The sequence below is a fragment of the Macaca fascicularis genome, chromosome 10, assembly GCF_037993035.2.
Source record: "Macaca fascicularis isolate 582-1 chromosome 10, T2T-MFA8v1.1".
Taxonomy (NCBI): domain Eukaryota; kingdom Metazoa; phylum Chordata; class Mammalia; order Primates; family Cercopithecidae; genus Macaca; species Macaca fascicularis.
The window spans coordinates 24,239,550-24,370,000 of NC_088384.1; the positions used below are offsets into that span (position 1 = coordinate 24,239,550).

General features: G+C 45.7%; 2 long non-coding RNA genes across 4 annotated transcripts; one reads left to right on the forward strand and one right to left on the reverse strand.

Moving 5' to 3' along the window:
* Positions 1-30,301: 30,301 nt before the first annotated feature.
* Positions 30,302-53,001, forward strand: LOC141407786 (uncharacterized). The gene is made up of 3 exons (XR_012418351.1): positions 30,302-30,538; positions 31,437-31,565; positions 51,300-53,001. It is a non-coding gene; the product is annotated as an uncharacterized lncRNA (long non-coding RNA).
* Positions 53,002-62,520: 9,519 nt separating this feature from the next.
* LOC107131014 (uncharacterized) lies at positions 62,521-118,461 on the reverse strand. 3 transcript variants are annotated; one of them, XR_012418349.1, is made up of 7 exons: positions 118,156-118,461; positions 114,941-115,113; positions 102,182-102,269; positions 101,076-101,246; positions 94,026-94,112; positions 92,866-92,980; positions 62,521-64,881 (listed from the first exon to the last, which is right to left on the reverse strand). It is a non-coding gene; the product is annotated as an uncharacterized lncRNA (long non-coding RNA). The 3 variants fall into 3 exon arrangements; XR_012418350.1 differs by having other exon boundaries at positions 101,076-101,390; XR_006690080.3 differs by lacking the exon at positions 62,521-64,881 and adding an exon at positions 91,704-92,097.
* Between the last annotated feature and the right edge of the window lie 11,990 nt (positions 118,462-130,451).

The window sequence follows — 130,451 nt, forward strand, 5'->3', positions numbered from 1 at the left end:
TGCTGGTCTGACTCCTGTGCCAGGAGAGGGGGAAGGAAGCAGAGGAAGTGAAGGAAGAGTCTCAGGTGGCCACACAGTTCTAAGAAAAAGTTTCAGTAAGACTAATGGGGACTCCTTAAGCCAAAGTCACACAACAGAGGAGTCTGTGTCTTGCAAAACTGGGCCTACCTCAGTATATCCACCAGACTCATTCCCTATCTGGGAGTAGCTCATGGGAAGCCTGGCCTTGGTGCAAACATAGTGGCAGAGAGTCAGTACTGTTAATTAGATCTGGGTAGTGCATTTTCATGGCAGGCAGAGAGGGTTCTAGCACAGATATAGGCCAGGGATTGCTGTAGGAAAGAGAGTAGCTCTAGTATCAGGTTGGAGTCAGAGAAGAGAAGGGCGCAGGGTGTGAGTACTGTCTTTGGGTCGTGGAGATGGGAAAATTCCAAGGGCTCTGAAGAGGACAAGTAGTCCCCAACCTAAGGAAACCCCAATGGGGCCTCAGGAGTTCTTTGACATTTTTGAGGGAAACCTCACATCCTCAACCTGGAGGAAGCTTCATTAGATTGTGCATTCCCTGCCACTTAGTGGCCACTTGCAGGGAAATGTAAGCCACTCTCATCTAGGTAATCTTATAAAAGGGACCTGAATTAGAATTTTCCTCTTTAAACCTGAGATGGATAATATGAGTTAAGGTTGTCTTATTATTTTTTTTTAAACTTATTTCCCACCTCTCTCTTTCTCTTTTTCATGGTGTCATTCTCAGGGCTCTCTTTTAAGGAAGTGAAATCAGACTGATAGAATGTTTACCTGTGAGGATAGATACCTGATTCTGGGATTAAGGAAGGCAGTTGCATGACATTGTTCCCCCTACTTTTCTTTCTATGCTTTCTGCAGACGTTGCTAAGTGATCACAGAATTATTCCCACTAAGCCGGACACAGCCTCAAAATAGGGTGACCATATAATTTACTGTGCAAACCAGGACACTTTTGAAAGTTAGAAAGGGGCAATAATTTTGATTAATAATGATGTCTGAACAACAGGCGTAAACTGGATGGCCCTCAAAGACCAGAGCGTTTGGACATCCTGCTTTGAAATCTGCCCAACCTAGTGTTCCTGGCAGGCTTTACCAATCTATCACCAAACTTGGATCATGAGATCCACATTATTTGCCTTTCCAGGTGTGATCATGTGTCCCTTCAAAGACACATAATCCAAACCACCTGTTCTGCCACATCTGGTGAGAAACCAGAGCTAGCTAGTTTCGATCTTCTTCATCCCCTCCCATGCCTGGGCGGCCACACCATCTTCAGGGAGCGACCCACTCCTCTGTATTTCTGAGCCTCCAGGACAGCAGGTCTCTGCATGGCATCCTTCACAAGGAAGGCTGCAGGCCTCACATCTCACGAGATGTCCTCAGAAAGAGCATGCAAGTATCTGACTCAGAAAAATGGCTTTAGAAGTCCTTGCTGGCTCCTTGAAGGACTGAATGGGGTAGGCCCTTGCCATGTGGGAGTTGAGAGTCTGGAATCAGTGGAGTCTACAGAGGGGGCTCCACTATCTGGGTAACGGCCTTCCTTGGTTCAAATGCATTTTCTGACACCATCACATTTAGAGTGGCTAGAGGGGGGCTGCCAATGTCACCCCCAAATCTCTTGCTGGCTAATTTATCTGAGGATTCCTAGTGGCTGGCCCAGGGCCTGGCACTCAGTGGATGGCCACAGAGTAAAATGAAGGGGGAACGAAGAATTTTTATCTTGTGTGGAAATGCTAATGACTGACAATCTCTACCTCTTCAGTTCACAGACGTAGAAACTGAGAATCAGAGAGGAATGAACTTTGCCTAAGGTCACCCAACAAATTCATGGCAAGGCTGGGATTCCCAAGCCTGGAGCTCCTGAGCTATTTCCCCTGCTTTGGCACCATCTGAAACATCTGTGAAATGGGCACAATCAAAAGTGGCTATCTGTGAATAAAGTCATTGTCCCCATCCAACAGAAGGTGATATATTTCTTTAATAATGAATAAAAAGGCCAGGCACGGTGGCTCAAGTCTGTAATCCCAGCACTTTGGGAGGCCGAGACGGGCGGATCACAAGGTCAGGAGATCGAGACCATCCTGGCTAACACGGTGAAACCCCGTTTCTACTAAAAAACATACAAAAAACTAGCCGGGTGAGGTGGCGGGCGCCTGTAGTCCCAGCTACTCCGGAGGCTGAGGCAGGAGAATGGCATGAACCCGGGAGGCAGAGCTTGCAGTGAGCTGGGATCCGGCCACTGCACTCCAGCCTGGGCGACAGAGCGAGACTCCGTCTCAAAAAAAAAAATAAAATAATAATAATGAATAAAAAGCCAGACTCTAGTGTGAAGGGATGAAAATGAACATTCATCCAGCTCCTAATGCATACCAGGATGGTTCTCATGTTAATTTATACTAACTTGTTCTTCTGTATGTTCCCCACATTCTACAAGGCGGGGATGATCTTTTCATTTCACAGACGGGGAAGCAGACTCAGAGAGGTTGATGGAGTCCGCATTGTGGCGAGTGGCAGAGCTGGCATACGAGCCTGAACCTGTCCTGATCTGAGGACCTCTTCACTGTGGCGAGTGGCAGAGCTGGCATACGAGCCTGAACCTGTCCTGATCTGAGGACCTCCTCTCGCCATCACTCCTTTCTGCTCCATGCTAATGGGGCACATGTAGCGTTCTTTCAAACCCTGCGCAGTCTGCAGAGGAGGTGCGTTATCAATACGGTTGACCCTCAGACAACGCAGGGATTAAGGGTGCTGAGTCCCCAGCCACGCACAGACACAAATCTGCATATAACTTTTTACTCCCCAAAACTTAACAACCAATAGCCTAATGTTGACCCGAACCCTCACTGAGAGCATAAACTGTGGGATAATACAGATTTTGGATGATAACACATGTTTTGGACATCCTGCTTTAAAATCTGCCCAACCTAGTGTTCCTGGCAGCCATTACCAATCTATCACCAAACTTGGATCATGAGATCCACATTATTTGCCTTTCCAGGTGTGATCTGGAAACCATAGTCTTTCAATAAAGTAAGCTAAGGAAAAAGAGAATGTTATTAAGAAAACCATAAGGAAGAGAAAATATATTTACTATGGATTAAATGAGCCTCATCACCTTCAAGTTGAGTAGGCTGAGGGGAGAAGAGGAAGGCCTGGTCTTGCTGTCTCAGGGGTTGCAGAGGTGGAAGAAAATCCAAGTAATTCAAACCCACCTCCTGTTTCCTGAGCACTGACCACGGTCCTGGCACTACCAGAGCTATTGCACCAATCCTTACTGGGACCTCCATTTTACCGATGAGGAGACTGAGGATCAGAGAAGAACGGCCACACAGAGAGGAGAAGCATAGCCAGGATCTGAACACTCTCTCCTGAGCCGTAGTGTGTCTCCTGGACAAGCTCGGTGGAGGATGCCTGGTCATGGCATGGACTGTCCCAGGCTCCCCAGGGTCAGTAAAGAACAGCACCTGCCTTGTCCCTAATTCCTCCCTTGTATCCGTGGCATCTGGGTGGGCCACAGGGGAGACAGCTGGAAAGCGATGTGGCTCCCAGACTGATGAGTACCATTATCGTCTCTTCACGGTGCTAATAACCGTGCAGGCACGTGGAGCAGGCCCGGAAGATGGATAGTGTCTCCGACCTCCCCCACCACGCCCACCTCTGTCTCCTGCCTTCTTCCTCAGGGAATGTAGCCTTTGCCAAGAGGCCACCTTTGGCTCCTCTTCCGTATCAGGACAGGGCATGGAGGGAGGTGCTGAGGCATGCTGACCTTGGCCAAAGCATTCTTCCTATTTTACAGTGGAGGAAACTGAGTCCAGACTAAATTGGAACAGCCTGACCAGAGGGCAAGAACTAGCTCGGAGACACCTTTATATCCCAGCAGTCAGCCCAGGGCAGAGCCTGGGACTTACATAAAACAACAGTTACAACAAAAATTATAGTAATGATAATGACCTTCAAGATTTACCCAGAGCCCTGAACTCTAACAGTCAGTACCTTGTTTATCAGGCAATCTTTTATTTATTTATTTGTTTGTTTGTTTATTTATATTTATTTAGAGACAGGGTCACACTCTCACCCAGGCTGGAGTGCAGTGGCGTGATTTCAGCTCACTGCAACCTCAATCTCCAGGGCTCAAGCAATCCTCCCAACTCAGCCTCCTGAGTAGCTGAGACTACAGGCGCCTGCCACTAGAGGCATGGGTAATTTTTGTATTTTTAGTAGAGATGGGGTTTCTCCATGTTGCCCAGGCCGGTGTCGAGCTCCTGGGCTCATGCGATCCTCCCGCCTCAGCCTCCCAAAGTGCTGGAATTACAGGCATGAGCCCCTGAGCCCGGCTGTCAGGTAATCTTACGATGGAGGCGCCGTCCCCATCTTACAGATGAGAAAGTCGAGTCTCAGTCCTGTAGGTAATTTGCCCGAGGATATAAGATTTTGACAGATAGAAACATGATTTGAACCCAGGACCAGCAGAGCTCAAGCCCTTGTGCTTTCATTTTCCACACCATGCTGCCTCTCTCGTCACAGTTTCATCTCCGGTAAAGTGTTTTTCCTTGACCTCGGACTCTCTGCGCTAGAAGTGGAGCTTAGAGCATGCGTCGTAGGGTGCACGCATGGAGGATCTCTAGCTAAAACTGGTGATATTGGCGATGACCATTTACTGAGCACTTACTCTCTGTCAGCTCTCAGCATGATCTGAATCTGCGGGTAGGATCTTATGGTCCCCAAATTGCAAGAGGAGGAACTGAGGCTCCCTGAGATGAGGTGACCCCTCGCCCCCGCACTGAGGCCACATCGCTAGTGACAGGGTTGGCCCCACCAGCAAAGCACATGCACGGTGTTTCCTGTGTTCACTTACGTTTTCTTCCTTTCTGTGTGAGCAGATCCTGGCCTGGAGCCTCCTGGGGAAGACGAGACAGAGGCGTTCTCAAGGGGCCTCCCTCCCCATGGCCTGTCTGTAGCTCCGGAAGCCAGCAGCCAGATGTTTGGTGTCCGAAGAGCGGGCTCCAGCTGTGGTCCTGGACACACAGGGCCTCCTTGGCTGACCCCGTGGGGCTGAGAGGGACACCTTCAGCTGCAGGGTTCAGCCCAAGGTAAGGCGTGGGCTGGGAAAGCACCTGTGTAGGCATGAGGGCTTGCAGGAACTTTCTGGATCCATCCCCCGGGCTGAGGAGGTCCCACTGACCCTGCCCTTTAGTGCCTCCCACCCCAACACCCACAAATGTTAGGGTCACCTTGGGGCTGGCTTCTGTAGGCCAAGCAGGAGGTTCCAGATGACTGGCTGTGTAACCTGGGCAGGCCACTCACCCTCTCTGGGCCTTATTCTCCTCAACCGTAAGAAGGAGTCAGACCGGCTAGGTCATTTCCCATAGTTTCTCTGGTCCCCAAGGAACCCAGATACCAGCCCAGAAAGACAACGTTGCCCCCTGTCAGGCCTTTCACAAGGGATTTTCCCTCCAGGCTCCGCAGTGTCCCTGTCTGTAAAATGGGTCTCATTATAATGCCTACCTCATGGTACACGTGACAGTCTTAGTGGGGGCTCTGCCCAGGATCCACACTGAATCAGTGGGAGATGTTATTATTATTATTACGATTTTGAGACAGAGTCTCGCTCTGTCACCAAGCTGCAGTGCAGTGGCGCAATCTCGGCTCACTGCAACCTCCGCCTCCTGGGTTCAAGCGATTCTCCTGCCTCAGCCTCCCAAGTAGCTGAGATTACAGGCACCTGCGGCTGTGCCCAGCTAATTTTTTTATTTTTAGTAGAGACAGGGTTTCACCATGTTGGCCAGGATGGTCTCGATCTCTTGACCTCGTGATCCACCCACCTCGGCCTCCCGAAGTGCTGGGATTACAGGCCTGAACCACCGCACCCGGCCAAGATGTTACTATTAAAATGAAAAAGCAGTGTAATCAGAAAACCCTCCCGTGAGGGCGTTTAAACACCATATTTTAGCTGGTGGGGACAGCCAGGTGTGAGGCCAAGTCCCTGCTGTGCCAATTTCCATCCAGGTGAACCTTAGTTTCCTCCTTTTTGGAGTGGGATTTGAATAACTCATAGATCCTGTGAGGATGGAGAAAGAGGAATAAAGGGATACGGTTTATAAATCACATTCCCCTTTCCTTCTCCTCTCTTCCCCTTCTCCCTTCCTCTTCTGCTTCTTTTTTTTTTTTTTTAAATAAAGACGAGGTCTCCTCTGTTGCCCAGGCTGGAGTGCAGTGGTGCGTTTATAGCTTGCTATAACCTCAAACTCCTGGGCTCAAGTGATGCTTCAGCCTCAACCTTCCAAGTAGTTGCGATCACAGGCATGTGCCACCACATCTGGCTAATTTTTAAATTTTTAATAGAGATGGGGTCTCACTATGTTGCCTAGGCTGGTCCCAAACTCCTGGCCTCAAATGATCTTCCTTCCTTGGCCTCCCAAAGTGTTGGGATTACAGGAGTGAGCCACTGCGCCCGGCTTCCTCTTCCTCTTTCCTCCTTCCTCTCCCCACTCCGCTTCCTCCTCCTCTATCCCCTTTTTTAATCCTCCCTCCCTTGCAATAGTGCCCAACAGGGACAAGGGAGGGGTGATGCCAGCAGTTTCTCCTCCTGTGGGTGGTCTGCCCTATGCAGGGGGCTTCTAAGGAAAGGATCCCAAGTGGCCCTCCCCTCAAGCTCCCCGAGTTGGAGGAGAGGGGTTAGAGAGGCAGGCCACGTCCCGCTGCCTACAAGCACCTTTTCACAGGCAGAGTCACCTTCACCCTGGGATGGTGGTGCCCCTGTCACTTCAGGCTTCACTGTGGAGACTCAGGAGATCTGGTCTCAGATCTTCGGCCTGTTCCTTTACTGCTCTGAGCTTCTGTTTTTCACCCAAGAAATGGGGATACTGAAATTTGCATTGGGGGTTGGTTATGATGAGGGAATGAAATAAAGTCTGTTTTGGGGGGTTCCTGGGGATGCCGGGCCTCAAGGTGGGATCCCCAGGGGTATCCCCGCATGAGGGGGTGGTCATTAGAGATGGAGGACAGGGCTAAGTTAGAACACACCGGGAGTGAGAGTGACATTCTGAGGGCTAGGGTGCCATGGGGTGACGACCTTTTCACTTCTAAAGCCTTCTCCAGCCTGAAGCCCCTAAATAAAACTCATCGGGAGGCAAACTTGAAATTTCCCAAAGCCACAGAATCTCCGGCCAGCCCTAAGACTGACAGCAAGGACAACCACGACCCCGCCTGCCCCCTGGGGTGGGTCTCAGAGCCAGCTGGCTCTCTCCTCGGGGAGGGAGGGTGGGAGGCCTCTGTTGGTTCCGTTGTGATTTCTGGATAATGACAACCCTGGCCAGCTCTCCTCGTTGGGGGCTGGTATGTGGGATTTTAAATCAGTCGCTTCCCAAACTTCATTGGGCCCTGGGAATCACTCAGAACTTCTGTCAAAATACAGATTTGGATTCAACAGGTCTGGGCGCTCTATTTGCAGGGCCCAGTGCAAAATGACAATGCAGGCCCCTCGTTAAAAAATTATGCGAAGGAATTTCAAGATGGCAACAGCGGAGCATGAAGTCAAGGGTGGGGCCCTTCTCGCTCGGGGCTGCTTGTGCGTGTGACTTTGCAGGTTGAGTGCTTGTGAAGCTGGCCTAAGACTCTGCATTTTAATTAGCTCCAGGTGAAACTGATGCTGCTGGTCCTGGCCATGCTTTGAGGAGCTGGGGTTTAAATGGTAGCCAGGGAAACATTGAATGCTCAGCGGGTGTGAGGAGACTCGGGTTCTAGCCTTGTGAACTTGGACCACGACCTTGGCCTCTCTGGGACTCGGTCTCCCCAAATGGAAGGTGAGAGGGTCAGCTGTGATGGCCTCTAAGCCACCTCCCCTCTGGCACCCTGTCTTCCCACGTCATCCCCAACCTGCGGCCTCTAAACCGCCAGTCAGGATCAAATTGCCAAAGTCGCCTCCGCCATCCTGCCCGGCTGGGAATGATTTTTAAACAAAGCCCACGTCCCTGGTGAGCCTATTGATTTCTGGGTTCCCAAGCCCACCACCACGCTGCAGTGTCCTTGCCAAACCAACACTGAGGCGTACACAGACAGCAAAACTACGGCGAGCAAATAAATAAACAAATCACCACTGCAACCCCGCCACGTCGCTCTTCGCCCCGGCGTCTTTTCAAGAACAAGTGTCTTGGTGACAATGTCCAGACATCAGGGGCCCTGCCGGGGAAGAGGGTAGGGCTGGGGCGCTGGTGAGGACAATTGGAATAAAACAGAGGTCAGACCCCCAAGAAGGACCGGCCAACTTTAATCCCATAATGGAAGTCTTGGGGGGGCCGGATTTTGCCTTCGAAGGCTCCCAGTGGACTCTTGTGAAGACAACACGCACAGTGCGGGGATAAAGTGGCTTTTAGAACTATTAGAAAGTGGGTGTGCTGGGAATGGAGGAGAAGGGGGGCCAGGACGGGAACATTAAAATTCCACTCCTGCCCAGGGTTTCTGGGCTCCAGCTCGCCATGCGAGCATCGATCTGTTCCAGCATTTGACTTTCAACCATGACAAAACTGTGGGCAAATTAATTGTTCTCCAGGATATTAAACATCAGACTCCATTAATCCTTTCTGAGCGAGATGCTTGCTGAATACTAATCGGGAGGGTTCCAGGCTGCCACGGGGCGTTTATCCTGCCACGGAGGCCCCACTGGGTCCCACCCCTTCTCTGTCTCCCTTGGGCGGGGATGCCCTGGGCTGAGCACCTTTCTCCATACCATGTGCTACCTTCATTTCCCTTTGTGGCCGGGGACAGAGGGGGAACAGGTGGACCCGACCTGAAACCTTCCCCACCCCCACCTGGGCGTCTTCTTCCCCTGGAAGCCGTGGGACTGGTAGGAAGATTGTTTTATGCAAATTCCAATATCTGTATGCAGGCACGGCCGTGAGGATGAACACAAGAAATAATTGCCAAATTATGCACGTTGAGTTGGTTTTCCTGAATCTCGAGCCCTTAAAAGAAAAAGAAGAAACACAGTGACGAGAGTGTCTAAAACAGATAAACAACCTCTTGGCTCTGGTCGCCCGAGGTGGGTGGGCCACCGCACTGGCTGAGGACAGAACAGAACAGAATCTTTGTGGGTTTTGAGGGGGATGGAGTGGTGGGCCCTGCACAGGAGTCAGGGGCTCTGAGTTCCAGGCTGCCACCAAATTGCATGGTGTCTTTGAGCAAGTCACTTCCCTTCTTGCAGCCTCAGTTCCCCATCTGCAGAAGGGGAAGATAGCCAAAGTCTGACAATGCTATCATTTGAAATGTGGATGGGGCGTAGCGGGTGGGGGCCCATTGAGCTTGAGGCAGGGCTGGCCAGATGGACACAGCAGGGGTCTGCGGGGACAGGGAAGATCTCTGGGGCTTCAGCTTGCTCTGCGAATCGCCCTTGTCTCTTTTTCTATGGCAACAACTCTTTTATCTCCATAGGGTTTGGGTGCAATCAACTCATGTCCGGGAGGCTGGTTGAGATCATGATCCCATTTCACAGAGTGCAGCTCACAGCAGCAGAGGGCCAAGCTGAAGCTATGTCCTGTAGGAGGCAGAACAAGGATTAGACTGCCCATCTGTACTGTCATCCTGGGACAATTCTATCCTCTTCGCACCACAAGATACCTCTCCTTGTTAGGTGTTGACGGTTGTTGCCTTCCCATATGGGGAGCTCGGTACTTCACAGAAAAGAATGTGGTTCTTGCTTGCCATAATCCCAAAGTATCCTGTACACAGCCCTCACCTGGGCTCTTATCCCAGTTTAGCGAAATCCAGGTTTATCAAAGGACACCTAAATTACCACCTCCACCGTGGCCCCCATCATCCCACACGTTATAAAGCACTTTGCACTAAGCTCCTTCCGTGCCTCATCCCATTGACTGCTCACAACCACTTTTTCAGGGGAGGGTCCTATTATGATTCTTGCTTTCTGAGGCTCAGAGAAGCCAAACCACTTGTCCAAGATCACACAGTAAGTCCGTGACTGTGCTGGGATTCAAACTTGCCTCTGTCTGACTTCAAAGCCCACTGGCTATACTACATACGTCTCTCATCTTTCATTCCTCTTTCCTCCTGGTCTGGACGGTGGCAGAGGCTTTCCTCACCCTTCGCACTCCTTGCTGTTTCCACCACTTCCCATTTCTCCCAATCTACCTTTTTGGACTGCTGTGGGCAGAGAGAAAACAGTGCCAGCAACTCACCAGCCATGAGGATATTTATGCCTCTGCAAACACCACACAAGCCTTTTGCATGATTTGGGGCTAAATGCAGTGTTACTTAATTAATGCACATGTAACACTCGAGAATATTACACCTATTAGAACTCATGGACAATTAACACTCACGGGCTGCTGCCACAACCACGTCTCCTAGACAAAGGCTCCAGAAGCGCCTCGGTGCTGAATCAATTGCCCACGGAAAATGCCTCCTCCCTCCTGCACTTTGTCTACTTTTGCCGCCTTGACCTCAGTGTCTTCCTCTTCCCCTTTCATCTTTAACTTTTCTGTACTTAGCCTTTTAGCTTGGACAATTTGGCATCATGACATATTAAAATTATGACATATAACACCTCATATTATACATTATATTACATATAAAACATTTCTGCTTTGGGAGGGTTTTGTGCAAAAAAATCTCTAGGCTCTGTGCCGCCAGGGCTACTGGGTAATCAAATATTTTAAATTTCCTACTTTCCCAAAGGGACTGATTTTCTTTCTCATTTTAATGTTTATTATAGGAAAAGAAGAGTCACCGTCTCCAGGAAGCACCCCGTGATTGCTCCAGCCCTTTTTCATACTTCTCTCAACGGATACCCTCCAGCACTTAAGACATCATAGACTCTATGAGGCCAGGATCCCCGTTGTCCCCCGGCCTGGTGGGGGCGTATCCCAGAGGGCCCCAATTCTCACAGCTGTTAAATAAAACCCAGAAAACTTTTCCATCCGCTCTCTGGGGCTGCAGGGAGAATGGAGTAAGCTTTGGTGCTATGCAAACCCACAGCTGAGTTTGATGCAGCATCTTCTCCGTACATTCACCTTTTTCCAGTCTGTCAAATGGGCGTGCTGATCTCATCCTTGAAAGCTTGGCTGAGGGTTAAAGGAAGCATCATCACATGTAAGGAGCCCAGCCTACTGCCAAGCACTGTGGTAAGCGACACAGGGCCTGAATTACATAAATCAGGTGTCCCCACCCTCCTTCCAAAAATAGTTGTTGAGTGCCTACTGTGTGCAAGGGCTGCAATGCAGATTAAGATACACATGACCCCCTGCTTCAGGAGGCTTCCAGTCTAGTGGGAGTGATAGGCAGTAAACCCACAAACAAGTAAGAAAATGGATAATCCTGGCACATGCTATATGTTAGGAAGGAAATATCTGAATGACAGGATGGTAATGGATAAGACTTTTCCTGGGGTGGTCAAGGAGGGCTTCCTGGAGGAGGTGTCTTTTGGGCAGAGGCCGAAGAGAGAGAAAGAGTTAACAGGTGACAAGGAGGATAAATAACTTCAAGTGGTTGGTGCTCTGCCCATATCTTCCTGTCACTCACCACTCCCCTGCAAGATAGGGAGATGCCTGCAGGAATCTGCTTGGCCCCAGTGTAAAAGGAAGAGGAGTGTGGGGAATAAATGCCCCTTCCTGGGGGAAGCAGCCCTCCACCAATGACAGATGGGAGCTGGAGTATAAATACCCCGGTTTCATTGCTCCTTGGGCGGATGACTCTGAGGTGAGTGTTCTTGCAAAAAGTCCCCAGCACACCTGAGCCCCAGTAACCCATAGTGAAAATGGACTGCTTAATGGCAGCCAGACTTGACCACCTCCCCTCCTTGCCTCATGTCCTCATTCCCTGTTGATACATCCTGGAATCCCCCTCCCAGATAAACTAGCCCTGCAGTGCTTATCTCAGAGTCTGCTGGTGACATCTCCCAGGCAGACACCTCAGGGGTCAGTGAGTGGCAGATCGCCCTGGGCTCCCAGGTTGAGGTTCCTCTAGAATCCTCCCAAGAGGCCCCACTCAGTCTCCACCCCAAGGCCCCGCCTGCTCAGGCCTGGGGGATTAGCAGAGTCCCCAGGGCTGACCTTCAGATCCATCCCCAGACACTATTTCCAAAAAGGATTAAATAAATACGTCCAGCGGGAGGGGGAGCTCCAGCTTTCACTGCCCGCTGGCGGGAAATTAAATAATGTTCGTTTCTGCTGCTGTGAGCCGGAACAAGGCTGGCCGAGCTGCAGGGCTGGGCCAGGAGGCAGCCGCGATTGGCAGCTTGTGGCAAGCCCTAAATCAAAGGAGCCGATGAAATTTCTAATAGCAGGAGCGCGACTGGCATCGGCGTATAAATAAAGTTCGCCTCTTGAAAGACAGCTTATTCTAGCCTTGCCGCCAAGGATATTAAGCCTGGAGGACTGGTGGCTGTGGCCAGGCTGGACCCCCGCCAGAAGCCAGCTGGGCCAGGGAGGCTTCGAGTCCTTCCCCAGCTGCTGCCCTGGCTGCCCCTGAAACAGTCCCCAGGGTTCAGCCCCTGGCCATGCCCAGCTCCTAGCTGGGTGGATGTGTGTGGTGTGTGTTTGCAGGGCAGATTTTATCATTCCCATTGCCCAGATGAGCACGCCAAGACTGGGGGTAGGTGTTCTGCCAGAGGTCACACAGAATGTCAGCGGTCCCTTTCTAGGTGAAGGGCAGGGGAGGGGAGATTCAGAGTCATGTCTAATTCCACATCTCACAGTGGTCAAATGGGCACAAACTGCCCCATGGAGGATCTGGAGCCGCTTCTCAGGCTGGCCAGCCCCTGCCTCTCTGTTCTGTATCCAAGGCTGCTCCTTGTAGAAATGAGTCAGCCCTGGCACTTACTCCCAGGTACCTGCTGTCCCAGGCGGGCAGAAAGAAACATGTCTCCAAACAACCCTCATGATCCCCTCCTGTGGGCTCCAATCTAGTCTGGGCCCATAAGCTCTGGGACCAGACTGCCTGGGATTGGATTTTGTCTCCACCACCCTGGCTGTGTGGCCTTGCACAAGTTACCTAACATCTCTGGGCCTCAGCTTCCTCATCTATGAAATGGGGATAATAACAGCACCTGCCTTCTGGTGTTGATGTGGGAATTAAATGAGACGATTCATGCGAGGACTCAGCTCAGACATACACCAATAAGTTTCCTATAAACTCGTGCTTTCATTTATCACCGTTCGTTCATGCATTCATTCATTCATTCACTCATTCACTGCTGTGACGGGAGGGCCTGACACATGACTGGTGTTCTATAATTATTTAATATCTTATAATAATAGTTACTGTGCATTTATAGAATAATAATAGTTTATTATTATTATTATTAATTAGAGACAGAACCTGGCTGTGTCACCGCAGCTGCAGTGCAGTAGTACCGTCATGGCTCACGGAAACCTCAACCTCCTGGGCTCAATTGATCCTCCCACCTCAGCCTCCGTAGTAGCCAAGACTACAGGCATGCGCCACCACACCCGGCTACTTTTATTTAGTTTTTATTTTTTATTTATGTAGAGATGGGGTATCACTATGTTGCCCAGGCTGGTCTTGAACTCCTGGCCTCGAGGAATCCTCCTGTCTCAGCCTCCCAAAGTGGCTTTCCTACGATTAGACATGTAATTGTAGTGCTGGGTGCTGCGGGCTTTGGCAGGGGCAAAGGGGACCATGGCAGGTTCGGGCCTATCATGGAGCCTATGGTCCAAAAATCCCCAGGAAGATACTGAATGAGGCTTCCTAGAAGTTATAGGTGTCATAAAAAGGATGTCCAGGGCTACATGAGGGAAATCCTATCTGCTGGGGTCAGAGAGGCCTTTTCCAGGAGGGGTCATCTCCTTAGGGGCCTTTGGGTCAGAGGAAGAGTGTCCCAGGCAGGGGATGTGCACGGGCCAAGGCCATGAAACAGGGAGGAGCGGTGGTGCCCTGTCCCGTGAGTCCCTCTGTGAGTCAGACTCTAGGGGAGGTCAGGAAACTAGCAGGACGCAGGAGGGTTCAGGGTCCTGCCTGCCCATTTTGCAGATGGCCAAACTGAGCCTGAGACAACTCAACAGGCAAAGCCAGAATGGATTGGGGTTTGTTGCCTTCTGCTCCAGCGCTCTTCTCCAGGGAGGACAAGCTCACGACAGCTAGGAGAGGTTCAATCCATGAGCTGACTGGTGTGCAAGTCTCAGCTCAGCGAATTTCTCCGCAGCCCCAGGAACGAGGCACAGGAGCCTCATTTAACAAAGGTGGAAGCTGATACTTGATGCGTTCTATCACTGCAGTCAGCAAAGGAGCTCGGATTCAAACCCACAGTCAAATGCTGGAACCTGGCCTCATATCCCTGGGCTGTCTGTCCTACCTGGGGAGGAGGGATTGCAGGACTGAGCCAGACCCTCAGGCAGAGGTTTCTTTTCTGTGCTTCTTGGGCCGTGAATACCTCCCAGCCCTGGCTGCAGCCGCTGAGGACAGACGCTAGGGTCTTTCTCCCTCCCTCTTTCTTCCCTCTTCCATTGTCTCCAGATTCTGGTTCCATTTCAGAATCTGACTTCACAGGGTCTGACCCTTTTGTGCAAACTCCAAAGCCCTTTTCTTTGTGATTATAATTTTTTTTTTTTTTTTTTTTTTGGAATCCAACATCTCTTGACAGGAAAATCGGTGCTGGAGGTTGGAGAAGTTTGCTGCGTTCTCCATGTGAAAGCCATTACGGGGCTGTCCGGGACGGAGCCCATGCATGTGTGCACATACACGGTCTGACTGCCTTCCTTGCGCCCTGGAAAAGTGCGTCCAGCTGTCAGCCTGGAGCCCGCCCGGCCGGATGTAATGCAAACCAGGCTGCTGGGAAGAAGTGCGTGCTTTAATCAGGGCTCGGCCCCAGCCCGGCTTCCATCAGGTGCCTGTTCTCTCACTCTGGGTGGGGGCTCCTCTGTGGCTGCTTACAGCCGGGGCTGGGGCCTGGTGGTCCCGGGTGAGGGCTTCCTGGCTGGTTTAGGCCCCTCTGGGTTGGCATGTGCTTTGGAGCTAAGGGTAGGGGATCTGGCAAAGGCGATGCTGGTGGAGGCAGGGAGGCAGAGGGCACCCCCCAAAGTAGGTGAGTGTGTGAAGGGCGTGAGTAGGCCTGCAAGAAAGGTGCAGAAGCGAGGAGAAGGGCGTTAGGAGCAAAAGGGAGACAATTGAGGTAAGGAAGAAAGAATGTTGGAGAGGTTGTGGGAGGGAAAAGGAGGTAGAGAAATGAAGAAAGAGAGAGTGAGCCATTGAGAGAGAGAGAGAGAGAGAGAGAATGAGAGACAGTCTTAGAAGTAGGGGCAAGGAGACGAAGGATTAAGGTGAGAATTTTTTTAAATGGAGAGAGACAAACAGAGAAGAGCAAGTAAGGGCCAGAGAAAAAAGAAAACCGAAGAAGATCCTGAGATGATTTCCCAGAATTCTAACAGGAGGAGATTGGAATCCCCAGCCTGGCCTCAGACAGGCCTGAGTTTGATTCACTTCCTGGCCCCAGGTGACCTTGGGCGAGTTCCGTCTCCCCCACTTCCTACCCCAGCCTCAGTCTCCCTGTCTGTAAAATGAGCATGCTGGGGACTTGATGGTCTCTGAAGCTTCTCCAGGGATGCCAAGGAGGTTGAAAAACTCGAGATGAGTGGGAAGGGGCGGCCCTGCAGGAACGCACCATGCTTGCGAAATAAATTCCATTATTTTGTCTTGGAGTCGGCATCTTTCACAGCCCATGCAATGGAAGGATATCTCAGCCCCACAGGAACATATTGCAAGTGCTTTTGAGAGAAATTTGATTTCTCTATTGACTTTTGTCTTGGTCCTGACGTCTAGTGGCTACAGACTGGCTGCCTCCAAGGCCAACATGATTGTGTGCATGTGTGCGTGTGTGTGTCTGTGTGTCTCTGTGTGTGTGTGTGTCTGTGTGTGTGTGTCTGTGTGTGTGTGTGTCTGCACCTGTACGTGCGTTGCTTGCCTGTATATCTACACTCCACTGTGAGTGACACCCTCATCCCAAGACTCCATAGCACCTGGAGTCCCCCTGGTATCCAGGGAGGCTGCACTTTGGCCCCTGTCTGGGGAGCCCCTCTTGAAACCTTCAAGGCCACGGGTGACTGGTGGCTGCTCATGGCTTGCTGTGACCAGCCAGGCCTCTGTAACTCCCACAGGAACAAGCAAAGGCTGACCCAGTCTTTAGGACTTGAGAATCCAGTCTAGGAAGGTCCTGAGTGTGAGGAGGGCAGTGAGTTGGTGGAAAAGGAAGTCCAGGGTGGGGAACCAAGTCTCCATCTGAGCTCCGAGCTCATTTTCCCCATGGGTGAAACAGGCATAGCAACGACTGGGTCCTCTGTCACTGCACTGTCCTGCCTGTGTTTCTGTGTCCTACAGAAGGACTGTGGCTGTGAGCTCTGAAAGGGTGGGGGCCACACCTGTCCCACGTACCTTCAAATCCAGTCACCAGCACATAGCAGGTGCCGAAAAACATTAGTACCTTCCAGTCCTGCCACTCCCCACCCTCCCCCTTTTAGGATCTAAGAATATCCATGTCTACGCTGAAGTGGAAACAGTGGGCTGGGGTTTTATCCCGGCTCCTCTGTGGTCTCTCTGCAAGACCATGCGGCAGTGCAACACTCAGGACCTCAGTTGCTCCATCTGTAAAATAGGTCCAGGCGTGTCAATGTTACCCACCTCTCTGGGTTGTAGAGAGGATAAACAAACCCCTTGCCTGCCCAGGGCTCTGGGAAAGGAAGAACTCCATCTGAGGTCTCGGGGGCTTGTTCTCGCCGCTTGGAGGAACGCTGGATCGGGAGTCCTGTGCCCACACTGGTCACTGAGAGTCGGTGGGATGCGGGACAAACCTCAGGTTTCCCACTTGTGACTCATAGTCTCTCCCAGCTCCCAGGGGTGCCCTGGGCTCCTGACTCTTGTCCCACCACCCCAGCTTGCTTGAATGTTCTTATCTCCTCCCTCTACTCTGCAACCTCGCCTCTGCCTCTCCCCAACCCCATTCATCTGTTGGCAGAGGTCACGGGTTGGGGAGGGGCTCTCCCGCCTGCCTGGCTGAGCTTTATCTGTAATCTAATGCTGGCCCCTGGGATAGGGGTCAGGGCCACTGCTGGAATGAAACAGGAGGAGAGTGATCGGATGGGTCTTGGGAGGGGGAGAGAGCGAGGTGGGGGAAGGGAAGACAGTGGTGGGAATCTCTGAGACCGCTCAGCCCTGGGGGTGCACCTCCCACTCCAGGCCTGCCAGCACCAAAGTTACACGGCGTTGGGCACGCCATTCGGCCTCTTGAAGCCTCAGAGTTCCCCTCTGCACAGTGGGGTAAGGGAAGACCCCGTGAGACCTTGTGTTCCTTGCATGGCTGTATGGGTCCTCAGCTCTAACATTCCACCAGGAACTTGGGACTAAGAACACTGAGGCCCAGAGAGCTGAAGTCGCAGCCAGGGAGAGGATAAGAGGGGATTAAAAACCAGTCCAGTGTGTGTCTAATGGCTGTGTGTGTCCCACCGCAGACTGGTGGAGGTCAGAGCTCAAAGTCTCATGCCAAGCTTTCTGACAGTTGCAGGAAGAAGGTGAATTATGTCCTACAGATAAGAAGTTCTTACCTGGGCTGCTGCACTTAGTCCTTGGGACAACTTGCAATTTCCTGAAGAGGGTGACACTGCAGTTGTTTATGAAGGAGTTTTTTATAGAAGTTACCAAGATGGACTAAATGAGGTGGCTCATGTCTATAATTCCAGTGCTTTGTGGGGGCCGAGGTGGGAAGATCACTTGAGGCCAGCAGTTCAAGTCCAGCCTGGACAATAGAGCAAGACCCCTATCTCTACAGAAATTTTTAAAATTAGCCACATATGGTGATGCATGCCTGTAGTACCAGCTATTCAGGAGGCTGAGGTGGGAGAATCGCTTGAGCCCTGGTGTTTGAGGGCACAGTGAGCAATGTGGTATCACTGCACTCCAGTTTGGGTGACAGAGTGAGACCCTGTCTCTTAAAAACACCAAAGAAAAAAAAAGAATTGCCAAGATAGAAGAAGCAGGGAAGACTTTGGTAGTGGGAACAGCATATGCAAAGGCACAGAGTCATGAAACGGGATGATGTTTGCAGAAAAGGGTTTGGTAGTTCCATGTGCTGGAGTGAAGCACACCCAAAGGAGTAAAATATGAGTAGATTTTGGGGAGGTGAGCCAGGTTGGAGTGCATTTCTGGCTGGTGGTGGATGGTCTTAAGCAGATATACATGTAGAAAACTCTTCCTGGGGGCTGGGTTGGTAAGAAGTTGTCAGGGACAATGCTAGATGGGGGAGACTAGTTCAGAGGTGGTGGCTGTGGCAGTAATCCAGGCACAAGAGCCTGACTGATGGTCAGGTAAGATGAGTCCAAATTCAGAGATGCATAGGGGTGAAATTTATGGCACAGCATCTGGTGCCCAGTGGGAAAAGTGATGGTGTCTTAATGGGCAGCTTGGGGGCAGAGAAAGTGAGTTTAACTGGGCATATATCAAGTCTGAGGAGCTGGTAAGTGTATCAGTTATCTGTGACCACAATAATTCTGCATAACAAACAGCCACTAACACTCAATGGATTTCAACCTTGGACATATATTTGGCTCATGTATTCATGAGCAATATATGAATACTCATGGGCAACTCTGGGCTGGGCTTGGCTGATCTTGGCTGGGTTTACAAGTCCTGGTTGGCTGCTGGTTGATCTAGACTGGCTTCATCTGGCACGGCTGGGATGACTGGGCTCAGCCTCACATGTCTCATCTTCCAGCAGACTAGCTCGAATATGTCCTCATGGCCTTGGCAGAGGTACAAAAGTGAGAGTGAGCCCAATCATGCAGTGCTTTTGACACTTCCACTTGAATCATGTTTGCTAACATCCCGTTGACAAAGCAAGTCACTTGGCTGATCCTAAAGTCAGAGAGGAAGGGCACTGGGTGGTTACAGTCAAGGTTGGGGATACAGAGAAGGGAAAGAATAGAGGCCCATGAGGGGTTGACAAATCAGCAAGTGGAGAAATGTGTAACACTCATGGATTTCAGGTAGTTGACCATGGACGGTCTCTGGAGCAATGAGAGGGAAGGCCACTGACCACCAGGCCAGAGGCTGAGAAGGATGTTGGATACCTGGGGGACCCTCTCCATTCCCCGTTACCTCCCAGCCCTCCTGTGCCTTCTTGTGGGAGAGAAGACCCCAGAGCTCAGGGTGCCAGTGGAGGCCCCCTCTGGTGTGAACACAGTACATACTCAAAAAAATACAAGTTGCAAGAACGCAGCTAGTCAGGTTGGCAGGTTAACCCTTTATGGGTCAGCAGGCAAATCCTGGCACCAGTGTGCACTGTGCATGGTTGTAGGAGCTGGCACGACCCATAGGGCCTCTCCCTCCAAGGAAAGCTCCATGGAATTCAATCATGGACATGTTGATGTTGCAGGCCCTGCTTTGAACAAAACTGGTGACACATTTTCATTCCAGAATGACATTTGACCTGAACGAGCTCCCTTGTTATCTCCAAGGTTCCAGAGCCTCTGGTCTCTCTCATTCCATCCTCCTGACAGCTCTCCCTACCACACACCCTGACACCAGGGGATAGAGAGCTGGTCCCTCATTTTGCAAATGAAGAGCTTGGAAGTGCAATGCCTGAGGTCACATGCCAGTGCAAGGACAGAGCACCGAGTCCAGTCCCAGATTCTCAGACTTCAGCTCTTCCCCGTGCAGCCCCCAGCCCCACTCTGGGTGGGTTTCATTCTTTGTTGTGCAGCATGAAATCCGTGGTTCGGCGGGGGAGTGTTTAGTCAGGCGGCTTGCTGGTATGACGACCCCCCACGGAGCCACCCAACCCTCCTCCTCAGCCAAGACTGATTCCCTTGGAGGTATTTTTTTTTTAAGGCAAGAAACAGCAGGAAAATCTCTCTCCCGCTGCTTCTTGTATTTCCTTTATAGTTTCCTTTGTTCTATATTTAATTTTTTGTTTTAAACCCAGTTGAAGAGAGATGGGCGAATCACCGATGGTTATTGATTTATTATTTATGGCGAATCATACGTTGCTTTAATTGCATCTTTCGTCCTTTTCCTATTCAACATAGTTGAAGGACAACCCAAGGAAATCGTCCGAGGCGTCAGAGACTCTCAGCGACGTTTCTGTTTATTTCTACACTGCAACCTGTTAGAATAAAACTAGAATCACTTCTTCTTGGGATAGGATGGCTCTATCTTTTCTGTCTTTTCTGAGACCCGACCCTGGGTCTCAGCTGAGGGAGTGGAAGATGTGACCTCTCCTTGGTGATGTGGCGTGGCTCCTGGGGGACGCCAAGGGGTGTCCCAAGGCTGCTTGTTGGCTCCGTCGCTCAATTAGCCCCAATCTCTGTGTTTTCTGGTGACACCAGCTTCTTCCCCTTTCACTTCCTACCCATGCCAAAGCTTGCTTTGAGGAGCAACTCCCTGCCTCATCTCTGGCGTCATGCACCGCGAAGTGACAACAACCGTCTGCCAAAATAATCATACAAAGAATCACAATGAACAATAACACATAAGAGCTCACGTTTATTGAGGGCTTTGCTCTAGCCAAATACTTTATAGGACTCATCTTATTTAGACTCAGACCCTACTGCTGGATGGTTAGGTTATTCCCATTTTATAGGTGAAGATGCTGAGGTCAGGTGGGGATAAGGACCTTGCCCCCAAAAGTAGGGGAAGCAGACCTGAACCTGGGGCCAACCGACTCTCAAGCCTGGGATCTGATCACTAGTCTATTCTTCCTCCTTGGAGGACCCGACCCAGAGATTCAATCTACATGTTCCTGTTACCCAGATACTGTAGTGGAAGGGCTGGGAGGGCATCCTCCTGGCTTCTGGGAGCATGTATTTGTCCAGCGCTGGGGTCAGCTGTTGCAGCCGAGGCCCTCTCCAGGGGCTGTGCCCTGCAGCCATTGCCTCCTGCACCAGGCACCACACTTGTGGCCAATGTGAGGCTTCCAACTTGGGCAGGGGATGCTTCTGGAAGCCACATAGGTATGCATGAGTCTCAACATTTGAGTGCGTGCGAGCATGTGAGTGTGAACATGTGGGTGTGTATGCAAATGTGAGTGTGGGATTGTATGTGAACGTGTGTGAATGTGTGAACATGTGGCTGAGCATGTGAGTGGGTGTGAGTGTGTTTGCATGTGAAGGTGAGTGTGTGAGCATAAGCATGTAAGTGTGTGTAAGTCTGTGTGGAGCTTGCATGTATGTGGAGTATGTGTGGATGTGCTTGCACAGGGATGCATTTTGGGGATGCCACTTTTCCTGTCATTATTATTCCCTCCCTTCCTCTCACAGTGACTCTAGGTCAGGTCCCTTCAATTCTCCAGGACCCCTAAGGCCATAATCATGTGGGTGGAGAGCCCAGCTCAACAGAACTGAATTCATCTTCTGTTTTTCACCATCTACAAACCACATGACCTTGAGCAAGTTACCTCCCCTCTCTGGGCCTCAGTTTCCTCATCTGTAACATGGGTTTAACTACAGCACTCACTTCATGGGGTGATCAGGAGGTGCCTCGAAGACAGCAGGTGCCCTTTCAATGATAGCTGCAACCATGAACAAATTCCTGAGTGCAACAAAAAGAGCTTTCTGTGTAAGGGCGTGTGTTCTGTGTTCTGTGTATCTCCTTGAGTGGGACAGAGCGCATGACTGCTTGCTGCCTGAACAAGGCCTTCTTCAAAAAGGATCCTGGCTCTTGGGGTCAGGGCCAGGGAAGGTGGAGAGGCCCTGAAACTCTGAGGGGTCCTATGACAGACCAAGGAGTCTCCTCTGATGTCACAGGCTCTCACAGTGCAGGGCCCTGCTCAGCAGCTGTCCCTGCAAAAAGGAAGCAGTTTCCACCCAGGGATCTGAGGTCTTTGCTATTTCGTGGCAGGCAGACGTGCCCAAAGGAGAAGGCAGGTATTGGGCATGAGTGTCTGGGGCACAGAGGATCTAGAATGCTCAAGTGGGACCCCCAAGTGATGGTAGAAGGGCGGACAGAGACCGATGTGTCCCTGTGACTGCTGTTGATGGACAGTGTAGGTGACAGCAGAATAATGATGGTAAGGCCTCCTGCATGGACTGTCTTTCCTTCCTGTCTTCCCATCAACAAGCATTTATGGGGTCCTGGTGCCATGCTGTGCGCTGGGCAGGAGGGCCGATGGCAGGAAACAAGACACCCCCAGTCTCATGGGGAGACAGCATTGTAATTCAATAATAACCCAAATGATTGTGTGATTATAAACCGTACTCCTCACTCTCAGGGAGAGCCACTGGGCTTAAGAGAGAGAATATATAGCAAGGGAACCAACCTGTTAGGCAATCAGGATGGACTTCATGGAAGAGGTGACACTTTGGGCAGGAGATCAAAAGTATGAGGAGCAGTTAATCAGGTCAGAGGAGGTGGGCAGAAGAGCATCTTAGGCAGAAAACATTGCGTGGGCATAGGCCCTGGGGTTGGAGGAATGGTGGCATATTTAGGAGGGGAAAGGGGCCAGAAAGGCTGGAATACTGAATGATGGGAAGGAGTGGGTGGGGCAGTCAGAGAGATGCAGAGGTGCAGCCTCACAGGAACTTGGCAATTTTGGTGAAGATGTCAGAGAATTAGATGATCAAAGCTAGGTGTGGTGGCAATCTGATTAGATTCACATTTTCAGAATCTCAAATGGCAGGCATGGAGCTAAGCCCTTCATAGACATCTGAAATCCAGTTCTCATAAGAATCTTCAGGAGGGTAGGTGGGTGTGGTGGATTAAAAATGACTGGCAATTCTTTGCCATTCCTACCATGAAGAGTGGGACCAATATGCCTCTTTTTGAATCTGGGTTAGCCTTGCAACTTGCTTTGACCAATAAAAAGTGGTGAAAGTGATGTTCTAGAACTTTTTAGGCTAGGTCATCAGAAGCCTTACAGCTTTCACCCAGATCTCATGGAGCTCCTGCTCTATGTGTTCTGAGCTGCCATGTTGTAAGGAAGCCCAAGTCACATGAAGAAGGCCTGGAGGATGAGATGCCTGTGGGGGTGAGGAGAGAGAAAGAGAGAAAGAGAAGAGAGAGAGAGAGCAAGACAGAGAGACAGACAGGCAGACAGACCAGGAACCCTGAAGTGCCAGATGTGTGAGTGAGTGAAGAAGGCATTTTGGAAGTGGATTCCCCAATTCATTTTGCCCCGGCAGATATCTCATAGCTCAGAAGTGAACTGCCCAGCTGAGCCCTTCCCAAGTCCCTGAACTCACAATGTTGTGAGCAAGACTGAATTTTTTTAAAACCACAAAGCTTTGGGATAGCTTATCACACAGCAAAAGACGACAGTGAGTATCATTCATTTAAGAGGTGAGAAAATGGCTGCCAAGAGGGAAAGGACTGTTCTGTTTACACCCAGAATCAGAACCCAGGGCAGACTAGCTCCCAAAGCACTGTTTAAATCATGGTACTAATTTACAATTTATTTATGTTTATTATTGTAGAATAATTTTTTAAAAATGGAAATAGGGAAACACAAAGTGGGGAAATCATTTATTGTCAACACCGCAACAAGTGATAGTAACTGTTAGCCCGTGGCTGGGAGTCCTCTCTCTGACTCTTTCCCTGTGAAGTTATAAAATGAGTTACTGAAATGTGGAGATGCTACAGATATTTAGAGACAGCAGTGGATGGCAGGAACCCTCAGGCCCAGTCTCTCATCAGATGTTTTTGGTGACTTTGCTTTTAGCTGTCATTATATATTTCCAAGATGGGCAGGGGTAGGGAAGATGGGTCAGGCCTGGAATTCACAGTGGCTGAGCAACCGCATATTCCCTCCGGGACTCATGCCTTTGGGCACCTCTCCTCCTCATCTGGGCACTTCCAGGTATGTTTATATTGGGTTTCTTCTCTACAGAGGAAGAAACTGAGGTCCAGCAAAGGGATACATCTTGCTGAGGGGCTACCACTTGGCCAGTGGGAAAGGCTATAATGTACCGAATAAATCATCAGAGACCATCCCAAGCTGCTGTTTCCCAAACCATGTTCCCCAGAACACTAGTCCTAAGTGGTTCTGTGGACAAATAAGTTTGGGAAATGCCACATGTATTTCTTTTGTTTGGATGGTCAATGCACATGAACATAGTAAAGGCACTGGCAAGTACTGCCAACTTTTAGAGCATGTATGTTCATTATCTCACTTTGCTTTATTATTTTGTATTGACAAATAAAAATTACATATGATGCACGGTGTATTGTTTAGAAATAGGTATGCATTGTGGGATGGCTAAATCAAACTAATTAACATGCATTTTATGTCATACAGCTATTAATATTTTGTGGTGAGAACACTTAAAATTTACTCTAGCAGCCAGGCACAGTGGCTCACACCTGTCATCCTAGCACTTTGGGAGGCTAAGGAGGACAGATTGCTTGAGATCTGCCTAGGCAACATAGTGGGACTCTATCTCTGCAAAAAGTAGAAAAAGTTAGCTGGGCATAGTGGTGCATGTCTGTAGTCTCAGCTATTTGGGAGGCTGAGGTGGGAGGATAGCTTGAGCCTGGGAGGTTGAGGCTGCAGTGAGCTGAGATCACACCACTGCACTGCACCCTGAGTAACAGAGCAAAACCCTGTCTTAAAAAGAAAAAAATCTGCTCTAGCAATTTTCAAGAATATACTACATTGTTATTAACCATTGTCACCATGTGGTACAATAAATCAATCTCTTGAACTTTTTTTCTTTTTTTTTTTTTTTTTTTTTTTGAGACGGAGTCTCATTCATCACCTAGGCTGGAGTGGAGTGGCTTGATCCTGACTCACTGCAACCTCCACCTCCCAAGCTCAAGCGATTCTCCTGCTTCTGCCTCCCGAGTAGCTGGGACTACAGGCATTTGCCATCACACCCAGCTAATTTTGTATTTTTGCCATATTTTAACATTCACCATGTTGGTCAGACTGGCTGTAAGCATGTAACCAGGGCTTGCCATGGGGTGGGCCTTGCTCTAAGCTCATTTCATACTTTTACCTCATTTAATTTACAGTAGATGAGAGAATGGTTGTGAAGCCCTTTCAACTTCCAAATGTAATATGACTTTTCATCAGTAGGGTGTACGTGACCGAAGCCCTAGTCATTTGCTGTGAGCAGGTCCTCCAGGGGTGGTGGGAAAAAGAGGAGCAGAGCCCTGGTAATGATGCGCAGGGGGAGGAAGATGATGGAGAAGGGAAGGAAGGTGATAGAGAGGGCAGGAGAAGGGTGGCAAATGACAAAACAAGAACCAAAAGATCTTGCTGAAATGACCAAACTGTGCACCACCCTCTCCTCCTCTCAACAATGGACAGAACTCCAGGGTCTTTTGTGCTCTGACCGTTAATTAAATGCATTTCTCCAAAAGGAACTAGGAAGCAAAATCTCCCTATATCTGTTAGGAGTCTTTGGTTATAAAAAACAAACAAAAAACCCCAGCTCAAAGTGGCTTAAACAAACAAACAAAAGGAATTTATTGGTTTCTATAACTGAAAAGCCCCAGTGCAGAATAGGCTTCAGGTATAGTTTGAACCAGAGGCTCCCTTCATGATAGCAGATGTGGCCTCATCAGGCCTCATATCCTCATTCTGTCCCATCAGAAAGGTTGTGGATGACCCTCTGGTAACCATCACTTAAGAGAGAACAATGTCTTCTGATGTCTCTGCACAATCTCTTTTCATGTCATGGGCCTGATTGGGTTCCATGATGTCATATCAATCTCTGCATCCAAGAGAAAGAGAAGCATTGATCAAGTAGCAGGTCCTATTGTTTGGGAAGTGTGGGGCCAGTCCCACCTAAGTCACACAGGTGAAAATGAGGAAGAGATGTTTCCCCAGAGAAAACATCTAGGTGCTTTTGGTGGGAGGAGGAAATAAATATGGGGCAGAAGTCAGCAAAGATCCAAGGAAGTCCCTGACACTCAGCATCTACTCTGTTCTGGAGGACTCAGGTCCCAGTCTTACCCCATTCCATTCCCTTCAATCCTGGTATTCAGGGATCCCACCAGACGGCCCTGAGCTCTTTTCCTTATACATATTTATCTTCCTATAGTCTCCCTCCAAGACCCCCAATAGGCCCATTTGCTTCTCCTCAGGTAACACCTTTTATTTTCCCACCTCCACACATTTGCTGCTGCTCTTGTCTTTGCCATGAGTTTCTCTCGTAATCTCCTTTGCAGATGCTTTCCATTCCTCAAAACCCTGCTCTGACACCACCTCCTCTATGAGGTACTCATGGAGAGATACCATCTCTGGGACTCTCAAAACACAATATGTACCAGAACATAGCTATCAGCAGGGAGGGAACTGGTTTGATTCACTGTTGTATTGCCAGTGTCTGGGATGAATTGATGAGTAAATAAATCCCTTTTCTCCTCTGCTGTGCCATCAAGTTTAGGAGGTCAGAAACTATTTGGAAAAAGAAAGAGGGCGGATTTTGGAATCAACAGACTGGTTTGGAGCCCTGACGCCCCCTTTTGATAGCTGTGGCACCCTGATTATGTGTACATTTGCAAAATGGTGGTAATTACACTTCCCTCGATGACTGTAAAATACCTGGCCCACTGTGGTATATCATTGGTGCTTGCTGGTGAAAAAGAGCCCAGGGGCCAAACCTCCTTACTCGGAGCAATGATCAAAGTTTCAAACATAGGGTCTGTGTCTCTTGAAACAGACAAGGCCATGGGCCCCCTTTACGAGGATTTGTTTGCACATGTGCTGAAGCAAATAGTGTTGAATATGATGATTACAGGCAGCCAATCAATTAGCACTTGTTCAGGAATCTGATCATGGCAGTCAATCGGTGATTGCCAATCTGCATGTTTATTCAGCATCATTAATTATGCATCACACAGCATTAATCCCCATAATATGCATGTGTGCATGCTGTGGAACAAGGCTGCTGGTCCTGTTGTGGGGAGGATGTGTGTGTGTGTGTGTGTGTGTGTGTGTGTGTGTGTGAGAGAGAGAGAGAGAGCAGGGACACCTCACATTGCAGCAACCCATGAGTGCTGGGCCAGAATGAGTGCCGCGTTTGCATTGGTCATGGAAGCTGGGACGGAACTGGATTCTTCATTTAAATCTAGGGTTGAAAATGGTGGATGGCAGGCCTGATCCAACTTGCAGATGTGTTTTGTTTGGCCTGAACAAAATGACTCTTTTAAAAAAAATGGCTATAACGTATTTAGTCTGGGCATGCCAGTTTGCCGCAGTCCCCACCACTCCTTATTGCCTCCTATACCATCTACTTTCAAAGTTTCCTGCCTGGTTCCTATATGCATTTGAATAGGCGACCTATAGATCACCTTCACTTTTTTTTCTTCACCTTTTTTTTTTTTTATTATTGGCCCCTAAGCAACTCTTTTAGACATTTTTCCCTACTCACTCCGTGCCCCCACCAATGAAATTTTAATAGCACAGATATATCGAATATCTGTTTATGGAGTGTATGTATGACTGTAAGACTTTGTGCCCTCCAAGGGGCAAACTTCACCCCTGTAGAGAATACAGGCTGTAGGTTATAAAGTCTCTGCCTGTCTCTAATGGTTCTCATGATGTGGTAGGGATGGAAAGTGGGTTGGCAATGAGGTGATATGAGTTTTATAATCATTTCTCTTTTATATTCCCTGGATGAGCACTCCATTTCGGCCTTTGCTGCTCTCCCTACTTCCCCCTAAATGACCTCTAGGCAGTCCAGACTAATTTTGTCATGCTGTTCTCCCCGTGACACCCAACTCCTCCAAATCCTCAAGATCCAGGCATCCCCTCCTCCAGAATCTTTCTGGCCAATTAAAATACTGGTCCATGGGTATTGAAATGTCAGAAGGGAAAGCTCTTATGGAGTAACAATTTCTAAACTTACACTTTGCAGATGAGCAGACAGAAGCCCAGAGATGGCAAGAAACTTATCCAAGCCTGCACAGCAAGTCAGGAAGAAGTAAAAACCATGACCAGATTTTAAGACTAATACTTTCCATCCACCCTACTTACTCCCTGAGGCAGATTTATTTACCTTTGCATCACCCGGGCCTAACTAGCACAGAGGTGGTGCTTGTGAAGTGTCATAATGTACATTGACACTTTAAAGCATCAAAGGCTCTGACAAGTCCTGCAAGAAAACAAACCATTTTAGTTTTGTGCAATACAGCTATCTTTGAACTTGTGCTTGACTCTGGAACCTGTTTGTGACTGTAAACCCTACTATGTGCCAGGTACTTGGGCACCAGAATATAAGACAATTTATAGTTTTATAACATCTCCAAACTGGAAATGACCCAAACCACATCAACAGTAAAATAGATTTAAAACTCTGGTATGTTCATGCAAAGGAATATTATACAGCAGTGAAAATGAATAAACTACAGCTCTGTGCAACCACATGGAGAAATCTCACTGTATAATATTGGAAAGAAGAAACCAGACACAAAATAATAATAATATGATTACTATTATTATTCCGTTTACATAAAACCCAAAAACAGACAAGGCTAAACTATGTTGTTTTTAGTCCTGAAAAAAACACAAAGAAATCATGACCACAAAAGTCAGGATAGTCATGAAATATTGTGGGGAGGGAGGGAGTAGAATTGAAGAGAGTCAAGAAAGTGCTTCTGGCCGGGAGCAGTGGCTCACGCCTGTAATCCCAGCACTTTGGGAGGCTAAGGCAGGCAGATCACTTGAGGTCAGGAGTTTGAGACCAGCCTGGCCAACATGGTGAAACCCCATCCCTACTAAAATACAAAAGTTAGCTGGGCGTGGTGGTGGATGCCTGTAATCTCAGCTACTTGGGAGGCTGAGGCAGGAGAGTTGCTTGAACCTGGGAGCTGGAGGTTGCAGTGAGTGGAGATCACACCACTGCACTCCAGCCTGGGCAACAGAGTGAGACTCAGCCTCAGAAAAAAGAAAAAAAAAATGCTTTAGGTTGTTTCTTGAGTTGGCTCGTGGTTACACAAGTGTTTGCTTGATAGTGAATCATTGAATTATGCAAAGTCGTATTTTCTGCATTTTGCTATACTTTTTAAATGTTTTATAATTGTGAGATTAATAAAGGTTGGGGTATCCTCGGCTCAGAGAATGGGCTCTGGGGGCAGGAGCGGAGGTGGGAGGATTTGAGAGGAGGCTGCTGCAGTCCCCCCGGCGCCCACAGTGGCCTGGACTGCAGTAGGGACCACTGGGATGGAGGGACCAGAAGGATGCACGAGGGACTTAGCAGATAATGTGGCAACCCCCAGTGTATTCACCAATGTGTTTGGGCTCCTGTTTTTTTTTTTTTTTTGAGACGGAGTCTCGCTCTGCCCCGGAGGCTGGAGTGCAGTGGCGCGATCTCAGCTCACTGCAAGCTCCGCCTCCCGGGTTCACGCCATTCTCCTGCCTCAGCCTCCCAAGTAACTGGGACTACAGGCGCCCGCCGCCTCGCCCGGCTAATTTTTTGCATTTTTTAGTAGAGACGGGGTTTCACCGTGTTAGCCAGGGTGGTTTCGATCTCCTGACCTCGTGATCCACCCACCTCGGCCTCCCAAAGTGCTGAGATTACAGACGTGAGCCACCACGCCCAGCCGGGCTCCCGGGTTTGAACCACTGGCTCCAGGACCTCCTGTCCATAGTCCCTGACATTCAGAACCAGGAGGCCAAATGAGCCTCATTGGGGTGCCCGGCAGGACAGAGGATGTGAAGAGCATCGGAGAATGCCATGGAAAGGCGGCCAGGAAAAGAGAAGGAGGGATTGAGTGCAAAGAGAGAGCGGCGAAGAGGCGGTCCTTCAGAGCTGTCAGCATGGGGCTGCAGGCGCTCCGCGTGCCATAAGCAGCTTCTTTGGATTGTTTTTTGACCAACACGCACAGGTCGGCTGGTGAGCTGGCCAGGATGACCTGTGCAGATGTGGTTGCAGCTAGAGGGGGGCCGTGCAGTGATCAACGAATGGATGAAAAGCCAGCCCCCAGGAAGCCCCTCTCCAGCTCCCAGAGCTTGTTTTCTTGCGCCTTCTTTCCCACCTCCCGGGGGTGGCCGCGGTGTTTTCTGTCTGGCCGGCCATGCCTGGCCGTGCTCGGGAACACAGTCCCCTTCAGAAGTGCCCCCGAGTCCGCCAAGCCATCCAAGCCCTGACAAACTCTTGAGGGAAGCGGGCGTCGCAGGCCCAGCTGTGTAAATGTTTTTGGTTTTCCTGCTGAGGCTAGGGGTTGAGTCCGTGCCAAGACAAGCCTCGCTTGAGTTTTCTTTGGCAAGGCGGCCGGCTCAGGAATGTCAGGCGAACTTTCCAAGTGGGATGGCCTGTCGGTGGGACCTGGGGCTGAAAGCTGAGCCTGGGGTGTACTCTGCCATCATCTAATTACCGCGTCCCCAATTAGAGTCAAGAAGCTGTGCCCAGGCTGGTCAGATGGGAGCCATTTTCTCGGCGTGCCCTCCTCTTTCCTGGAGGGATCAGGACCATTTAGGGGGCTTTCTGTGGGCTTCCCCAGTGGGCATGGGTGGGAAGGTGGCATTCAGCGTCCTCAGAGTGGTGGAGCTTGGAAGGGGATGTGCGGACTCCATTCTGAGCCCAGGCTGTGAAATTGGGAGAAGTGGCCACATCATGACTGTGAGGTGTGTGTTTTTTCTTCTTCTTGTTTGACTCCATTTGGCTGACTGTGACTTGGAGCTTTCTTGGTGGATCTCACAGAAGAGAAAATCTAGAGCAGGGCTTCCAGATGGAAAATCCTCCAGTGGTAGGCAAACTACCTGAATGAATGGAGCTGGCCAAGAGTGAGGCAACAGGGAGCTGCGGGGACTGGGGCAGAATGGGAACTCATAACCTTTCTAAAGGGGCGGGTGCCTGTCATTCCAGTACTTTGGGAGGCCAAGGCAGGAGGATCACTTGAGTCCAGGAGTTCAAGACCAGCCTGGGCAACATAGTGAAACCCGTCTCTACTAAAAATACAAAAATTAGCCAGGCATGGTGGCACACGCCGGTAATCCCAGCTACTCGTGAAGCTGAGGCAGGAGAATTGCTTGAATCCAGGAGGTGGAAGTTGCAGTGAGCCAAGATTATGCCACTGCACTCCAGCCTGGGTAACAGAGTGAGACTCTGTCTCAAAAAATAATAAATAAATAAATAAATAAATAAATAAATAAATAAATAAATAAAGGGGTAGGTGCTTCTCATCTCCAGCAGAGCCCAGCTGCTCTGGGTAAATATAATTATCATGTGGTCCAAACTTCTGAAATTCCAAGAGAGGTCCCAAACTGTATTTTACATGAAATCTCCCAATCTCTAAATATTGGCAACTAATTAGATTTTTTAAAAAAAATCAATGAAGTGTTGTGTTAGCCAAACAAAATGCATCTGGGAGCTGGACAAGGTCTCCAGACCGCCAATGTGTGACCTCTGGTCTCTGACTTCCTGACCCATGACTGCAAGCCAAGTGGGCAGATGGAGACAATGACATCATCCCCAACAATAGCAATAACAAAAACCTTTTGTTTCGACTCTGGGCTGCCCTAGGTGTCATGCGAGCATTTTGTACGTGGAGCTTCATTGAAATCTCACATCAGCCTGAGAGGAAGATATCATCATGCCCACTTTACCGACGGGAAACCTAAAATCTCCAAGAACGGAAGTGACTTGACCAAGGTAACCAATTGGCAAGTGGCAGTGCAAGAATTTGAGCTGAGGTCTGTTTGAATCCCAGCACTGGGCCAGAGTAAAAAGACTTGCCCTGTTCATTCGTTCATTCATTCATGCATGCATTCATTCATTCATTCATTCATATATTCAGCAAACATTTATTGAGCTTTTACTGTGTGCCAGCCACTATGCTAAGATTGCAAGGGTTAAATGAAGGAATACATGTAAAGTGCATGGAGCAGGTAAGAACTGCTTGGTTTCCTAGCTCTTATTATTATTATTACCAACATGGATCTGTTTACAACAGGGTGTGTCCTGCCCAGACATAGGGGTGGGGTGGGTAAGAAGGTGTAAAATATGAGTGGGGTGGGTAAGAAGGTGTAGCTTCTTCTGAAGATGCCCAGCCTCGTGGGTCTGAGCTAGAAGCTTCCATATATATCCTGGAGTTGATCCCACCATTTCTAATCTGTGCAATAGGCCACAGTTTGCCCCCAGTCAGAGTGACGGGGCAAAGAAGCTTAGCAGCTTGTGCTGGCGAAGCTCTAGACAGTAAGCTCTGGGAGGAGGCCTTGACTTTCTTGATGGCCCCAGGGACAGCACTCATGCTTGCAAAGGTGCCCAGCTATGAAGGGGTGCTAGTGGGCTTAGGAAGGAGTCAGCCAGCCCTGCAGCATTGGGTAAGTGGAGTCAGGGTATGAGAGTGCTCCTAGCTGAGGCCCTGAGCCTTTCTCTGTAGGATCAAGGGGGTCTGGACTAAGGTCCCCAGGTAACCTATCTGAATCCCAGCACTGGGTTGGAGTAAAAAGATTTGCCTTGTTCGTTCATTCATTCATTCATATATTCAGCAAGTTTGCAAAGCCAGACTGAACTCAGCCCTCATCTGCTCACAAGCATTCACTGGCTCCCTATTGCCTCTTACATTGCCCACAGGGATCCCGCAATGAAAATGTGAATGAATGTGTGCAAGTGAATAAGTAAACGCCACATACACGCAGGCACCCTCGGGCTTGGTGAATCCTTCCTTATCCACCTGTCCATGGCCTCCTCCCCACATGGAAGGTGTTTTGGACAGGGTTGAGTGGGGAAAGCCCAGAGCTTGGCATTCCCACTGAATTCCAGGAGAAGGTGAGGAGTTGGGGACGCCGAGTAGAGACACATGGCAAGCCTGAGTGCCTACTTTTCGGATGATTTCCATGCAATTATTGGATAAGAATTTCAGCTAGGAGAGAGGGTCCACCTCAGGCCTAACGTAAATGCCAATCTTGACATCAACAGCCACAATCCCTCATGTTTATGGAGCACTCACTCTGTGCCAAGCACAGTGCTCCACGTTGCACAAGGAATGTCATGTGATCCTTACACTTGCGTTGTTCCCATTCTGCAGAAGGGGAAACTGAGGCCTAGAGAGAAGACATCATGTAGTAGACGTATGGGGGGGCTAGGATTCCAATACAAGCTTGCTTGTGTCCTGACACTGCATTTAGGAGCGCATTTGCTTACTTGCATGTCATCCCCACTTTACAGGTGAAAGAAGAAGCCCAGGAGGGGCCCGCCCACTGGCCCACAGCCATGTGGAGTGAACTGGGAACTCAGGTAGTTCCCTCTGCAACTCCAGGACTGTCCCCCATCCCATAGCCCCACCCCTGCCATGCCAAGTTCAACCAATGCTTCCCACTCACCCATCATATGCAGATCAGGGCTGATCAGACATGAACGCCCCACCCAGGAAGGTCTCTCAGGGCTTCCAGAAGCCCCCAGGTGTGAGGTGGGCACGCAGCCCCTCCCCAGGGGTCTTTGCAGAGCCTGGAGCCCGGCGAGCCTCCAGAGGAGGGTGATTTGGAATGGAAACACACAGGCTCTTCCCTGTACATAATGAGCAGGGAGTGAGCTGATAGATATGCTAATTTCATTATTCATGTACATAATTACAATCTAGAAGTTGGCAGCTTTCTAGGTAATGACAGGAGGGAAGGGGAAATTTACCTAACTTTTGTAATATATGTGTGGTATTATTTAACTCTTAAATTAAGATCAGGGACCTAATTCATTTCACGAGGCCCGAGGATATGAGGCACCGACAGAGTTCCACCCCATCCCTCCTTCCTTCAGCAAATATCTACCTTGAGCCAGGCCTTGGGCCAGTTTTGGGGTTGCTATGGTGATGGAGGCTCAGAAGTACGAGAAGGGCAAGGTGGAGGAAGAACAGGCAGCTGGGGGAGCACCAAGGGACCTGCCCACTAAATCCTGGGGAGGGACGAGGGAGTCAGAGAGAGCTTCCTGGAGGAGGAGGCACCTGCTCTGGTCTTGAAAGATGATGTGTAAGAGTCGTGCCTGCTAAGGAGAGAGAAGCATCTTTGAGAGGGTGCTGGTGGTTGGCAGGAGTGGGGAAGATCCTGGACAGAGGCCAGGAAGTGAGGCCACAAGGCATTTTTGAGGATGCTGAGCTGGCTGGAGAATGCAGGGGAGGTGCTGGTGTGCGTTTCTCAGAATGGGCCTGTCAAGATTCAGATCTTAAAATCGGACATGCTCGGCCTCACTGGGAACCCCAGCATGCCAGCCCGATGTGCCTGGGGCCCACAGCTCCTGCCTTGCTCCCCCCACCTGATAAGGCCTGGGAAAGGGTGATAAGGGGAGAGGCCCATTTGGTGCCTGCCAGCCCTTGGCTGGGCACCCAGCTGGGGGAAGCAGGACTCAGGCATTCAAGAGCCCCCCACCCCCCGCCCAACCCGCCGAGATGGGCAAGTTTTGAGCCCTGGCCTCTGAGCAGGGAGGGGGCACGCTCCGGGAGCGGGACCCCTGCTGTCCTAGGGAGCCTGTTAACAAAGCCAGCTCTGGGCTTTCTTCCAGCTGGATGTGGGGGCTTTGCAGAGGGGCTGGGTCACTGTGGGGGGGTGTGAAATTCTTGATTAGGGCTGACTGTGGCCTGCCCCCTCCCCTGATGTTGCTCTTCCTGCCCCCTCCCAACACTTGAGGGAGAGGGAACAGCTGCACAAACACAGGCCAGGGGGCCAGAGGGGGCCGGGGATGTGAGATGCCGCGTGGAGGGGGCGGGAGGGTGGGAAGGTTGCTGCTGAATGTATTTGTGTGTGTGTGTGTGTGTGTGTGTGTGTGTGCGCGCGCGCGCACGCACGCGCGCACGTGCATGGCATGACTGTGTGTTTGGCATATGCATGTGCTGGGCACGCGGCTGTGAGTGCTGGACGTGTATTAGGATGTTGGTATATCACCTGTGTGTACATGTGGGAGTGTGCATGTGTGCAGGTGCAGATGTTAAGTCTGTGCATATGCATATGTGTGTGCACATAGGCAATTGTGTTGCCTCCACGTTTGAAGCATGCACGAGGGGCGGTGTGTGTACATTATGTGCGATGGTAAAGAATGGACATGTGGTGTGCCCGCAGGTATGATCGTGTTGGTGTGTGTGTGTAAAAGTTACATTTTGTGCATGCACATGTGTGGGTAAGGGATGGGTAGGCGTGTGCACATGTGTGTGAATGTGTTGGTCGTGCGTGTGTATATGTGTAAGCTATGGTATGTGCACGTGCATGTGTGGATATAAGGGTGTGTGTGCATGTGAAAAGGGGGAAGGGCGTGTTTGTGATGCATCGCAGGTGAAGACCCAAGTCAGGACTCAGCCCTTGTCCGAGTCCTAAGTGATAACCACGTGGAAAACAGCCCCCTCTCGGGATGCCCCAGGTCTGCAGTCCCTGCCCACAGCCTGGCATCTCCCCCAGGGCCCCAGGTCCTGCTGTAGGCTAGTTATTGTGTGGCTGCATACCTAGGAGGGAATGATTTGTTTTCCCTTGAAGTCCATCCTTCTACAATTGTTTCCACGTATTTCCCTGGATTTGTAGGTTAAAATCCATCCCTGGCTGGGCGCAGTGGCTCATGCCTGTAATCCCAGCACTTTGGGAGGCCGAGGCAGACGGATCACCTGGGGTTGGGAGTTTGAGACTAGCCTAACCAACATGGAGAAACCCCGTCTCTACCAAAAATACAACATTAGCTGAACGTGGTAGCGCATGCCTGTAATCCCAGCTACTCGGGAGGCTGAGGCAGGAGAATCACTTTAACCCGGGAGGCGGAGGCTGCGGTCAGCCAAGATCGTGACATTGCACTCCTGCCTGGGCAACAAGAGCGAAACTCTGTCTCAAAAAAAAAAAAAAAAAAGAAAAAATCCATCCCCAACCTGCTCTGGTCCCCCACCTGGGGCTCAGCTCAGTTTTGGGAATGCAAATGGTATCCTTTCGGCTGGGCAAGGGGCAGATGCTAGGTGAAGACCTACTATACGCTACACACCTGGCAGTGTCAGTTACACTCCTGCAGTTACTGAGCCCTTGCAAGTCTTGCATGAAAGCTAAGACTTTTGCATTATAAAAGAGGACGCTGGGATTTACTATCACCATGATTAGACAACTTGCCTGAAGCTCATGAAGTTGGGAACCTTGCATCAAAATAGAACAACCGGGGACCCAAACCAGGATGGGAACCCAGATCTGACTTCTGAATTTAAGCCCTGCCTTGCCTCATGGACCCACTTCATTGCATCCTTCCTGACCACCATTCCTCAACCAAACCTTCTTCTTAAGGAAAGAGAAAAAAAAAATGAGCTAACAGCTGCTAGGAGATTTGGAATGAATGTGAAGTTCTCCAGGTTAAAATGGAGACCAAGGGAAATTTATATGATTCCACTTTCCTCATCTCTCTGGATCCCTCATCGAGCCAGTAATGTATTCCCCCTTCTTGCTAACACACTTTTTAAAATGTTAATAGACTGTAAATTACTTTTCTTTTTATACTTCTTAAAATAAGCGTTTCCTCTTGTAGATGGCAAGACGACGCTGGAGTTACGGGCTTGGTTTTATTACTGTGGAGATGAGATGGACTGGAGAGAGCTCATACAGCTTTTATAGGAACTATTTTATTTATAAGAATTTTCCTAATGTCAGATGGATGTGACATGCCTGGTTTCTTTCTGCCCACTATTGAGAGAAGAGAGGAATTTAGCATGGCCTGGGTCTGGGTCGCATTCCTTTGCCCTGGAAATTCTAGAATTGTGGAAGGAATTTTCTTTAGCAGCCTTAATACGATAGTCTTCCAGTTTCTCCTTGCATACCTCTGGTGACTGGGAACTCATTTCCTATTAAGACAGCCAGTCTCAGGGGCAAGCTCCAACTCCTTTCGTATACTTACCTGCCCTAGCTCTGTTCTCTGGAACGAGGGAGGAAACTTCTCCACAGTCAACTTTGGGAGCCTCTCAGGGATTAGAAGGCAGCCACTATTTCCCGCTCTGGGTCTTTTTTTTTCTGCGTAAATAGTCCTCTGAGTCTTTAAATCCTTCTCCATCACTTCATCATCTCACCCATCATCCGAAATGGATTCAGAATTCTTTTCTCCAGGGTCAGAAAGACTGTTTCAATGTCTCTTAGTTATCAAGACTAGTATTTCTCATGATCACTTCTGAAAAAAATCCCAGTTCTGGTCATGTTTGTCAGGATTTTATGTTCAGATGAATTTCGGACATGCTGGGTTAGGGAAATGTAAGCTTGTTCCTTTGCAGCAGGACTTATCAGAGCCTTAGATGATGGATACACACTAGGACTCTCAAAGCGAGTGCAGTAGGCAGCACTTCACAAACTCAAAAGCGACTGTGGATTCATGGGTTTCCAAAGGGCATCCCAGAGGGCATGCATCCCCTAAAAAAATTCCAAAATGCTGTTTTGCTGTGGCTCTGGAGTTGGGAAGTGGCAAACAAAAGGATAATGCCCAGTAGCCCATAGAAAACCAGCCTGTTGGTTCTGTTACAGCATCTCCTCGTGGTGGCTTCTGTATATTGTGGGTGCCTCAAAATGGCGCGTGTGATGGCCAATGCGAGGTCGCATTCATATGTGATTCTCAGCATAGGGGTGTTCACTCTATTTCCCGCTCATCCCCCAGTCCTAGCTCAGTTTTCCCATTATGAGCAAGGAACAAGGTGAATCTATTAGCCTTTCAAGGTAACTTCCAGCTCTGACCTACTGGAAAGCTGGGACTTGGGATGGGTGAGTTTGGGCTCATGAGAGTCGTGTTAAAGGAGGAACAGTTGGACTGTTGGGGGACGGGGAGCAAAAAGGAAGAGTAGGAACAGTTAAGCTGCTCTGGAAACAGGCCCCAGCCTGCCATGTTTTCCCTGTGGGACTTTGGCAATGATGTCACCTCTCTGACGTTCACACTTCTCATCTGGAATGTGTAAGAGATTCATCTTGGCACCCTCTTCACAGATGGAGCACAAGACCGGGTACAGAGAAAATACTTGATCCATCCGAGTGCCTCATTCATTGAGCTCTTGGAAGAGCTGCTTTCCTCCTGAGCACCCTCTCTCCAGCCAAGCAGGACTTCCTGCACGGCCTCAAATGTGCCAAGCCTCTCGCTGCCTCAGGGCCTTTGCATATGCTGCCTGATCAGCCTGGAACCCACTTTCCAGCTGTATGCCCACGGCCCATGGTAGGGGCTTCATAACCGTTGCCTGAACTGTTGTGAGATGAAGGTCCTTGTATGTCTCAGGGAGGCCACCCAGCTCATGCTCACAGTCTAGCAAGGCCTGAAATCTGCCTTTGTCTCACCTGGAGGGAACAAGCAGCTCCTCCCACACATGCACCCGTAAGTCTCCATTACAGCAGTTTCCAGCAGCCCCAGGGACAGGAATGATGTTGGCTGGGGGGTTGCCAGTTACACACTCTACCCACCCAACCCAGCCCATGGCCCTGGGTCAAGGTCACCCCTGCGAAGTGCAGACACTGTATTCAGGGCAGACCAATGATGTCCCCTTCCTAGGTTGCCCATGCTGTCCACCAACTTCATCAATCTTGAACAATTGGCCACAGGCTTGTTTTCTTAAAAGTGATGTTGCCTCTAATTATCTGCGACAGGACGCGGTGTGTGCTCCTTATTCTCCTTTTTCAGCTCATCAGAGCACGTGCGAGCGCTGCGGCTGAGATAATTGAATATCTTCTTTAAACCAACAGGCGGTCTGTTCTCCCCTGTGCTGGACAGGCATCTTAATGTGGTTCCGTGAGGCCAGTCTGGGGCGTCTGCCGAGAGCAGGAGAGGATCTACACCACTGAAAGGCTCCATTCACCCAAAATGCCTCCTGTCATGGCTTTGTCATGTGCCTGATACTCTACCCTTTATTGAGTCTTTGGGTTGAGGGGCATTGGAGTTGAGACCCAGGTGGCTGGTTTTACATCCCAGATGGGCCATCTTTGAGCTGCGTGATCTTGGGGAAATTGCTTAACCTCTCCGTGCCTTGGTTTCCTCATATGTAAACTGGAGGTACTCATTGTATTTCACGGAGTTTTTGTATGTAGAACAGCACCTGGCACGTAGTAAGTTCTGTGTCCATGTAGTCATTATTTCTGTGGCTGCTACTGTTACTTTTTGGGGCGTTGTGGGCAGGGTGAGGAAGGGAACTTAATAAAAGATCAATGCAGATTCTTCTTCGCAATTTTTTTTTTTTTTAAGACAGGGTCTGGCACTGTTGCCCAGGCTGGAGTACAGTGGTGCTATCATGGCCCACTGCAACCTCTGCCTCACAGGTTCAAGCGATCCTCCCACCTGCATCTTCCAAATAGCTGGGATTGCAGGCATGCACCACCACGCCTGGCTAATTATTTTGTATTTTTAGTAGAGACGGGGTTTCACCACGTTGACCATGCTGGTCTCGAACTTGTGAGCTTAAAGTGATCTGCCTGACGTGGCTTCCCAAAGTGCTGGAATCACAGGTGTGAGTCACCACGCCGGGCCTGGGCTATTCACATTTTTAGGTTAACCTTTTAGTTCTTGGGGCTGATCTCCTGGAAAAGGGTGAATCCAATTGTGGTGGCAGAGAAATTCACGAAGTTCAAGGGACAGAATTTCCAACTGGAAATGGTAAAGCAGCAAGGATCCCAGAAGATCATTTGGGCCCAGCCCTTTGCATTTCAAATGGGGAAACTGAGGCTGAGAGCAGGATCAGAACTTGCGCAAGGTCACATGGGTAAATGGTAAACTCAGTGTAAACCCAAGGCTTGATGAGAATTGCGGTGATAAAGAAGATGCATTTATTGAGTGCTTATTATGTGCCAAGCCTGCCCTTTGCACTGTTTTGTTTAACCCTTACCACAGCTGTATGAGGTAGATCTGAGAACCATTCCATTTTTCAGATGAGAAAACTGAGTCTCAGAGAGGCTGAGCAGATCCATCAGCCTGTAAGAGTGGAATCAGGATTTGAACCTCAGTGTGTCCATGTGTTCAGTCCAGAGCTGGCATTCATGCCCACTCGGCTCTCTAACTGGGGGCTAAGAGGTACTGGGGGAGGCTGGAACCCCGTTGGCAATTCAATGGAAGACTCTTTGCTTCTCTTGGTTTGATATGTTTGGGCTGCGGGTACATGAGCCATACTACCAGCGTTTCCACCCTTCAGCAATGACAACCTCCAGGCAGAATTCCACTCCCCATAGGCAGTCCTGAGCGGTCTTTCCTGACGAGGAGGAGAACAGGAGACTCCACGCGGCTCTTGTGTGGGCTGGGTCAGTGGGGGCTTCCCTCAGCCCAGGCTCCTTCCCCAGCCTGCCCCATCTATCCCCAGAAGCCCCAGGTGGCAAGTGGCCATCTCTGCAAATAACTAGATTCCCTTCCTCTGTCAGCTTCAGGTAACAGAAGGATTATTTCCCTGTTCCCACAATGCACATGGCCCCGGGGCTATTGCACTGAGGAAGTCCTTAAGCACAATCCATACGCCTCTGCCTTTCAGCCTCAGAGCCGGATGCAGGCTGTGTGTTCAGATGGAAGCGACTGTCCCCCAAAGAGAGGGCTGAGGTAAGAAAAGAAGGTTTCCCCCATTTTCCAAAATATCCTGGGAGTCTGTTGGGAGTGCTGGACACAGCAGGCCGGTGAAGCATCGCCTGATCTTGCCTCGGTGCCCTTCGTTCCCTCCTCCAGCTCCTTGGTCCACACCTTTCTCTTCCATGTCCAGAGGCCTGCTCTAGGTCCACACCGGCCCCTCTGCAAATCCCAGGCTGGCCGAATAGCGCCCTGGCAGACGAATGGTTCTCAATAATTAAACTGATATTGGTTTCTTGAGCAGGTAGGAGCTTTGATGTCAGGGGCAGAACTTTCTGGAAGGAAAGCACTTCATTTTCAGGGTGAATGTTTCTGAGCTGCTATGAGATTTTTTTTTTTTTTTTTTTTTTTTAAGATGGAGTTTTGCTTTTGTTGCCCAGGCTGGAGTGCAATGGTGTGGTCTTGTCTCACTGCAACCTCCGCCTCCCGGGTTGAAGCAATTCTCCTGCCTCAGCCTCCCAAGTAGCTGGGACTACAGGCATGAGCCACCACGTCCATCTAATTTTTGTATTTTTAGTAGAGACAGAGTTTCAGCATGTTGGCCAGGCTGGTCTCGAACTCCTTACCTCAGGTGATCTGCCCGCCTCAGCCTCCCAAAATGTTAGGATTACAGGTGTGAGCCACCATGCCCAGCCTGCTATGAGGCTTAAACATGTTCTCAACCTTACCCTCTGTATGCCCGCAGGACCCTGGCCTCAGGAGAAGGCAGTGTGGGAATATCAGGCTTCTGGGATGGAGCAGTGGAGCAGCTCAGAGCATAGGACCAAAAGAGTCCTGAGACCTGAAGGAGGGATATCATAATAATAATTACAATCATAGTAATGATTATAGAGTGCCTATCACTTATTGAGTCCTCACCATATGCCTGGTACTGTGGAAGCATCCAACACGCCCAAACCTTTGAAGAAAAAAATGTCTACTATTCCCATTTTGCAGAAGGGGAAATTAGGTTCAGCAAGAAATTGACCCCATTAGTGCAGGAGCCAATCAGAGCCTAGACCTATCTGGGTCAGATTCATGGGCTTTTTAGCTCTGTGGCTGCTCGAGGTCTGTCTAGGTCTGTAGCAGACAGTGACTTCCTGAATTACCCTGGTCGAGTTGTTTGCCCTTGAAAATGATAGTGATGGATCAGACAGCCTCTGCTCTCTTGTGGTTGTTTCTTGTGGGCTTGCAGAGGGCTGTGCGTTTGCTTGTGTGACAGGGTATCTCCATGCCTTTGCACCCTGTGAACTATGCATTCCTGTGTCAATACAGCGTGTGCAGTGTGAACGGATATTCGAATGTGTGTGGATCAGGTATGCACCCCCAGGGGAAGTCAGCAGATAGGAAGCCTCAAGATGGCCAGCAAGATCCAGTCAATCTATGCCATTTTCCTGATACCCCCAGCTCTTGACACGGAGTCTAGATGCCATGGTTCTGCACGGAGTGTTTGCTGAATGGCTAAGTGAAAGTCTGTGCAGGCCTGGAAGGGTGTGTGTGTGTGTGCGCTCACGAGTCTATGTAGGCCAGTATGGGAGCACACAGGCGTGAGACATAGACTTCCGTACTGGGTTTGAGGTAGTTATGAACAGGCCAGGCCACAGCTGTGTGCGCTCTGGTAAACTCAAATTCTCTCTTGAGTCTGCACGTGCTTGTGCAAATCTATGCAACCTTTTCATGAGACCACTTAAGTGTGTGCTGGGTGGGTGTCACCCAGAGGGTCAGGGGAAAATGTGCAGGGATCGGGCTAAGGCCTCTAGGGCACCCAGATCTGGGGTGGACTGCTAGCTCTGCCACATGCCTGCTGTGTGACCTGAACCTGGTGGCCTTCCTTCTCAGAGCCCCTACTTTCTGTAACATGCACACAATTTCCACGCCTCCCATGTAGAGATGTAGAGGTTTCTCCAAGATAGTATATGTCAAATACTTTACCCAGTGCCTGGCATGCTGTAGGTTCTTAATGTATTTTTTAAAACTTCCTGTGCACCACTGGAGTTTGGGGGCTGGGCTCCTGAGGACTCCAAGTTCACGGCTAAATTTGCAGGTCTGCCACCTTCATTTAACAAATACTAATTGGGAACCTATTTTAAGGCCAGGAACACCTGGCGGCACTGCTAGGTATTGTGTGGGGGGCAGCGGCTCTCACAGTCTCATGGAGGAGTCAGGCACAAAGGAAGTTATTGCATCGATAATAATTTCAGCTACCTAACAGGGTGCTAAATGGAGCGATAAGGTCAGAGATGACAGGAAGGGCGTCCCTGTAGAAATGGCACTTGGCCTGGAGTCTGAAGGATGAGTTAGCTGAAAATCATTGCAGCCAGTGGGGACAGCATGTGCAAAGGCCCTGTGGTTTGCAGAAGTGTGGTGAGGGGGAGTCCTGAGGGGAGGAAGTTCCATTGTGGGTAGAGGCTGGGGAGGAAGAGACTGTGGGTTAGCAGGGCTGGTAGGGGTTGGTCCTTGTGGCTATGGGGGAGAGGGAGAGTTTGACCTCCATCCTAGGATTCTAAAAGCCATGGAAGGTTTAAAGAAGGATGAGACAGGCTCAGATCTGGGTTTTTGAAAACTCCCTCTGGCTACCCCAAACCTGGAGTGGACAGCAGCCTCAGGTTGGGAGGGACAAGTAACTGATCCTTCCATGTTAACCTGTCCTGCCAGGGTGCCCCCTGGGGAAGGATGTGGCCAGCACAGCCTGTCGGGAGGCAGGGAGCCCAGGTCCCCCTTCGCCCCCAAGCTGGTGGGCTCATTTACATGATCCCTGCTTAATTCTCCCAGGGTATGCAAATGTATGCAAACCACAATCCAGGAGAGGCAAAAATAGCAGGGCGCATTAGCATCCCCCACAGGAATATTGTTTTATGCAAACGACGTGCTTGGAGCCTGCTGAGCGGGTGGAAATGAAAGATGCTTTCCTGAGGGCTCCGGCAAGTCCACCCGCCTGGCCTTTGCCCGCCAGGACCCTGACCAGGCCCCTGCTAGGAGGGAAAAGCTCTGGGGTATGGAGGCAGGTGATGGGTGGAGGACCCTGGATGCCTAGTGGACAGGGGCCAGGGCAGGGTCCACAGGGTGGGAGGACCCCTGACTCTGCCGCTTCCCCCGTCGTGCCCTGGCCTCCACCCTCTGACTGTTTGGTCTTCCTCCCTCCTCTATTCCCCTTCCTCTTCCCTCTCTATGTTGTCACCTTCCTCTTTGCTTCTCTCTCTCTCTGATCATTTTTTCACTTCTCAGCCTCCTCTGGCCTTTCCTTCTCTGCTGAGTCTCTGCCTGACCTCCTGGTCTGCTCCCTGAGAATTCGCTCTCGTGCCCCTTGGTCCTTGTCTCACTCCAGGTCTCCATCTTCCGCCCCTCCTTGTGTCTCTCCTTGTCTCTGTGGCACCCTGCGGCTTTGTCCCTGTCTGTCTCTGCGATTTCCTGGCTTCCCGTCTCTGTCTCTCTCTCAGTCTGTATCCCCGTCATCTGTCTGTCTGTCTCCATCTCAATATGCACCTCTCTTCACCCCCTTCTTTCTGGCTCTGTCGCTCCCTCTCTGTTTTGTTCAGTTTTGAATTAATTTGTTTTTCTGGCTCTCTCTCTTGTTCTCTTCCTGTCGTTGTCTCTATGCTGTGTCTCCATCTATTTCATGATCTCTCTGTCGCTTTTGCTCTGTATCCCCCACCCTACGTCTCCCTCCTTGCCTCTCCACTGCTTCTTCTTCCTTAAGGGACCTGGAGACCATCACAGGACTCACAGCAGCATTCCTTGCTCACGTCTGGAGCAGGGGCTATTGGGCCATGTGGGGAGATGCAGGAACCCTTCATGCCCCCAAATTCCAGTGGGCACCCAGACCCCCGATGGCAGCCCATAGGAAGGAGCCTGGTCTAGACAGACTGTGGGTTTCGAGAAGAGGCTGAGCCATCCCTAATCACTGGAGGCCTAGGTCTGGCTGTGCTGGCCCAAGCTTGCCTGAGGCTGAGGATGGAATGTGGGGGAGAGAGTAGATAGGAATTAGGCTTGGTTCCCTCTGGGCAGGGACATGTCCCGGCAGCGGATACTTCCTGGCTGTGTGATCTCTGCAAATGGTTCCATCTTTCTGAGCCTCAGTTTTCATTTCTGTAAAACAGGTCAGTACTGGTGTCCAAGTCTCGGATTTGTTGTGGGACTGGCCTGACTCACTGCCATTGTTTACATGTGTTGCACTTACTCAGTATTAACCACTACTGTCATGATTGTCATTGCTTCTATATTTCCACTTAAGCTCTTGGTGCCTCAGTTTCCTCATCTGGAATATGGAAAGGCTATCTCCTGCCTTTGGGTTGTTGTGGAAACTGGATGATACAGTTGCCAACTTGGCACATAGTAGGTGTTCAATAAACTACTTTTTTCAGTCTTCTTTCTCAGATTAGCTGCATGACTTTGGCAAAGGCATGGCTCCCCCTTTCTGGGCCTCAGTTTCCCCAGCTGGAAGGAGGTCAGCGCAGAGTGCCCTCTGAGGTCTCCTGACCAAGCTGCACTGGACTGGGGCTCCTCGGGTGGCTGCCAGTCGATGGTGACTCCACAGTGCCACCAAGTGGCCACCCATGTCACCATGGGGCAAGCTTGGGGGCTGGGGCTGGGGTCAGACCTGGGTCTAACCTCCCTATCCCTGCTGCAACCCTAGGCCCATTACACAGATGCAACAAGGGCCCAAAGGGAAAGAGTGATGCCCAAGGGCATGTGGCCACGAGTAGAGAGGAAAGCCTAGAGTTCTGGGGCTGGATCTTGCTTAGACTTGCTGGGTGGTGTTGGGGCAGCGCACTCCCCTCTCTGAGCCATGCTATCCTCACCACATCAGACTGGCCTGGAGGCTTCCTCCAGTAGCCACATCCTCCATCCCTGTGGCTGGCCCAAGCCTACATCACTTGGTAGCTCACAGTTTTATTAAGCGCCTACTCTGCGCAGAATAGAGGGTAAACAATACCAACAGTGACAATGACAAGGATAATAATAATGGTAATTGTTCACCAGCATTGGAAGTGTTCTAAGGGTCAGGCCACGTGCTCAGCATCTGCTCGGCACCAGCTCATTTAATTAACACGAGGTGGAACTTTCTAAGTACTTTCCAGTGATTAACTCATTTAATCCTCACAGCACAGTTAGGCTCAGAGAGGAGAATGCATGGTTTTGCCATTAAATTATTTCGCTGTGTATTTAATGAACACCTAGTATGTGCTAAGCCCTGTGCCCAGCCCTGGGGCTCCAATGGTGAAGGGCACAGAGACAGTCATGGATCATATGAGCTCACTGTTTAGTGGGGAGAAACACAGTAAACAAAGAAAACAGCCCGGAATGCAGACTTAGGAAGCATTACAAGAGATTGGAAGGAAATGAAGAGGGAACAGCGAGAGGGAAGAGGGAGGGAGGCAGGTAATCAGTGAACGACAGCCTGAAGGAGGAGGTATTAAAGCGGAGGGCTGAGGGAGGATTGGGAGCCTGCGAACTGAAGGTGGAAGGACCAGCCTGTGCAAAGGTCCTGTAGTAGGACGAGGCTTGCCACATCAAGAAATGGAGAAGCAGCTATGGCAATCCTCCAACCCGGGACCCCCTCTGCAGCTCCAGATTCCAGTGAAGTTTATATCAGGGGTTCTCAGCCTCTGAGAAAATTACCAGGGAGCTTAACCAAAAAAAAAAAAAAAAAAAAAAAGCCAGGCACAGTGGCTCATGCCTGTAATCCCAGCACTTCGGGAGGCCAAGGAGGGAGGATTGTTTGAGCTCAGGAGTTCAAGACCAGCCTGGCCAACGTGGCGAAAACTCCATCTCTACTAAAAAACATACAAAAATTAGCCAAGTGTGTTGGCGTGCACCTGTAGTCTCAGCTACCCAGGAAGCTAAGGCACGAGAATCGCTTGACTCCAAGGCTGTGGTTTCGGTCAACTTTCAATGGCTTAGCATTGTGTAGGGGGAGAAGGGTTTGTTGTGAAGATAATATTTATCAGTAATTTTCCCCTTTGTGGCCCAGCTCTACCCTGCAGGTCACGGGAACCAGGATGAGTCTCTATGCAGAGTCCTGACTTATCTTATAGACCCCATGTAACAGTGGTGCTAGTAAATTAACCATAGATGCCATCTGGGTTAATCTTTGCACCATAATGACCACCATAGAGCCTCAGAATGCACCCCACCCCCTCGCCAAAAAAAAGAGTGATCCAAATAGGGCAGCCTCAGGCAGGCTCCACTGAGCTGCGCCCAGGAAAGTGTCCCTCTGGCCATTGCTGGCCCATCCATGGGAATCTTGATTGGAGAGACTGAGGCCACATCTGAGCTGAGTGAGAGTGCTCTGGGATGAATTAGTAATGTCTGCTCTGGAGGCAGCCTGGGGGTTTGGAGTTGTCATTTCTGATAGACTCTGGCTACATTCAGGTTTAGGATATGGGGCCACCCCCGAGAGGCAGGAAGGTTCCAGGCCCACTCCATGGCTTGCCAGCTGTGGAGCCTGGGGAGGCGCTAACTCTCAGAGCTTTGTTTCCCATCTGGAAAGTGGATCCAATGGTTGTATGAGTTTGCTAGGGCTGCCATATCATAGTGCCACAGACTGAGTGGCTTAAACCACAGACATTTCTTTCCCCAAGTCTTGGAAGCTAGAAGCCCATGTCAAGGTGTGGGCAGAATTGGTTTCTTCCAAGGCCCCTCTCCTTGGCTTGCAGACGGCCGTCTTCTCCTCATTGTGTCTTCACATTATCTTCCTTCTGTACGTGTCTCTGTCCTAATCTCCTCTGCTTATAAGGACAGCAGTTGTGTTGGATCAAGACCTACCCCAATGACATCATTTTACCTTAATTACCACTTTAAAGACCCTGTTCCCAAATAAGATAACATTCTGCACTACTGGAGTTTAGAACTCCAACATATAAATTTTTGGGGGACACAATTCAGCCTGTGAGTGCTGCAACTGAGGGTTTCCTATCCATCCAGTTGCCTGAGGCTATACAACAACAGCATAACAAAAATTTTAAGTGATTTTTAATGATTTAACTAAATAAAAAAATTTTTTTTTGAGACAGGGTCTCACTCTGTCACTCAGGCTGGAATGCAGTGGTGTGATCACAACCCACTGCAGTCTGGACCTCCTGGGCTCAATCCATCCTTCACCTCAGTCTCCCAAGTAGCTGGAACTACAGGCATGTGCCACTGTGCCTGGCTAATTTTTGTATTTTTAGCGGAGATGGGGTTTTGCCATGTTGCCCAGGCTGGTCTCGACCTCCTGGGCTCAAGTCATCTGCCCACCGTAGGCTTCCAGAGTGCTGGGATTATGGGTATGAGCCACCACGCCCAACCTAAAATGTTAATTTTGTTCATGGATCTGTGAGTTGGGCAGGGTTCAGCAGGGTCAGGTTGTCTCTGTTTCATGTAGCATCAGACTGAGATGGCTCCAAGGGTGGGAGTGGGAAACTTCTGAAGCTTCTTTGCTTGCATAGGTAGTTGATGCCTCTGGGGCTGTTGGTGAAATGCTTGAGTGTGGCCTCTTCATGTAGTCTGGGCTTCCTCACAACATGGCGGCTGGGTTCCAAGCACAACTCTCCCAGGGGAGTGTGCCATGAGGAAGCCATATTACCTTTCTTGACCTCTTCTCAGAAGTCATGCTGCATCCTTTCTGCTGTATTAATTCACCTACACTATTGCAAAGACCTGCCCCATTTCAAGGGGAGGGGAATTTTTCTGCATGTCTTGTTCAGCAAACTTGGAAAATACAATTTGCTGTAATTAGAGATGAGGCTGATGAGGCTCAGAAGAGGAAAGACTTTGTGTAGGCCCACACGGCATGGGATGCCTGGCCCCTCTATTCATCCTAGAAAGCCCCTTGGAATGTGTCCACTCCCCAAGCAGGAGCCAGTGAGGCAGACTCTTCCCCAGGTCCCACATAAAGCCTGAAGCTGGACCTCTATCTGGCCTGTGGAATGGATTTGACACGAGGAGAAAAATATTAATAACTGAGTTTCTGCCTTTTTCTTAGCTCCTTACCCATACATTGCCCAGCAGGAAGTAATCAGAGTCTCCATGGTCTTCCTGGCTTGCTTAGTTCATCTGAGACCCCTTGTTCTTCTCCCCTCCTTCCTATTTCTCCGTGAGTTTCTTCTCTCTTTTTGTTTCTCTCTCCCTCTCTCCAGGCCTCTATATGTTTGTCCCTGCATCAGCATCTATTTATTGTGTCCTTGTCTCTCCCCGTCTACCTCCCTCATATATTTGGATCCCACAGAGACCCTGAGGGAGGGACATTCCTGCCCCCAGGAAGCATTGTCTTCCTTGGAACCATGCTGCTGGTGGCTCAGTGCCTGGGTTCATTTGCCCAGGATGCCTGCCTACCTCACTTCTGGTCCATCATGGTGCATCCAAGAAGAAGGCTGGGAAGAAATGCACCAACTGTCTTATTGGTTTATCTTACTTAAATTTTAAACAATTAAGATAAAATTCACATAACGTGGTATTAACCATTTTAAAGTGGCCTTCAGCACATTCACAGTGCTGTCCAAATACCACCACTGTCTAGTTCCAAAACATTCCCAGCACTCCAAGATAAACCCCTGCACCCATTAAGCAGTCACTCCTCATCTTCCCCTCCAGCAGCCACTACTATCTGCATTGTGTTTTTCCTGAATTTACCTGTTCTGCATATTTTATGTAGATGGAATCATACAATATGTGGCCTTTTGTGACTGGCTTTTTTCTCTTAGCATAACGTCTTCAAGGCTCATCCTTGTTGTAACACGAATCAGTACTTCATTCCTTTTTATGGCTGAATAATATTCCATTGTATAAATAGACCACCATTTGTTTATCCATTCATTTGTTGATGGACATTTGGGTTATTTTCGACTTATGACTGTTATAAATAATGCTGCTAAGAACGTTTGCGAACAAGGATTTGTTTGAGTCCCTGTTTTCAATCTCTTGGGTATATACCTAGGACTGGAATTGCTGGGTCATTGGGTATGTTTAACTTTTTGAAGAACTGCCAGTTGGCCTCACCGTTTTATCGTGAAGACCTTGCTGATGTATTTAAAGGGATCACTTTGGCACCCTGAACCTTGTATTCATCATCACTGTTTTGCCCATTTTTGTCTGAGGGCAAGAATTTATACTCACAAATCATGCACTAGCTATTCAGCAACGAAATGCTGGAAGGAATGTGGAAGGAGAGACTAGCACAGTAAGTAGACAGGGCTGGAAGATCAAGAATCATCCATCCATTCATCTCTCCATCCATCCATCCATCCATCCATCCATCCCTCCATCCATCCACCCATCCACCCATCCATTCATGCATTCATCCATCCATTCATTTAGTAACGTTTACCAAGCACCCCACCGTGTTCCAGCCCCCGTGCTGGGCACTGAGAAGAGATGAATAAGATAATGTCCATGCCCTCAAGAAGCTCACAATCTGGGGGTGGGGGAAACAGGCGTATAAACAGACAATCAGGAAGGCCTGTGATACATTCCCCATACGGGAGGCTTTTTAAGGTGTTAGGGAAGCACTGAGGAGGAAGCAGCTGTCTGGGGGGGCCAGGCAAACCTTGAGAGATGGGAACCATTTTGACCTGGTATTGAAGGAATGGTAGGAGTTCTTTCTGAAGCAAAGGCAGGGAAGGACAGCCCAGGACTAGGGAACAGCATGAATTGAGTTAGAGAATGTGTAGCTATGGGCCATTCTTACATGTGGCCGAGGCACAGGATAGACCTGGTGGAAATAAGACTGAAATGGTTGGTAGGTTGTTGTAAAATAACTAGTGTCTTGAACAACATGCTAAAGAGCCTGAGTTCTAACATGTGGGTGCTGGGGAGCTATCAAGATTTACACTTCAGGGACTGGAGGCAATAAATGTAGCCTTCATGCCCTTGTTTATGAAATAGAAGAATTGTAGTAGCTTGTATATGTCAGAATAAACTGGGCTATGATACAGTAACAAACAGCCCCCCAATCCCAATGGTACAAAACAGTATGTTTGTTTCTGGCTCTCACTTCGTGTCCATGGTAGGCTGGCTGGAGGATGTGCTACCCGTTTCCATAATCTGTAGTTTAGAACTTTGGGGGTAGAGCAGTCACCTTCTGGAGTGTGACTGGTCACTGTCCCAGAAAGAAAAGAGAGCAGAAGGTCACCATCCCGAAGCTTCCATGCACAATATGACATATGGCATCAGGGCCAGTCCTGCAGCCACACCTCTCTCTCTCGCTTTTTTTTTTTTTTGTCAAAATGTTTTATTATGTGACATTTACTCTAACTATTCTAATTATTTTTTTCTTTTTTAAAATTATACGTTAAGTTCTAGGGTACATGCGCACAACGTGCAGGTTTGTTACATATGTATACATGTGCCATGTTGGTGTGCTGCACCCATTAACTCGTCATTTACATTAGGTATATCTCCTAATGCTATCCCTCCCCTCTCCTCCCACCCCATGACAGGCCCCTGTGTGTGATGTTCCCCTTTCTGCGTCCAAGTGTTCTCACTGTTCAGTTCCCACCTATGAGTGAGAACATGCGGTGTTTGGTTTTTTGTCCTTGCGATAGTTTGATGAGAATGATGGTTTCCAGCTTCATCCATGTCCCTACAAAGGACATGAACTCATCCTTTTTTATGGCTGTATAGTATTCCATGATGTATATGTGCCACATTTTCTTAATCCAGTCTATCATTGATGGGCATTTGGGTTGGTTCCAAGTCTTTGCTATTGTGAATAGTGCCACAATAAACATACGTGTGCATGTGTCTTTATAGTAGCATGATTTATAATCCTTTGGGTATATACCCAGTAATGGGATGGCTGGGTCAAATGGTATTTCTAGTTCTAGATCCTTGAGAAATTGCCACACTGTTTCCCACAATGGTTGAACTAGTTTACAGTCCCACCAACAGTGTAAAAGTGTTCCTATTTCTCCACATTCTCTCCAGCACCTGTTGTTTCCTGACTTTTTAATGATCGCCATTCTAACTGGTGTGAGATGGTATCTCACTGAGCCACACCTCTCTCTAAGTGGGCAAGGAAGTGGAGTTCTACCATGAGTCCTGGAGGAGAACAGGACATATGAGGTGAGCAACATGAATGACAACCATGTAGGTCATCTCTGAGCTCCTTCCTTATTTATGATAACAGACCTTTTGCTCAGGGATGTTCACTGCCACGTTGGTTGCAACAGCCTAAAGCCAGAGGCAATGAACATGTCCATCAACAGCGGATTAATTAAATGTTGCTATAGGCATGCTTTGAAGTGTCACACAGCTATTTAGACAAAAATGAGGTCGATTTTTTATTTGTTAAAATGGAAAAAAATGCCCCAAATATATTGTTAAATTAAAGAAAACGTCACACCAAGGCACAAATTATTATATCTGGCATGATCTAATTCATTTCAAAAAGATAAACATACGTGTGTACGTGCATGTGCGTGTGTGTGTAAAAGAGAGAGATAGATTATTCACAGATAATTTCTAGAAAGGTAATGCAGGGAACAGTTAACATTAATTACCTCTGAATGTGGGAACTGGGGCAGAGACTTTGCTGTGTTTTTCACTTCTACATCCCCAGAGCCTAATACACAGTAGGTACTCAGTATTGCCTTGCATGTAGTAGGTACTCAATAAATACTTGGCAGATGGATGGATTACTGTTTCTAAGGAGACAGATTTGGCCTTTGCATTTTATCCCCTTCTGTGCATTTATAATTTGTTTTAATTGTATGTAAATATAAAACACAGAGAATTTGATAGTTTTTAAAATGCGACAAATCTATCTTCTACTCTTCCTCCCCCATCACTCTGTGAAGGAGACAAAGATTTGGGGGTCACGTTTCTCTCAAGAGGTACAAAGAGCAGTAAGTAAGTGTGGCTTTGAAAAATCAGGGGAAAAACTGCCACGTCAGTCTTATAAAAAAACACCAAAAAACAAACGAGGGCGTTCCTGCTTCTCGTTCCATGTACTGCGGAGATATTAGTCTTGTACGGAGCTGTACAAGGCCTCCTTCGCTCGCCTCCCGGAACGAGCCTGCCAGGGTAGATGGATCACTCCTGAAGTCCCCCCACCTGCCAGCCGCACTACGTCGGGGCTTCAATTAGCTGAATGTGTTCCACGTTCCAGGGACAGAACAGCGCTGAGCCTCTGAGAGATCTTCCGCCACGATCTGCAGCTCGCGTGTGCAGAGGAAGCAATCCATTTTTTTAAATCTTATTTTAATTGTTTATGTGCTGATTTGTTGCCTGCCAACACCCCCCCTCCCCACCCCATCCCCACCATCACCAGAGGAACCTCGCTTTCCTGTGAGAATGATGTTCTTGCCTGCAAAACAGCTTCACTGAATCATGGGGAATGGGTGCAACGGGGTGGGACTCCCAGGGCGGGATCTCTGTGGTGTTGGTTTGGGGGTGTCAGGAGTTGGATGGCACCCTGACTTCCATCCTGGCAGAGGGAGAAAGACCTCAGCCACCACAGAGGGCTGTCACTGGGTCTAGACTGCCTGGGTCCCAGCAGTGCAACCCTTGGTCAAATAACTCCCCTTCTCTGGCCTCATTTTTCTCATCTGCAAAATGGGGACAATAACAGCAGCTTATATAATAGGATATGATATGAGCATTTAGGGAAATAAAAATTGTAAAGAAGTACTGAAATGTGTTCATGATGAATATCTATTTTATTGTAAAGTCGCTGTCTGATAGACTGGTCACAGATGGAAGAGTGATTTGAGGGCTGAAAGCAAGTACTCTGTCCTGGAAAGTTGATATTCAGAAAGCCAACAATCAACTCTAGCGCGTCTGATGGATGAGTTTCTGGAAATGGAAATACGACTGGACAAATGACCTCTAAAGTTCTCCATTTAAGTGGAAACAGGAAAAACCTGAACATTTCCTGTGATCTACATGCCAGGCACGGTGTTACTTAGGTATGTATCAGAGGTCTGCAAACTACGTCAGCTGTCTGTTTTTACAGGGCCTATGAGCTAAAAGTAATTTTGCATATCTAAATCATGGAAAAAAATCAGAAGAAGAATAATACTCCGTGACACATAAAAAATAGATGAAATTCAAATTTCAGTGTCCATCAACACATTTTGATTGGAACACAGCCACATTCGTTCTTTCACGTTTCATCTATCGCTGCTCGTCATGCCATGGTGGCAGAGGTGAGGAGTTGCAACAGAGGACATCTGGCCGGCAAAGCTGAAAATATTTACTGAAAAATTTTGCTGACCTCTGCTATCTGTGACTGTATGGAAGTTTCATACTGTCCAGATGCGGTGGCTCATGCCTGTTATCCCAGCACTTCGAGAGGCTGAGGCGGGTGGATTACTTGAGGTCAGGAGTTTGAGACCAGCCTGGCCAACATGGTGAAACCCCATCTCTACTAAAAATACGAAAATTAGCTGGGAGTGGTGGTGCACGTAGCCTGTAATCCCAGCTACTCCAGAGGCTGAGGCAGGAGAATTGCTTGAACCCAGGAGGAGGAGGTTGCAGTGAGCCTAGATCTCACCACTGCACTCCAGCCTGGGTGACAGAGTGAGACTCCACAGTCTCATAAAGAGAGAAAAAAAAGTTTCAGAGTAACACGTTGTGGCCTGTTATCATTATTAACCCATTTTATGGGCACATAAACTGAGGCTTTGAGACGCTAAGTCATGTGGCTGGCTCCAGGACGGTGGAGAGGGTGGTTATTGATAAAAATTTTTATTACTCCCAATTTACAGATGAGGAGACTGAGGTCTGCAGAGGATAAACTGCCTTGCTCAAGATTATCCTGTGAGTGAAAGCAGCGGTAAGCTTTTAATGCAGTGTAAGCATTAAAATCCCACTTTTAGGACCCGGCTGTTTCTCTTTGCAGCTGCTCTTCTCCTGTGGGAGTTAGAAGTGGATATTTCAGAGAAATCGGAAAGATCTGTCTCTGGTGGTTGGCTCAATCCAAATGCTCCTGCAAGCTGGGAACTAAAGCAGGGCTGCCAGTGGATTAAGGGGTGGTTGGGGGTCCTAGGCCAGGCATGAGCTTTGAGAATCAGAGTGGGGAGAAGAAGAGGCAGAAGAGGTGACAATCAGGACACCCATGTCTATTGGCTTTCCAGCTTCCTCCAAGACTCACCCGCATAGCTGTCCGTTGCTCCAATGATGGAAGCGACTGAGATGCATAGTTCTTGAGTTCTTGCCATCACATGGGAAATACCCAGTGGTGTGTGTTGTAACAATCTCCAAACATAGACTCTGAAAAGACCCCATGTCCCAGCCCTGGGAAGGACTGGAAAATATTTTGCCCTTAAAGTGATTTTCATTCAAACTCAACGTAAATGGCTGTGGAGAGGGGATTACCATGGGGGCGCCCACATACTGAAACACAGTGCTGCTATCGACTGTGCAGAGACGGAAGCACGAAATGGTGTGGAGAGATGCCGATGCTATGTTAGAGAATAGAGAAGCAAGTTTTCAAAATGCATTCTGGGGCAATCACATTATTGCGGCAGACATATTTACACAGAATCTGAGTGTGGACTCTGCCCACGCACTGTTGGCCTTGAACTCTTTGTCCTCCTTTGTTTTGTGACCTGTAAAATGCAGGGTAAAGTGCTGCTTCTCGGGGTCGGCATGCTGCTGCTTATGTGTGATGATATATATAAATGCTTAATCAAAGTTTATTATTTTTAAAGAAAAACAAAAGAAAGAATGTTATCTATTCCATAGAAGGTGGGGAACTGCTGGTTTACACCAACCTAGGTATTTGTAGGTAAGGTAATTTTGGCCCAGAGAGGGTGAGTGACTCACTTTCCCAAGGTCACACAACAAGTTAGGTGGAGAGGTGGGAACTCCTAGGGCTGCCCTAGAGCTCTTTCTACCAGATCTCATTTTGCTCCCCCCAGAAACCACAGGATTTTCAGGGAGTTGGTTCACACTGAGACTCCTATGACATGGGTGAGGCATATGTTATCTACATGATATCTATATTCTTTTTTTTTTTTTTTTCCTTTGAGACAGAGTCTCGCTCTGTTGGCCACGTTTGAGTGCAGTGGCACGATCTTGGCTCATTGCAACCTCCACCTCCTGGGCTCAAGCAATTCTCTTGCCTCAGCCTCCCAAGTAGCTGGGATTACAGGCATGTGCCACCACACTCGGCTAATTTTTGTATTTTTAGTAGAGACGGGGTTTCCCCATGTTGGCCAGGCTGGTTTCAAACTCCTGACCTCAGGTGATCCGCCTGCCTCAGCCTCCCAAAGTGCTGGGATTACAGGCGTGAGCCACCGCTCCCGGCCATGATATCTATAAAGACTGTTATGTGGCTGGGTGTGGTGGCTCCTGCCTGTAATCCTAACACTTCAGGAGGCTGAGGCAGGAGAATTTCTTGAGGCCAAGAGTTTGAGGCTGCAGTAAACCATGATTGCTCCACTGCATTCCAGCCCAGGTGACAGAAACCCTATCTAAAAAAAAAAAAAAGGCAAAAAAGAAAGAAGACTGTCAGCCCTTTAGTCCTGGAATCCAGGGCAGAAACAAAGGCCCAGTGAGGTGAGTGTGAAATCCAGAGGCACACAGCTGGTCTTAGGTCTGTCTGACTCTCTAGAGAAAATTCCAGTGAGATTCCTCAGTTTGGGAAAGTACAGACACCTCGGCCTGGGTGGCCACTGGAACTCTGTTCCCAATGGGGAAGAACTTAACAGTAGAAGGAGCTCAGAGTAGATACATTTGTTTAGACAGAAAGCATAGGAAATAGAATATAATTCCCCCTCTTTAGGTTGGTTTGGGAGAGACATGCTATAGAATGAATCATTTGTTTTGCAAAACCAGGTGTTTAAGTCCTTTGGCTCTGGGGCTTGTGCTGATATGAGGATGTGAGCAGCCCAGGAGACCACCTCCAGAGCATTTGTGGAAGGAAGAGCCTTTGTGTTGTTCTCTCTCTCTCTCTCTCTCTCTGTGTGTGTGTGTGTGTGTGTGTGCACGCGTGCACACGTGCAGAGAAGCATGCACATGATGGGGTCCCAGCTGAAGTCCTGGGAACCTGAGAATGCATGAAATGCATGTAGGTTACCAAGGGATGGGAGGGAAACAGTTACCATTCCGAGGTAGGAATGACCTTTCAGAGGGAGAAACAACACTGTGGCATGCAGGGAGTATTTCCTTTTATCTTTCTTCTTCCCATCCACCCACCCACTCATCTACTCATTCACCTATCCACTGTCCCACTCACTGAATTATCCACAGCTCCATCCATCCACCCATCCGTCCGTCCGTCCGTCCGTCCGTCCGTCCATCCATCCATCCATCCATCTACCTACACATCTAACTACTCACCCACCTGCCTATCTTCCCACCCACCCATTGATCCATCTACCTACCCACCCACTCACCTACTCATTCACTCATCTATCCATCCATACATTCATCCACTCACCCACCCATACATCCACTCATTCATCCATCCATGCATCCACTCACCCACTCACCCAACCATCAATCTGCCACCCACCAATATCCATCCATTCGTCTACCCACTCTTTCACCTGCTCATATACCCATTTACCCATCTATCGACCCACTCATTCACCCATTCATCCATCCATCCACTCACCCACTCACCCAACCATCCATCTACCCACACATCATCCAGCCAGCCATCTACTCATCCCTCATCCATCCACACACTCACTCAACTATCCATCTCCCCATCCATTATCTATCCATTCAGCCACCCACAAATATCCATGTATCCACCCGTTCACTCACTCAAACATCCACCCAGCTATCCATCAATTCACTCACCATCTATCCGTCCACATCCATCAATTCACTCACCATCCATCCATCCATCCATCCATCCATCCATCCATCCATCCACTCACTCACCCATCCATCCACCCACCCAGTATCCAGTTATTCACCCATCAACAAATATCTATCTGTTCATTCACTCAGATACCCATCTACCCATTTATTATTATTATTTATTATCCATGCATCCACTCTTCCATTCACCCATTTATCCACCCATTGACCCATCCACCACCCCATCCATCCACGCATCTGCCCACCCACCCCCTCACCCTTCAATCCTCCCTTCCATCTACCCATCTATGCCCTATTCCAACTGTCAGCCTTGCATACACCAGTGGTTTGCAAGATGACCAGTGGCCTGGCTCTTCCCATTTTATATATGAGGAAACCACCATTCCAGTAGGATGACAGAGAATGCAGATTCTGAGGTCAGATGGAGCCAGGTCCAAATTCTGGCTCTCCCATTGGGTGGCTGTATGATCTCAGGCAAGTGACTAATGCCTCTGAGCTTGACTTCCTCTCTGTGAACTTGAACTAAGGATGCTAACTTCCCCACACCTGTGGTGAAGACGAAAGGAGATGCCGCCTGTCAAGTGCTTAGCATGGGGTCTGGCCTGAAGAATGTGCTCAATACGTGCCTCTCTTATTACCTGCTAAACATTTACTAAGTGCCTGGGGGTGCTTTGTGTGTGCTTTCTTGTCCCTATTCCCTCCAGGCTGACCGGACTCTCCTCATTCTACAGATGAGAAGACTGAGTCACCGAGAGGTTAAGGAAATGGGTAGAGCCCAGGAGGCCAATCCAGGCTGGTGGGACTCCAAATTCTACTTTCATGCTGGCCCCTGCTCTGCCACAAAACACATTGTGACATCAGGCAATATGGGGAAACCTTAGTTTCCCCAAACGTACCATGAGAGGGTGGACTAAATGATTCCCAGGGCCTCTCTTTGCTGGAAGTGTGAAGGGTGCCCTCTCAGCACATATCTGTGGAGCCTCAGATGGCTCTGACCCCGCACCTTGGAGGGCTGTGAATGTCCAAGGCTGGGCACTGTGGCCTCACTATCCCTTGAGCAATGGCTGACAAAGAGGGGTTGCGGAGACAGTCACACCTGGTTCAACCTCTATTGCTATGCCTTTCTTCCTGAACAACCGCAGTTCACAGTGAAATTCCTTAGCCTCTTGGAACCTCAATGTCCTAACCTTTAAAATGGGGATAGGAAGAATGCTTACTTCATTGGGTTGCTATGAAATCTAATAAAATAATGCTTTGAACTGACTGAGAAGGGTGTTGCAGTCGGAAGAAGGGGAATGAGCAAAAGCCAGAGGCCACTGTCCCCGGTCTGTAACATCTGATCCTATACTCACACAACAAATATATACTGAGCCACTACTGTGTACCTGGCCCAGCGCTCAGCATTGGAATACAGAGATGACGGAGATGGACAAGGAGCCTACATTCTCCCAGAGGAAACAAAAAATAGACAAGTCCGCAAATAGATGAACAAATCACTTTTGTGGGGGGTGCATGGGTTAAATTCGGTGAAGAACTTAAAACACGTGAGGGGATAATGTGCCTGGACAGGGGACAGAATTAGAAGCATGATCCACTTCTGGAGGTCAAGGCGGGTGGATCACCTGAGGTCAGGAGGTCGAGACCAGCCTGGCCAACATGATGAAACCCCGTCTCTACTAGCCAGGTGTGGTGGTGGGTGCCTGTAATCCTAGCTACTTGGGAGGCTGAGGCAGGAGAATCACTTGAACCTGGGAGGCGGAGGTTGCAGTCAGCTGAGATCACGCCACTGCACTCCAGCCTCAGCGACAAGAGTGAGACTCTATCTCAAAAAAACAAAAAAACATGTTTGGGGAAGGCCTCCCTGAGGAGGTACTGTTTGAGTTGAGAACTCGCCAAATGATGGTTTGAGCCACCCTGCCGAGGCGTGTAGGGAACAGAGTGCCAGGCAGAGGGAAGAGCAAGGGCAGAGGCCCTGTGATGGGATTAGGCTGCTGGGGAAATGGAACGGGGGACCAGGGGCCATGCCAGCCCTCCTCTGGGGGTGCTTTCACATAGCTTCTGCCACATCACATTCAAAACCAGTCCCGAATTACCAGTGGCCTCTTTCCTGCTACGTGGGAGAGCTGGGTCCTGCTGCCTCTTACTTATAATTCTCCCTCCTTTTAACGACCTGCATTTCAAAATTATGTCCCCACATCCCAAGGCCTCTGGGTACCAGGTATATTTCTCCAAATCCCAATAAATAAATACAGTAAATCCATGTGCTTTCAGGGATTTTTATGGGCCAGTCTGCCAGGAAAATGGGCTGGTTGCCTCAGAGGGCAGAGCTGACAGAGCCAGCAAGGTAATTAGCTACTGAGTTATAGGGACCACTTGAAGTCTAATTATTGAGAGATCTGAGGCACCCGCCTCATTTGGGTCCAGATTTACATGGTGCTCAACGGGTTCTTTTGGTAGGTGTCTCCGTGGGGATGCAGACAGGAAGGCAGCTGCTGGGTCTCTGAGAGGAGGGACTTGGAGGTAAAAGGCTAGAGCGACACCTAGAAATGGGGTGTGTTTGGTGTGGATGCTGGGCCAGGGTGGTGCGGCCTCCTTGGGAAGCCACCTGTCTCTTCCTGTAGCACTTGCATACTCTCTGCTTCTATTTTGTTTCTCTGGTTTAGAGCTATCTCATTATACCTATTTGTTCACAAGTTTCTCCTACGAGTCTCATTCATTCATTCATTCATTCATTCATTCATTCATTCATTCAATAAAGAGATCAAGAACACCTTTGATGCATCCGTATTTGATATAAAGGTGCAAGAGATGAGAGTGGTTCTCTTATTAAACTGTGTGTTTGACAAACGGTGCACAATATATATTTGTTGTAAGAACTCAACAACATGCTGTCTCAGTGCCATAAGACCTTGCCCTGCTGACCACTTAAATTTCAGGCTATACAGGTTTAGATTTTGTGTGTGTGTGTGTGTGTGTGTGTGTGTGTGTGTCTATGTGCATGCGCGCATGCGTGTTCTTATGCAAACACCCAAACTGAAAGTCTCCCATGCTCCAGGCAGGTGCTAGATATTCAAGCCATTCAATGTCCCGTACAGGTCACCATCCTCTGTAGCCTGAACAGCTTCAACAACTTCCTCCCTGGTCTCTTCCCTTCTCCCTCCCTACCTTGCATTCCCTCCCCGCCCCCACCCCCGCACCTATCCCCTGTCCCCAGAGCAGCACAGGGTGAACTGGAAAGTAAGACAGACCCTCCCTTTCCTGGGGAGAATCCAGAGTCTTAGAATGTTCCGCAAGGTCCTCTGGGATATGCCCTCCTACTACTCACCCTCACTGATCTGCTCCAGCCACTCAAGTCTGTTTGCAGCCCCTCCCACTCCCCCAGCCTCAGTCCTACCTTAAGGCCTTTGCACTCACTGAGCCCTCTGCCAAGCCTGCCGTGCTCCCAGCTAAACATCCGCCTCATTCCCTCATCTCTGTCATGCCTCTGCGTGACTCTAAACTCTCTGTTCTTTCTTTACTCTATTTTTCTTCTTAGCCCTTATCACTGCTTCTCATAGTACATATTTATTTGTTCCTGGACTCTTGTCTGCTGCGTCTTCTGTCCTCTACTAGAATTTCAGTTCCACCAGGGCAAATGTGCTGTCTCTTTTATTATGATTATGATTTTATTATTATTATTTTTTGAGACGGAGTCTTGCTCTGTCACCCAGGTTGGAATTCAGTGGCACGATCTCAGGTCACTGCAACTTCTGCCTCCTGGGTTCAAGCCATTCGCCTGCCTCAGGCTCCCCAGTAGCTGGCATTACAGGCGCACACCACCACACCCAGCTAATTTTTGTATTTTTAGTAGAGACCGGGTTTCACCATGTTGGCCAGGGTGATCTCAAATTCCTGACCTTGTGATCTGCCCTCCTCAGGCTCCCGAATTGCTGGGATTAATCTCAAACTCCTGACCTTGTGATTCTCCCTCCTCAGGCTCCCGAAGTGCTAGGATTACAGGCGTGAGATGTGCTGTCTCCATATTTCAACACTTTCTTTTCAGTACCTGGAACAGTGACTGGAATGTAATAGGGGCTCAATTAGCAATTTTTAAAATGAATGCATGAGTTTACCTTTGAATCTACAATAGCTAGTGCTGGCCCATAGTAGGGATGAAATAGCTGTTCAACAAAATGTGGAGACAAATGAATAGACTGTGTGCTAAAGGTAGATAAATGTTACTGTGCATATGCATGGCCCGAGTGCCATAGGAGGGTGGGGTGCCCATGGTGGGTCTAGGGGTAAGAGATCAGCCACGGGCATTTCCCATGAGCTAATGACATTTGAACTGACTGGTGAAGCAGGAATGTGACAGATGGCTCACGTGGGAAAGGGTCTGGCAGAGAGAAACATCACATCACTCAGGGAGACTGGACGGTGCTCAGTGTTAACGTAGCAAGGAGGGTAGGGGGCTCCGGGCTGAGACAGAGACCTAATATTGGAGAACCTTGAATATAAAACTAGGAATTAGGATTGTTCCTGAGGGTCCTGTGGGGACTTGAGACAGAGGTATGCAGGGAGGGACACAGTCATATTGAGATTTCAGAGCAATCTCTTCCTTGCTCGTGAAGACCGTATTATGGGAGTGAGACAAGCTAACCTTTCTGGGAGGGGACAATGAGGGCTGATTTGAGTTGGTGACACTGGGTATCAAGAGGAGGGATAGGTCTGCCAGGGGATGGCAGATGAGATTCTTGCATGGCTGTAGAGATCACACGTGGAGAGACTAAAGATTCATAATTCCCAGGTCTGCAAGACAGGCCAGTGTAAGCCACCTCACTGTGGGACCCACCTAGCCCTAAACTCAATTAACCAGATTTTTAAAGTGTTGTGATTGCAGTCCTCATCCTTCTCCTCTCCTTTCTTTTCTCTTAAAAAATTTTTATTATATATGTTTTTTGACAGCAAAAGACTCTCAGATACTTGATGTGCTGTATATTAAGCAGAGTGGCAGCTGTGATATTGCCAAGCGAAACAAAATACAAAATTTACAGCAGTAAATTCTTCTCTCTTCAGGGTGGTTAATTATCTTAATTACTTTTATTATCTTTTATCTTTTAAGATCCTAAATTGCTTATTTCTGCCTCTCCTGCCAAAGGCGACCACATATCTTTTATTGGTGCATGCTGAGTAAAGACAGTGCTATGTACATCTTTCTGGTGAAATTTAAAGGAAATTTGATTTATAACCGGCTTCTCCTTGTGATTTTAATTGTACTAACTAGTGAAAATAAAGTTATGGGAAATAGCGACTGCTGGACACACACACACACACACACACACACACACACACACACACACACGTGCCTGCACTCCAAATCTGACAAATGCTTTTTCTTTTCTTTTCTTTTCTTTTTTTTTAAATGCCCCCTCCTTTCTTCTGTGCATTCTTTGTGCGACTTGGGGGAAAACCATTTCTCTCAAGCAAATCTTAACTTGGGAGAGAAGAATTACAGGCTTTGCAAACTGTCACACTTTCCGCAGGAAACGGGGAAAGGTGATTTGGTTTGAAATAAATCCATTCGCGGTTAACATTTTAAAGCAGAGGGAAAAAAGGAAAAAAAAAATCAGCGGGCACCTAGACCTGGGGATATTTCAGCCTGGGAGGTTTGGTGGCAGCTGAACTGGTGGAAGATGAACAGCACCGCAGCCTGAGCTGGGGAGACCTGGGAGTGTGGAGGGGTCAGGTACCTAGCGAGTGACTTCATTAGGGGGCGGCGTGGTCTGTGGTTAAGAACTTGGGTTTGGAATAGATGGCTTAAGGTGGCAGAGGCTGGAAGGAAGCCACGATCCTATAGCCAGAGAGTCTTGCACCAAAGGCATCCTGGAATGTAGAATTATTGCTGGAGGTTAGAGCAGCCTCTCTTGGAGGTCACCCTGTAGAATCATGCCTGGAAGCTACAGCTTGGGATCCAGGTGGACCTGGGTTTAAATCCTGCCTCTGCCAAGTTTGAGGTGTGTGATTGTGGCACACCACCTGTTCTCTCTGTGCCCATTTCTTCATCTCTACAATGGGGATGATACTAATGAAGACTGAATGGAATGATGGCATGGGGGTGATGCCATGAGCTCTGCTATCCCCCTACTGTGATGGGAAATGAAGGTTCAGAGAGGCCAAGTCACCTGCCGAAGACCACACAGGTTCATGCGGGGAGACAATCATAGCATTCCACTGACCCTTCTGATTCCATCTGGGGTGTGGGATTCTGCAAACTCAAAGGGGGAGCCTCAAGACTATACCTAATGTAAATGACGAGTTAATGGGTGCAGCACACCAACATGGCACATGTATACCTATGTAACAAACCTGCACGCTCAGCACATGTACCCTAGAACTTAAAGTATAATAAATTTTTAAAAATGAGTAAATGATAAAAAAAAAAAAAAAGACTACCTGGGAAGGGGTGTGAGAGAGAGGCCCAGATGGGAGAGGGCAGAGGCGGGATGGAGGTGGAGAGCAGGTCTCTGTGCTCCCTGAAGAGGCAGGGAGAAATCTCTGTGGTTTCCTTTGCTGAAAGCACCTGGTGAGGTGAGGGGAGGTGGCACTGGGGAGGGACAGGTATTCCCTTCCTGCCTCTGTTCAAAGAGAAGTGTGATGTACAAGAGCATTTCGTGTGTGGAGCGGGGGTGGTTCTTCGAGCTTCACTGAAGCCTATGGGATCGCAGCCCCAGGTCTCAGAGGCAACGCCACCCGTAAGCGTGGCCTGGAGGGAGGCACCTGCCAGCCCCTTTCTGACCCCCTCCCTGCCCCTCTCCCTCGCACCCAGGCAGGCGTCACTTCTTGCCATCTGCGGTTCTTGGTGAGCTGATCGGGGGACTTCCCCAGTTTTAGCGCTGAAATCCCACGTCCCATGAGACCCTTCCCGTCCCTGTGGCATGTTAGTCACCTGTGTCTTGGCCTTTTTCTGTTTCTCTGCCTCTCTGTGTCTGTCTGTCTCCTTCCACCCTTTCTCCTTCTTTCTCTTATGGGTCCCTCCACCCCCCTGGCCAACAAAGCACTAGTTTGCATGTCCTGAGGTGGTGGGGGCAAGGGGGAGTGCTCCAGACAGCCATGTCAAGAGACAGAACTGAGAGCGGGGAAGAGAGGAGAGGAGGCCAGGCGAAGCGGTTGTCTGGTAGGAAGAAGGGGCTTGCCGTGGGGGAAGGGGCTGCATTCTCCACCCCTCAGAGAGACCCTCTAAATTCGTCTGGGCTTCTGCACATGGGCCTGCTTTCCCATCCTTTTTTTTTTCCTATACTGAGCTCAGGGTGAGACGGGATGTGTGTGTATTTATGCACACACACGTGAGTTGCATGTGAGCTTGCGTGTGTGCTTGTGTGCATGCCTGTGCAGGCTCACTGTGGAAGGATCTGGAAAAAGAGGGCTTTCCTGGGTGGGTAGGGAGCCTGACCCTCTCCTGCCAGAGGCTGTCTAGTGCTACAAACCTCTCCGGAACTGTGGCCTTTTGGGGAGCTGAGGCAGGAGACACTAAGAGACAGGGAAAGCAGGATTCAGGGGTGGGGCGGGGTGTGGGGTGGGAGTTTCCCTGCCCCTGAGAGTCCTCTTCGGTAACCCCTTGTCATATGTGGCCAATGAGCACGTGGCATCCGGCTGGGGGGACCTACCTGAGGAACCGAAGGTTAAATTAACCCATTTCTCGTTTGTCCCAAGAGCACGGTGCTGGGGGGGCAGGCTGCACTTTCCTTTCGTCCTAAATGGAAAATGGATTAAATTTAATTTTAATGATTTAAATTTTAAAATGCAGTTATTGGAAAACGTTTAAGTATGTTTGGAATCCCTGTCCACATGAATCCACATTTTCAACCGTCGTGTCCGAATGGAGATGTGTTACATAATACACACCGGATCTCAAAGCCTCAGTACCAAGAATGAATGTCAACTCTCCGAATTCCACATTTTTAACACTGGTTGGTTGCCTATGGGAATGATGGTATTTCTGTTAAGTTGGGTTCAATAAAACATATTATTGAAATTAATTTCACGGTTTCTTTTTACTTTTTAAAAATCCGGTTACTACAAAATTACAAATGACACCGGTGGTGTCAAATTCTATCCTGTTCCTCCTGTCCCTGTCACCAAGAAATAGTCCGTCAACCTCACTGCACTGAGACATGAAGTTGCCTTGTTTGAGGTTGTTTTTATCCTCTTCATTCTTCTCTTGTTGTAGGAAGAAAAAGTTCCACCCAACTGAAATGAACAATTTTTAGAATGGGAGGATTAACGAAGCCTCGGACTGGTAATGCTGGTTTCAAAGCCCCCCCGCCCCCACCCGCTGTATTCCTTGTCTACTCTGGGGTGTGGGAGCGGGCAGCAGAGAGTGAGGTCTGTCTGGACTGGGAGTCGCTTTTTGACTCTGAGGTCTTGAGAGTCTTTCTTCTTCTTGCTGCTGGCTGGAGCTTCATCCTCAAAGAACTGGTTGTGTGAGATGCCAGACAGAGAAAGAGACCTGCCTCTCGGTTCCCCCAGGCTGGTGTGGTTTTGCTAGGACCACTGTAGTACCCTGAGGAAGATGAGGAAGTTGGCCCAGGACCCCGATAGATACCTGTGGCCAGGCGGGAAGCTGATGTGTAGGTCCACAAATACGCTGAGTGTCTTCAATGTGCCAGGCAATGGGTGGACAGACACCAGCCCTGCCCTCAGGGGTTCCAGCCCTATGGGAGACAGACGCTGAACAAGAACAAACACTTGTACTGCTAAGAGACGCCGTGCTGGTTGGTTCCATGCATTACCTCATCTAATTGTCACGTCAGTTCTGTGAGGTGAGGCTTACTGCTCTCCTTATTTCACAGAAGAAGAGCCTGAGGTCAGAGAGCTGGGAAGTCTTGGCCAGGGCATGTGCACACTGAAACTGGGGCTCCAAAGTCAGGCAAGCCCCTCCCCTGGGCTGCCTCCTGAATGCTCCTAAAGGGGTGTGGGCTACAGGTGGCCCACCTGCCCTTTGTGGCTTGCTCCTTCTAGGCCAGTTCCCTCTCCCAGCTTTCCTTCACAGCACTCTGAATCCGTCATCTCTGCTTTTAATGAAAACCCTCAGTGAACCAACGTATATTTTTAGCCTGCACCACCTCTTGGGATAATGAGGCTCATACGTTGACTTCCCACTGAGTAAAGCACTCTAGCACTTTAATTTTTCCTAAAATGGCTTTGAGCGTCCCCGGGAGATGTAGGTGAGAGGAGAGAAGTTACTTGGACTCCCCCCCATCCGCCTCCCTGTCACGGAGCCTGTGTCTCTCTGAGGGGCGGCCGGTGACAATGGGCTGGCCTCGCAAAGGAGCCATTTAGACAGGAGTCTGTGCCTTCTCCCTGAGTCCGGGATTGGAGGCTGTGGCAAGAGCTTCCAGCTTGGCCAGGTTTGGATTTGCCCGTCTGTAAAGGGGGAACAGGGACACAGGCCCTGCAGGGCATGGGGGACTCCATCGAGGGCTTGTGGGTAGAGAAGGAAGCCTTCCTGGCCATCTCAGCTTTGGCATGGCTGTGCTTCACGGATACACGTGGTGGTGGGAAGGGGATGGACGGAAGAGGAGTGTAATTTATAGATCTCCAGTAGAAAACACACAGGATGTCAGCTAACATTCTTGCTGTTGCCCTGATACCTCTCTGTCCTCATTCTTTCTCCCTTCCAATGCTCCAGTGCCCCGGTCTCTTAGAAGCCAGGCACACTTCAACCTCAGGGCTTTTGCGCTGGGGTGTTGCCCCTGCCTGTAACACTGTTTCTCCAGTTATCTGCACAATCACCTCCCTCTTCTCCTTCCAGTTGCTGCTCAAATGTCCTCTTCTCAGGGACGCACCTCCAGGCCACCCTATTGAAAAATCACAACCCTGTCCCTGCATTTTCCCATTTGCCATTTTTTTCTATGTATCACCTTCTATCAAACTCTATAATTTATTTATGATGTTAATTTTTTTTTTTTTTTAATTTTTGCCCACTTCTTCAAGAGCAGGGATTTTTTATGGGCCTTGTTCCCCGCTATGTCCTCAGCACCCAGCATTCTGCCTGACATACACCAGGTGCTCAGTACACGTGTGTGTAATCAGTGCTTGGTCTTTACCTTCATCTTCCCAGAGTCTTGTTGATAGGTTAATAAATATTATTATGTGGCCAGATACAGTGGCTCATGCCTGTAATCCCAGCATTTTGGGAGGCCGAGGCAGGAGGATCACTTGAGCTCAGGAGTTTGAGACCAGCCTGGGTAACACAGGAAGACCCTGTCTCTACAAATAAATGTGGAATATATTAGCCAGGTGTGGTGGTGCCTTCCTGGAGTCCCAGCAACTCAGGAGGCTAAAGTTGGAGGATCCCTTGAGCCCAGGAGGTGGCGGTTGCAGTGAGCTGAGACCACAGCACTGCACTCCAGCATAGGGGACGGAGTGAGACCCTGTCTCAAAAAAAAAGTTACGCAACAACAACAAAAAAAACCCAATAACAATACAATTGTGGAGGGGATGTTTATGCTCAAACACATTTAATAATAAACTAATTTTTTTCAGGAGGGCATTATTTTGGGCTGGGTGAATCAGATGCACATCCAGGAAATACATGCTGGGAAAAACCAATCTAGACCAATCTGCCCATTTCACAGCTCAGGAAACTGAGGCCATTGGTCTTGGACTCTTGGCCCAGATCTCGGACTTTCAGGACAGCTTTGCCTGCTCCTCCATACCTTCTCCATCTCCCAGTCCCAGGTCCCCATTCAAAAGGGGCTTCTTTAAGACATCACGTGGTTGACCAAGGACTTCAGGAGAAGAGGGATCGTGTTCTCTGCCAGGAAGTATGCAGGGGTGCCTGGGCAAGTGTGGAAGAGACGTGGATTTGAGCATGGCTTACTTTTATTAGTCTGTGGCCCAGATTCAGAGCCGTTATAAATATTTAAGAAAGATGTGCATTTTTCCATGCACAAAACGGAATGGCCTTTGATCAGAAATGTCTAATTTTAGTGAAAATGATCATAACATTGCCAATCATTTGATATGCTGACCAATGCTCAGGAAGAACCTTATACCCTGATTTTGCCCTAATGTCCCCACCATGGCCTTTCAAGGCTTGATTAGGCCCATTTTACAGATGACAAAACTGAGGCTCAGAGAAGGGAGCAATTTGTTCAAAGTCACAGGGCTGGTGAATGCAGGAACCAGTTTTCAGCTCTAGACTGAGCTTTTTACCTCTAATGCTCTGTGTGGAAAGGGGCTAAGTGGTAGGGAAAATATCATAATTACTTTTTTTCTTTTCTTTTCTTTTTCTTTTTCAAGACAGAGTATTACTTTATCGCCAAGGCTGGAGTGCAGTGGTGTGATCTCGGCGCACTGCAACCTCCGCCTCCTAGGTTCAAGTGATTCTCCTGCCTCAGTGTCCTGAGTAGCTGGGACTACAGGCGCCCGCCACCATGCCCAGCTAATTTTTGTATTTTTAGTAGAGACAGGGTTTCACCGTGTTAGCCAGGATGGTCTCGAACTCCTGACCTCGTGATCCGGCCGCCTTGGCCTCCCAAAGTGCTGGGATTAAAGATGTGAGCCACTGCACCCGGCCCCCATAATTTATCATAAAGAATAAAAAGGATGGACGACGTAGGGAAAAACCATCACAAAACCAAACAGATGAGATGTCTTAATTCCCATTCCCATCAATGCAACTAAAGGGTATTTTATTGTTTTGTTGTGTTCGGAGTCGTTTGCATTCTTTCTTTTCTTTTTCTCCTTTTAATACTGGGCATCATATTTGCGGTGTCATTTTGTGCCTTGTTCTCTTTTGTCTTTTCAATGACTATTATGTTACAATTATGTTTCCATGTTGTTATTCATTTTTGTCCACATTGGAATGGCTGTGTAATATCCTCTCCTATAGATAAGTCATAATTCATTTTTCATTTTCCCTTGGGTGGACGTTTAGGTCGCTGCCCATTTGGGGGCTCATATTTAATGTCACAGGGAGCATCGTTCCTTGTGTGTTGCTTTCTTCAATATCTAGAATGTTCCGTGGAAGCTGGGACACAGGTCCGAGGAATGCATGGTTGTAAAGAGTTTGAGATGTAGCACCTTGTTCCTCCAAAGACACGCTACCCTCACTGCCGGCAGCACATGAGCGGGCCCTTCTCACCCATCCTGGTTCAGGTGATGGACACATAACCTGAACAACAACAGCAATGACAATGTGCTTTTAGAAAATTAAGTGAAAATGGTACCTCCTCGCTTGAATGTCTTTTTCTCTGATTCCCACAAAGCTGAGCTTTTCCCCATATGTTTGTTAACCAGATACATTTCCACTTTTGTAAAGAGTCTGTTTATGGGAGGAATATTCTTAAAGTTAAAATAGAATTTGAAAAATATTCAGAAGCAAGAAATTAAGGTGGAAACTAGAAACCAGGCAACAGACCCTGAGCTTGTCTATTAAATTCATCGGCTCATCTCACTCCCCAGTTTGGACGCAAAAAGCACTGATGCCCTGCGGGCAGGGCTGGGGCAGAGGGTGGGTCTTGGTCCTGAGGTTGAGCTGGGGAGACTCAAATGTGGGGAGGGGTTCCCACACACAGATGGCCCTTGGGTTGGGGCTGAGAGGGTGAGCTCATCAATGGATGAGACCCACCTGTCATCCAGAGCCCAGACCCCTCCCCATTCCAGTATAGAGCCAGCCAATTATGTTTCACTGTGCTCTGGGCTGGGACGAGGCTCGCCCAGGGGCTGGGAGGGACGGGTACAAGACAGTCTCTGACCCAGCCTGGGGCTGGGGGAAGGCAGCTGTCTGGGGAGGCACCATCTCCCTGTTTTCCTACAGCAGGTGCTCCTGGCTACCACCATCACCTGTTGGGATGGGACCAGAGCCTTTCCACTGGCCTCCTGTGGCCATTCTAGCACCTCTCGAGTCCAGCCTCAGTCAGTCCAATACAGCAGCCACATACACTGTGATGGATCCTGTCACTCCCCTACAGGGGGAGCCCGCCTTCTACCCGAAAGGAATCCAGCCTCCTTCACTCTGCCCTCTTGGGTTCTCTAGCCTCATCTCCTTTCCTACCTCCCATCTCATGTCTCTCCAGGAACACCCACTTTTCTGTTCCTGAAACACACTCAGTGCACTTTGCACATGCTGTTCCCTCCGTTTGGAATGCTCTTCCCCAGATCTGCACAGCGCTCAATGTCACCACCTCAAGGAGGCTGCCCTGATTGCTGCTCACACTTTCCCTCTTGAGACCCTGTTTCTTTTCTTCCTGGCACTGAGCTGCCTCGGAAATGTCCTTGGAGCCTCTGCCTGCCACTGATTCTTCACTTTGATTGGCTGTAGGATCCTCCTGGGAGCTTTTAAAATTACTGATGGCTGGGCTCCACCCCAGACTAATTAAATCAAGACCTCTGAGAGGTACATGGGGGCCTGGGTTATGTTTTCAAAGCTCCCCTGGGGATTCTAATGTGCAGCCAGGGCCGAGACCACAGATATTTGCCCATTTATTGCTCAGTTATTGACTTGTCCGACTCACCCCCTTCCCCAATGTCAGTTTCACAAATGACAGAAACCACAGCTCCACCCTCAGAGCCCAGCACCTGGCCTGGCACATCTGAGATGCTTAATTTGGGGAATGATTTTTCAACAGAAAACCCTGACTTGCACAACTCAGCCACTGCAGAATCTACCCTACGTCCAGTAGTTCCAAATGGCTGCAAAAAAAAAAAAAAAAGAGACGGACGGATCACAGTACTATCCCCAATTTTCCAGATAAGGAATCACAGTGTGTTAGGAATAGAAGCAACTTGGGTGCTGTTCCCAGTGTGGATTGGAGGAGAGTTAAGTAAACATCAGAATAAAGAGGGGAGCCTCGTTTTGTCAATTCAAAGGCTGACAATTAAGATTTGAAAAATAATAGAAGAGAAATTAGCAGGCCTTGCATCTAACTCTTTTGAAAACAATAAATAAAAGGACTGCGTGTCTCTAAGGCAGTGAATGTGGGGGAAAAAATAAGGTACCTCATTCTGTGCCTGTTCTCCAGGCTTGTCTGTATTCCTGTCGGCAGCCGGGCCCACATAAACATTCGGCACGCAGCACTTGCAGACACTTTTTAATAGAATCGCTTAAAACAATTAATTACTAGAGTTTTCATTCAAGCTGCAGTGCAAAAGATACGCCGGCAATAAAAGGCATTTATCCGCGGGTTTCTCGAGGCCTGTTTGTTATTAAGATGTAAATTAAATCATCACAGATGTTCCATTTTTTAATCTAGGCCTGGGAAGATCAGGGCCAAGCATGGCCTAAACGGGTTTATTTCATTACCCGCACATTCATTAGAAACCCACCGTCTTATTGGATATCATTTTTCTTGGGTGACTTTTTTTTCCCCTTCTTAAACAAATTATCAAGATAATTTGTTTATTTCCCTTTCTGTTCGTTCTTAGCTCCAGGGTGGGGTCTGAGGGCTCCTGGTGAGGGGAATCTGTTTGGGGTTCTGGTGGGGAGGTCATTTGCCCTCCTGGAGATGGGAGAAAACTAGCACCATCTCCAGACATCTGGGAATTTCTGGAAAATAATTCTCTTCTGCAACACAGATGCATTGGAGAGTGGGATTGAAATCCTTGGCTGTAGCTCACAGAGAGTTTAATTTCTGAATGGGAAGGGACTGTCATGCGCCTGACAGCTTAGCCCCACTCTTTGCCCTTGTTCTCCTAAGATGCTTAGAGTGTGTGTGCCACCATCGGAAGGCACCTGCCACCCTTGCCTGCTTTTTTGTTTATATTCTGCCTCTATGTCAGGGCTGTGAATGTTTTGTTTACCACTGTATTCTCAGAGCCTTGCACAGTGCCTGGCACAAAGTAGGTGCTCAGTTAGTAAATAAATGAATGTTAGCAGTGACTGTTTAAATGCCTGGCATGGTGCTTAACACACACAACTTCGTGTAACTCCCTCCCTCACCCAACAACCTAGGCGGGAGAGACTATTATCATCCTCATTTTAGTGATGAAGTCAGCATGTTGCAGAAGAGTACAGGAATTTGCCCAAGGCCCCATGACCAGCGAGTGGAAGGGTCAGGATTTGAACCCTTGTCTGCCTGGCTCCAAATGCCTGTGATTTAACTCCTCACTGTTCCACAGCTGGGCATTTGGGCATCACTGAGTCTCAAACTCACTGGGGTATTTAACATTTATTTGGTGTCAAGCACCTCGCTGGGCATAGGGAAGTGCTTACCAATAGCTCAGGAAGGCTCTCAGAGGCATGCAGGGATCACCCTTAGCCTCACTCGGTCCCCATCTAATGTATCTGTTTTGCAGATGCAGAAGCTGAAATGCAGCCATAGAAGGGCTACGTAGGCTGAGACTCAGGATTAGCAAATAATTTGCAGGGTCCAGTGCAACATGACAATGCAGAGACCCCTGTTTGGACAAGGGATCTTATCCCATGATAAGAATTTCATGACCATAGGTGACAGAGCATTAAACAGAGCTCCAGGCCTTCGGGGTTCTGAGAGACTGCAGAGGTCACAAGCCAGTGACCTGGCCCTGCTGAGACTGAGGGCTCATCTCACTTTTTTCTACCACGTGCTGCCCCTCTTCTTCTGAACTGCCCCATTCCACCTCTCCAACCCACCTGCCTTCCCACCTTTTCTCCAGGTTTATCTGAATTTTCCGTAGAATAAGTCCATCTGAGCTTGTGTAGCCCTCATGTATAGGAGGGAATTAAGCCATAGGATCACACATTGGGGTGAGCCACTGAGTAGGGTTTGCTGTAATGATGATGATGATAATTACAGATGAGATTTTGTTGCATCATCCAGACTGGAGTATGGTAGTGCCATCATAGCTCACTGCAGCCTCTAACTCCTGCACTCAGGGGATCCTCCCGTCTCAGCCTCCTGAGGTGCTGGGACTACAGACGAGTGTCACCACATCTGACACTTGTCCATGATTTCCTTGTGTTTCTCCAACAGCCAAATGCAGCAGATGTCCCTATTCCCGTCATGCAGGGGAGGAAACAGAGAGGTAAAGTGACTTGTTCAAGGTCACACAGCCTGTGGATTCCAATCCTGCTCTCTTCTGTGGCACTAGTGGCTGCTGGACCTGCTTCTTTTGCAAAAACAATCTTTCACAGAAACCTGACCCTCCTATAAGACAGAAACCCAAACGATTTGTCTGAGGTGGGACCTAGGAGCTAGTGTCTGAGACTTGCCCCTGTTGCCCAGTGGCTGCAGGAGGCGCAATGTTCCTTCCCAAAGGCATGCTATCTCCCAAGTTCACACAGTGAGTAAGAAGTGGAGTAGCACGTGAACTCGGGACTGCCAGCATCCCTGAACACCTTCTGCTAGAAATCAGAAGGCATTCACTTGGCCTCTTTAACTCCTAAGGCCCCCACAGCAAAGTGCGTGGCTCACCTAGAGCCTAGGCTTTACCCAGGGAACTCAGGGTATCCGAGACAGAGCAAGGAGGTCCCGGAGACAGCGGTGATGGGGGTGCTAGGGCACGCAGAGGGAAAGGGCCCTGCCAGGCTGTGGAGAGACCATCCCTCAGAGGCACCAGCCCAGACGCCCCCTCCCACTTGACAGCACACTCTGTACAGCCGCGGCAGTCCCCTGCTGTGAAATGATCATTTTCTGCTTCCTGCCTGTGGATGGTTTCATGTTTTCATCAAGTTCTGAAGAAAAAGAATGGGAAAATATCATGGCTTTTATCCCCCCCTGCGTGCTACAGAAATTGCCTTTTTATGAAAGTCCTTGTGGTTTCTTGAGTATTTCACAAACTCTCAGAGCTGGGAGATCCCTTCAATATAGAGCTTTATATTCCCAAACTTCTCTCTCTTTGAAAACTCCAGGAAAACTGGGTTGGAGTGTTGGGAGTGAGCAGGACAACTGAGAAAATTTAGATGGGAAGGTACTTTTTGCAGAAGATGGTTGAGACGACACACATGACTTCAGCTCCCGCGAGGCTGTTACAAGGAGGCAGCGCTGCTGTTCCCTCTGGCACCCAGGGAACAGCGGGTGTCATGCAAAAAGGGCCACAGGCTTTGGGAGCAAACACACCAGGTTGCAAACCCTATCTGTGAAAGCTGAATGACCTTGGGCAACTGCCAGGACCTCTCTGAGCCCAGTTCCTCATCCGTGAAATGTTATAGTGATCCCTACCATGTAGGGGTGTTACGAGGATTAAATGAGAGGCTGTTTATGAAGCTCCCAGCGTGGTGCCTGGCACACAGCATGCTCTCAGCGCAGGACAATTTGCCACTAACCCACCCCGTTTCTCTTTAAGTCATTTTAGGACAAAAAAATAAATCACATGAGATTAAAATCTCTCTCCCTCTCTCTTTTTTTTTTTTTTTTTTACCCCCCGCCCCGATTTGGTAAATGCTGAATGTATAAATAGTTTCAAAAAAGGCTTGGACAAATTCCTGCGTAATTGCACCATGGAGTTATTAAAGGTAAAACACCTGCTCTAAGATACTTAGCAAACTTCTGCTTGCACGTCCCTGGGCTTCAGGCTGAACTTGTTTGCCTGGAATTGGCATGGTTGTCACGGGGAGAAGCAGGCCTAGGGTGTATGGTCTGCCCAGCCAAAGGCCTTTATCATTATGAAGAGTTAATTGAAGGATTAATATGTGTTTTCATGAAAGATTCCTTTCCTTGTTCAAAATCGAGTTCTCCATAATGAATAATTGCAACATTCAAGAACAAAGCGTACACATCTACACACATACATGTCCACACATATATCTTATTATATATTTTATTTTATATATCTTATGAGATTTATTTTATTTTATTTTATTTCGAGGCCAGGTCTCACCCTGTTGCTCAGGCTGGAGTGCAGTGGCATGATCATTGCTCATTGCAACCTTGACTTCCCAGGCTCAAACAATCCTCTTGCCTCGGCCTCCAGCTAATTAAAAAAAAATTTTTTTTTTAAGAGAAAGAGTCTTGCTGTGATGTCCAGGCTGGCCTCAAACTCCTAGGCTAAAGCAATCCTCCCACCTTGGCCTCATGAAGTGCTGGGATTACACACATAAGCCACTGCGCCTGGACTATGAAATATATTTTAAATCCTTAAGTAAGATTTTACTCCTAGGTACAAATATGTGTCTTTCTCACTGTTTCTTAACAGTTTATCTTCAGTCTCTCCCTCAAAATCGCAAAACTAAGATTGTTCAGCAACTACAAACAAAGCAACAAGAAAAAGCACTCTAGCAAATACTTGCAAGGAACAGAATTAGACCACATAAGGATATATTTTTGCAGAATTGTCTTTACTGAACTGATGCCATTTTAAAACAGTACTACGAATGTTGCTCCTTTGAAGGCATTGTTCATAAATTCAATCTTTCGTCTCTAAATGAAGTCCCATTTGGTACATTTATTTCAAAGTGGAGAGTAAGGACAAGGACATATTTGGCCAACATTAAGAAAATTTTCTGAAAAGGGTTTTGCAACTTACTTTTTAATTAATTAATTTTATTTTTATTCCTTTTCCCAGGCCTCTAGAAAGTTCCAAGTGAGATTTTATTTCTCATATCAGAGCATTCATTTTTTTTTTAAAGCTGATTCCATTTTCCTCTGAATTATTTTTATTATTTTTTTTTTATTATACTTTAAGTTCTAGGGCACATGTGCACAACGTGCAGTTTTGATACATAGGTAAACATGTGCCATGTTGGTTTGCTGCACCCATCAACTCATCATTTACATTAGGTATTTCTCCTAATGCTATCCCTCCCCGAGCCCCCTACCCTTCTACAGGCCCCAGTGTGTGATGTTCCCCGCCCTGTGTCCAAGTGTTCTCATTGTTCAATTCCCACCTATGAGTGAAAACATGTGGTGTTTGGTTTTCTGTCCTTGTGATAGTTTGCTGAGAATGATGGTTTCCAGCTTCATCCATTTCCCTGCAAAGGACATGAACTCATCCTTTCTTATGGCTGCATAGTATTCCATGGTGTATAAGTGCCACATTTTTTTAATCCAGTCTATCATTGATGGACATGTGGGTTTGTTCCAAGTCTTTGCTATTGTGAATAGTGCCACAATAAACATACGTGTGTATGTGTCTTTATGGCAGCATGATTTATAATCCTTTGGGTATATACCCAGTAATGGGATCACTGGGTCAAATGGTATTTCTAGTTCTAGATCCTTGAGGGATCACCACACTGTCTTCCACAGTGGTTGAACTAGTTTACAGTCCCACCAACAGTGTAAAAGCGTTCCTATTTCTCCACATCCTCTCCAGCACTTTTCCCTGAACAACAACAGCACCGTTGTTCCCTGACTTTTTCATGATTGCCATTCTAACTGGCATGAGATGGTATCTCATTGTGTTTTTGATTTGCATGTCTCTAATGACCAGTGATGATGAGCATTTTTTCATGTGTCTGTTGGCTGCATAGATGTCTTCTTTTGAGAACTGTCTGCTCATATCCTTTGCCCACTTTTTGATGGGGTTATTTGAAGTGTGATGTGGTGCTGAGAAGACATATATTCTGTTGATTTGGGGTGGAGAGTTCTGTAGATGTCTATTGGGTCTGCTTGGTGCAGAGCTGAGTTCAAGTCCTGGATATCCTTGTTAACCTTCTGTCTCGCTGATCTGTCTAATATTGACAGTGGGGTGTTGAAGTCTCCCATTATTATTGTGTGGGAGTCTAATTCTTTTTGTAAGTCTCTATGGACTTGTTTTATGAATCTATTGGGTGCATATGTATTTAGGATAGTTCTTGTTGAATTGATCCCTTTACCATTATGTAGTGGCCTCCTTTCTCTCTTTTGATCTTTGTTGGTTTAAAGTCTGTTTTATCAGAGACTAGGATTGCAACCCCTGCTTTTTTTCACTTTCCATTTGCTTGGTAGATCTTCCTCCATCCCTTTATTTTGAGCCTATGTGTGTCTCTGCACATGAGATGGGTCTCCTGAATACAGCACACTGATGGGTCTTGACTCTTTATCCAATTTGCCAGTCTGTGTCTTTTAATTGGGGTATTTAGCCCATTTACATTTAAGGTTACTATTGTTATGTGTGAATTTGATCCTGTCATGATGTTAGCTGGTTATTTTGCCCGTTAATTGATGCAGTTTCTTCCTAGCATTGATGGTCTTTACAATTTGGCATGTTTTTGCAGTGGCTAGTACTGGTTGCTTCTTTCCATGTTTAGTGCTTCCTTCAGGAGCTCTTTTAAGGCAGGCCTGGTGGTGACAAAATCTCTCAGCATTTGCTTGTCTGTAAAGGATTTTATTTCTCCTTCACTGATGAAGCTGGATGTGAAATTCTGGATTGAAATTTTTTTCTTTAAGAATGTTGAATATTGGCCCCCATTCTCTTCTGGCTTGTAAGGTTTCTGCCTAGAGGTCTACTGTTAGTCTGACGGGCTTCTCTTTGTGGGTAACTTGATCTTTCTCTCTGGCTGCCCTTAACATTTTTTCCTTCACTTCGACCTTGGTGAATCTGACAATTATGTGTCTTGGGGTGGCTCTTCTCAAGGAGTATCTTTGTGGTGTTTTCTGTATTTCCTGAATACTGCTGCTTCAGCTCCTCTCTGGGGCTGCTGGGGAGCTCGGGATGAATTTTCAGCCACATTTTAGGTCATCCCAATTCCATGCTGAAGGGCAGAGAGGGTAAATTCACTGGAGCCTGGCTCCTTCCCCTTGCTGTTTGGTCTCAGGGTTTCCTTGGGGTCTGCCTGACAACTGCCATCGTTAAGAATCATGAGAAAACATGGGTGTCTCTGAGTCCCTTGGGCAGGGCCCTTGAGGCATTTCCCTTCTGTTTCATCTTTTCATTCTTTTTATCTTCCTCTCATTCTCAGTCTTTTCTTCCCCCTCCTATTTTCTGTCTTCAGAATCGCTTTGCCTATTTCATTTCCTCACTCCTTTCTCTCTCTCTTTCTCTTTCCTTCTCTTTTATTTCTCAATATTTCTTTTTTTCTTTTCTCTGGCCATTTTGCTAACTCTTTTGTTCCTTGTCTCCTGTCTCTCTGTTCTCATGTCTTCACTTTTGTCTTCCTTGTCTTTTTCTTCTCGCTTCTCTTACCCCTTCTTTCTCCTGCTCTATTTCATTTCCATGTCTGTCTTTCTTTTCTCTCTCCTTCTATTCTCCTCTTTACCCTGCCTGTCTCCTCTTCCCTCCTCCCCATTTCCTCCCTCCCTCCTTCTCTCTCTCTCACACACACACACTTTCTTCAGAACATGGCAGTAGATCAGGAACTAGACATATTGTGACTTTGGTATTTATTGACGGTACAGTGTCCTTACAACCTGACAGACCAAAAAGACAAAAAAAAAAAAAAAAGAACTCACCAAGTCTTGCAAGCACTTTGATGCTGAAAGCCCCATGTTTGACACAGGCGTGAGCCACCTTGAGGCTCTTATATTGATTAGCTCAAAGGGGAATTGCTTCCTCTCCCAAATCTGTCAGCGTTTTCGACATTTCTGAAAACGATAGGAGACTGGGAACAAAAACCTCCTCTCTAGGCTCCCTGACATCCTGCGTTAAGCAAAGGTACATGCCCAGTTGGATTTTCTGGCAGCCAAGACTGCTGTGGCATGGCTGAAGGTCACATGTTTTGGCTATTTCAAAAGATGTTGTGGCCTGATGGGAAGGTGAGGAGCTCTACATTGGGAATGTGTCCAAGGCTGGAGACACCAGCAGCCAGTGACAGGGTAGGTCTGCTCAGCTGCTCAAGGGCCTGCCCTTGGCAACAGTCCCCAATCCCCCACACCCCGTCCTCCTCACATGCAGGGCTGGTTACCCTCCAGACATCATCCCCCTTATGAATCTGACTCCCCAGGTGTGGGGGAGCAGGTAGGAGTGGGGTGAGATTGATAGACAGGCCTGGATATGCCACTTGGGCTCATTGATGCCTTTCTTTATGCAGCAAGCATTTATTAAGCACCCATTGTATACAAGGTATTGAGCAGATAGCAGTGAATACTGACAGAGACCTGACCTTCAAGGACCTTAAGTATAGCTGGGGAGATAGACAAATACAAGAGGGCAAGAAGGATCTAAACAAGTATATCTGGACATGCACTTACCTATGAGCCAGCAATTCCACTTCAAAGTACACACCCAACGTCACCAAATATTTATAGCAGCAGTATTTGTAATAGCCATCCACTGCCCATCAGTAGTAGAATGGATACATAAATTGTGGTCTGTTCACATGATGGAATACCACACAGTAATAAAATGAATGATCTACAACTACACATAAGAGTTTGGATGAATCTCAACACACAATTGTTTTAGTCCATTCTCACACTGCTATAAAGAACTACCTGAGACTGGGTAATTTATGAAGAAAAGAGGTTTAATTGACTCACAGTTCTGCAGGCTTAACAGGAAGGATGACTGGGAGGCCTCAGGAAACTTACAATCATGGCGGAAGGTGAAAGGGAAGCAAGCACTTCCTTCACACGGCGGCAGAAGAGAGAGAGAGAGCAAGTGAAGGGGGAAGTGGCATACACTTTCAGACAACCAGATCCCGTGAGAACTCACTCACTATCATGAGAACAGCAAAGGGGAAGTCCACCCCATGATTTAATCACCTCCCAGCAGGCCCCTCCCCCAACACGTGGGGATTACAATTTGAGATGAGGTTTGAGTGGCGACACAGAGCCAAACCATATCAACAATGTTGAGTAAATGAAGTGAGATGCAAAAAAGAACATATTGTATGTTTCTATTTTACAAAAACCAAGAATAGGCAAATCTAATGTGTGGGGTCAATGGGTAGGATAACAATTATATTGAGGGGGTTGAGTGAAATGGGGTGCAAAGGTGGCTTCTAGGGTACTGATAGCATTATATTTCTTAGTCCGGGTGCTAGGTACCCAGGTGTGTTGACTTAAATGAGGATTCTTTGAGCTGTAAGTCATGCTGCACCTTAGGACGTGTACCTCTTTAATGATTTTGCAAGTGATGTTTCAATGTAAATATTTCACTGAAGCAATAATAGATCATGGAGGACGTTCAGCAGCATGGTTGACTGAACTGGGGTAGTATTTCCTCTCTCCCAATACAAATGCATAGAATTGTGACGACAATATAATAAAATAATAAACACAATTATAAAAATTTTCCTAGCGTGACAAAAGAAGGAATATCCCCGGGATTCAGAAACAAAGACAGAAGACAGAGGTCCAAGTCAGGGCCGTGTGAGAAGCTGACATTAAGAGTAGCAGGCTGGGCCGGGTGCGGTGGCTCAAGCCTGTAATCCCAGCACTTTGGGAGGCCGAGACGGGAGGATCACGAGGTCAGAGATCGAAATCATCCTGGCTAACACGATGAAACCCCGTCTCTACTAAAAAATACGAAAAACTAGTCGGGCGAGGTGGCGGGGTACCTGTAGTCCCAGCTATTCAGGAGGCTGAGGCAGGAGAATGGCATAAACCCGGGAGGTGGAGCTTGCAGTGAGCCGAGATCGCGCCACTGCACTCCAGGCTGGGTGACAGAGTGAGACTCCATCTCAAAAAAAAAAAAAAAAAGAGTAGCAGGCTGGTGTTAGGACCTCAGACCCCAGCCTCAGGGCCAGAGCAGACACAAATCCTGAGGCTGGAATTTGGGGTCCTAGCACCATGGGCAACCAGAGATGCCACAAAGTAAAGGGCTCAGAAACAAACCTTCCTCCTCCACTTCACTCTGTAAAGTGCTCCTGGATCACATAGACTAAAAAAATTCAACCCTACCTCCATCACAGAGCAGCAGGTAGAAACAATATGGGGCTTTGCGAATGGCAGGTTGCAGTCAGCCAAGATTGAGCCACTGCGGTCCAACCTGGGCGACGGAGCAAGATTCCGTCTCAAAAAAAAAAAAAAAAAAAAAAACAGGGCAAAGATCATATAAAGAAAAGAAAATCTCCTAAACAACTCAAAACCTTATCCTGCCCCATGTATGGATATAGAGTACAGATGCCCTCTTCCTCTGTAGTGTGGGAACCACAAATAAGATGGTAACATAGGAACTGGCCCAGGACAATAGAATTCTCTTGAACTGCAAAATAGGAAGCCAGAAAGCCCTCATTGTGGATTGTACTGTAACTCAGGGTACACTAGAATCCCACAGACAGTCAGCTCTGCTGAGGACGAGCTCACAAGCAGAATTACAGAGAAGCATAGGAAATAAATCAGTCAGGGGAGGGCCAGCAGCAGGAGCTATTAGTGGAAAATTAGTACCTGGAAAACTCAAACATATAGAGTAGTCTGAAGGAGATTTTTAAAAAGTGATATGTAAGAGGATTAAAAAGATTTAAAAAGTACAAGAAAATGTAATAAAAAAGAGGATGCTATAAAAGGCAGGTTTGAGGCTGAGTGCAGTGGCTCATGCCGGTAATCCCAGCACTTTGGGAGGCCAAGGTGGGTGGATCACCTGAGGTCAGGAGTTTAAGACCAGCTTGGCCAACATGGGTGAAACCTGTCTCTACTAAAAATACAAAAAAGTTAGCCAGGTGTGGTGGCGTGTGGCTGTAATCCCAGCTACTCAGGAGGCTGAGGCAGGAGAATCGCTTGACCCTGGGAGGTGGAGGTTGCAGTGAGCTGAGATCGTGCCACTGTACTCCAGCCTGGGTGGCAGAGTAAGACTCTGCGTCAAAAAAAAAAAAAAAAAAAAAGAGTAGATTTGAAAAAGAAACAAGGAGTATTTGAGTATTTATTATTCTAAATTATCTATCTATCTACTTATATCTTTATCTAATTTATCTATCTACTCACAGCCATTATAATCTCAATGGATAGGACCAAAGGCAAGTTACACAAGGGAAGAGAGAAATTATGAATAGGAAGATATGCTTGAAGAAACTCTCCTGGGAACAGCAGGGAGAAATAAACACATGGGACATATGGAAAGGCAACTGAGACACATGGATGACAGAATGAGTGAATCCAACATAAGTGTGATAGGGCTTCCGAAAGAACAGAACAATGGTGATGGGAGAGAGCATGAATCAAAGAGATAAAGACAAAATTGAGGAAAGATGTGTTTTCGGATTGATGGATCACAAAGTCCTTCTTCTCAATAGAGAAATGAATCAATCAATAAATAACAAACTATCTGACCAAGGCACATCCTGGTAATTGCAGAACACCAAAGACAGAGAGAAAAATCTGAAAAACTATTAGACATAAAAGACAAGTGGCCTTCAAAAGAACAAGTATCAGACTGACAGTGGACTTCTATTTAGCATGAGTACATGCTGGGAGGCCACATATAACATTTTCAAAGTGTTGAGGGAAGAGATTGTCAGGTTAAACTTTTCTTTCTTTTCTTTCACACAACTAAACCATTATAAAAGGGTAGAGGTTAAATATAGACACTCTAAAACAAAACGAAGAGAGCTTACTTCTCAGAGACACTCACTAAAAGAATTACCAAAGGATTTAAGTAGAAATTGGAATGTAGGGAGAAGAAATAGAATGGAAGAAGCAACACTGAGCAAAGAAATTAGTAAGATGTTAAAGAAATCCAAACCAGCACAGAGAATATAGATATAATAATGTCTATGGTTTAGGATAATTCAAAAAAATGAAACTAAAATATCAGTTATGAAAGAAGGGGAGAGTTAGGAGTTCTAGAGTTCTTATATTGCCTGACAGGAAGATAATAACAATGATAAATCTTAGCATTTAAGACAAGTTTGCATGTTAAAAATGTATGAGGCACTGGAAGAATAAACTAGAACAAATAACTTCTAAATCAGTAGAGTTAAATAAAAGAGAGAAGGGAAAGGATGTAAGGAAAATATCACACAATAGAAAGTGAGTAGGGAGGATCAGAAACAGGCTAAAACATATCAAAAGTCATTCGGAAAATACATTTATTTAGATTAAATAAGGGCAAAGTTTTTTTTGAAATCCGCATTTTTTTTTATTATTATTATTATTATTATTATTTTGAAGACAGGGTCTCACTCTGTCGCCCAGGTTGGAATACAGAGGTGTGATCTTGCCTCACTGCAACCTTTGTCTCCCAGGCTCAAGCCATCCTCCCACCTCAGCCTCCCGAGTAGCTGGGACTACAGATGCGTACCACCATGCCTGGTTAATATTTGTATTTTTCATGGAGACGAGGTCTCACTTTGTTGCTCAGGCTGGTCTCAAACTTCTGAGCGCAAGTGATCCACCCACCTCAGCCTCCCTAAGTTCTGGGATGACAGGTGTGAGTCACTGTGCCTGGCCACCTATATATTATTTGCAAGTGACCCACCTAAGACTAAGGAAAACCAATTATTGAAAGTAAAGAGTGTAAAAGGACAAACCAGGTAAATATTAAACTAAAAGACATACTGTAGCGATATCAGACAAAGTAGGGAGATTATTAGGGAAAGGCTCATTACGTAAAGTTGGAAGGCAAAAATGTCCCAGCAAGACAATTCTGAACCTATATGTTCCCTAATACGAAGCCCCAAAATATATATTAAAAAATTGACAGAAGACATAGGCAAATTCATAATTGTAATGAGAAATGTTTAGCATAGCTCTCCAAAAATGATAGACCAACAAAAAGTTAATATGGACATCGGAAATTTGAATAATGAAACTTGTGAATAATGAAACTCTATAAACTGGTGTTTATAGATGTGTGCCTGAAGTGACTAGAGAATGCAAAACACTTTCAACTGCATATAGAATATTTACCAATTACCGGACTACAGGGCTAGTCTCAGTATATTTCAAATAATCCACATTTTGTTCATGACTATAATGGGAAAAAAGAAAAAAAGACAAGTTTTTCCTTATCATATGTTTAGATAGTAAAACAATTCAATTATTAAAGAAGACATTATAATGGAATTAACCACAAATATTTAGTCTTGAATGATGATTAAAAACAGAGAAAAAAATTATGGATTTCTGGCTTCTAATCCAGCATGTCAGGAGCTTAAAAATTGCTGCTCTGTCCTAACAACAAGTAAAAGAATGAAAACAAGGAAATAACAATACTTGTTAAACAGGTCGGGGAAATGAGATCACAGAGCAAACCACTGCCCTCAAAATTGGAGAGATGAACAGGTGGATACAGAGAATCACAATTTAGCAGAGCAGAAATCCGTTAGCAGAAACCTCAGTGGGAACCGATGCCAGAGATGGAAAACCTGAACTGGAATTGACAAATTTCTGGATACTTGGTGTGGACAAGTCTGAGAGTTAAAAACTCCAGGGGGATCCAGTTATAGGGAGCTACCACACTTTTGTAAGTTTTACCTCTAGGAAATTTGCCAGGTTCTCATAGTAAATTGATAGTAAATATAGGAAAAAATATTCCCATGTTTCCATCAGAGTATGTGGAAAAGGACCCATTTTGCCATTTTGATATGTGCCAGGGCATTCTGTTCTTAGCAATCCTGTCCTCAGAAGAACCGAGCCAATCTGGGGAAAGGAAAATATCCAATTCAAGCTGGCTCTAGCCTTCCATGTGGGGAAAGGGAAATACCCAAATCCACCCTACCTCTAGGCATTCTGTCCCACCTAAGAGGGGAAAATAACTTAGCAGCACTAGTGAAATTCATACCAAAAGACTGAGACCTAATCACAGGATGATAGAACACTTATTCCCCCCCCACACCTTACCATCACATAACTAAAGGGCTATTTATCACAGTTCCTTTTACCCAGTACATTATGTTCACCATTTAACAAAAAATTACAAGGCATACTAAAAGTTTAAAAAAGCACAGTTTGAGGAGATTAAACAAGCATCAGAACCAGATGATATATGGCAAGAATGTTGAGATGATCAGAACGGAATTAAAAAAAAACTATAATCGATATTAAGCCCTTAAAATATTCTAAGGGCTTTAATGAAAAAAGTAGACAACATTCAAAAAGAGACAGACAAAGTAAGCAGTGAGATGGGAATTCTAAGAAGTAATAAAAAAACTCTAGAGATAAAAAACACTCCAACAGAAATAAGAATGCCTTTGATGGACTCATTAGTAGACCAGACATGACTGAATAAAGAATATCTGAGCTTGAGGATATGACACCAGAAACTTTCTTTTTTAAATTATTATACTTTAAGTTCTAGGGTACATGTGCACAACGTGCAGGTTTGTTACATAGGTATACATGTGCCATGGTGGTTTGTTGCACCCATTAACTCATCATTTACAAGAGGTATTTCTCCTAATGCTACCCCTCCCACTGCCCCCAGCCCCATGACAGGCCCCCGTGTGTGATGTTCCCTGCCCTGTGACACCAGAAACTTCCAAAGCTGAAAAGCAAAGAGAATAAAGATTTAAAACAAAAACAAAAACAAAAACAAACAAACAAACCATAGCGGAATGTCCAAGAACTATGAGACAGTTACAAAAGGTGTAAATAACATATGCATAATGACAATACCAGAAGAAGAAAAGAGAAGAGAACAGAAGCAATATTTGAACAACAATGGAGAATCTTCCCAAATTAACGTCAGACATCAAAACATAAATCCAGGAAGGTCAGACAGCACCAAGCAGGAAAAATGCCCAAAAAACTCAACACCTCAACATATATTCAAACTTCTGAAAGTCAAAAATTAGAAAAATTATTGAAGAAACCAGAGGGAAGAAACACCTTACTTACAGAGCAGCAGAGTAAGAATTACATCCAATGTCTCCCCAGGAACCATACAAACTGGAAGAGAGTAGAGTGAAAGTGATAACAGAAAAAAATCCCACTACTAGAATTCCGTACGCTGCAAAATTATCCTTTAAAAGTGAGAGATAAATACTTTCTCAAACAAAACTTGAGAAATTTTGGTGTCAGTAGACCTGCCTTGCAAGAAATGTTGAAAGAAGTTCTTCAGAGAGGGAAAATGGTATGTAGCAGAAGCTCAGCTCTACATAAAAAGCATCGGAGAATAAACAATTGAAATTAAAATAAAAACTTCTATTTTTCTTATTTTAAATTGCGTTAACAGACAAGAATTTGTTAAAATAATAACAGCAACAATGTATTTGATTACATACACACAAGGCACACACACACACTTATGCATAAGTGAAACTAATGACTTCAATGCTACAGGGTCAGGAGGGAGGAATTTGAAATATTTTGTCATTACAAGATAGTTGCACTAACAGTGAAGAGGTATAGTGTTATTGAAAAGTAGACTTGGATTCATTGTGAATGTATGTTGCAAACTCTTAAAAAATAAGTGTAATTGATATGCTAAGAATGGAGAGAAACTGAAATTGTATAAAGTGCTCAATTAAAGCCTCAAAAGTCAGAAAAAGCGTAGAAGACAAAAATAGAGACAAAAAACGAAGGACAACAAATAGAAAATAGTAACAAATATAATAGATGTTAATTCAATTTTATCAATAATTACTTTAAATGTCAATGGTCTAAATACAACAATTAAAAGACAAAGATTATCAGAGTGGATCACAAAACAAGACTCAACTATATGCTGTCCAAAAGAAACCCATTTTAAATATAAAGACATATAGGATAAAGTGAAAAGAGTAGAGAAAGATAGCTCATGCTAACACCAATCAAAAAAAAGCTGGAGTCACTATATAATAATTTCAGACAGAGCAGACTTCAAAGCAATGAAAGTATAATGATATAACAATAAAGAGGTCAATACTCAAAGAAAATATAATAATTGTTAATGTAGAGGTACCTAACAACAGAGTGTTGGACTACATGAGTCGCAAACCAATAGAGCCTCAAGGAGATGTAGATAAATCCACCATTGTAACCAGAGACTTTAACACCCCGCTATTAGAAATGAACAGTTCCAGAAGGCAGAAAATCAGCAAGAACATAGTTGAACTTGAACTCAACAGCACCATCATTCAAGAGGATATAATTGACATCTATAGACTATTTTATCTGGCAATAGCACAATACACATTCTTCTCAAACTCATATGTAACATTCACCAAGATAGACCACATTCTGGGCTATAAAATATGCCTTAACAAATTTAAACAGTAGAAATCATACAATGTCTGCTCTCAGAGCACAATTAGGAATAAATAACAGAAAGATAGCTGCAAAATCCCCAAATACCTGAAGATTAAACAACGTACTTCTAAAATAGCATTGGATCACAGAATAAATCTTAAGAGAAGTTAAGAAATATTTTGAAATAAATGAAAATGAAAATACATCTTGTCGAAATTTGTGGGATGCAGTGAAAGCAATGCTTAGAGGGAAATTTATACCACTGATCCATGTTTTAAAAATAAGATTGAAAATCAATAATCTAAATTTCTACTTTTGGAAACTAGAAAAAAGGAGAAAATCTAATCTAAAGCAAACAGAAGAAAAGAAATAATAAAAACTGGAGCTGAAAGTAATAAAATTGAAAGCAGGAAATCAATTGAGAAAATCAATGAAACAGAAAGCTGGTTCTTTGAAAAGATTAATAAAATTGATAAGTCTCCACCTGGCCTAAAAAAAAGAAAGAAGACACAAATTACTAATATTAGAAATGAAGGAAAGAACATCATTATACATTTCATGGACATGGAAATGATAACAAAGAAATATTATGAACAAGTCTATGCCCACAGATTTGATAATCTAGATGAAAGAGACCAATACCTTGAAAGACACAATCTTTCAAAACTCACACAAGAGGAAGTAGACTATCTGAATAGGCCCATATCTATTAAAGAAATTAGATAAATAAGTAATTACCTTCCAAAACAGAAAGCACTAGGCCCAGATACATTTATTGGTGAATTCTAACAAACGTTTAAGGATGAAATTATGCCAATTCTCTACAATCTCTTTTACAAGGTAGAAGCAGAGTAAATACTTCTTAACTCACTCTATAAGGCCAGTATTACCCTAAAACCAAAACCAGAAAAAGTATTACAAGAAAACTATAAACCAATATCTCTCATGAATGTAGATGTAAAAATTCTCAACAAAATATTAGAAAATTGAATTCAACAACATATAAAAATTATATACCACAGCTAAGTGAGATTTATTCTATATATGTGGCACTGGTTTAACATTCAAAAATCAATTAGTGTAATCCATTACATCAACAGGGTGAAGAAAAAAATTACATTATCAATAGATGCAGAAAATGCATTTGACAGAGTTCAACACCCATTCATAATAAAATCGCTCAGTAAACTAGGAAAAGAGGGGAACTTCCTTAACTGGATAAAGAACACCTACAAAAAACCTCCAGCTAACCTCACGATTAATAATAAGAAACTCAAAGCTTTCCTACTAGGATCAGGAACAAGGCAAGGATAGCCCCTCATAACACTCCTTTTCAATATACATCCTGGCTAACGCAGTAAGACTAGAAAGTAAAATAAAAGGCATACAGATTGGGAAGAAAGAAATAAAACTGTCTTTCTTCATAGATGACATGACTTGTCTATGTACAAAATGTGAAAGAATCAACGAAAGAATGCCTGGAACTAATTATAGCAAGGTTACAAGATACGAGGTTAATGTACAAAAGTCAGTCACTTTTCTAAATGCCAGCAATGAACAAATGAAATTTAAAATAAAAAACATATTATTTCCATTTAAAATAAAACATTTAGGTATAAATCTAAAAAATGTACAAAATCTATATGAGGAAAACCACAAAACTCTGATGAAAGATATTAAATAATAACATAATAAATGGGAAGACATTCCAAGTTTATGGATAGGAAGACCCAATATTGTCAAGATGTCAGTTCTTCCCAAGTTGCTCAATCAAGATTCAGTGTAATACCCAATCAAATCCCAGACAGTTATTTTGTGGATATTGAAAAACTGATTATGAAGTTTATATAAACTGGTGAGCACAGTGGCTCACACCTGTAATTCCAGCACTTTGGGAGGCTGAGATGGGAAAATGTTTGAGGCCAGGAGTTTGAGACCAGCTCAGGAACAACATAGCAAGAACTTGTCTCTACAAAAAGAAAAACAAAAGACAACAACAAAACCAAAATGTATATGGAGAGGCAAAAGACCCAGAATAGCCAACTCAATACTGAAGGTGAACAAACAGAACTGACACTATCTGACTTTTAAGACTTACTGTTAAGCTACAGTGATCAAGGCAGTATGGTATTGGTGAAAGAAAAAAACTAGATCAATGGAAGCGAACAGAGAGCCCAGAAGTAGACTCATGGAAATATAGTTAGCTGATCTTTACAAAATGAGCAAAGGCATTGCAATGGAGCAAATATACTCTTTTCAATAAATGGTGTTGGAACAACAAGATATCCACATGCAAAAAAAAAAAAAAAATCAATCTACATGCAAATCTTTTACCCTTCACTCAAGATAGATCACAGACCTAAATATAAAACACAAAACTATAAAACTCCTAGAGATAACACAGGAGAAAATCTAGATGACCTTGGGTTTGGTGATGACTTTTTAAGTACAACACCAAGGGCACAATCCATGAAAGAAATAATTGATAAGCTGCATTTCATTAAAACTAAAATTTTCTGCCTGCAAGAAACAATGTTAAGAGAGCTTGGAGAAAATATTTGCAAGAGGCATAGGTGATAAAGGATTGTCATACAAAATATACACAGGACTCTTAAAACTCGACAATAAGACAACAAACAACCCTATTAAAAAGTGGCCCGAAGACCTTTACAGACACCTCATCAAAGAAGGTATAGATGGGAAATAAGCTACGAAAAGATGTTCCGCAGAGTATGTCATCAGGGAAATGCAAATTAAAACAACAATGAAATACTACTACAGACCTATTAGAATGACTCAAATCCAAAACACTGACAATACCAAATGCTGGTGAGGATATATGGAGCAACAGGAACTCTCACTCATTGCTGATGGAAAGGCAAATGGTACAGCCACTTTGGAAGACAGTTTGGCTGTTTCTCACAAAACAAAACATACTTTTATCATACAATCCACCAATTGAACTCCTTGGCATTTACCTGAGGGAGTAGAAACTTTTCACACAAAACTTGTACATGGATATTTATAGAAGCTTTATTCAGAATTGGCAAAATGTGAAAGCAGCTGAGATGTCCTTCAGTAGGTGAATGAGTAAACGGTGGTACATTCAGACAATGAAATATTATTCAGCGCTGAAAAGAAATGAGCTATTAAGCCATAAGAAGACATGAAGGAAACTTGAATGCATATTACAAAATGAAAGAAGCCAATCTGAAAAGCCTACATACTGTATGTTTCTGAATATATGACAGTCTGTAAGAGGCAAACCTGTAGAGATAGTTAAAAATATTAGTGGTTTCTATGGGGTAGGCTCAGGGAGGGATGAATAGGTGGAGCACAGAAGATTTTTTAGGGCAGTGAAACCATTGTGTATAATACTACAGGTGGGGGTACATGTCATTATACATTTGTACAAATCCATAGAATGTCCAACACCAAGAGAGCACCCTAATGTAAACTATGGACATTGGATGATAATGATGTGTCAATGTAGGTTCATTTATTATAGCAAATGTACCACTGTGGTGGGGGATTTCAACAGTGAGGGAGGTTGTGCACGTGTGGGGGACAGGGGACATATGGGAGCTCTCTGTTTGTTCCATTCAATTTTGTTGTGATCCTAAAACACAATAAAGTTTATTAATTAAAAAAAATTACGCAAAGCAGCTATAGATGCACTTGGTGGCAGATATACAGACCTAAAATGAATCTATTTCAAAAGGAGGATGACTGACAAGTAATGAGCAATAAATTTGACTTGAGAAATTAGGGAAAGGAATAGTAGGGCCAACACTTCAATGCTTTCTATTATACTCAGAGTAAAATTCAAATTCCTACCATGGTCTATGAGTTCTGCATGCTCTGGACTTTGCTCACTACTTCAACCTTGACCCCATCTCCTCTCACTGCCCCCAGCAGAGGCATACAAATGTGCATTTGTGTACACACACACACATACACACACACACACACAGTCTAACTATGCCAGGCTTCTTCTGACATCTCACACATCAACCTCTGCCCTGTCTCAGGACATTTGCGCTTGCTGCTGCAGCTTCTCAGAACCCCCACTTTTCTCTCTCTCAAACCCCCATACGCATCTCTTCAAATGGCTGGACACTTGACATTTGTCAGGCCTTGGAGAGCCTTCCTGGGCCACACTGTGGCCCTTCTCTCTTTGTTTCCAACATATCACTTATCATGGGAAACTATTTTATTTGCATACTTGTTTCTTTTCTTTCCTCCCCATTAGACCCTCAGCTCCATGGGGACAGGGCCCGGGCTCTTGCTTATGGCAAACTGGAATGATTGGACATCTTAGTTGTTACAGTGTGTGCATTTTGATGTGAAAGTGTTCACATTAAATTTCAATGACCTGGTCTAAGAAAATAACCACTATCCTTAAATAGAGCTTACATTTAATCCCCATATAGATGATCTTATTTAAATTATTTCATAGGATAACCTGCAAACTGTGCCATCGTTCATACTCTGTTGGGTCTACAAACCCAGGAGCAGGGACCCACATCTTTTCCTAGATGCCTGGTTCTACAGTAGCTTTGCTGCTGGCCTGGCCGGAATCTGGGCCCCAAATGCTGAACTCTGGATTAGGTAGCGCTTGCGTAACTTTCTCATTTTGTAAAACGTGTGTAGGCCAAGAAATCACAACAAGAGAAGGACAAAAGACTGGAAAAATTGCTTTATTAACTGAGCTAAAAGGCCCAGTAGGTGATAGCTTTGCTACCTATCAGGTAATTAGCCGCCCTGGAAGGCTGCTTTGTCTAAGGCCTCAGAAAAGAGAAGCCCTCCTTTGTCGCAGGTAAGCAGCCCATTTTCCAATCAGTGGCTCTAATTGCCAGATCGCTGGCTTGCACACCTGCTAGGGCTAGACTTGCTCTGTTGGGGAGGTAAGTGTAGACACAGAATCTCCTGGGACCTAGTTACCTGGGTCAGTGGGAACTGAGTGGATGTCCTGGTGCTCAGAAGTGTCTGCAGACAGGATGGAGAGCGTGGGGGATTCAGCTCTATGAGAGGATGCCACTTCATGTTTAGAGCTGTCCATGGCTCCCAGTGTCCTTCTGAAATAAACAGACCAGCACTTTTCCAGTGCGAGTGTGCTTTCCCAGGGGATCTTGGTAAAAAGCAGATCCTGATGCAGTAGGCCTGGGGGGAGCCACAATTCTACATCTTCAGCCAGCATCCAGATGACAGAGAGGCTGCTGGTCTGTGGACCACACTTTAAGGAGCAGGACATGGAGCTCCAGGACTGACTCTGGGAGAAGGGGAAGTGCAGGATTTGTCTGGCACCCCTGAAGTTTCCACTCCCACATCCTGGTTTATGCTAGGTGGTCCTTCAGTGCTCTTGTGACCTCTGTGAAGCCCATTGCAGTGTGGACCACACAATGTTGTAAATGCTTATTTACCTTCAAGGCCTGGGCACCTCCTGTGAGGCCACTCCTGACAGCAATGCCCACCCTGGGGCTTGCAAAGGGCACACATTGTGATTGTTCACCAAACTGAACTGGATTATGTGTACCTAGTTCTGCTGCCATAACCACATGTCACTTCACTACCCAAAGTTGCACTTTTCTCATCGGCCAAGAGGGCACAGTGAGAGGCAACCTACATCAACCACTCACCAGCTTGGGAGTACAAACAAGGTTGTGCCGCTCCTTCTTTCTCTTTTATTTATTCTTCAATTGAGGTATAACTTACTTCAACAGGGTAAAAGATACAAATTTCTCAATAGAATTTGCATTTGTATATACCCGTCTTATTCTGCTCAGGCTACCATAATGAAATACAACAGGCTCCATGGCTTAAACGACAGAAATGTATTTTCTCACCACTTTGGAGGCCAGAAATCCTAGATCAGGGTGCTGGCTGATTTGGTGTCTGATGAAGGGTCTGTTTCTGACTTGCAGAGCACCACGTTCTTGCTGTGTGTTCACATGGTCTCTCCTTGTGTTATGCATGCAGAGAGTAGGAGGGAGAGAAGGAGAGGGAGGGAGACAGACAGAGAGACAGAGAGTGAAAGACAGAGTGAGTGCACAAATTCTGCTGTTTCTTTTTATAAGGATGCTAATCTTATGGGATTAGGGACCTATGGTATCATTTAACCTTAATTCCCTTCTAAAGGCCCTGTTTTTAAACATAACCATATTGGGGAAGAGAGCTTCAACATATGAATTTGAAGGTGTGGGGAGACACAATTTAATACATATCTATACTCATACAACACTACCCAGATTACGACAAGAATATTTCAGGTATCTCAACAGTCTCCTTTATGTCCCATTTTGGTTAATGCTCCTCCTTCCAAAAGTAATCACATTCTGACTTCTGTCATCATAGATGAGTTTAGCCAGCTCTTGAATTTCATATAAATAGAACAATCAGTATGGTATACTTTTCTGTAAGTATTTCTGGTTTCTTGTGCTCAATATTAGGACAGTGAGATTCTTTCGTGTTGTTACATTCTCCTCATCCTTATTCTTTCTGAGTAACAATGCATTATAGAAACATACCACAGTTTGTCTTCTTTTTTTTTAACCTGTTGATGGGCATTTAGGTAGTTTCTAGTTTCAGGCTATTACACATAGTGCTGCTATGAATATTCTTGTGTAGGCACTTTGGTGGAAATATGTAAACATTCCTGTGTATATATGTGTAGTAATACCCAGAAATGAAATTACTGGGTCACAATCTATGCTTTCAGCTTTTGTAGCTACTGCTAAACAGTTTTCCAAAGAGATTGAACCAATTTGCACTCCCAAATTGAGTATTAGATTTCTAGTTGCTCCACATCTTCCCCAACGTTTGATAATATCAGTCCTTATTTTAGCCATTTTCAAGGGTGTGTGGTGATATGTCATTGTAGTTTTAACTTAAATTTCTTTGATGACTAATAATGTTGAATAGGTTTATTTACCATTTAGCTATCTTGTTTAGTGAAAATAAAGTCTCTTCTAAATATTCAAATTTGTTAATCAAACCTCTAAATTACCAGGAAGTCCACCTTTTTCCTCTTGTGGTCTCTTCCTCTGCCAGCAAATTGTCCAGAAAGTCTGGTCCAAGGAGGTCAGTCTTGCTTCTGAAGATAGGTAGAGAATAAACCAGAGTTTCATTCATAAATTATCACTATCTAGTCTTCAGTCTCCACAATGTGCCGCTGTTGGGAACTTGTCTGGTGCAGTCTGGTGCCCCTGTTTCCCAAGTTTTGAGGATGCTGTTCCAGATTCCTGCCCAGATTACAGAACGACTCCATGCTCAGGGTCTCAAGTAGTCTTTTAGAGGTCACAGTCAACCACACAGTCACTGAACGCTATAGGTTGGTGCTCGTGTTTTAGAAACGATCAAATTAGGGGGCTATGACTAGATGGTGTGTCCATTTCAGCTATGGTCCTTTTCCCCAAGCACCCAGATGTTATTACGGGGCTGCATCTCTAGACCAGACACCCCATTCCTTCACAATGATCTCCACTGTAGGGCTTTAGATGTCCACCCTCTCAACCTGCTGCCTATTTCCTTCATCTGGGACTTCCCCAGCCCTGCAAAGAAGTTCTACAAATGTTGAATTTTGCAACAAAATGAGTTCAGGTCTCAATCTTTTTCCTCCCAGGAGGCTTCATTTACAACCGCAATGTAAATTTATCCTTGCCCATTGAGAAATCTTGAAGGGGAGAGTGGCAGTCATGTGTCAATGGTTCTATTACACCTTTCCTTCAAGGAATGGGTTTTCACCTCAACTGGAGACACCACTTATGTGGCTCTTTCACAATCCAAAAGTTTACCACAGGGTGATTTACCGTGTCTCCCTAGAGAAGTGGCTGGTGGGTTCTTTTAGTGAAAATAAACTAATTTATTAAAACAATATTTCAATGAAAACAAAATAATAATTACAAGCTCTGCTTCATCTAATATCTCATTACAGATATTTACAGGGCTATTTTGCTTAGTGATAACGGATTAAAGTATTAAGACCCTTGGGTTTGAAAGCTGGTTGAGAGGTCTGGGTTTGGGGAATAATCTGGAAGGCATCAAGAGTGGCCTGTAGGTTTGATATGGTTTGGCTGTGTCCCCACCAAAATCTTTTTTATGTTTATTTTTTTTGAGATGGAGTCTTGCTCTGTCACCCAGGCTGAAACGGAGTGGCACAACCTTGGCTCACTGCAACCTCTGCCTCCCAGGTTCAAGCGATTCTCTTGTCTCAGCCTCCCGAGTAGCTGGGATTACAGGTGTGCACCGCCACACCTGGCTAATTTTTGTATTTTTAGTAGTAGAGATGGGGTTTTACCATGTTGGCCAGGCTGGTCTCAAACTCTTAAACTCAGGTGATCCACCCACCTTGGCCTCCCAAAGTGCTGGGATTACAGGTGTGAGTCACTTTGTCCTGCTCCCGCCCAAATCTTATCTTGAATTATGGCTCCCATAATTCCCATGTGTTGTGGGAGGGACCCAGTAGGAGATAATTGAATCATGGTGGCAGTACCCCATACTCTTATTCATTGTAGCGAATAAGTCTCATGAGATCTGAAGGTTTTATAAGGGGAAACCCTTTCTCTTGGTTCTCATTATCTCTTGTCTGCTGCCATGTAAGATGTGCCTTTCACCATCTGCCATGATTGTGAGGCCTCCCCAGACACGTGAACTGGGAGTCCATTGCCATTAAACCTCTTTTATTTTATTTTAAAGAAAAAATAAATTACCTAGTCTTGGGTATGTCTTAATCAGCAGCATGAAAACAGACTAATGCAAAGTTGTAGCAGGTAACTGAAGCTGTAGAAGTGGATGAGAGTGTTCAGGAAGATGATGGGGAGAGAAGAGAGGTGGATGGGACTGAATTCTAAGAGTGTCAGCATTTAAGAGATGGTCAGAGAAGATGCAGGAAGCTGAGCAGGTGTGAGGGCACATAATCAGATGTGCCTTGAAGAAGATACTTCTGCCACTCTGCAGAATAGGCAGCAGATGTGCAGAGTTGGATGCAGAAAGACACCTGGGGGTTGGAGTGGAGGGTCAGGAAAGAGATGATGGGAACTTGGGCTTGGGGATGTGACATTTGGGGAGTCAGGTCAATGGGGGAAGCTGGAGATGAATTGGGAAGGGGGGTGAGTGGACAGGATAGATCAAAAGGTCTCCAGCTTGTGTTGGTGACATTCTGCTAGATGGGAAAGTCTCAAGGGCATCGGGGGCCTGGGCGGAGGTTCAAGGTCATGAGGATTCATTTGGACATGTTGAGGTTGAGGAGTTTTAGAGATATCCAAGCAGAAAGACATGCTGTTATAGTCTGAATTGTGTCTTCCCTCCACTCACCAACCAAATTTATATGTTGAAACCCTAACCCTCAGTACCTCTGAAGTCAACTGTATTTGGAGGTAGGGCCTTTAAAGAGGTGATTAACATGACCACATGTGTATTTGAGAGTGGCAGGTGGGAGAAGGGAGAGGATGGAGAAGCTACCTATTCAGTACTATGCTTATTACCTATGTGATGACATAATCTGCACACCAAACCCCATGACATGCAATTTTCCTATATAACAAACCTGTGTATGTACTCCTCAACCTAAAATAAAAGTTTAAAAAAAAAGGATGATTAAAGCAGGGTGCAGTGGCTCATGCCTATAATCCTAGCACTTTGAGAGGCTGAAGTGGGGAGATCGCTTGAGCCCAGGAGCTCAAGACCAGCCTGGGCAACATAGAGAGACCCCATCTCTACAAAAAAATTTAAAAAACTAGCCAGGGGTGGTGGTGCATACCTGTAGTCCCAGCTACTTGGGAGTCCAAGGCAGGAGGATGGCTTGAGCCCAGGAGGTTGAAGCTGCAGTAAGCCATGATTGCACCACTGCACTCCAGCCTGTATGACAGAGTGGAACCCTGTCTCTAAACAGTAATAATAATAATAATAAATAAAGAGATGATTAAGTTAAAATGAAGTCCTTAGGATGGGGTCCTATTCCAATCTGATTGGTGTCCTTTTAAGAGGAAACTTGGATACAGAGAAAGACACTGCGTGCACAGAGGGAAGACCATATTGAGGACACAGTGTAAAGGCATCATCTTTGAGCCAAGGAGAGAGGACGCAGGAGTAAACAGCCCTGCTACACCTTGAACTGGGACTTCCAGCCTGCAGACCAGGGAGAAAATAAATTTCTTTTGTTTAGAAAGTAGGCACCCAGTCTGTGCGACTTTGTTATGGCAGCCCTTTGCTGATTAATGAAGTTGCCCAGGAGCTTCAGCCCTGCCTCAGATGCTGTGATTGACCAGGAGGAGCCTAGGGTCTGGGAGCCCTTACTGACTCTTCCCTGGTCACTCTAAGCCCAGCCAAGAATATCTAGTTCAGCTTTCTGAGCACCCTAAGACTTCTAATCAGGCTGCCCCGAAGGAGAAAGCTGAACGGATCAGGATGTAACATGAGGCTTGATTTGGAGGCACCTCACTGCCTCCCTCACCCTTGGGTGCTGGCGATGCCAAATTGCACGTCACCTCTGACGGCCCACGTCTGTGCTCTTCACAGACCTCACAGTGGCATTTCATGCATATTTACTGAGATGCTCAGATATGCAGCAGGGAGAACAAATAGAAAGAGAGAGAGAGAGACAGAGACAGAGACAGAGAGACGGAGAGAGAGGGAGGGAGAGGGGAAGGGGAGAGAAGGAGAAAGGGGACCCATCCTAATATTTGCATCACTCAGAGACAGGATGGAGTAGAGGATGCTGGTACAAGGGGAATCTGGTTTGAGAGTGTGAGCTTTTCCAGGGGGATAAAGGGAACAGCTTCTTGTATAATGAGATTGACTTTTAAATTGAAAGTGCTAGTGCTTGTGCTGCAGTTCAGACTTCCCTGCTGTGTGTTTATTCCCAAGGCTCTAACATTAAGACATCGTACATACGAGCTGGGAGCATTCAATTAGGTTTTCTGTTATTAATCAGCCAATTAAGCCACAAACTCTGGGATATACATTTTCACTCTTAAAGAGGTGAGAAGCGTGCTGGGGCCCCCAGTCTTGTTGAAATGCCAGCATGGTGTGGAGGGAGAGGCCAGGGATCCAAGAGAGTCTGGAGGAGAGAGGATGGGATGCAGTAGCGGGAGAGAGTGGATCCATCCTATGCGCAGTGTTGGTGTTTTGGTTCTAGAGACTTCTGGGACAATGGCCATGGAAGGTTTTCTTGTGGAGGAATGCCAACTGGAGACTAGGTGGAAGAAAAACCATTAGCTGTGAAGTTTGGCTGACTTTGGAGTCAAGTCTGCCAGGAGAAATACTGCTTTGCTATGCTGAGCCTCAGTTTTCCCATCTGCAAAACGGGAACTTTTAACCTCTGTTTTTGAGTCCTTCCTCCTTTATAAGAAGCAAATCCAATAAGATAATGAATATGGAAAATTTTTTTTGGAAGCTATCACATGCTAGAGAGGGCATAAGGAAGCAGTAGTGGCCATTATGGACAAAATTTCTGCATAAAAACATTTGAGGACAGTAATAGCTCTTCGAACATGAAAGATTAGTATATAGACTGAGTGGCTAATAAGCACCTATACTTCATTCATTAATTTAATCTGATGATTCCAATGAAACAGACAAAAGGAAGAGAACACTCTTACCCTAGCTAATACTCCTTAGCCTGCTCTAAGAGATAAATCCTTCAATTCACTGTACCCCAAAATGGGGTACAGTCCAGACTGCAACAATTGGACAGGATTGGGGAAGAGAGAATAAAGATCCCAAAACTTTGCGATATGGACTCAGACATTTTATTTATATTCATAATAAGTACCAATTAGAAGAAAGCTGTCAATCTGTTGAGATGATGGGTCCTTAAAGGAAACTAAATAAGAACAGCTAATCATTAGGTCATAAATCAATTGTAAGCGTTTGGATCTGTGATTAGCATACAAATAATTTGTTGTTAGACATTTTTGAAATTAAGTGTTGGTGTAATTAGCACATAAATCATTTGCACATGGGTGTTCCTGAAGTGTCTGATGTGTAATTAGATATAAATCATTTGTATTTGGGAGTTTCTAGGGTGTTTGTTATGTCATTAACACACAAATCATTTTTACGTTGGTGTTTTTAAAGTGCCTGTTGTGTAATTAGCACATGGATTATTTGCAAACACTGTGTATGGTTCAGATTATTTGCTGTGTAATTAGCATGAAAATTATTGGTACATAGAATTGTTTGAAGTATTTAGTGGGCAATGAGCATGTATTTAATTTGTAAATGATAATCTCTAAAATGCCTTTTGTAATTAGCACATATACCATTTGTATATGTGTATGTTTAAGTTTCTTGATTTGTAATTAGTGCACAGATCATTTTGTGAATGAGCTCTCTTAAGCAATTTATAATTTGCATGAAAATCATTTATCAATGGGTGTTTCTAGAGTACTTGATTTATAATTAACATATAAGCAATTTGTAGATAGATCTTTAATAACTGCTTGAGAAAAGTTCTTCCTCTTTTAAGAGATACTCTTTTATCCTGTTTACATTTGCTTAGCCAGCCTAATTGCACTTATGAGTTGATAAATTTTTATGCTTTTTTACCCACTGAAAGTTTGGAATGCATACTCAAAGCGTTTCATTAGAGTCTGTTCTTGGTTTGTACTTGTATGAGATCAAAAGTCTGGTGCCTTCTTAGAGATTAGGGTCAGATCTCAGAGTCTCTTTCACCAAGGTGGAGTTGTATCCTACGTTTCACAGGATCATAAAGTGTGCTGTCTTGGACCTATTTCTAGGGATCTAGTGAAAATAATGACAGGCAACACCAATTTATAAAAAATATGAGCTTTATCCAAATAAGAAGCCCAAATACCCCAGAAAACGACTGTAAAGGAGACAGAAAAGATAATTAAAATTGTTGAGCACTCAGCAGATGCCAGGCATCACCCTAATTGTTTTATGAGAGAAATATCAATTAATTATAATAACCATCATGACAGTCAGGCATTATAGCACCACTATTAATCAAAGATACAATGTAAAAAGTTCCAGAGTTAAGGAAACCTTTATAGTGTGTCTTGAAAAGCATCCCATGTTATGAACAAAATAATGAAAAAAAAAATGACCATGACTATATTAATTCTGGCTTTGAATTCCAAAGGTAAATGAAAAATCTTCTAAGGTTTTAGACAGAAAAAATTAAACATTAAAATAATAATTTAACTTCAAAAGACTAAGATTTCTCCTCTGCAATAATAAATGCCCTCAAAAGGGCACCTTAAAAGAATAAAAGATGAGACCCAATAATTTTATACCCAGCCAAACTGTTTGTATTGTATGGATGTGGCAGAAGAAAACATTCTTATATATTTTTTAGTTTTGAAAAGCATATCTTCATATACTCTTCTAGAAAAAAATTACTTGAGGATGGTCTACAGACAATAAATATATCAAAATATGTCAAGAATGGCTAAATGATGGTAAGAAAGGACTTGCACATAAACCATGTCTTGGTTTGAATCCAGCAAGAGATTCCATCTGATCAATGTAGTAAAGAATGCGGCTTAGAATTTGGTCCCAGAAGAGAAGAAGGGGGAAACTCTCTCTCTGTTACAGGTAGTTAGGAATGAGCCGGGCAAGAGAGGGCTCTCTCCCCGACCCACTAGAAATTTGTGGTGATGGCTCAGCAATTACTGCATTGCTTCTTTAAAAGTGATAAACTGGCAGCTGGCACCAGGAGAGGTTATTTCATGATGGTCCACACCTGTTAACGCTCAAGTGTTAATTAAAGCCAGGCCCCAGGGAGAATCAACTTCTTGGGCATACACATTAAGAGACAAAAATGGCAAAGTATGATCTTCTGGGTATACCACCAGAAAAAGGATGAAAGCCTTGGATGGGCATGCCTGTAACTCTCTAAATACACTGCACATGCTCAATTCCCAAGGGTAAATAAAACACTGAACATGCAGAAAGCTCCCTCTAAGGGAAGAATCATGGGAAATAGGTGAGCCTATAAAGCCCTAAGATCAAGACTAAATGACCTCCATTTTTCTCTCTCTTCGACCTTCAGGTGCCCACTTGGATCTCTTCCAAGGGTTCTTTCCTTTCTTACCTGTTCTAAAGCCTTTTTAATAACCTGCCCCTCCTGCTCTGGAACTTGCCCCAGTTTATTTTTCTGCTTTATGCTCCTCAATCAAATTCTTCTTTCCGAGGAGGTAAGGGCTGAAGTTGCTGCAGATTCACATGGATACACGACAGTAGCTTGGGGTAACCTGGATCTCTTCTGCTGGTAACAAGATGTCTCCAGTCATAACAGATTCTCACTCAGTATTAAGAAAATCCTGGAGATGACATAGTACCATCCTTGCCAAATCACTTGTAGTGAGATTCCACAATCTTTAGTTGTTCATAAACCAGCTTGCAGTATCTGTATCAATAGTGTTATAATTGAGGTTTTTCTTTAAATCAATCCACTTGATTTTTAAAAACATATTTATTTCAAAAGATAATTTATGTAACACCTGTAAATGCAAAACCCTCATCATCAGCCATAAATAGAAGGCAATCATAAATATAAAAGCAGTGAGAATATTAAATGTTGCCATTACCAGGACATGCAGGATTTTGTCTGTTTCTTTTTTTTTTTATACTTTAGCAACTTGGGAATTAAAATGTAACTTACAACAAATGGTCTTTTACAACTAATTGGAAGATTAGTTTTCTGTCTTAGGGGTATGCAAAAATAATGGTGCATTTTAACAATCATGGCATCTTAGAGTGGGTGGAATACAGTAATAATATTCTATTGCATGTTGCTGGCCATATAACCACTTTTCACTGAAAGTTTTGTGTTTGAAGACTATTTGCTGCTTTAAAAGGGAGATTAGCAAGCGCTAGAGAAGTGTTAAAAACAGAGTAATAACAAGCGAAATCTTCCCGTATAATCAGACTGAAAGGGATTTGTGGAAGGCCTACTTCATTCTACGGGTCAAGGCTATTTAAAGCTGTGTCTGCATATGCCCCAGAAGCAGCTCTTCCACGCCCAGTGGGAAGCAGTGGTGTGTAAAATTCTTAAACAATTTCCTCTTAACAACAGTCTTTAAAAGAGTAGTGCAAGGTTTTCCTGGCTGTACCTCCGGCTTCACTGCCAAGCCAAATTTGCCCAAATACTAGAAGATTGTCTCCAAGACCCCACAAAAGCATGATGTATTTGTATACCTTTCAAAGAAAACACAGTGGAGACTCACGATTTCTATAATGGTATCAATACTGAAGCCCAGGCTCAATGAGGTTTTCCAGCTTGTTCCTGTAAGTGAACAGACAGGTTGGGGGTTTGTGGGGAGCAGTCAAAAGTCCTACTTAATCCCTAACTCACTGGTACAGGACCACGCTGATGGCGCTTAAGCACAATCATTCTGTCCTAGCACTTGCCAGCAATGGTGGAACCATTTGCACAAGGGTTGGGGGCTGGGGGGCGTTAGGTGGAAGGTAAGGAGAAAAGGATGCAACCGTATGGCCTATTCTTTGTCCACAAAAGCAGAGCTTCAGAGAGCAGCATGAGAGTTACTTTTCCTGTCAGAAACCTGAGAAAATATTTTCTAAATATTTAAAACTGACATTGAATGGCCTGATTTCACTAGACTTTTTTTTTCTTTTAATTGAGAAAGACAAACTGGTTGCCCAGTGGTAAATATTAGGTAACTCTGAAGGGCTCAACCTGTTGCCTTCTGCCTGGGATTCTTAAATGATCCAATGTTAACTTTACCTTCTTTTGAATGAATATACATACATGATGTATGATGTACAGTACATATGAAACACACACAAAGAGGGTGAAAAGTTAAAAAGCAAATCCTATAATGTTAACAGAGATGACCTCTTTGTTGGCTGAATTCTGATTGATTATTTTTACTCTACACTTCTCTCTCTTTCCCGAATGTTTGACCATGAGTGTTTATTGACCTTAGAATCACAGAAGAAGACAAACATTAGAATTCACATTATTTACATACCTATCAATCTTAAGGATGTTAGAAAAAGCTTAGGAAAAAGTATGATTATTTTTGGATGACAGGTTTCGGGTGACTTTTATTTTTTTTTCTCACTTTTTAATATATTACTTTTTTTTTCTTAAACGACAATGGATTCATTTTGTAAGAGCAATAATGAAGTTATTTTGAAAGGGAACAGGCCGGGCGCGGTGGCTCAAGCCTGTAATCCCAGCACTTTGGGAGGCCGAGGCGGGTGGATCACGAGGTCAGGAGATCGAGACTATCCTGGCTAACATGGTGAAACCCCGTCTCTACTAAAAATACAAAAAACTAGCCGGGCGTGGTGGCGGGCGCCTGTAGTCTCAGCTACTTGGGAGGCTGAGGCGGGAGAATGGCGTGAACCCGGGAGGCGGAGCTTGCAGTGAGCCGAGATCACGCCACTGCACTCCAGCCTGGGAGACACAGCGAGACTCCGACTCAAAAAAAAAAAAAAAAAAAAAAAAAGAAAGGGAACAAAAACGACTGGACTCAACTGTGCCTTAAAGTAGTCCAGTAAACCTCCCAGTTACACGAACAGATGCGTGCGTGTGCGTGTGTGTATGTACGCACACACGTATATTTACATATACGCATATATTTACAGTTATGCATCACTCAACAGTTGGGGTATGTTCTGAGGAATGCATCATTAGGTGATTTCATTGTGGGAACATCACACATGATTTCGTTGTATGAAAATCACAGAGTGCATTTACACAAACCTAGAAGGTGTAGCCTGCTACATACCTATGCTTTATGGAACCTAGGAGCTATTGCTCTCAGGCTACAGAGCTGTACAGCATGTTGCTGTGCTGAATACTATAGTCAATTGTAACACAATGGTAAGTATTTGTGTATCTAACCATAGAAAAGGTACAGTAAAAATGCGGTATCACACTGTTATGGAAATGTTGTGTATGTGACCTGTCAATGACTGAAATGTCATTATGCAGCATATTACTGTAAATATTCATGAAATTTATTAATAGATATAGTTATTATATCTTCACTAACCTAGTTTGAGTTGGGTTTTATAATTTATAGCAGAAAGAGTCCCAATTAATACACTGTTGCTGACCAGGTTGGACTTTATCTTCCTGCAAACTCATGTTCATCCCTAGGTTCCTCTTACTGAAAAGCCCCTTACTACAAGTCATTTTTAATGGTTTTGCTTTCAAACTGGTTTTCTAAGAAAACAATCCCAGCAGTTCTGACAGAGTGAGAGCAGCCTGGAGTGGGTCTGGGAGAAGAGCCTTCCAGATTAAGTTACCAGCTGCAGAGGAGAGTGGACTGAGAATGTTTTCTAAATAAGCCTGGACACAGCCTAACGGCACATCCCTGCTTTATTTCTCCTTGTTAGCTCTGACCTCTCTCCCTCACCCAGCACTCCGCCATGCACTCAGGACTAATTTGTTCAAATAAAACCTGACTGTTTGCAAGCCCAGGTGAAAGGGATATATTTAAATACATCTTTAAAGTCAAATAATGTATATACACACACATACATATTATGAGAATGCTGTTCTTGCTTTATTAGCCTCAATTGGAGAAAGAAGAGGGGGAGAGGGGATCTTTCTCAGGGCTGATTCCCTGGCTGTGCAGCCTCAGGTAAATCCCTTGCCTTCCTTGAGCCTCTCAAATGGGTCAAGATGACCTATAGGTGTTCCCTTCCAGCGCTGACATTTTTATTATTTGTGAGAAATGAGAGGATCCACAGGCATGTTAAACATTCATGCATGTATTTACTCACTTCATCCTACCAGTCCATTCATTCATTCATTCTGGTGCTTGAGTAAACAAGTAAGCTGGTGAGGCGGGATAGCTAGCGTAATTAGACAGGCCTATATTCAAATGTCAGTTCTGTGACCCGGGACAGCTCCCTCAAAGTCCTGGGACCTTACTTACCTGAGGACCCAGGGACCTCTATAAAGTGAGTATAGCATTACCATCCCCAAGTGCCGGAGAGAGGAGATCTACATGAAGGTAAAATTAGAGGGCCCGGTACAAATAAATCCCCGGATTACACCAATTTCCCAATTTTAGAGCCCCTCTTCATATCTTTATTATTATTTTTTATCAGAACTTAATCATACAAGGACTTTGCTTCCAGCAAGATGGGATGATAGGGCCTGGATTTACCCTCCCATATGAAACAACTAAAACAGAACAAAAGAAAACACGTAACACAATGGTTTTCAAGACATCGAACATCAGATATCAAAGAACAGTGATCCCAGAGAGATGGCAAACAAATGAGGTGAGCTCTACAATTGCCCCAGCTTATACCTTGAGAGAGACTCCAGTCCACAACATAGGGAGGGGAACTCAGACAGATCTGGGTGTTCTTAAGTGGAGGAGATAAGCCTGGGTGTTCAGGAGGCCAAGTCTGCTACAATTGGCAGAGCGAAGTACCAGAGAGAGAAAGCTGGAAAAGAGAGCTCTGGAGATTTGCAGAGGGCTCTCCTTAAGTACTCAGCAGAGTGCTTATCAACAAATGCTTGTGAGGAAATGACCTGAGGCAAAGAGGAAGAAGTACTTGAAAGGATTAGATACCATAATACCCAGGAATAACTCCTGTTCCATCAGGTGGAGCTCTCAGAAACATTTTACCTTAGTAGTAGGGAATAATTATTCCTGGATCAAACACTTTTCTGGTCCCACATGACAAAGCTTAAAAGCGAGACCTGAAAGGATCAAACTGTTTCCAAGTAACTGCATCTAGGAACAAAGCTCAAGAATATTTATAGAAATACAAAAAAATTAGCACCTGAAAGGATAAAATTCACAATAGCTGGCACACAATCAAAATATTACCAGGTATGCAAAGAAGCAGGAAAATAGAACCCATAATGAGGAGCAAATCAATCTATTGAAACAATCAAAATGGCAAGGACATTGAAAGAGCTTTTAAAACTATTTCTTATGTTCAAGAACCTGGAGAAAAGATTGAGCATGTTAAGTGGAGACATGGAGACATAAACATTTTCAAAAATAAAAACGACAATATCTGAAATGAAAAATATATTGAATGGCATTAACCGAAGGTTAGACATTGTAAGAGAAAAGATTAGTGAACCTGAAGACATAGAAATAAAAACAAACCAAATCAAACACACAGAAAAACAAAGAATTAAAACATTGAACAGAGTATTAGTAAGCTGGGGGGCAACTTTAAGCAGCCTAACACACATGTAATTGGACGTTCTGAAAGGAGAGGACAGAGAAAACATTTAAAGAAATTATTACTGAAAATTTTCCAAGTTTGATGAAAACTCAGATTCAAGAAGCTTAACAAACTTCAAATGCAATAAACAAACAAACAAATAAAACCTATTCCAAGACAAATGATAAATACCTAAAACAATGAAAAAGAGGAAATCTTAAACATCCAGAGAAAAGAACGTATTACACGCAGATGGAAAAAGATAAGAATTATAGCAAACTTTTCATTAGGAACAATGCAAGTCAGAAGATAATGAAGCAGTATCTTAAAAAAAAAAAAGGGTTTGAAATTATATATCCAGGAAATATATTTTACAAAAAAATGAAGTCAAATAAAGAATTCTTTAAACAAAAAGACATGTGAAAGCTAAAACTTTCTCAGAAATGTTTAACATGTCTTTTTTTAGCTTTATCTCTGCAGGAAATGTTAAAGAAAGTCCTTCAGGCCAAATAAAAATGATACTAACATGGAATATGGGTATACAAAGAAATAAAGAGCACTGGGCATGGTCACTGCATAGGAAAATGTAAAATACATTTTTCCTAACATCTAAATCCCCTTAAATGATAATTCATGCTTTAAAGGGAGAACACTAACAATGTATTGTGGGGTTTATAACATACATAGTATGTTATAAATTGTTACAGCAAATGCACAAATGCCAGGTGGGGAGAAATAGAAGCATATTGTTGAAAGGTTCCTATACAATATATGAAGTAGCTTAGTAGCATTTAAAGGTAGGCTCTAATAAGTTAAAGATGTATGCTATAAACTCTAAAGCAACCACTACAATAACACAAGAGAGTTATAGTTAATTCCAAATGGGATAAAACAGAATAATAAAATAACATCCAATAAATCCAGAAGAAGACTGGAAGAAAGGAAGAATAAAACAAAAAACAGATGAGACAAATACAAAGTAAATAATAATATGGTAAGAAGATAGATTTAAGCCCAATCATATGAATAATCATATCGAATATAAATTATTCAAATACCTAATTAAAGGAGAGGTTATTAGATTGAATAAAAAAGCAAGACACAGCTATTGCTGCTTATAAGAAATTTAATTTAGATATAAAGATGCAATAAGTTGAAAGATGGAAAGATATACTTCCTAACACTAATTAAAGAAAGTTTGTGTGGCTATATTAATGTCAAACAAAGTAAATTCTTGAGCAAAAAATATTTTTATTGATAAAAGGAATGCAAGCCTGGGTTTCACATTAAAAAATCAGTGTAATTCATCATATTGACAAACTAAAGATGAAACATCATATAATCAACTCAGTAGTCACAGAATAAGAATTTGAAAAAAATTCAACATCCATCAATTTCTATTAAGAACTCCTAGCAAACTAGAAACAGAAAGAAACTTCCTCAACTTGATAAAGGTTATCTATGAAAAACTTACAACAAACACAATACTAAATGGTGAGTAAGTGAATGCTTTCCCTTTGATATTAGGAACAAGACAATGATGTCTGATATCAGCATTTTTATTCAACATTTTTCTGGAGGTTCTGGCCAGTACAATAAAGGAAGAAAAAGAAAGTAATAAGAGGCATCTAGATTTATTAGCAAACAATATAATTATCTTTCTGGAAAATCCTGCTGTATCTACACTAGAGCTTGTAGAACAAACAAGTAAATTTAGCAAGGCTGAAGAATACAAGATTGATACACACTCAATTATGTTTCTATATATTAATAACAAATAATTGAAAATTGAAATGAAAACCCACTACTGTTTGCAATAGCATGTGAAAATACAAAATAGGGATACATCTGAGAAAAGATGGGCAAAACCTTCATATTGAAAACTAAGGAATATTGTTGAGAGAAATTAAAGAACATCAAAATAAAGGAAGAGGTAGGTATACCATGTTCATGGAACAAAAGAGTCAATATCATCAAGATGCCAATTTTCTCTAAATTAATCTATGGATTCAACATAATCCCAATCAAAATCCCAGCAGGCTTTTATTAATTGGTAGAAAAAAAGATACAATGATTCTAAAATTTGTATGGAAAAACATAGAACCTAAAAAACCCAAACCTCTTTAAAAATAGAAACAAAATTTAAAATATATTTACAGTACCTGATTTCAAAGACTAAGTCCAAGTTTCTTCCTATTCCTAGTATGATATTAGCAAAAAGATCAATTTATCAATGGAACAGAATAGAATCTAGAAATTTACCCATACATATACAATCAATTGACTTTCAACACAGGTGCCTAGGCAATCTAGTGGTGGAAAGATAGTATTTTCAACAAATAATGTTGGAAAAATGGGATAGTCATATCCAAAAATTAATAACTTTTGTCCATACTTAATAAAATAAACAAAAATTAGGTTATAATTGATTAAAGATCAAAATATAAAACCTAAAACTATAAAACTTCTAGAAGAAAGCATATCAGAAAATCTCTGTGACCTTGACTTAGGCAAAAAGATCTTTGATATGACACCAAAACCATTATCCATATAAGAAAATATTGATAAATTGGACTTCATAAAAATTAAGAACTTTTGCTCTTTGAAAGGCATTGTTAAAGGAATCTAAAAATGCAGAGTTAGAGAGAATATTTTCACATCACATATTTGATATAGTACTTTTATCTAGAATACATAAAGAACTATTAAAGCTTGATAACAAACAAACAGCCTGATTGAAGAATGGGCACATGCTCAAAATTAATGTCACAACTAACTCAAAACAAGATGCTTAATTTTGAGAATGGGTGAAAAAGTTTGAATAGATGCTTTAACAAAGAAGATATACAGGCGGCAAATAAGCAATGAAGAGATGCTCGACATCATTAGCCATTAAGATACTTCAAATTAAAATCTCAATGTTATACCATTGTACACTGATTTGAAAGTCCAAAATGTAAAAGGCTATTCCTATCAGGTGTTGTCAAAGACAGAGAGAAACTAGAATTCTTATTTACTTCTGTTAGACCTGTAAACTGTACAGCCTCTTTGAAAAATGGTTTGTGGTTTTAAAAATACTTAAACATACTGCTACCATATTATCTAGCCACTTCACTCCTAGGTACTTATCCAACTGAAGGAATCTATTCATACAAACACTGTCCATCAATATTCAAGGCAGCTTTATGTGTAATAGCCAAAAACTGGAAATAGTCTAAATAATACCCATCAAAAGTGAATGGATCAACAGACTGCAGTACATTCACGCAATGGAATACTACCTAGCAATAAAAAGGAATGAGCTATTGACATATGCATAAAATTGGACAAAACTCAAAGATATGCTGAGTTAAAGAAGCCAGACACAAAAGATTACATGCTATATGATTCCATTCATATAGAATTCTAGAAAAAGCAAAAGGAATCTATACTGACAGAAAGCAGAACCGTGGTTGCCTGGATTGCAGGGTGACAGTGGAAGTGGAGAATGACGACAGGAAGAGATGACAAGGTGACTTCTGGGGCACGAGAAGTCATATGACGATCATATGTTTATGATCTTGAATGTGTTGATGCTTTTATAGGTGCATACATATGCCAAAACCAATGAAATAAGAAATAATTTTAGAAGTAAACATAATCGCAGAGTCCTGCTGTTGGCAATTTGAGTCTACTATCAGCCCCTGAGGGTGAGAACTACACAAATTTCCTCTTATTAATCTAAGGTCCCAACCACACTTGACACATAGGAGAGAATGGATAAGCCCTTGACTGTTGCTATCAAGTAGATCTGAGTTCAAGCCCCCATCTTACTTTATGCTTGCATTGAGAATGAGAGCAAATGGCTTAACTTCTTGGAGCCTCAATTTGCTTTCCCATAAAGTGAGCACATGAGTAGACATCCAGGTATTTACTATCACCTCCATGATTCCACATCGTAAGGATCAGTTCACTTATCTGGCCTCCCTTCTGCCATGCTGGGGTCAGGCGCTCTTCAACCTGCCTCTGCTTCCTGAGGCCTGGCAGACAGTGGGAACTTTCCATGTTCATCTCACTGTCTCCAAGTGAAAAGTGATATGTGTCATTGCAGCAGAGAGCCACTCCAAGTGACCAAAGGCTACTACTGTCCAATTCCCAGAGACTCTGACCAAGCAAGCTATGGTCCAGGGTGGGAGTGTGGAGCTGAGAAGTGCCCCCTCTTTGGTGAGCAGTCACTGCAAGGTCCTCTTTGGTGTCTCATTCTACTCATGCCTCTCTGAGTGCATGGCCCAGCATAGGGAGGTGACCGGCATGCCAGTCCTTTGCCATGTCTGTTCTTTGGGAAGACACCTCTTTTCTTCTGAGGGCTCCAGCCTGTCTTGCATCACAGTCAGTTACCTGGGGAGATGTAGGCAGGTGGCGGGAGGTTGACTGTTATGATAACCAAATTAGAAAATAAAAGGACAGTGCCTGTAGCAAGTGTTTAGTAAATATCTATCATTATTATCATCATGGTATTTAGGATACTGAGTTCTTTGGGGCTGGGTATTGTCCACTGCTTCTCCACTCACAGTACACTGCCTGCACATGGTAAATTCTGAGTTCACTAGCAAATAAATGAATTCATATGTTTCTTAGCAAATGAATGAATGAATTCAGGCCTGACTTTACCCAGGTACTGACTGCCTGACCACCCTAACCTTGTCCTATAATTAGGAGTTTGGGCCTGCCTCAGTGTGTGGGTGAGGCAGTCTGTTTCAGCCCACATGTGTCCCTGGGCATCAAACTCCATGGAATAGAAAGATGGGGGCAGAAAATCAATATCTACAAGCAGGAAAAACAGAAGGTTACTTGCATTCTCATATTCTAATATCTTGAATCCTTAATCAAACCTATAATCTAAAATGCAAAAGAGGGCTCAGGGAACACAAAGACTGCTTCATGCTAAATAGAAGCTTGGGCCCTGGTTGAAATGCTTTGTAGTTTTGTTCTATGAAGTCAGGAAAAGAGAATGAGGTAGAGGAAACAGCAACAACAATATCTAGCTACCATCAGTTGAGTATATCCAATGTGCTATGTACTGTGCACACCATTGAATCTTTATGACCTTAGCAGTGGGCGTGATTCTCATATTCAGGGGGAAACTGAGGCTCCAAGAGGTGAAGTGACACGCCTTTGGTCAGAAAGTGGGTAAATGGTGGAGCCAGACAAAGCCAGCTCAACTGATTTGCAAAATCTCTCTCTTCACCTCCATCCCAAGCTGTCTCTGGTCCCATTGGTTACTCCCTTCCCTCTGCTCACACATTGTCTTTGTTCATGAAGTGTTACTATAACAGAATACCTGAGACTGGGTAATTTATAAGGAACAGAGATTTATTTCTTACAGTTCTGGAGAATGGGATGTCTAAGATTGAGGGGCTGTATCTAGCAAGGACCTTCATGCTGTGTCATTCAATGGTGGAAGGTGGAAGGGCAAGAGAGAGTGAGAGGACAAGAGATTAAACTTGCAGCCTCGAGCCAGACCTTTTATAATTGGCATTAATTCATTAATGAGAGTGGAGCCCTCATTAAACACTTCCCATTAGGCCCCACCTCCCAACACTGTTGCATTGGGGATCAAGTTTCTGACACATCAACTTTGGGGTACACATTCAACCTGTAGCACCCATCTGTTAGAAATCTTGGGCCAGGCGGGGTGGCTCATACCTGTAATCCCAGCACTTTGGGAGGCTGAGGCAGAGGGATCACCTGAGGTCGGGAATTTGAGATCAACCTGGCCAACATGGCAAAACCCCATCTCTACTAAAAATACAAAAATTAATCAGACGTGGTGGTGTGTGCCTGTTGTCCCAGCTACTTGGGGGGCTGAAGCAGAAGAATCACTTGAACCTGGAAGGTAGAGGTTGTAGCAAGCCAAGATTGTGCCACTGCATTCCAGCCTGGGTGACAGAGAGAGCCTCTGTCTAAAAAAAGTAAAAATAAAAAAATCTTAGCTCATATCCTTTCAAAGAGCAACTCTAGCAAATTCTACACAGCCCTTCCGCTCTTGTACCTAATTGGTTGGTTTTTGGAAAATGGAATGACCCCTGAGAAACCAAGGTGGACTCTCAGTAAGAGCTTGAGCCTGGGAAGTTAGGAGACCTTTTTGAAATTGGATTGCAACCAGACGAGCCCATGTGACCCACAGGAGAGGACTTGGAGGAGGGCTAGTGGTAGTGTCAGTGACATCAGGACCCCTCACACATGCTGGGACTTTGCACATGCTGTTCCCACTGCCTGGAATCCCCTCCCCTCTCACCTCATTATTCTGAGGTCACAGCCTCACCTTCTCACTCCGGCCTCTCCTTGTTGCCCCCACACCCATTCTCCTCCCCTGCCTAGTTTCCTTCCATACATATTACTTGATACTTTCTAGGGAATCATATATTTTCCTTTATTTCTTTGATCATTGCGTATATGGACCATAGTTCACTCACTTGGCTTTTACTGATGGCCATTTATGTTTTTGGTCTTTGGCCAGAAGGAGCATCCTTATGCATACATCTTTGTCCACTGCGCAGTGACTTCCTTAGGATAAAAAAGTTCCTGGTGATGGAATTGCTGAACCAAAGATATGCAGTATCTTTCTGATGTGGTACCTTATGACTTAATATCTACTGTTCAATCCAGAGGAGGCTTGTTGAAGTGAGTTTTTGTATGGACTTTGACTAACCATGTTTGACTTGCTCCCTTGTTAAGAAGAAGTGTGGCCTGAGCCTAGTGCCATGGTGGTCAATTGGAGCAATAGGCACAAATCTTCACTCCTCCTTGCAACCACATTCTTTACCATGTCATTTTGCAGAGCCCTTCAACACTAACCACATGACATGCTTTGGGCAACAAGATGTCAGCTTATGGGATACACAAGCTTCGAATATGCTTTTTTGGATGGGCTTTCTTTCTCCTGCCCCTTGCCATCACGGCAAGACGTACATACGCAGGCTAGCCTGGAGGATGAGAGATATATGGAGCAAACTGAGATGCCAGAATCGTTCCAACTGAGGCCAGTCTCAATCAGCCAACAACCATCCAAGCCCTGGACATGTGAGTGATCCCCCGTAAGAGCAGCAGAACCACCTAGCTGAGCACCCTAAATGCACAAGCAATACAAACTTATTGCTGTATGCTGCTGAGGTTTTGTGGGTTTTTTTTTTTTTTTTTTTTTTTAATGCAGCATCGGTCAATTAGTGTAAGTCAATAGATAACTAATGCACAAGGCATGACCGTGAAACCAGTTTTCTCACTGCTCTGCCAATAGTAGGGGCTTTTGCAGTCAGGTCTGCAGGCCTGGACATATTCTAAAATAACTCCATTGGTATGTACATTTACAAAAATTTTGATTCTGCTCATCAGCTGGGGGACTTGCTACTGCTTCTTGGAAGAGGCAGAGCCCAAAGTAAGATTTTGAAGGAGAGAGGAGGTCAGAGGACCTTGAAGGTTATGCAAAATGATGAATGACGTCAGGCCCATGACCACTGAGTTGTGTTCTAAGCTCCTTGCCATCCACGCTTACCCTGCATGGTTAGAGATTTCTGATGAGAGAAAGCAAGGGAAGTCATCTACAAAGGCAAGTGTTAACCTTGAAATAAACTTGCATGGGAATTTACTGTGTTAGTTACTGGCATGAAGGACACAAAATAACAAAGGGCAAATTTATCAACCACAGTTTTGCAAAAAGCCATGCAGTGGTGTGGTTAAGAGACCTGGTTAGGGCATCAGAATGTCTTGGCATGAATTCCAGGTCTGCTACTAATTTTTTGTGACTAAGGACTGATGCTATAACCTCTCTGGATCTCCTTTCCTTGAATGCACAGCAGGGATAAAGGCACCTGCCTTGTGAGTGCTCTGCTACAGACGTAGATTCCTTCCTTGGGATGCTTTGCTCTGCTCTTCTTGGCTTGTTGTGCTTCCTGGGATCTCCCTGGAAAATATATTTTGTGCTGGGTGTCCCCTTTTTATAAATGCTCCCATGGGGAAAGTTCTGATTCATCCACTCCAGTTAAATGGGTGAGACTCAGAGGAATCAGGTGGGGAAGCTGGCTTTGGGGAAGCCTCACACTCTTCATTATCCAACAACAACAATAATAATAGCTACCACGATTTGAGCACTTACTTGGATTATCATAGCAGCCCTGAGGGAGAACTTGTCACGATTACTCCTATGTTACAGGTGAGAATTTGAGCCTTGGAGAGTTGAGTCATCTGCTCAAAGTCACACAGCCAGTAGTGCAACTCAGGTCTGTCTGAGCCTGAGAGGTTTTATCCAAGACATATACCAATATAGCATAGATCTAGTTAGAAATGTAGTTGCCCTTGGAATAAGAACAAACATACCTCCCAAGCAAATCTCACCCAGAGCTCAAAACATAAGATAAGAGATTTGAGCACATCTTAGTGCTCTTTCTTCTAGGCTCATTTCTTTCCCCTCTAGAAGCCTTTGGCCTTGATGTTGCTTCCATGGGCAGTTAGAATAGGCTAAGCTATTCTGCCGTAACAAAATAATTCCTGAATTTCAGTGACTTCCGACAATTTTTATTTCTCACTTATGCTACTTGCTCCCCATGAGGCAGCTGAGATGTTGCAAAGCACTGGCCTCACTCAGAATTAGCACCAGCTCTGTAATTTGCAGAGCTCAGTGCACAATGCAAATGCAGGACTCCTTGTTCAAATATTGCTAAGAATTTGAAGATGGCGACAACACAGCAATAAACCAAGTGCAGGGTCCCTTTAACTGTGGGACCCTGTATGACTGCATGGGTTGCTCACCTGTGAAGCTGGCTCTGCTGAGGGGTCCAGATTGATAGAGGCGTCATGATTTGGGGCTTTGCTGTCATCAGAGCAGAGGGCTTGGGAGCCCAGCAAATCACTCACTGGCTCTTAAAGTTCTCCTGGAGGGGATACTCATCACTTCCTCTTGCTTATGTTCATACTCTCCACTTCTGTTCCAAATGGAGGGAGGAGAAATGGGATATTTGTACACAGACCTCAATGGCCACTGACCTCCTGCATCTACCTCCCACTGAGACCTCCCTTTCTTGCCAGTGTTCTCACCCTTGACCTAGCCATCTTCATTATGAATGTGCATGGTCATCTACCTGCAATTCAGGTTATGATGCTTGCCCCCAAATTTATTTTCTAGACAGTAACCTAAGGGCTCTCTAAAAAGCACCATTCCTCTTTTTCAAACCCTCCAATGACTTCCAGTTGTGGACTGAATGGTGTCTCCCCACTCCAAAGAATATATTAAAGTCCTAATCTCTGGAGCCTGTGACTGTGATCTTATTTGGAAATAGGGTCTTTGCAGATGTCATTAAGCTGTACATTATGATGGGGATACTACTGGAGTTGGGTAGACCCTTAATCCAATAGGACAAGTGTCCTTAGAGAGAGGACAAGGAAACTATAATGGACACACAGGAAGAGAATGCTATGCGGTGACAGAAACGGGGACTGGAATGACATGCCTGTGAGGTAAGGAACACTGACGAGTGTTAGCAACTCTGGGAGCCAGGAGAGAGGCCTGGAAAAAATTAACTCTTTTTCTCTTTTTTTTTTTTTTTTTTGTTGAGATGGAGTCTCGCTCTGTCACCAGGCTGGAGTGCAGTGGTGCCATCTCGGCTCACCACAACCTCCACCTCCCGGATTCAAGCGATTCTCCTGCCTCAGCCTCCCAAGTAGCTAGGACGACAAGCGCACGCCACCAGGCCCAGCTGAAAAGATTAACTCCTAGAGCCGTCAGAGGGAGCATGGCCTTGCCGACACCTGGATTTCAGACTTCTGGCTTTCAGAACTGTGAGAAAGTGAATTCTTATTGCTGAAAGCCACACAGTTTGTCACAATTGGTCACAGCAGCCCTAGGGCACTAATACACTGCCCGTCACCCTAAGAATAAAATCTTAATGTCTCCCCTCACTTGACCTATAAGTCCCTGCATGGCCTGAGTTCTACCTACCTCTCAACCTTATTGCAAACCACACTCCACTATGCCACTGTACTTCAATGACACTGGCCTCCTTTCTGCCTTCAGACTTTTGTTCTTGCCATTCCGTCTGCCCGAGTGCCCTTTCACCGCAGCAAGATTGGGTTGTTCTCATTCATCAAGTCTCCACTAAAATGATCTCTTCATGAGAGGCTATTTCTGGGGCCCTGTGTAAAGTAGCTCCTTCTGTCTCCACATTGTCCTTGAACTAGCCTTTCACTATCTTTGATCAAAGATCCCTCGTGATTTTCTTCCTCACATTTTTCACTATTAGTGATGATTTTCTTGATCTATGCATGTGTTGTCTGCCTTCTCTACCGAAACATAAGCTCCATTGCCAATGTGGACAATAAACTATAAGGTGGGCCCCATGATCTCCACTTCCCAGTACTCATACACTCTTTTGTGACACTTTCCTTGAGTGTCTTGCCTCTATCCAGTGCTACAAAGGGGATAGGAAGTCACGTCTATGATTATACTGTATAAAACTCTAATGCCTATTTTGCTAATATGCTAATACATTCTCTCCCTTGCTAGCTTGGATGGCGCCAGTGGCCATGTTGTAAGCCAACCTATGGAGAGACCCCCAGGGTAAGGAACTGGAAACAGCCTCTAGCCAACAGCCAATGAAAAACAGAAGCCTTCAGTACTCAGTGTTAATGGAACAGAATTCTGCCAACAACACATGAGTTTGGAAGTGGCTCCTTCCCCAGTCAACCTTGCAGATGAGACTGCAGCCCCAGACAACACTGTGATTGCAGTCTCATGAGAGATCCTGAGCAGAGGATCTTGCAAAGCCTGGATTCCTGAGCCACAGAAAACATGAGATAATAAGTGTTTGTTTTTCTCGACTACAAAGTTTGTGGTGACTTGCTATACAACAGTAAATAACAAATACAGTCAATGATCTACTCTGTCTTGTTTGCTCCTCTGACTCAAAGCCTGGCATAGTGTCTGTCTTATAGCATGTGCATAGTTAACATGCACTGGTTGATTGAATGTGTGGTGCTCATCAACATGGCACTGTATCATGTTGCCAAAGTGTGTGTACGTATGTATTGTGTGCATGTGTGTGTGTAATAGATACTATCATATACATATTAATATTCAGGGTAGATATATATAGTAGATAGTGTATTATAGATAATATAATGTATGTATACACACACATGCACACATACACAGAGTAGAAAATTAGACTTTCCAATGGTGATGAAAGATAGCCAGCACTAGACCTGACATCATGGGTTAGGGATTTTTGCCACAATCTTCCTCCTTGTCTTTCACCTTTTTTTTTCTTAACACTTATAAAGAAATAGGTTGAATTGTACCATTACTAGGGTCTCCTGCAGTTTTGCTTTCTATTCCAGTCTTTGGAGGAAGGTCATGAAAATGCTTACTTTTTCATGTTATTTTTTTTTCTGGCCTGCTCTAAAAAAATATAAGACTCTTTGAGTTAATATAATAAAATTAGAAAGAGATTGAGAGAAATCAAAAGAGATGGGGAGAGAGAGAGAGAGAGAGCGAGAGAGAGAGAAATTGAGAGAACCAAGCAAGGCAACTCCTCCTGGCTGAAGTCTAGCGAGATGCTTATTTAATATTACAAGGAGGGTGAACAATTAGGACATCCTCTCCTTGTGCCTGCAGACTCCATCTCGGAGACTAATAGATATTTACTTAGTCCTGTCGGTCGTGCTGTGTTTAATATTTATCCATCACAGGAAGCTGCTGCATGTTAAATGTCAGCCTCTTGATTTCGACAGCTTGTGGCTACGCAGCTCACAGCTACGAGCAGGCAGAATTGCACAAACAGCCCCAGCGGCCCCTGGTCTCAAACCTGGCTGGCTTCCTGACAAACCCATGCCCAGTGTCTGTGCAGTGCCCAGGACTGGCCACTTGGTGGGTCCTACAATCTCTGAGGGGTCCGACCCAAGGTCCTTGAGCTTTGGGGTGTCAGTCAATGCCAAGGACAGCAGGGCTGTGGCAGCGGGAGGGGACTTACCTTTAGCAGCTGACACGTGCACCAGGGACCCTGCCAGCTTCTGACCTCCACTCTCTCCTTACGTCTTCAGCACAGATATGCTCTACATTGTTCACTTGTCCCTTCAGATCCTTTTTGCACCCTGCTACCTTCGGCTATGCACCCCAGGAAGCTGACTTCAGTGGGCTGCATCCAGTTGTGGGGGTCTCCCTAGGCAGCTTCTGGCTGAATTCAGCCAATAGAGAATCCCAGAAGGAGCTCTGCGGGTGGGACAAGAGAGAGATGAAGGCATTTATTTCCCCACATTCTTCCCTGCAGAGTTGCTGTGGGCTGGCTTCTTCACTTGCCTGAAGGCGTCAGCTTCCCCTGCCAGGCAGCCCTTCCCTCAATCTCATTCTCCTTCTGTCTCTCTCTCTTTCCAGGTAATCCCACCCTACTCCACTCTTTCAGGCCTGAGAGTGCAAACAGTTCCCCACTGTTACTAACCCTTTGGTGCTGTTCCTTATCACCCTAATGGCTTCTCTATACCCTGCTCTGTCTTAATGACCAGCCCCTGGATCAAATGGTCCCAATTTGAAATATGCCATCTCTCTCCTGCGGGAATTCTCTCTATACATCCCTAAGAGGCAGTTATTGCTTGTTACATTTTACAGAAGACAAAACTGAGTCTCAAAAAACTTGGGTGGAGTTTATGACCTTGCATGAGATCATAAAGAAGTTACGGGCACAGCGGGGGTCTTTGGATCACCTGTTTGGTCAACTTTGCCTGACACCATCTAATCTACTGGCCACAGGTAGTGGCCCCAGCTTGGTTTTTCTCAAATGCAAATGTGGCAATGCATATTTTGTTTGAAACTTCATTACTGTTCCTTCATCTGAATGATGCCTTCTGACAACATTGGAATAGAGTCCCAGCCACCTCTTTGGCCACTGTCCACACACACACACACACACAATGTGTAATCTGCCCCCAATCAGGGTAACCTGTGCCGAAGCAGCTGTTTCTTCTGCAAGCCTCCAGGGATCAGCATTGGGATGTTTCATAAGTTTAAGGTCTGGACTTAATAGCTATGAAAGTGAGTGAGCTCCCCATACTTGAAGGTATGCAAACAAAACAGATCAAGCATCTTTCTGTCAGGGAGGCTGGAGAGAAGATTCATACAAGAGGTGCTGGTGGAGGGGGAATGAGATGATTCTGAACTGCTCATCATCAGGTCATGACAGGGAGAGAATATTGAAAATGCAGGTTCCGGGGTCACACCCTTGAAGATTCTTATTCCACAGGTAGGTGTGAAGTTCAGACACCTACATTTTATACAAAAATGCCCCCAAGGTATTAACTGTAGATGTTCCATAACATCTGAGGTCCCTCCTAGCTCAGTAATCAGCCAACCCCAAGCCCATTCCTTCAGGGTGAAGGTTGTCATGTCAGTCACAGAGCCAGGCAATACACACTCTGCCCAGTTAGCTGAACTGGGGTAGACGGGGCAACAAGGTAGAGTCCTGGGTTCTAGTCCTACTTGGGACACCAAGCCTTGCCCCAGGACCAAGGGGGGAAGACATGGGCACAGGTGGGGGCCACCAGGGCTGATCTTCTGTTGTTTTGAACAGTGTAACAGGAAGATGTAAGTTCAAATCCACACTCCAGAGCTGTGTGACCCGGAGGTAAGTTATTTCAATATCCAACTCTCTCCTCACCTGTAAAGTTGGTAAAATAGTACACAGGCCTACCATCCCTCATCCACATCTTTTAGGGCCAGGTCTTTTTCAGATTTCAGAGAGGTCTCACCACCAGCGGCTGGGGCAGTGTCAGTCTTTCTGCAACAGATTGTGCTGGCTCCCAGTCCAAGGGTTCACAAAGATTCCAGAGTACCTCTTGTCAGGTGAAGTCAGGGTTTGCAGTCAAATGCATTCCCAAAATACTTGAAGTTTTCAGAGCTTTTTGGATTATAGAATTGAGAATGATGGATTGAATCTACCTAAGAAAGTTTCCTGTGAGGATTAAAATAATCCTGTATATGAAGTGCTGGGCATATGTCAACTACTCGATAAATGTTAGCTGATTATTATCATCATTAGCAGTGGTGCTTCAAGTAGTAAAATGTTTAGTACAAATGCTTTATGTATAGTAAATGCTGGTTAAATTAAGTTTTCTGTAATTATTATTACAAGTTTCCACCAGTGCCCAATTTTGCATGCTCCCCATTGCTTCTTCAACGACTAATAATAAAGGCAGAAGAGCTGCTGGTCCCAGAGATGTGAGTGTCGAAGGAGCAGTGCCTGTGGTCTGGGGGATCTTTCTGATCTCTGCCGAGCTCACTTCCTCCAATCACATGCTAGACCTAGCTAGTCCCCTTCCACTCCCCATTCAGTTCAGCGAGGTCCTTCTGTTTGGTAAACTGGATATTAAAAACAAATGTACCTAATTAGAAATAAAATGTTCCCAACCAGCTCGAAATAAAATAAAATGTAATTACTAATGATATTTAAATGTTGTAGATATTTTATTTTTTTAAAATTCCCTTAATTTAAAATGAAGTATGACTTTAATTTAGTCGAGAATACATTAAGCGTAGAGGAAAGTGGTCTGGCTTTTGCCGAAGGTCTTCTTCTACTGCCTAAGAAGGAAGATGAGGGTTTCCTAAAGCATCCTTGGCCAGGGAAATTGGCATGAAGGTTTTTATGTGTGTTTGTGTGGGGGGTGTGGGGGGGGTGGGGGGGTTGGGGTGGGGGTGGTTAGTGTCTTCCACGGAGCCCTGAATTTTCTATAGGGATTATAGACCTGTTCCTTGGATAGGAGACAAAGTTCTTACAGAGATTTTTATAGATCAAGGTGTGTGTCTTGTCTCTGTCTTTAACACACGATTTGGGCAGCTCCCTGCACTTCTTCGTGCCTCAGTTTCTCCTATGAAAGGCAGCATGCTAACCTCTACTTGGGAAAAGTTTAATGAGGTTACATGATGTAAATATCTCTGGACTATAGGCAACACTTTTGATAAGAGAGCAAATGTTACCAAAACGCTTGTGCTATCACTTTCTCTGCAAACTTCATGAAGACAGACCATGCTGATTTTTTCTTTTTTTGTGTGTGTGTCTCCATATTTAACCCAGTGCCAGGTGCCTAGTAAATGCTCAATAATTGCATGAATAAATCTATAGATGAATGACTGACCATGTATAGGGTGTTAAGGTTGGGAGAAGTAATACAGAACATCTAGTATATCCCAACTGAACATTTGAAGCCCGTGTATATACAGTGATTGACTACTTTCTGCTTGTTTGCCTCCAGGGATGGGGAGCTCTCTACCACATGCCCACAGCCAATTTCAGCTTTGAAGAGTTCTGGCCCTGGAGAGTATTCGTTACACTGGTCCCTTCTATGTTCTATACATTGTGCCTCTCTCTGTCCTCGGGGGCCACAGGATGGAGCCCCAGGACAGTGATTAATAGACTTTTGTCATTTCATAAAAGACTTGTTCATCAACTGGGATGTCGGGGCCATATGATGGTGGTTGCAATGTGAGCCCTGGAGCAGGCTGTCACAATTCAAACCCGGGCCCTGCCAGTCACCAGTTATGTGATAGAGGAGAATCTCCAGGGAGGCCTTAGGCGGGTTACCTGGCCTCTCTGAGCCTCAGTCTCCTCATCTGTAACTGGGTGGTCAAGAGAGATTCAGTCTCTGCTCATGGTGTAACCAAATCCCACAGACTGTTGTAAGCGGGTGTTGTTGAGAGCTTTTGATGGTTAACTGAGGGAGCTGGTCCACAGTGGGGTGGCAACCAAAGAAGCTGGCCCCCCACATCTTCACTTCCAGCAGAGCAGCCCTGCAAAGTTCTCCTCCTGCTATGGAGTGTTCCAGACCCCACACCCTCTCAGCCAACCTGCTCCTGACCTGCCCTGGGCCTGTGAGTTTCATAAGGGAGATGGTCCCTCCAAAGCCAGTTTGTCTGAGTTCATCACAGAATAAACAGGTTCCACTGAGTTAAATCACTGTTTTGTTTTGTTAGTGGGGAGGGGTCGCTCCTGCTAAGCCACACTCATCTCTCGCTTGGACTGTTGCAGTAGCCACTTCTGTCCTTGCCTGACTGCTGTTTGTTTTCCCCTCATCAACCTGGTGGGTCTTGTTATAATGTGGATCTTGCACAAAACCCTTGGATGGTGAACATCCCAAGGCATTTCTCAGTCCTCCAGGGTCCTATGTGATCTGGAGACCTCATTGTCTTCACCTCCTAGCACCTTCCCTCTCTCCTCATGCCCACCCTACTCCAGTGCCACTGGCCTCCTGCTGTTCCTTGCTTGTGCCAAGTACCTCTGTCCTGCCTCAGGGCCTTTGCACCTGCTGTGCCTATAGCCTGGGATGCTCTTCTTGGTTCTGCACATGGTTTTCTCCTTCACTCAGGTCTTGGCTTAAATACCCCACTTCATGGAGCGTGTCCCTGAACTCCTCTTGACTAAAAACTGGCACATATTGGTCACTTCCTGCTTTCATCTTGCTTGATTGGCCTCTCACAGTATATTATCTTTCTATTATTTCTTGTTTGTCCTCTCCCCATGACAGGCTGCAATTCTCATGACTCCTGAGTTGAAGCAGGTCACAGAGAGAGAATACTCTGTGCTTGGAACCACAGGCTCTATCTCTGGTACGTCCTTGCTCTGTGTCCTTGGAGAAGTTACCTGGCCTCTCTGAGCCTCAGTTTCCTCATCTGTGAAATATAGATGTGCAAATCTCTTAGGGCTGGATCAAGATTAGTCTTGATGCATGCCAAGTCCCTGGCACGAAGTAAGGATTCCATAGATGTGAGCCACTCTTCTCATCCCTTGCTTGAGTGGGTAGAGGTGACAGTCCAGCTAACTCAGGTTTGGTGTCTAACAAAACACTGACTCCCAGCAATGGGCTTCCCTTGCAGCCCATTGGCCTACCTGGGTCCTAGTAGGTACTCAAAAAACATGCGTTGGAGGAATGATGGGACTGTCTAAAAATACCAATGGATCTACCCCATACGAGGCTCTCAATACAACTTTGCTTTGAGGTACACAGGAGTCTCTGAGAACTAAAAAGGGGTAGCTTCAAGACGAAACAGTTTGGAATTGATTGCTGTGGTTGCATCCCTGACATCATCATTATTTTTCCGAGCAAATTTCCTTATTTTTTTTCTTGAGGTTGACAAAGTGGGAATGGCTTTTCTTTACCGGATCATGAAAGTCCTGCATTGTAATTGTGGAATGGTCAGTTAACATGACATGTGTAAAAAAGTAGAAAACAAAAATATCCTGCCACTTAGAGAAAGCCACCAGAATGCTTTGACATAAGCTTCTCTAAGTCCTGTTTTTATGCACTTAAAACAAAATAAACATTAGTGAGTTCATATTGTATACATACTTTTATAACATATACGAATTATTTTATCTTTACTTTCCTTCCTAAGTATTTTCTCCTATCATTAAAACACCTCCCCTCTGACTTATTTGGTCATCATGTTCACATGAGGCTGCGTCGAAGTTCCCTGTTGATACTTTTTGAGGACTGTCTCCCAACCTTTGCCATTACAAATAAAACCACAATGACCACCCGTGTCCTGGGCCCTTCCTGTATCCCTGATTATTTCTCCAGGCTGGATCTCAGCAGGAAGACAATTAGACCAAAGAACTTCAAAATGCTTAAGGGCATTCCTTGATTATATTTGCCATCAGACATGCTAGAGAAACTAGAACTAAAACATATTCAATTAGTTGATTTATTCATTCAACACGTGTAAGGATAGAAAGGAAAAAACTAACACCTTTTTTCCTACTCTCTCTCATCACTAATACAGCACAGCACCCCTGGTCATCAGAATGTTCAGAGATTTCTGCCCTCCCAAAACCAATTATTTTCTCTAGCAGATTCTCCGATGGACAGCAGCTGGGTATCCTCTAATTCAACCGAATTCTGACACTGTCTACCTGGAGATAGTGTCAGATCCCACAGGTTGAGGGCTCCATCCCCCACGTCAGATGCTAGTCACAGGTTCAGGCCTCTGGAGCTTCTGACCTGCTGTCTATAAACTGGGGTTCCCGCGAATCCCTTTCCAGGTTCAATTAATTTGCTAGAGCAGGCTCACAGAACTTGGGGGAACACGTGATTTACGTTTACCAGTTTATTATAAAGCATATTACAAATGACACAGATGAACAGTCTGATGAAGCGACGCACAGGGCAAGGCACGTGGAAAGGGCCACAGAGCTTCCATGCCCTCACCTGGGTGTGCCACCCACAAGGATCCTCCACGCGTTCAGCTAACTAGAAGCTCCCAGAACCCAGTCCTTTGGGATTTTTATGGAGGCTTCATTACATAGTTTTGAATTGATTAAATCATTGGCCATTGGTGACCAACCCAATCTTCACCTGCATTTTCCTCCCAGGAGTTGGTGGGGTTGAGGCTGAAAGTCTCAACCCTCTAATTATGTCTAGGTCTTTCCTGGCCTCACCCTGAAGGTATTTAGAGGTTGCCAGCCACCGGTCATCTCATTAGCATACAAAGACACTCATAACCCCAGAGATTCCAAGGGTTACAGGAGCCTTATGCCAGGGACAACCAAATATATTTCATAATATCACAATATGTAATTAAACATTTACAATGTGCAAGGCAACTTTTACCTTTGAGGAGTAAAAGAAATTCTTCATTGACCCATCTTCCCCCCATCTACCCACTCAGTCACCGTTCATCCACCTTCATTTTTCACATATCTTTCTCTTGTACTGTCCTGCTTCCCATCTAGTGCTCTGCTTTTATCCCATTCTACCTATCTGGTGGTCTTGGCAAATATTTTCATTCTCCTCCTTTCTTTTCCTCCTGTTTCGTTATAATGTCTGCATGCACCGGTCTCCCAAGTGAGTCTGAGTTCCTTAGAGGCAGAGGCTAGAAAAAATTTGTCTGCATGTCCCAAAACAAGCACAGGGCCCAACATGCACCAAGTCTCCATAAATGTCCACTGAATGAGTGTCTGCGTTTGTCTATCCATCCATCCAACCATCTATACCCCATCCATCCACCCCTCTACACACATTCATCCATCCATCCATCCATCTGTCCATCCATCTATCCATTCACCTATCCGTCAGTCCATTCATCCATCCACCCATCCAACAATCCATCCATCCATCCAACAATCCATCCATCCATCCATCCAACAATCCATCCATCCATCCATCCATCCATCCATCCATCCATCCATCCACCCACCCACCTGTCCATCAGTCCATCCATCCATCCATCCATCCATCCATCCATGCATCCATCCATCCACCCACCTGTCCATCAATCCATCCATCCATCCATCCATCCATCCAATAATTCACCTATCTATCCATCCATTCATCCATCCATCCACCCACCTATCTATCCATCCATTCATCCATCTACCCTTCCATCTATCAACCTGATGGAAGGATGAATCAATGGATTCATCATCCATCCATTTTGTGTTGTAGCATTTATTTTAAAAAATGAGCTACAAAACTTACATATTAGAAAACTGTATGGCCAAGCTATACCAATCTTCATTGTACAACTTGATGGGCCTTCAGCTGCATAGACACCCATGAAACTGTCAGCCAGAACAAGATTTAGAACATTTCCAATATCCCAAAAGGCAACCTCTTATCCCCCAAATTCATATTCTCCCAGAGATAACCATTCTTGTGACCCCTAGCATAGCTTGGTTGCGCCTGTTTGGAAACTCACACAAATGGGATTGTCCAGTTTCTCTCCTTTTGTGTCTGGCTTCTTTTGCTTATGCATATGCCTGTGAGATTCGCACATGGATGTAGCAGTAGATTGTTCTTTACTGTGTGTAGGATGTCATGTTATTTATATATATGTCAAACTTCCCTTGATTCACCTTCTCTCCTTCCTTTTCTCCCACCTCCTTCCTTCCTTTCTCCCTCAACTCTGGCACGGGCCATGCCAGACCCTGTGTTCAGCTCCAGCCATATAGAGCTTAGCAAGGCTCAGACCCTTGAGAGGCAGACACAGACAGGGCCCTTCACCGTCCAGGGAGGTGAGTGAGATAATAAAGGCTGCAAGAGGCCCAGGGGTCCAGGGGAGAGAGAGGTAATGTGTGGGTCCTGGGCTGATCCTCTCCAGACTGCCTGCTCAGTGCCTGTCTGCTCATGTCTCCATCTTTCTGTTCATCCACCCACCCACCACACATCAACAACCCTCCCCCAGGTCAGCCATAGGGAAAGTTGCCCTTTCCTGCTCCCCTCTTCCCTACCCAGGTTTTCCCTTTCAAATCCCCCTTGTGTGAGCAGCTACTCTCACTCCACAAAGCAGCCAACTGCAACCCAGCCAGGCACTGGGAACCCACATTGGAGCCGGATTTGCTTTGGGATAAGAAAAAAAATATGGCCAAATGTTGAGAATCGGGCGTTTGAAGTTCGCACTCCAGGACGCTGAGCCGGGGGAGATCACACCTCCCTTGGCAAGGAACCCCTCAGTCTGCCCGTCCGGCTGCTGAGCCCGAGCGCTCGGGCCCCCAGCCTCTCCACATCTCGCCTCCCCCAGAAGGAGGGTGGGTTTGGCTGCTGCGCCTGAGCTGCGGGAACTGACACCCCAGGTTTGGGAGCCACGTGGAACCTTCTGTCTGGGGAGTGGGACGTCCCTCCCACCTCTTGTGGGTTGGTCTGGGATGGGGGTGGGGGAGCACCAGGAAGAGATGGAGAATGAGGGTGGAAGAGATACTATGGTAATTGCCTGCCAAGCCTGGGGAGTCCCACACCTGCCTGAGGTTCAGCCTCACAGAAAAGTCCCAGCTCCTAGAAATCACATGGGCAAAGGGAGGACTGGACACATCCAGGTGGCCTCAGAAATTTATTTCCCCTCTGAGCATCTGTTTCGCTTCTCCAGCACGGGGATATTGCCATGAATATTAGGTGGAATATTGCATACAAAGCTCTCAGGCGAGGGGCAGCCCCCAGTGAGGTTCTGACAAACATGATTACCATTGCTGAGCAGGAAGCCATATGCCAGCACTTTTGTGACAAGTCTTTTCACTACTCTACACCTCAGTTTCCCCTTCTGTATGATGAAAATACCAATCCCTATTGCAGGGTTAGTCATAAGGAGTTAAACAAAATAATGTGAGTAGGATCCCTGCAAAATTCTGGCACATAGTAGGTGCCCCATCAATCTGAATCTCCTCAAAAAACCTCTACCGGCCAATGTGTTGCCTTTCTGAAAATTAGAAGCCTGTCTGTTCCTCTGGGTAAAAGCAGCTCTCTGCCAGGGTGCACGACTCTTACAGAATGGGAACGGGGTTTCAGCCACCGGTCTTTTACTCAATCACGGGTTCTTGCGCAGTGTGCAACCTGCACAGCTGTCTGCCTATTCTGTATCCTGGGAGCCCTTGGCTCTATTGATAGCTCTTGTTTTAGAGCCTAGCTCTGTCTCACACACTTCAATTCTTCTCTGTTTTCTGATGCTGATTCCCCAGCCCATAACTGCCTCTCTCTGCAGCCTCTGACCTCCTGAAAGAAACACCACAGGTGCAGTCAGAAGATTTGGATTTGCACGAGCTGTGTGACCTGGGGCAGGTGCCTTCCCCACTCTGGGCTTCCGTTTTTCTGAATGCAAAACGAAGATATCTGGTTAATTGACTTCCGAATGGCACTCCAGCTATGGCAACCAGATTTTTGTTCTTTGTAAATGCATTATATCAAAGGGTTATTAGTTATGACTCTCAAATATAAACTTCATTGTTTTCAAACTTCATATTTTGCCAGCAGAAAACTGGTGGCAAAAGGTCCCAGAGGTCCCAGATGAACAATTTCTGGTGGCTGCAAGCATCCCCAGCAAACGACGGCATGCTCAAGGCATTACACAGGTCATAATCCCACCTCGCCTTTCTTTTATCGCCCTCTTTCTACTCTCCTCTTCATCTCTCTTGTTTTCTTCGCTTGTTGCTTGTTACTTTAGTCTCTCTTTCCTCCCTCCCTACTTTCATTTTTCTTTCATTCTCTCATGTTATAGACTGAACTGTGGCCTTCCCAGGCTCATATGTTGAAACCCCAACCATCGATGTGACTGTTTGGATCTAGGAACTTGAGGGAGATGATTAAGATTAAATGAGGTCATAAAGACAGGACTCTAACCCAATAGGACTGGTGTTCTTATCAGAAGAAGAAGGGACATCAGATATCTCTCTCAGAGCACAAGGAGAAGAAAGGCCATGTGAAGACCCAGCAAGAAGGTGGCTGTCTGCAAGCAGAGAAGAGAGCCCTCACCAGAAACAGAATTTGCTGGCACTTTGATCTTGGACTTTTGGCCTCTGGAAGTGTAACAATATACATTTCTGTTGTTTAAGCCACCCACTCTGTGGTATTTTTGTTACTGCAGCTGGAGTTGATGAATACTCCCTGTTTTAAAATATCCCCATGAGTTATTTTTGCTTAGAGAACTGTTGCTACTATCTGCATCAATCTACACCAGGCTTGAGCATGAACATCCTGAGGGACCACCCTGCTCTGATGCCAGGCCCTGCAGGGGCTCCATGACCATGGGGCATGAGTGAGTTCACAGCACTGAGATGCACACGAACATGGCTTCAAACCCCAGCTCACCTCTGACGCCCCTGTGAGTGTGGGCACATGGCTTTAAAACCTCCACTTTCTCATCTGTGAAATCTCCTGTCATGTCCTCCCTGGGAGCTGAGGGATGGGGCTATAGTTAGATATTGTGTGTGAACTGCATTTGGAGGCAGTGCTGTGTAAGTTGGAGGAGACCATAATGTCCTGTTGGAGAGCAATGCCCTTGGTAAGAGACCTTCACAGCCCCTAGATGGTCTGGGCTTCTTATTAATGGCAGCTGGCACTTAGAGAATCTGAGTTCTGACTCCAGCATTGAGCTTGAGTCAGATGTTATGTGCATTGCCTCCATCAGTCCTCATGGCAGCCCTAGGATGCCAGCCCCACTATTAAACAGCATTAGGCAATGGTTAGAGAGCCAGACCCTGGAGCAAGATGGCCTGGGTTTGCATCTTGGCTCAGGCCCTTACCAGCTGGGTGACGTCTGTTTTCTCATCTGTTAAATAGGGCAAGTGATTTAAAATCCACCTTACAGGGAGATTGAGGAGACTAAATAAGTAATGACTCTTAGAGTGGTGTTGGGTACAGAGCAGGTCATCAGTGAGTGCTCATCATCTTTATCATTTCCATTTTACAGATGAGGAAACTAAGGTCTAGAGTAGCTCTGGTCATATAGTCATAATCCAAACCTGGCCACCAAACTCCAAATTCCTGTTCTGAATACCACCTGCTCTTATTTGTAGGGTGACAGCTCTTCATCCGAAAAGAGGATGTTCTCATCTTCCTGACATCCCCCAGCACCTGCACAGTGAGATGCAAATCTGCCTCGGGACACTCAGATGCCACCAGACATGGATGTAGCCACTGATTCTCCAGACTCACATCTTGCCCTTTCATTTGATGCTCTACTGGATCTTAAAATGACAGTCAGGCTACCTGTTTCCTGTCTGCATGCCTTTGGCTATACTCTCTGCTACTCAACTTTCAAGGCCAAGTTCAAACATCACTTCCTCAAGGAAGCCCTCCTGGTGTCTTCCTGATTATTCCTACAACATCTGCATCTATTCCCACAGCAGCCCTTGTCACATCATGTCCTGTAACATGTCTGCTTGCCCATTCTTCTCCGAGCGTGAGCTACTTGAAGACACAGCGATTCTCCAGGGCCTAGCACAATCCCTGCCGTATAGTATGTGCTCAATAAATACTTACTGAGTAGGTGAATAAATGGAGCAATAACCTACTTATTGAGCAGATCAATAAATGGAGGAATAACTATAAAAGTGGCTGGAATCGTGGTATCATTCTCTAAACTTCCAGGGACATCATTATACTTTATTATTGCAATATTTTTGTTTTTTTTTTAAATCAGCCCTTCTTAACAGTGTCTTTCATAAAGCAAAATTATTTGATTCTGATCAAGTTCAATATATTGATTTTTAAAATTGTATAACTCATGCCTTTTTGTTCTTTTGGTGTCTTATTTAAGAAATATTTCCCAAACTCAAGGTCACGAAGAATTTTCTCTTGTTTTCTCATAGGAGTTTTATATTTCTTGAGGCCATGAACAGCGTCTGTCACATTCATCGCTGTGACTCTAGTACTTAGCATAGTGTCTAGTACGTAAGTCTCAATAAATGAATAAATGCATGACAGGTGAGCAGTGAGTGAATAATATCCCACTCTCCACCCACTGAATCCATGTGCATGGAGTTGAGGGGTAAGTAGGTGGGTCAAAAACAAAAATAAAAAC